Source organism: Myotis yumanensis, unplaced genomic scaffold (assembly GCF_028538775.1).
Source record: "Myotis yumanensis isolate MYYU_CA2020_CCGP unplaced genomic scaffold, mMyoYum1.0.hap1 SCAF_10, whole genome shotgun sequence".
NCBI classification, from domain to species: Eukaryota; Metazoa; Chordata; class Mammalia; order Chiroptera; family Vespertilionidae; genus Myotis; species Myotis yumanensis.
Genome location: NW_027223761.1, coordinates 37,266,689 through 37,381,515, shown reverse-complemented (window position 1 = coordinate 37,381,515; position 114,827 = coordinate 37,266,689). Strand labels below are relative to the sequence as shown.

At 42.4% G+C, this 114,827-nt stretch overlaps 1 protein-coding gene and 1 pseudogene across 3 annotated transcripts; one reads left to right on the top strand and one right to left on the bottom strand.

Annotated features, from left to right (window-relative positions):
• Positions 1 to 23,353: 23,353 nt before the first annotated feature.
• DENND5A (DENN domain containing 5A) lies at positions 23,354 to 104,689 on the bottom strand. 3 transcript variants are annotated; one of them, XM_070425330.1, is made up of 23 exons: positions 104,523 to 104,688; positions 75,627 to 75,698; positions 74,744 to 74,853; positions 72,873 to 73,530; positions 69,413 to 69,600; positions 56,883 to 57,200; positions 54,607 to 54,822; positions 53,412 to 53,646; positions 49,258 to 49,408; positions 46,718 to 46,811; positions 43,827 to 43,958; positions 42,182 to 42,334; positions 35,236 to 35,320; positions 33,634 to 33,718; positions 33,044 to 33,172; positions 30,950 to 31,071; positions 29,192 to 29,337; positions 28,523 to 28,641; positions 27,973 to 28,154; positions 27,324 to 27,406; positions 26,701 to 26,824; positions 25,932 to 26,100; positions 23,354 to 24,369 (listed from the first exon to the last, which is right to left on the bottom strand). In XM_070425330.1, exons 1-23 carry the CDS (start codon positions 104,638 to 104,640, stop codon positions 24,186 to 24,188), a joined length of 3,873 nt encoding a protein of 1,290 aa, XP_070281431.1. In that variant the 5' UTR covers positions 104,641 to 104,688; the 3' UTR covers positions 23,354 to 24,185. The 3 variants fall into 3 exon arrangements, with proteins under 3 accessions (XP_070281431.1, XP_070281432.1, XP_070281433.1); XM_070425332.1 differs by having other exon boundaries at positions 24,202 to 24,369; positions 25,966 to 26,100; positions 104,523 to 104,689; XM_070425331.1 differs by lacking the exon at positions 75,627 to 75,698.
• LOC139018041 (ATP synthase subunit g, mitochondrial pseudogene) lies at positions 29,892 to 30,185 on the top strand (annotated as a pseudogene).
• Positions 104,690 to 114,827: the final 10,138 nt, after the last annotated feature.

Below are 114,827 nucleotides of genomic sequence, written 5' to 3'. Positions count from 1 at the left end.
GAGAAACGTAGCAGCAATTCCTAGATGCAACAAACACCATACGCAGGATGTTTATGTTCTTTGAGCGTCTCTGTATTTATTAAATTTTCTCCTGTGCACATACACATATATACATGTGCATTTGTGTGTATCTGTATGTATGTCTATACCTGTGTCTGTCTATATCTATTCATTCCTTTGATTAAATAAATTAATTAATTAAAGAAACATCACAAAAAATCCCCGCCTAGCTCATGCACAAAAGCATCTTCCTAGGGTCCATCCTCCCAGGGTTCCCCCCACTGCACCCCTCCCTCTGCGGTCCTTGCCCCTCCCATACCCATGGCCCCCAGGCTGAGTCTGCCTCTTTGGGCCTCCGTTGCTCATGCTGCTGCCTGGTGGAGAACCTGAGAAAATAACTGTTCTGTGTTGTTTTCTTTTTGACCTTTTCATCCCCAGTGAAGGCAGGCAGGTTGCATCGCTTGTTCTGTCTTTCGCCCCTCCCTCCCACCCCCTTTTGTGTGGTGCGGGCAGAGACACTCCGCTTTTTCTAAGCATAAGGGTGGATTTTACACATTTGTAAATCTTCACTTAGGGAAACGTCCCCTCTGCCTTTGTCTTTGTGTCCTTAATGGTAGCCATAAATTACTGCCCTCTTTTCTCTTCGCTGCATCAGGCTTCATTGCTTTTGAAATGATCAAAGTTATTTTCTTTTAAAATCCAGCTAGAAACTGCCCATTGTGTGGCATGGAGCTCTTTAGCTCCAGTCAAAGCATATAAATACATAAAGCTGCCTATTAAACTCCACGGGCGCCTCCTCCAGCCCCTGGTGCCTGCTGAAGAAATAAGACATGTGTTCTTTCCCTTCACCGTTTCCCCGAGTTTATATTTCAGTAAGAACACAAATGAATAATGATAAGACCCAGTGCTTTTTTGCCTAAGAGGGTCCATTTTTGTTATGTTTCCTGGAAAAGTTCACCACGGGCACAGATCTTTAAACTGTTCTGGATTCTGGTTTGTTTGCCCCAACCTTCACATGAATGTGCTTTCAGCTGGGTGCTCCCAGAGTCCTGGGCAACCTTCCTGACACTTCAGATTAAAGCCAAGATGGCTCACAACTGGGAATTCCCATAGAGAACGGCTCCAGGGGAAATTTGTGTTCAAATGTCAATGTTTCAGTGTTCCGATGTCAGGAGGGACTCTGTGGGCCATGCACCAGCTGCTGTCTGCCCTCTATTGTCCAGCTGAGGTCCCCACAAACTTTGAGAGGCCACAGGCACTGCCCCTGGACTGAGGCTGTGAAACAGGCTTGAGGGGAGAGGCAGCCCAGCCAGCAGCCCCGCCTCACTGGTGTGCGCTTCTGACACCAGACTGTTGAGACGGAGAATCCTGGATGTCCCTGACGGTGAATGACTAGTTTAAGCTCAGTGTTCACAGGACACTTTTCCATGACCATCTTCCTGACTCCTCAGCAGTCTCTGGAAACTCCTTTTAGAAAATGTCCCTCCCCTGAGTTTTTACCACAGCAGGCAAGATCCTGGTTTTCTTCCTACCTCTCAGGAAAAGCCTTCTTTTAAAAAAAAATATATTTTTATTGATTTCAGAGATGAAGGGAGAAGGAGAAAGAGAAAGAAACATCAATGATGAAAGAGAATCATTGATCGACTGTCTCCCACACACCCCCACACTGGAGATCAAGCCCACAACCCAGGCATGTGCCCAGACCAGGAATTTAACTGTGACCTTCTGGTTCATAGGTTGATGCTCAACCACTGAGCCACACCGGCCAGGCAGGAAAAGCCTTCTTGATCATCTTCTTGGGATCCCCTTTTCACACCCTCTTCCCCATGGTTCACTCATTCCCCGGATTCCAGAATAGAAATCCCCAGTTTAGATCTCTCCCCTTAGCTTCAGTCCTGTACCTCGAATTTCCTGCTGGCTACTACCACCTCACAGGTCCCTCAGATTAAATCTGTTCAAAAGGGAGCTCATCTTCCTCAAACCTGTTCCTTCTCAGTGCTCTCTCTCTCTTAGAGAAGTCCACCTCCATTCTGCCAACACCAACTCAGAGACCTGGCAGACATCCTGGACTTCTTTCTCCTCCCACCACATCCAAACAATCACATCAACTTCTTACCATCTCTCAAAACCATCCTCTTCCTCCACGCAAGCTGCCTGAGCTCAGGGCCACATCACCCCTCACCTGGTCTGTTGCCCTTGGTCATGGTTCCTTACTCGTCTCCCTGTCTAGAATCTCACTGCCTTTCTGTGCATCTTCCACAGTGGCTGCCAAAGTGAGATGTAAATTTCATACCATTCCCAGTCTTCCTTGGGCTAAAGTCAAAAGTCTCTTGATATAACCACTCTGGACAACTGTTGGGTTGTTTCTACTGTAGCAAAACATGCCTATCCACTTCTAGGTATATACCCCAGAGAAATTAGTGCATATGTGCACCATAGAACATGTACAAGAATGTTCATAATAGCTGTGTTCACACTAGCACGGAACTGGAAATAACCCTAATGTCCACCAACTACAGAACACATGAACAAATTGTGGAATAGTCATTCAATGGAATACCACGGAGCAATAGAACGATCAAACTCTGAAACAAGCAACATGGAGGCATTTCATGACCATTACACTGAGTGAAAGAAACCAGATACAAAAGGGTACATATTGTATAATTCCACTTCTATGGAATTTAAGAGCAGGTAGAACTAATTCACAGCAATAGAATCCAAAATAGTAGTTCCTTATGGGGATGGGTATTGACTGGGAAGGAGCATGAAGGAACCTTTGGAATGCTGGAAATGTTCCGCTAGGTCTGGGTGTATATGGATGTGCACATTTATAAAAATTTGTTGAGATGTTGGCTGAAGATTATGCACCTTATGCACTTTATTGTGTATCTTTTTTGTTTAATTTTTAAAAATATTTTATTGATTTTTTACAGAGAGGAAGGAAGAGGGATAGAGAGTCAGAAACATCAATGAGAGAGAAACATCGACCAGCTGCCTCCTGCACACCCCCTGCTGGGGATGTGCCCACAACCAAGGTACATGACCTTGACCGGAATCGAACCTGGGACCGTTCAGTCCGCAGGCCGACGCTCTATCCACTGAGCCAAACCGGTTACGGCTATTGTGTATCTTTTTATGATATTTTTATTGATTTCAGAAAGGAAAGGGAGAGATAGAAACATTAATGATGAGAGAGAATCATTGATCAGCTGCCTCCTGCATGCCCCCTACTGGGGATCAAGACTGAAATCAAGGCTTGTTCCTTGACCAGGAATTGAACCATGACTTCCTGGTTCATAGGTCAACGCTCAATCACTGAGCCACCCAGGCCAGCCGGGCATAAGTGTTTTACTTCAATAAATAAGTTGAAACAAGAGCTGCCTCGCCAAAGACCTTTATGATTCAATCCCATTTTACCTTTCTCGCTTCTCTCTTATAAGCTCTGTTCCAGTAACATCAAATTACTTGTATGAGGAGCTTGTCACTTCCCCCCTTATACATTTTTTCTTTTACACACGCTGCTCCCTTTGCCTGAAAGATATGAAGTCTGTCTCAATAACTATTTGAATAAATGAAGTGCAACATCTTGATTACCCCAGGGAAAAAGGTGTTTGCTGAGATGCCTCCAAAAAAACAATGAGCTACGGGTGAAATACTCGAATCTGCAGATGAGCAGGTCCTGAGGACTAACGCAGGAAGGAAAACCCATCTGCTCTTGCACACACATTAATTTCTCCTCCATAGGGGCTTTCACATCTCCTGGAAGACTTTTTCAATATGTCTGAACTGGATGTGAGGTAGTAAATGTTTTGGTTATTTACCCTATCTGTTCCCTCCTCCTTCCTAACAGATATTCATCCCTCCCTGAGGCAGTCTGGTTCCTAGGAGAGAAGCTGCACAACCTTCAACTTCAGGCTTTGGAATTGGCTTCAGACAATATCTTTCATTCCATTCCCCTTGCAACAGTCATTGGTTCAAGATAAGCATTTGACAATGTTCCAATCAGAGTGAATCTTGGGCCCTTTGTTTGAAAGGCTGGAATGGAGGGGTTCTCTGTTCTTCCTGTGATGTTATTGTGGAGAATGAGAAACAGGGACAGCCTTCTTGATACCAAGGGGAAAGGGGAAAGCCAAGAGGAACACTGAGACGCCAACCCGAAGGCACACCCCACCTCAGCACCTCGTGATATGTGCCAATACACGTCCTTATTTTTTTAATTGATCCTTTTTTACATTTATATTTTATTTTTACTTTTTAAAATTGTGGTAAAATATATGTAACATAAAAATTACCACTTTAACCATTTTAAAGTGTAAAATTTTGTGGCATTAAGTATATCCATATTGTATAAGCATTGCCGCAATTCACCTCTAGATCTTTTTTCATCTTGCAAAACTGAAACTCTACTCATTAAATAATAATTGCTCACTCCCGACCCTGCTCCTGGCAGCCACCATTCTACTTTCTGTTTCTGTGAATTTGACTACTCTAAGTACTTCCTCGTATGAATGGAATCATATAGTTTTTGAAGTTGGCTTATTTCATGTAGCATGATGTCTTCAACATTCATCCATATTGTAGCATGTGTCAGAATTTCCTTTATTTTTTAAGGCTGAATAATTTTCCATTGTATTGTATACCACATTTTGTTCATCCATTCATCTGTTGATGGATTGCTTCCACCCTTTGGCTATCATGAGTGATACTGCTATAAACATGGGTGTATAAATATTTGTGCCTCTGCTTTCAATTCTTTTTAGTATTTACCAAGGAGTGGATGTGCTGGATCATATGGTAATTCTATTTTTACTTTTTCCAGGAAGGGCAATACTATTTACCATAGCAGCAGTGTTATTTTACACTCCCACCAGCAATGCAATAGCATTCTAATTTCTTCAGATATTCACCAACACTTATTTCCTGGCTTGGGTGTTTTTTGCTTGCTTGCTTGCTTTTTAATAATAGCCATCCTAATGAATGTGAAATGGTATCTCACTTTGGTTTTTTTGAATTGGGTTTTCTGCTATTTACTGCCAAAAATGTTCCTATCTAGTTCCACATAATCCTCCATTAAACTCTGAGTAGTAAGTGGTCCTCTGAGTGAGGTGGGAGAAAGACAGGTGAATAGGATTGAATCCTACTCAATGCCAAGTCATCTGGCATCAGATCCTCCTTCTTAACCACTGCTCCATACAGCTTGTATGTGTGCCAGACACTGCTAGGCACTGTGGGAAATACAAGATAAATGTGAGGCAAAGACTACCTCAAAAAGCTTACAGTCAGCAGAAAAGATATATAATAAGTATTCATTCTCAACACCTCTTCCAAAATACGCATATAACAATTTTTGTTTTAAAACCTTTGGTGCTCCCCCTTCTTTCTATGAAGCAAACATATAATTAATACCAAAACTTTATAATATTGTACACAAAAAAGCAAATATAGATCAATATCAGTTATGACCATAATTAAAAACCCTAAACAAAAAAATTAATCAGAATGCAGGGTCATAATTAAGTGGGATACATTTCAGAATGCAAGATTAATTTAATAGTAAACATAACATTCAGAAATAGTCACAAAATCATACATTAATACAGATTCTCCAAGATGGCGGTGTAGGTAAATGTCTGTACTCACCGCCTCCTGCAACCACATCAAAATTACAACTAAAATACAGAACAACCATCATCCAGAACTGCTGGGAAGCTGGCTGGATGGAAGTCCTACAACTAAAGAGGTAAAGAAGACAGCACACTGAGACTAGTAGGAAGTGTGGAGGTGTGGAACGGGCTGGTCTCTGCGGAGTCTGCTAGAAGGAAGAAGGGGTCCCAGCCCCACACCAGACACCCAGCCCAGGGTCCCAGAGCTGGGAAAGACGTCCCTACAGGCAGTAAGAACTACAGACTGTAAAAACCAGTGCAGACTGGGGCTCAGTGACACAGAGGCTACTGGAGGCCCAGCTGTTCCTTTTAAAAGGCCAGTAACATTATGAAGCCAGCATCACCCTAATACCAAAGCCAGGTAAAGACAACACAATGAAAAAGAATTACAGGCCAATATCCCTCATGAACATAGATGCCAAAATCCTCAACAAAATCTTAGCAAATCAGATCCAGCAGTACATCAGAAGGATCATACACCATGACCAAGTAGGATTTATCCCAGGGATGCAAGGATGGTACAATATCCGCAAATCAATAAATGTGATACATCACATAAACAAATTGAAAGAAAAAAACCACATAGTCATATCAATTGATGCAGAAAAAGCATTTGACAAAATCCAAAACCCATTTTTGATAAAAACTCTCAGCAAGATGGGAGTAGAAGGATCATACCTCAACATAATAAAAGCCATATATGACAAACCCACAGCCAACATCATACTCAATGGACAAAAACTAACACCATTTCCCCTAAGAACAGGAACAAGACAGGGATGCCCACTCTCACCGCTCCTGTTCTACATAGTAGTGGAAGTATTAGCCATTGCAATTAGACAAGAAGAGGAAATAAAAGGCATCCAAATTGGGAAAGAAGAAGTAAAACTGTCCTTATTTGCAGATGACATGATATTATACATAAAAACCCTAAAGACTCCATCAAAAAACTATTAGACTTAATAAATGAATTCAGCAATGTAGCAGGATACAAAATTAATGCCAAGAAATCTATGGCATTTCTACACACCAATAGTGAACTTTCAGAAAGAGAGATTATAAAAACAATCCCATTTACCATCGCACCAAAAAAATGAAGCTACCTAGGAATAAACTTAACTAAGGAGGTAAAAGACCTCTACTCAAAAAACTACAGGACGTTGAAAAAAGAGATAGAGGAAGACATAAACAGATGGAAGAACATACCATGTTCTTGGATTGGTAGAATCAACATCATTAAAATGTCCATACTACCCAAAGCAATCTATAAATTCAATGCACTTCCCATTAAAATACCAACGGCATATTTCACAGGCCTAGAACGAACTCTCCAAAAATTCATATGGAATAAAAAAAGACCCTGGATAGCTGCAGCGATCCTGAGAAAGAACAAAGTAGGTGGGATCTCAATACCAGATATCAAGCTGTATTACAAAGCCACTGTCCTCAAAACTGCCTGGTATTGGCACAAGAACAGACATATAGATCAATGGAATAGAATAGAGAGCCCTGAAATCGGCCTGAACCAATATGCTCAATTAATATTTGACAAAGGAGGCAAGAACATACAATGGAGTCAAGATAGTCTCTTCAATAAATGGTGTTGGGAAAATTGGACAGATACATGCAAGAAAATGAAACTAGACCACCAACTTACACCATACACAAGAATAAACTCAAAATGGATAAAAGACTTAAACGTAAGATGGGAAACCATAAAAATACTAGAAGAATCCAAAGGCAACAAAATCTCAGACATATGCCAAAGCAATTTCTTCACTGATACAGCTCCTAGGGCATTGGAAACTAAAGAGAAAATAAACAAATGGAACTACATCAAAATAAAAAGCTTCTGCACAGCAAAAGAAACCATCAACAAAACAACAAGAAAGCCCACTGCGTGGGAAAACATATTTGCCAATGTTATATCTGATAAGGGCCTAATCTCCAAAATTTATAGGGAACTTATACAACTTAACAAAAGGAAGATAAACAATCCAATCAAAAAATGGGCAAAGGACCTAAATAGACACTTTTCAAAAGAGGACATTCAGAAAGCCAAGAGACATATGAAAACATGCTCAAAGTCACTAATCATCCGAGAAATGCAAATCAAAACAACAATGAGGTACCATCTCACACCTGTCAGAATGGCTATCATCAACAAATCAACAAATGACAAGTGCTGGAGAGGATGTGGAGAAAAAGGAACACTCGTGCACTGCTGGTGGGAATGCAGACTGGTGCAGCCACTGTGGAGAACAGTATGGAGTTTCCTCAAAAAACTAAAAATGGAACTCCCATTTGACTCCGTGATCCCACTTCAAGGAATATATCCCAAGAAAACAGAAACACCAATCAGAAAGGATATATGCACCCCTATGTTCATAGCAGCACAATTCACCATAGCTAAGATCTGGAAACAGCCTAAGTACCCATCAGTAGATAGATGAATGGATTAGAAAACTTTGGTACATCTACACGATGGAATACTATGATGCTGTAAAAAAGAAGGAACTCTTACCATTTGCAACGACATGGATGGAACTGGAGAGCATTATGCTAAGTGAAATAAGCCAGTCAATGAAGGAAAAACACCACATGATCTCACTCACTCATGGATAATAAAGACCATTATAAACTTATGAACAAAAATAGATACAGAGGCAGAGCTGCCTCAAACAGACTGTCAAACTACAGCGGGAAAGCTGGGGAGGGTTGAGTGGCGGGAAGTTGGGGGGTAAGAGATCAACCAAAGGACTTGTATGCAAGCATATAAGCATAACCAATGGACATAAGACACTGGGGGGTACGGGAGGCCGGGGGATTGTTAAGGGTGGGAAAAAAAGGAGACATATGTAATACTTTTTGTAATACTCTAAGCAATAAAACAATAAAAAATAAAATAAAAAATAAAATAAAATAAAAGGCCAGTAACATGAACTGAACTTACAAGGTCCCACTTCCTCTGAGCTCCAGCACCAGGGCAAGGCTCTGGGGAAACACAGACACATACAAGGAGGAACTGGATTATCTGGCATCAGGGCAGGAACTCAGTGCAGCTTTCTCCCAGAGGGAGGTGCTCGCAGGGATCATTGTTCCTATGTTGTGACCTCCCCAGTTGCAAGACTAACTGGCAGCATTTCTGTTTGCTCTGCCCTGGTGATTCCCTAAGACCCTGCCTCATCCAATTTACAACCCCACCCAAGCTGTGTGCAGCAGCTTTTGCTTATGAATAGCCTTTTCTTACTCAGGATAAAATCTCTCAAATAAGCTGCAGCTGGGTCAGGGAGCCCCAAACCTGTCAATAAAAGGCCAAGACCCTGCACCAGCACCAGCCTGCCTTGCTTCATAGTTAGGCCTCATCTGGGCACTTCCAATACAAAGAGGAGGAATCTGTAGATCTCTCTGTAGCTCCTGCTGGGTTGCCCCAGGCAGTGGCTGACTTTGCACCTCCCAGGAGACTAAAGAGTTAGTGTACCCGGTGGTCAGTGTCAGACCATACCAGATTACAACTCTACACATCCATCCATAAGCAACACACTCAAGGGGCGCTGACTCAGTGAGCACCAAAGCCCCACTGAAGCAAATCCTGATCCACAGGGGTGTCTCCTGCACAGCAGCTCTCCCACTGTAGTTGCAGTTGGTCCTCACAGCCAATTGGCCTGGAGGTCAATTCCTCCCAGTGACACCAATAGCAATCAAGTCTCAACTACAACAAGATTGTGCTCACAGCCCACAAAGGGGTGCACCTAGAGCTCCCCGCTCAGGTGACTGGGGAGTTCTGAGCCACTCAGCCCTATAGAACACCTACCACACACGGCCACTCTACCAACTCAAGGAGACATAGACGTTCTACCCAATACATAGAAACAAACACAGGGAAGCAGTCAAAATGCGGAGACAGGGGGGTATGAAAGAAATGGGAGAGAGCAGACTACTGGATATAGAGTTCAAAACCACGGTTATAAGGTTAGTCAAGAATCTTCTAGAAACCTCCAAAAAATGGAAAAGGACCAGTTAGAAATTAAGCATACACTGACTGAAATAAAGAATAATATACAGGGATTTGACAGTGGAGTGAAGGATTCTAAGAATCAAATCAACGATTTGAAATATGAGGAAGCAAAAAACACCAAACCGAAAAACAAAAAGAAAAAAGAATCCAAAAATATAAGGATGGTGTAAGAAGCCTCTGGGACAACTTCAAGTGTACCAACATCTGCATTGTGGGGGTACCAGAGGAGGAGAGAGAGCAAGATATTGAGGACTTGTTTGAAGAAATAATGACAGAAAACTTCTCCTACTTGGTGAAAGAAATAGACTTACAAGTCCAGGAAGTACAGAGTCCCAAACAAGAGGAACCCAAAGAGGACCACACCAAGACACATCATAATTAAAATGCCAAGGGCTAAAGACAAAGAGAGAATCTTAAAAGCAGCAAGATAAAAGCAGTTAGTTACCTACAAGGGAATGCCCATACAACTGTCAGCTGATTTCTCAACAGAAACTATGAAGGCCAGAAGGCAGTGGCAAGAAATATTCAAAGTGATGAATAGCAAGGATCTACAACCAAGATTACTCTACCCAGCAAAGCACTCATTTAGAATTGAAGGCCATATAAAGAGTTTCACAGACAAGAAAAAGCTAAAAGAGTTCATCACCACTAAACCAGTATTATATGAAATGTTGAAGGGTATTCTTTAAGAAGAGGAAGAAGAAGAAAAGGAGAAGGATAAAAAAATATGAACAACAAAATGGCAACAAATACAGACCTTCAACAATTGAATCTAAAAATCAAAATAAACGAATAAGAAATCTAATGAACAGAATAAACTGGTGAATAAAATAGAATCAGAGGCATGGAAATGGAACAGACTGACGATTCTCAGAGGGAAGGAGGGCGGGGGCGGGGCGCGGGAAGAGTTAAACAAAGATCTTATATGCATATATGCATTACTTATGGACAGAGACAATAGGGTGGCGAAGGCCTGGGGTGGGATGGGAACCGGGTGGAGGGGGACAATGGGGGATAAAGAGAGGGATATCCATAATAATCTCAACAACAAAGAATTTTTTAAAAAAAGAAAGAAAAAATCATACCTAGATACAATATAATAAAGCTGACATCTCAAGTCATTGGAGAAAATACAGATCACTAAATAAATGGTATTGGGACAAATGAGTAGCCACCTAGAGAAAAATAAAGTTGAATTTATTCCTCAGGCCTCACTGAGTTAACTTTTTAAAAAATCTCAAAGTTACTAAAAAATAATTTTAAAAAATTTTATATTGTAGCATGGAAAGTGTTTCTATCATCCCAAATCCAGAAGCCATAAAACAGCAGTTCTCAACCTGTGGGTTGCGACCCCTTTGGGGGTCTAACAACCCTTTCACAGGGGTCACCTGAGACCATCGGAAAACACATATATAATTACATATTGTTTTAGTGATTAATCACTATGCTTTAATTATGTTCAATGTGTAACGATGAAAATACATCCTGCATATCAGATACTTACATTACGATTCATAACAGTAGCAAAATTACAGTTATGAAGTACCAATGAAAATAATTTTATGGTTGGGGTCACCACAACATGAGGAACTGTATTAAAGGGTGGCGGCATTAGGAAGGTTGAGAACCACTGCCATAAAAGATTAATGATTTCAACTATAAAAAAAAACACCAAACCTCTGATGTTAAAGAAACATAAATGGAGTCAAAGAACAAATGATAAACTGCAAAAAAAACTGATGTTAATTGAAGACCAGTGATCCAATAGAAAATGAGCAAAGGACATGAATTAAAAGATATGTAATGAATTTTAAACATATGAAACAAAAATTTCAAAGTTTGATAACGCATTCTTACAGTAAGATTAAGGAAATAGGCATTTAAAACATTCGTGGTAGGAGTGTATATTGATATAAATTTTACAAAACAATCTTAAAGCATTTCAATTAATTAAATATATATTTAATACAGATTGACTAGCACAAAATGTGCAAAATGACATGTACAAAGCTATTCATCACAGCAATGTTTGTGGCAGCAAAAGATTAGAAACAATTCAAGTGGCCATCAATAGGGGGCTAGAAATATAAATTATGCAACATCCATAAAATAGAATATTATACAGCTAAAAATAAAAAATAAAGAAGCTCTGCATGTTCTAATATGGAAAGATCTCCAAAATATACTTTTAAATGAAAAAAAGGTGCAAAACAACATGTATATTTTGCTACTTTTCCTGTAAAAACAAGAATCTATATTTGTATTTGCTTTTATATAATTTCTATAAAAACATATAAGAAATTAAGAGGAAATCAGGGTAGATGAAGGTCAAGAATGGGAGGAATGCTGGCTGGTGTGGCTCAGAGATTGAACATCTATCTATGAACCAGGAGGGCACAGTTCGATTCCTGATCAGGGCACATGCCTGTGTTATGGGCTCTATCCCCAGTTGGGGGCGTGCAGGAGGCAGCTGATCAATGATTCTCTCTCATCATTGATGTTTCTATCTCTCTTCCTTCTCCCTTCCTCTCTGAAAACAATTTTAAAATATTTTTTTAATATATTTTATTGATTTTTTACAGAGAGGAAGGGAGAGAGATAGAGAGTTAGAAACATCGATGAGAGAGAAACATCGACCAGTTGCCTCCTGCACATCTCCCACTGGGGATGTGCCTGCAACCCAGGTACATGCCCTTGACCGGAATCGAACCTGGGACCCTTCAGTCCGCAGGCCGGCGCTCTATCCACTGAGCCAAACCGGTTTCGGCTAAAATATTTTTAAAAAAAGAATGGGAGGAAGGTTTTCAGTGATTCTCTCTTTATAGCTTTTAGCTATTGAACCATGTAACTATATTGCCATAGAAGGAGGAGGAGGAGAACTGGAGTGGAGGTGGTTTGTTATTGTGTTTTTACTGTTACCACCTGAGGAACCTAAAATCAAATGAAGTCTAGATCCCAACCAATTATTAAGATCATGCTCATTTTCAATATGCGCTTTGTTTGTAGTTCATTTTCAGCCACAGAGTATAACTGAATTTCTCCTGCTGCCTTAGAATTGTTGACACCTGATGATGGTGAGTTATCATCCTGGACCAATTTACACTAAATAGGCAACAGATAACATCTTTTAAATTCTTGTGGCAACACTGGTAACTACTGCCTAAAGCCTGTAGGAAGATAATCAGCAATCAAAAGACACACACACACACACACACACACACACACACACACACTCTTTGGTCAGTCATTAAAATCATCAGAAAGATTACTATTAGAGGTGTTGTAACCCTTTTAAATTAGCTCATAGAGCCTATTAATAACATAAGATGTGACGTGTGGTACCTTGCAATTATCTGTTGATCCATTTTGCTCTTTCATTTAATCATAGGTCAACACAAGCCAGTTTATCAATTACTTCTTATTTCTGAAATATTGTTCATGTCAGTGTTTAAGAAAAAAAAGGAAAAGAAAAAATACAGCTTATATCAAAAACTGGGCAGCTTGTATGATAGAAGCAGGGAATTTACAATTATGTAAATACATGTGTAGAAAAAAATAATCCCATAACTCCAAAGGGGCAATGACAAAGTTTGTTCAATGAACAGGTATTACACTTATAATTAGGAAAAGAGATTTTTAAAATGTAAATGACAAAAGATTTTTAAAAATGTAAATGAGTATAGGCTGAGTGTGTAGACAGACATGGATGGTAGCTATGATCCTGTCGTTTATTAGCCTTTTGGAATCTGAGCTTCCCCATATGTAAGCTGAGGGTAGTCACACCGGCTCTGCGGGGCTCTAGCGAGTTGTGGATGAGACTGTTTGTGTGACGTGCTGAGTGCAGGCTCTGGTGCAGCATGGGCAAGTAAAAGAGACTCTCATTTTCCCACCAACCCAATAGAGGCAGGACCTGTAGAAGCCAAGCCAGGGTGGTACCGTATTTTCTGAGTTCCTCTATTCAGGTACTTGCACAGGTACTTGCCCCTGGTTGTTGGAAACCTGGAATTTTTGGAGATAGGCTCTCCCTGTCCGGATCCCAGAAGGATGTTTCCTGTATTATGCTAGTGAGAAGGTTTCAGTGCCAGAAATCCAAATGGCTCTAAAAGTATGAAATGAAAAGAACTAAAAGCTTACAAAATGATTGAAATAACTACAGGGGTGAGCTCTAGGCTGAGCCTTCAGGAACGATTCCCAGAAGACACCAGACCTAACCTGCCAGGAAAGCTACTATTTCTGCACAACATAGGCAAACCTTAAGAACTCTCTGAGTAGCTGTGAATTCAGACATCTGAGCTTGAACAATCACTTATTATTTATGTAACCTTGTACAAGGTACTTAACCTCTCAAGATTCAAGATATGAAGAAGTTGCCATCACAGCAACTGCTTCTCAATATCTATAAACTGGATGATAGACTTATCTCCAGTGTTTCTTATAAGCAAAATAAAGCCAAAACCAGTTGGAAAATACCTCTGCTTCACTCCCATTTCTCAAATTGAACATGAAAACATTTCACTGGCACAAAGTAAATCATATCCAGGACCCTAGCTGCAAGAGAGTCTAGAACTACTGTTTATGCTGGTTTTATTGGCTTGTCAGGCTATGCAGTGCAGAAAGGCATACTAGAAGGACTTGGAAGTCAGTGCTGACTACCAAACAAACAAATCCCCGGCCTGCTTGGGGTGCATGCAGGAGGCAACCAATCCATGTGTCTCTCTCACATTGATGTTTCTCTCTGTCTCTCCATCTCCCTTCCATTCTCTCTAAAAATCAATGGAAAAAATATTCTCTGGTGAGGATCAACAAACACACACACACACACACACACACAGAGAGAGAGAGAGAGAGAGAGAGGTAAAAATGTCTAACTCAAACTATAATATAGAAAGGAGATTCTGACAATTGGGCAAGGGCTTGGGGCTAAATTAGTAATTAATTCAAGGAAACTAAACAAACTTGGAGGAAACCACTCTGAAGGGCCACTCTAGCCCCAGAGCTCCGACGGCATCAGTCAATGCTGGCTCTGGCCTGCATGGCACCCTGACATCTCCCTATCCCCAATCCCCTCCCCAGTCTTCCCCTCACTCCACAGGTGTTTACCAGCCTGGTTGGCATGCCTCAGTGGTTGAGCAACGACTTATGGGCCAGGAGGTCACGGTTCGATTCCAGGACAGGGCACATGCCCAGGTTGCAAGCTTGATCCCCAGTGTGGGGTGTGTGGGAGGCAGCCGACCAATGATTCTCTCTCATTATTGATATTTCTATCTCTCTCTCCCCCTCTTCCTTCCTCTCTGAAATCAATAAAAATAAATGTGTTTTTTACATCTGTACAAACCCGGTAAGCTACAGTGGTGGGCTAAAGTCATGCAATTCCAGCTCTCATCAGAGGGGCCTCCAAATGCCAAAACTAAAACAACGAGGCGGCACACAAAGCCAGGAAGCTTTTAGAACATCTTACAAGATCTTGGTTAAAGGTTTCTTTGTTTTGGTTCTCAGTTGTAACATCACTGAGAATAGTAACATGGGAAAGTGAAGCATCAGGAGTCAAACAGCCACCTGATGCGTGACTGCCACAGAGGTAGGGATGGTATTGGCTGTCCCAGAGGCCAGAAGTTAGCAAGGACAGAGCAAGAGATCGGGATTCAAGAATTTGAACCAAGATGGAAAGTAACACAATTTGATCCAGGGATGCCCTTGGCCCAGCTCTGGGATGAGCAATCAAGGTATGGAAACCAGGCTCTCAGCAATTAATCCTGTAGTTCCGAGGTTGCTACAACTGTCCAGCCTGCGCAGCTCAAGTTAAAGGTCAGACCCTAGAATAAAACTTTCGGAAGTTGAGATCATTATGACCCCAGCCAGGGCTGAACTGTTCAGGGCCTGCCCCACCCGAGGAAACAGCAGGGTCAGGGAAAGGCAGGAAGGAACCTCAAGATCCAGGGATTTTCATGTGCCCAGCCTGCCCCACCTCCTCAGAATTAGTATGAGTGAAGGAAGTTCAAAACAGCTGACAGGTGTCCCACAGGTGAATGTAAGCCCATGAGCATGGACATACATGCCACCACACACATTTTGGCTTGGCTAAAATCACAAGTCCATGCAGTGAACTGAGGCGTAGACTGTACATCCCTAAGGCCTGGGAGACACCTTGACAACTCTTCTTCCTTATCCCTAATCCAATCCATCACCAGGTTGTATAGTCTTGCCTCTGAAGCAACACTAGAATCTGTCCCTTCCCTCTAATTCCACCACCACCCCTACTGCTTCTTAAATGCCTAGAACAGTGTCTGGCACATAATTGGGACTCAATAAATATTTGTTGGAAAAATGAACAGAAGAATAAATTAAAAAACTATTGTTTTTAAGTGTCAGTCAGAAGACTGCACCATGCTGACCTACTGGACTACCTCCAGCAGGCCAGGGCTGACAGAGAGGCAAGCTAGCTCAGAAATGGTCATAGAAATGATGAGGCCCTGAAGTAATAGAGGCCAGCTGGTAGAACGTAACCATCAGATGCCAGGAGGCCATAATTACCTCAAAGCCTTACAAGGTTGGAAAGACAGACAAGGGTGCTTGACCAGCAGGGAGCTGTGAAAATGGTCAATAGAACATAACGTCCCTAGGAGCAAAACTGACCACCAACAAGGGAGCCACTTGACTTCCACAACCAGAACTGAGTAGCAGAGGGTGGCCACCTCAATAGAGAGCATGATCAGTTCCCAGAGCTGCGCCAATATTTAGATCCAAAACTCACTGACTAAAGGGAAGGCCAGTCCCCAAGACCTAGTGACAACTATTTACTATATAGATTCCTGTAGGAACCCAGGAATGACCTATGGCTATCACCACTTACCCAGGTGACTATACACTGTGGAAAGGGGAATGCCAAGGTGTTTCAAGGACTACTGGGGAAAAGGTCTGATCTACTATTAACATACAAAGACCCAAAGTGTCATCATGACCCCAGCCCTATTAGAGTAGGACTTCTGGGGCTAGATAAATAGAGCCCTGGCTAAAGCTCAGTTGCAGTCCCCTGGGTCCACAGATCAGTCCAATTGGTCATTTCCCCAATCCCCATGTGTATAATTGGAATTGATATACTGGCAATTAGAGTAACCTCAACACTGAGTCCTTAGCCTGGAGATCTGAGCAATCATAGTGGGAACACCAAGCAGAAGTCTCTGAAATTGCTCCCCACCCCCACCTAGCCAAGATTTAAATTTTAAAAAAATCACAACTTGTGGGGGCTGGAGGCTGGGAGAGATTAATGCCACCAAAAGACCTAAAGGACGCAGGGATGGTGGACCCTGTTATATCTCCATTTAATTCTCCAGTCTGGCCCCTGGAAAGCCAGATGAATCCTGAAGAATAACATAGGCTATCACAGCTCAGCCAAGGAGTAGCCCTGACTGTTGTGCTGGATGTGCTATCATTGCTAGAGCAGGCACTCAGACCTCAGATACATGGTATGTGGCCACTGAGTTGGTAAATGTGTTCTTTTCTATTCCAAATGGAACAGGAGGATCAGGAACAGTTCACACTCATGTGGAACAGACAATAATATTCATTTACCGTTTCCCCCAAAGTTACGTTAACTCTTTTGCCCTCAGTGGTAATAATGTCCAAAGAGATCTGGACCATCTGGACATCCCATAGAGCATTACAGATCCATTACATCATGGTGATTGAGTAGGAAAAGCAGGAGGTAGCTAGTTTATTGAAAACCTTGGTAAGACACATGTGATCCAGAAGGTGGGTATAAACCAGTGATGGTGAACCTTTTGAGCTCGGCGTGTCAGCATTTTGAAAAACCCTAACTTAACTCTGGTGCCGTGTCACATATAGAAATTTTTTGATATTTGCAACCATAGTAAAACAAAGACTTATATTTTGATATTTATTTTATATATTTAAATGCCATTTAACAAAGAAAATTCAACCAAAAAAATGAGTTCGCGTGTTACCTCTGACACACGTGTCATAGGTTCGCAATCACTGGTATAAACCCTAAGAAGACTCAGTGATTTGCTACCCTGGAGCAGAAGAAGGTTCTACAAGAGGTTCAAGCTGCTACGTAAATATTTTATCATCTAGGTCATATAATCCAGTGGACTCTATAGTGTTGGAAGTGTCAGTGATGAGTAAAGAAGCAATGTAGGGCTCACTGCAAACCCCAGTGAAAGAATCACAAAGCAGGCCCCTGGGCTTCTGGAGCAAAGCCATGCCATCTGCACCTTTTGAGAAACAGTCCCTGGCATGTGGCTTGGCCCTGGCTTAAATGAAACGCGAGCCCTGGCTAGTGCGGCTCAACTAGTTGGAGCATCGTCCCATATACCAAAGGTGGTGGGTTCAATTCCTGGTCAGGACACATACCCAGGTTGTGGATTCGATCCCCAGTTGGGTTGCATGCGAGAGGCAACCAATCAATGTTTCTCTCTTGTCGATGTTTCTCTCTCTCTCCCCTTCCTCTCTCTAAAATCAATTTTTTAAAAAATGAAATAAAAATAAATGAAATATTAGACCATGAGCATCAAGGGACAGTACATCAAGAACTTCCCATTATAAACTGGATTCTATCAGACCTGCCAAGTCATAAAGCCAGGTGCAGCCAGCAGTATTTCATTGTAAGATGGAAATGGTAACTGAGCTTGGTTTGCTAATGGGTCAGCTTGGTATGTGGGTGGAAGCTGAAAATGGACAGTGGCTGCCTGACAGTTACACCCAGGAGCTGCCTTGAAAGACAGTAGGAAGCCAGGGAAAGCAAGAGAAAAATCTTCCCAATGAGCAGAGCTGCAGGTGGTGCACCTGGTTATGGAAGGAGAGCTATATGCAGGAGAGTATATACACATTCCTGGGCAGTGGCCAGTGGTCTAGCTGGCTGGTCAGAGGAATGGAAAAGAAAAGTCTGGAAGACTGAGGGCAACAAGGTCTGGGAAGAGGCATATGGATGGACATTTTAGGAGTAGGCACAAAGCATTAAAGCCTTTTGTATCACACATTAGTACCCACCACAAAGCATCTACCATAGAAGAAAACCTGAACACACAAGTAGATTAAGTGAGTCAGCCACTTTGTCATTGGCCATCCTGGAACTGGCTTAATAGGCACATCAAGGAGTTGGTCACAATGGCAAAGACGGAGGCTATGCATAGGCCCAACAGCATGGCCTCCGTGTACCATCGCTATTCTAGCTACTGCTACCTCTGAATGTCCAATCTGCCAGCAAGAGACCAACGCCGAGTCCCAGATATGAGGAGATCAACCAGCCACTTGATGGCAAATCAACTATATTAGGCCTTTTCCATCCCGAGAGAGCCAGCAGTTCATCTTCACAAGGACAGAGCTCTATTCTGGGAATAGGTTAGTTAGTCTTTTCTGCCCACAGAACCTGAGACAGCACCAATATCCAGAAGTTCAGACCGGATCATCAGGTATGGAATTCCATCCAGCATGGCTTCCAACCAGCGTGTCCATTTCACAGGGAAGGATGTTAGGGAGTGGGCCCATGATATTAGGATCTACTGGTTATCTCTATACTGCACCATTCGGAAACTGCCAACCTCACAGAGCACTGGAATGGCCTACTGAAGGCACAACTAAAGCACTAGCTTCAATAATCTGAGGCAATAATATGCAAGGATTGGGGAGTGCCATCCTTCAGGATCTAATGCATTAAATCAGAGACCTGTATGTGGTACTGTGTGCCCCTAAGGAAGAACACATAGGTCCCAAAACCAAGAAGCAGGAATGGCCACAGTTATAATCACTTCCAAAGACCCATTGAGGGAGACTGTGCTTCCTGATCCTTGAACTCTGGGTTCTGCAGGGTTGGAAGTGCTGGTCCCCAGAAAGCGCACTCTCTAAGTTCTATAGGTCCCAGTACCCTGCCATCAGGGTCATTTGGACCACTTGTGTCTAAGGACCAGCAGACCAAAAAAAAAAGAGTCACCATCTTGGCAAGATCATTAAACCTGAACAGCAGAAGGTGGCAGGGCTGCCTTTATACATCAGGGATGGGTAAAACACATGTGAAGCCCCTGGCTTCTTAGAAAAATTACTGATTCCAAGTCTAGGACAGAAAATGTACAAGAAGAGCCTCTTGTAGCATCTTGAAATACCAGAAAGCAACCACTAGTCATCTCAGGAGCCAACTTAAAGAGGCTCCCAAAAGCCAAATAGGAACAATAATAATAATAATCGCAATGGGATGAAACCATCAACTACATTTAAGCCCGAGTTCATCATCGTATTTTTTTTAAATGCCACCTTCTGAGGATAACAGGGAGCCAACTCCAGTTCATTATCTTAAAAGTTGAGTAAATAAAATTACACACTTATCCTGCTTTTCCTATACAAACTCTGAGAGATCAAATAGATGAGGGGTAGCATTTCCTAATAAAATTACTTCATCTGATAAATTAAAACAAAACAATAGGTTAGACTATCTCTATGTTGCATTGCCCCCACCCAAGTAAATTACTTATAGGATGTAGGCATTGAGCATCAATGGCTGCTAACATCAAAAAAGTAAACACCATCCCTCACCGGTTTGGCTCAATGGATGGAGTGTCTGCCTGCAGACTGAAAGGTCCCGGGTTTGATTCCAGTCAAGGGTACATGCCTGGGTTGCAGGCTCGATCCCCGGTGGAGGGTGTGCAGGAGGCAGCCAATCAATGATTCTTTCTCATCATTGATGTTTCTCTCTCTCTCTCTCTCCCTTTCCCTTCCTCTCTGAAATCAATAAAAATATTTTTTTTTAATAAAGTAAACACCAGACATGACGTGCCTCCTGATAAATGAGCATACGACCATCTAGAGTTCATCAAACCTGAGGCAGATCAGGTCTTTGGATCTAGCTGCTCATTTGCAGAAAACGCAGAGATGATGGAGCACAGTAAACTGCACCCTCGCATAAAATTAGCAAAATCCAGACTGGAAAACTACAGATCAATGGCCCAGGTTCCTCAACAGAAAAACTGTAAAAAAAAAAAAAAAAAAAAAAAAAGGGTGTGTGTGTGTGTGTGTGTTTGTGTAGAAGGGGCCCTTTAGATTAAACAAAACTTAAAAGCTGTATGAAGTTTTTTAAAAATGAGGCTGAAAACTATAGTGTGTAAGGATACACACTTGGGTGATAAAACAATAAAGAAACTTGCCGTGGCCAGGTTTTCTCAGTGGTTAGAGCATCAGCCCTCGGACGGAAAGGTTGCGGGTTTGAGTTCAGTCAAGGGCATGTACCTCAATTGCAGGCTTCATCCCTGGCCCTGGTCAACCAATCGATGTGTCACTGTCATATCAATGTTTCTTTCTCTCTCTCTCCCTTCCTTCCACTCCCTCTAAAAATCAATGGAAAAAATATCCCCGGGTGAGGATTAACAAAAACAAACAATAAAGAAACTCGTGAGTGATTATTACTATAATGTCAAGAAGTTGAATGGAGGGAGGTAGCTGGGACTGGGATGGGGAGCAGGGGAACATGGAGTTCTGAGGAGACTGATAAAGCTCTATTCTTGACCTGGGGTGCTCCCCTGTCTGTCTCAGACTCTTCTCTAGCACTAGACTTCCTATAATATTCACTATCTAGCACCTTCACAGCTCCACCCATGCCTTTGCTCCTGCTTTTCTCTCTACATGTATCTCACTCCCCCACAGCACTTGCCTCTCAGCTCCTTAAGGACAAGAGGTCTGGATCTCAAGTCAGGAACCAGACAGGGCTTAATACGATAGGTTAATTATATCCACCAACATTTATCAAGCACTTAGCCTACACCTTATCCTATTGCAAGCATACAGGTAGAGCCATTTAGTCCTCACAACAACCCTATGATGCAGGCACTGTTATCATTCCCATTTTATAGATGACTGACATTCGGGAGTTGTGTAGCTTGCTCTAGATGACAGTAACAGAGCAAGGATTCAACCTAAGAACTTTGGCTCCGTAGTCTTAACCACTGCCAATGAATTCACTTATTCCACAGGTTCTTATTGGTTACCTACCATGTGCCAGTTGCTACTTAGTGAACAAAGCAGACCATGTCCCTCCCTTATAAAATACACATTTAGAATTATCAATTAATGAGTATAATGATTGTGTTAGGAAGGAAAATAAAACAGAATGAGGGGGTAAAAAGTGACTGACCTGTTGGTATTTTAGAGCAGTCAGGGTAGGTCTCTCTGATGACATCTGAGCAGAGACCTGCATCAAATAAGGGAGTAGTGGTCAATGGAAAAGCCACAAGCCTAGAGTGACAGTTCTGGTAACTACAAACTGCTTATGAAATAGTGTGGCCTTAGGCAAGTGATTAAACTCTGAGCTGTGCTTTCCTCACCTGTAAACCAGGGATAATCTACAGAGTTGTGAGGAAAGAGGTGTGTGTGTAAAGCATGACTTAAGGACACCTCTGGCCTAGGCCCATAAGAGCCATAACATAGATGAGGTCCATGCTGCCCTTCTCACCCAGCCAGAAATCCCCCTTCCTGCTCCAGAAGCTCCACTTCCAAAAAACCTGAAGACTCCCCTTAGCCTTCAGTTAGACAGCTGTAGTGCAGCCCACTAATGCCCCCTGCCTGCAGGATGCTGCACTGCAGCTGTCTTAGGAGCCTCCAGTCCCCTTGGTCATCTCTTCAAAAAGCCTTAACTGGCACTCACCACCTGCCAGACACCAGGGACTAAATGAGCAAGAGACCCTCTCTGCCCTCTAGGCGCTCAGGCTAGGAAGTGGCCCCAACATGAAGGCAGCAATGAAAAATGAAGGCAATGCCAACATCAAAGAAACTATAGGAGCACAATGAGGGAATGATCAACCGTGCCCACAGGAATTAAGGAAGGTTTTATGATGGGTGACTCCTAAAGTACACCTTGAACAATGAACAGGAAGTGGGCACGAAGGGAGGCAGAGTGAACAGCACATGCTGAAATCAGGGAAACACAAGAAGATATTGGTTTGAGGTGTTCTACCTGATCATTGCCTCCATAAAGCAGCTTGGTTGAAGAGCTGGTTCCCAACACTCTCATAAAGCTACACCTGCCATCCCAGGAAAAGTAAGCCCCTGTCTCAAGAAAGAGCTTTTTTCCTGAGGGTTGACAGGATCTCAAGTGGCCTGTTCCCACCCCTACCCCTCAAGAAATGGCCCATCCTGCCTGTCAAGTGACGATCTTTGCAACCTTGGCCAGGTGTTTGCCCGTCTAGCCCAGTGATGGTGAACCTTTTGAGCTCGGCGTGTCAGCATTCTGAAAAACCCTAACTTAACTCTGGTGCCGTGTCACATATAGAAATTTTTTGATATTTGCAACCATAGTAAAACAAAGACTTATTTAAATGCCATTTAACAAAGAAAAATCAACCAAAAAAATGAGTTCTCGTGTCACCTCTGACACGCATGTCATAGGTTCGCCATCACTGGTCTAGCCTTTTTCTTTGTAGAGTAGGAAAATAACCCCTGTGTGCATCCCTCTCAAATAACCATGTGAGTTAACAGCTGTGAAAGCTCCGAGTGCTGCAGCGGGAAGGACCCAGGAGACACCACCCCTCAGAGGCATCCTGGGCAGCCCACAGCCCTGAGCCAGCGAGCCAGCGGGGAGAGGGGAGAGAAGCGGGTCCTCAGTGGTGAGACCACACTGCACCCTCCGCCGCCCACTGCTCATAAACCCCCATAAAAATCAGGGACCATGCAGTTTTGTTTCAGGTGTTTTATTAAGTGGGCCATACTGTAGCTGGTTTCTAAGTTGCAAAACAACATAAATTTAACAATAATATAGCCAGTTAGACTGTGACAAGCTTTTTCTTTCCTTAAGAAAAGAAAAAAAGAAAGACTTAAAACACACAATGGAGGGTTAAATAAATAATATGGGGGGAAAGGAAAACCTGTTAAAACATGCTTGTTTACTTCTGCGCAACTGCGTGCCAAGAGGAAACGTGATTTTTCTGCATAATGAAACATCTTAGCATGTCTCCTTCCCAAATAATACTGACAAAAAAAAAGAAAAGAAAAGATGTGGACTGACTTGTCAGTGCTTGAAGAGGCACTACTAAAAATCCCTTTGATTGGAGCTTCGGGCTTCCACTCAGCACACCTGTGTGTGGCCCAGGAAAGCCAAATATCCATAATAATGTTAATATAGAAAACATTAGTTAAAAACGATGTGGAATGGCCTCACTGACGCAGCAGGGCAAGGAAGCGGAACTGCCCTGCACGCGGTGCCAACCTCAGTCCAGGGAGGCCGCAGGCTCCCAGCACGCGGCCAGTGAGGGAGGGCACCAGCTTCAAAATAAGCGGCACCAACCTCGTCTCCCTCTCCCTATCACTCTTTCACATGAAAGTGTGTAAAAAGCAAATCAGCAAATAAACTCTAAAATAGATTATTTATTCCAAAAATCCTCTAGTTTTCTTTTTACAGTGAGTGTACATCTCCGTCTCCTGCACAACTCGCTTAAGTCCTTGGGGAAGACGGGTCAGAGCTGCAGGGTGAGTCTTTCTCAGTCCTGTTGCTAGCTGGTGCTGAGAAGTCAGATGTCGATGCCCTTGACCAGGGACGTCTCTAGCGTGATATTGAACTCCTGCAATGTCTGCAGCACGCGGATCAAGGAATTGACAAGAGTGTGGTCTTTGATCAGCGCCACATCCTCATACATGTGTGCGGTGATGGGGCAGTCAGCCAACAGGGCAATCCAGTGGTGTAGGAGGTGATCTCTGGCAGGGCAGGATCAGTCCAGGTGGGTCAGAGGGAAAGAAAGGGAGACAGTTAGTGCAAGGCCAAGGGGAAAGAAACCTTGAACAAAGTCTGAAGCTGGAGAAGTGGATAGCTCCCCACAACCCCTTTTTTCCTCCAATAAGGGCTTGGGAAAGAGGCCTTACACAGCAATAAGACTCCTACTGAGGGCTGCCCTGCCCCAGGACACCAGCCCAACCTGACCCAAATCAGCCCTGACATCTGCCACCAGGCCTGTTCCTCTTAAGATAACCCCGCCACCAAACAGACACCAAGTCCAGTCAGCACCACTACATCCCTCTCAGCAGCCAGTCTCTAACCAATAGCAGCCAATCCTTCCTCCCCACAGCTACCACCACCAGGAGTGATACTGAGAGCTAACATCCACATAGAGCTGGGCATGCACCAAGCACTGTTATAAGGTATTTAACCGTCATTCCACCCTATGACATGATATAATGCCGTTAGTGCTGTTATAATCCCCACTTTATACAAGAAGAAATTGAGGAGCATAGAGGTTAAATAGCTTCTCCAAGATCACACGGTTATTAAGTGGCTGATGTGGGATGTGAATCCCACACCAACTCCCTGGCTTTTGTGCCTGTACAAACTATTGCCTTAGGTTCATTAGGGCTTCATGCTCTCACCTGACCTACTAGACTAGCCCCTAACGATCTTGCCCACTCTCATGCACACCATCCATGATATCAAATTAGTATCATTTCAGTCCCCTGGTTAAACAACTCTATCCTAACAGGGAAGGATCCTCTGGCCCAGGTCCTTAGCACCTCCTCCCTGAAGCCTTCTCTGATCTTTCTCCTCTATATTTCCAGCATACCGTATAATATAAATGTGTACCTCTTGTTGGGCTCTCACAACCTCCTGCCTTGTACTGTATTTAATTGGGACAAGTAAACTTCCACACGGTAGAGGCATGTTTCATTCAGCTCTATTCCCACCATCTCTATTCCCACCATCACAAGGCCTGGCACATTCATATGCTTGTTGAAGGAATGACTATATATATTCTTTTAAATTTCTCCAGTGGGGTGGTTTTATTCCTTCCATCAACATGTGGCTCTTGGGCCTGGTTGGTATGGCTTATTCATTGAGCTTTGACCTATAAACCGGGAGGTCACAGTTCTATCCCGGTCAGGGCACATGCCCGGATTATGGGCTTGATCCCCAGTGGGGAGGGGGGAGGGGTGCAGGAGGCAGCCAACTGATCAATGATTCTCTCTCACATTGATATTTCTCTCTCTCTCCCTCTCCCTTCCTCTCTGAAATCAATATATATGATGTATATATATTTTTAATGTGGCTCTTCTTCCCCAGCTACACACACTCTCACCCCCACCTCCACAGATCCCCACCCATATGCATGGTACATAAAGGAAATTAAGGGGCTCTAGGAAGTCCTCTAAGGCCTCACCTGCCCAAGAATGCCTAGTCATCAGCCACTCCCCACCCCTGCACCACACTAGGACTCCAGCACCACTTCCAAGGCTGGCTGCTATGTACTCTGGGCTTAAGGCTGCAGTACCTGGCTCCCAAGCACACCAGCATCTGGAACTTGCCATCCTTGCCAATGTTCCGGGGAGTATTGTTGATTGCAGTGACAAATCGGCAGAAATTCCGGGCCCTTGTATGCCAATTTTCCTCAGGAACAACTTCATTCTGCTCCAAAGTCTCATAATAGGTTTGTGCTTTTTCTGTGAAGAGGAGAAAGCTTGCCGATGACAAAGCCTCTTAAAGCCGACCTGTCTCTGACTGTCCTGCAGGCCACCAGCCATGGGCATCTCAATGTCGATGATGTAAGTAACTTAATGAGAATAACATGAGTGTTCTGTCACTCATCACCTTTCAAAATGATTCCTATATTCCTTATCCTTATTTTTAAAATTTACATGGCCCCTGATATAAAGATGCTACTTTCTCTAGTCTTAAGATTTCTAAAAAACTCTTGAAGGAGAAGCTCCTTCATAAAAATTCTCTAAGTGGGCGCAACACAGGGCTTGGGCTGGCCTTCTAGATCTCCAAGAAAAGAGTGTGAGGACTCATGACTAAGCCTGTGCTATACAACAGATGCTTACAGAGAATCTTCTCCATCCGGTTCTCAAGAGGTGAGGGGTGAAGGTGGGGAGAACTTCTGTCATTACCTTTGGGGAAAGGCAGGGCAAACAACAGATCTAATCTGAGAGTTACCTGATTTGGCTTCTGTACCTCAGACCCCAGGGGTTAGCACCCACATTATGCTGGTGAGTCCCCATGTCTCTCCATGCTTTCCCACCACACATCCTAGTCCAACTCACCCAGGAAATCCCAAATGAAGACATTTTTGAAGAGACGGGGCGATTTAAATCCATGCTGGAAAGCCTGTTCCAGAGCCGAGACAAGGCCACACTCTCCACAAAGCAACAGCGTCAGACTGCCTCTCTAGTAAGGAAACGGGAGAGTGACAGGCTTGCCTCAAGCTGCCCTCCCACCACTGCATCCCCAAATCCACAACCCACAGCTAAGAGGGCAGCAAAAGACAGGCAGGGACCTTGTCTGTTCCCCTAGCACCTGGCACAGTGCCTGGCTCAGAACAGCTCTCAGTGAATAGCTATTGAGTAAATGAATAAATGAATAGATGATGAATGTGGGTTCCCACCAGGGGGACAAAGCCAATGTGGCCATTATTCAGGGAGACGGGCAAATCCTGAAGAAAATAGGAATACACACTGTTCACTAGAGGCTCCAGGACTCTGTTGGGCCATTAGTGTGTAAGGAAAACAGGGTAACCCAAGCAGAGATCCCCAGAGGAAAAAATCTGCTCAGTCTCAAACTGAGGCACACACTCTACACTCCAGGCTGTCCAAGCACATGGGCCAAGAACAGTATTATTCTCTCTCCCTCAATGTAAGGCCCTGGGCTGGAGGACAGGAAGGCTTACCTCTTTCTCAGGCTTATGGAAGTGCTTCACGATGCCATTGACTGCCTCCCCAATGGACTCCTGGATCTGCCCAGTGTTCAGCTCTGATAAAAATCAAGCAGACACCCCTCACCAATCTCAGAGGCTAACAGTGCTTAGCTGCCTGAGCAGGAAACTGAGGACTCCTCATGGGAGAGGTAGGGCAGCCTGACCTTGGCAAAAGTAGCTCTCACCCACCAAACTTTGCTGAGCTAGCTCTTCCTAAAATCTTGGGGAGGAAAGCAAAGTCAATACCTTCGAGTTCTGTCTCTAAGAGATGCTGGTAAAGTTTATTTTCCATTTACCCTGGAACATTTGGCAACCAAATGTGGGCCAAGGCTTGGCTGTGAAGCCCAGGAACCAGGAAAGAGAAGGCCTGGCAGTAGACCCCTCACCTCTCTAGGATCACATACAAATAGTACGGAGGCCCCAGGCCAGCCTCCATAAGCGCTCCCTCTCCTTCCAGGCCTCTACGGAGAGTGTTAGATCCCCTGAGGCTGCTTTGGTGGCAGAGGTGGTTCCTGAGGCAGCTCACAGGCTGGGATTTGGGCTAACATATCAGGGCTCCCAAAGATCTGCCCACATTTCCCAGGCTGGGTAGCATGAGGGCCCAGCCTCTCTTCCCACTTACTAGGCTTGTTGTTGGGTGAGATGGTAACAAGCCTGCGGATGACGCTGGGGGACTGCTGCAGGGGCGGGGTCCGACACGGCCTCTCGTCCACCTCGGGCTGGGATGTGAGCAGCTCTCCCACTAGGACCCGCTCCAGGCTTCCGTCGTCCATGCCCTTCCCCAGCCACCGGCCGCAGGGGAACCTACAGGTCGGGCAATGGCCTGTCAGAGCTGCCAGCTCCTCCCATGCCCGTCCCCCTACTGCTCAGAAAGAGCCATCAACAAAGCCATCCCTGAGGATCCCTCAAGGGCCTGCTCATCCATCCCATGTGCACAATCAGGGAGTGATGGGTGGCCTGGAACCTGTCACAGCAATGTCACACATCTTCCCTTGATAAACCCTCCTCCTATTTTTTTTTCAGGTGCATGAGCAGAGCCAAATAGGAAGTTGCCCCAGCGTATCACAGCCTAAACAGCCTCTTTGAGAACTCCACATACCCAAGCATCAAACAACAGCCCCTGGTGGTACCCTTGCCCCAGCATTTTAGAGCACAGCTGAGGGAACACTTACTTGTAGGTATGTCCTGTGATCTCATTCCTGACCATCACATACTCCACCAGCCATTTGGCATACAGCCCAGAGTTATCATGGCCTATCTGCACAGTAGTGAGCTTCCCCAGGTTCTGGCACTATGAGAGAACAGCCAAATAGAGAAGATGAGGTAGGAAAAGGAAGTAGGAAAAATTAGTGACACTCCTTGGAGGCAGACATCTGACTGGCTGCCTGCAACCTGGCAGGGACAGAGCTCATGGTTCCACTTGTCACCAAAGCCAACAGTACAATACCATCTCATGAGGGGCCGATGGCTGCTACCTACAGAGAGAACAGGGCCCAGGAGGCCGCAGCTCTGGAAATGGGATAGCAGTCTGAGGTCCAGAGGTCTCTGTGAAAATTTGGGCCCAGCAGCTGAAAGAACTCTTGGGGATTTCTCAGCACACCATGGACAGGGAGGTATGAAAGTTCAGATAGATAAGTGCTTTCCAGCCAGAGACTATTTAGACAGGGCAGGCTCCCCGCTCCTTGGGTCAGCCCTTGGCTCCGATCATCTCAGGACAGGTCAGCCGTGCTGATGCATAACACTGTATAGAGCAAAGCCTCCAAAAACCTCTGCAGAAAGCTCCAGAAAAGCAACTGTTGCAAACTCAAGAGCTTAGAGTGTGGTTCCCGGACAACACGTACCTCGAAGGTCATCTCCAAAACGTTCCTGGGAATCTGCAGGATCTGTGTCTCACCCAATTCTCCCGAGATGCAAATCCATGGGTTGGCAGTGAACATGGAGCCCCCCAGCTTCTTGCTCGGTACAATCAGGATGTGGTAGGGGATCACTGTTTAGAGGAAGCCACAAAGGCATGGAGGAGGATCAGGAATCCCTCCCATACCTGAAAGGGCCTGACCTGCTCCAGGCATGCTCACATGATAGCAGCCCCAGCACAGCCAGAGCTGCAAGTCACCAGGAGCTAGTCTCTGGCTGGCTCAGAATATTAGCCAACCCTCCCATCAATCTCACTCCCCCTCGGGTTACCCCAAACATCAAAGATCCAAGCCCATATGCAGGCTCAGAGCTAAGTCAACCTGTTCCTTAAATAACATCACCAACTCAACATTGTACTGAATTGCTTTTCAGAGCACTTCCATCTATCATCTCTTGCACTCTAATAACAATCTCAGGAGAGGACATGCAGGTATTCCGTTGCCTTTTCTGAGGCACTGAGAGGGAATTCGTTTCCCTTGGGTCTCCTAAATTCTAGTTCAGTGCTGCTTCTACTGAAGCCTACAGCCCTCTTCTCTGAGAAGGAAGACGGATGTCATGTAGAAACAAAAGTGCACACTGTGACATTCAGCTGACCATTTGGGACCACAGAATTTCCATCCTAGAACCATGGCCCAATTTGTCTGCAACCTTGTGGAGAAGGCCCCTGTGCTAGTAAATGCTGCTGTGACGGACTCAAAGCCTTACTTGACCACATTTTGGCACTGTGCCGAGGTTGAGCTGATTCCTCTAACCCTTGCTGAGAGCCTGGAAAAAAAAATAGCCACTAGTACTCAAAATGGTAGCTTCAAACAGCTCAGTTAAGGAAGCTCTGCTGAGTAGTTTGGTGGCCACTGAGGTGTGGATGTGATTTTATGTTGCGAGATCATAGGCAAGCGTGGCATCATTGACTCTAATGTCTGAAGACCAATCTTTAACATCTGCTTCTTTTTGGTCTATTATTTGAATGTTCTTGGACCATGAGCGATCAGAATGGTATTTGAATTTAAAAAGATATGTAACAAGAGAGTCCACACCACACCACTGAGGCTTTTGAGTCACTGGCCAAACAATTAGTCATGGGACAAATTCAGAGATGACCCCCCACCCAACATCCTGGCACCAAAGAAAGATGAGGCTCCAGGGGCCTGCCTTAGACTATTCTGAACCCTCTTCCTCACTCTGCAAATAGGGAGACTGAGGCCCACAGGAGGGGCAGACTCTGCTCACAGAAACATAATGAGTTAGGGTCTGGACCCAAACCTTCATGGCTATGTGGAAGAGTTGCTTGTCCCTGTGGGCAGTTCTGAAACCTTCTGTGATACTGAATAATGACTCTCTCAGCCCAAAACAAAGGGAAATTTCTTTACAGGTATCTAGAGGGCAGTGAACTTCCCCATCACACCCAATCCGATCCATCACCTGAGGCTCCCAGGGCAGTGCCTAGAACAACAGTGACAACATGATGGCCAAAAAGACTGAGCTCCCCAGTTCCGAGCAACAATAAGCAGCTTCGGAGAAAAACAACCTCCAAGGAGGGCATTGCACCTCTCTCCCACAGAAGCAAAAGGCAAATCAAAAGTACAAGTGATCATCTTTTTTCTTAAAAAGGGGACAGTGAGTTAGCCTCAGGCAGGCTCATGAAGACAGGAACTAAGAAGGCTAGTGGGGAGCACAGGGCTACTCACGGATAGTTGTGAAGACATTGGTGAAGCAAAAGTAATCGACGGCATTGAAAGAGAGGAGGTGATAGAGGAACTGCTCCTTCTCGTCATCACAGCGCAGGAAGGCATAGCGCTTGTACAACTTTCTGTCGGAGAGGAAGCAATACATCAGTCTCCCAGCCAAGAGGAGAGGAAAGAGACTAGAATTACTCAGTTCTGGAAGGAGCCAGCTAGGGAAAGAATGAGATGTCAAGCCTTAAGTTCTTTAGAGCTACCTGAAAAAGGAATAAAGCCAGTTACTCTAACTGAGGGCTAGAGGGAAAGTGGCTTAAGCTATAGCAGGAACAACAACAACCAAACTCTACCCTGTGTCCAAGGGTTGATGTTACTACAAGGTAGTGTCAGAGGTCTTGGGATCTCCTTCCTTAAACTGAGGGCCCAAATGCAATTTTCTCTGGGAAAGACACAGGCCCTCTCAGGCATCTTGCTCAGGCTTCACCTAGTGTGTGGTGTTGGAGGAGCAACGACAGGAGATCTGCGATCAATACTCATTCCCAGGCCAAGTCTCAGATCCCAGCTGACCTGAGACCCAGAGTCAGAAAACTGCTCTGAATGTGAATGTAAGCCAGGGACCCTTCAGAGACAATAAAGGGCAATGAAGGGAATGAGCCAGGTCACAGACCAGGGAGAGCTATGCAGACCATGTCCTTCCCCTTTTCTAACTTTCTCCCATCTCCACCCCGCAGCCCCACTGCTTACTCATCAAAGACCAACTCCTTTGTCTGACATTGCAGGCCTTCTGCAACTGCTCAGCAATGATACCTTCTCCAAGGAGAGGGGACACAGAGAGCCAAATGTACAGGCCCTCAGCACAGAGGAATGCACACACACAAAAAACAAAAGAATGTAACTATCCTGGTTGCCAAGACTGCAATCATCATGGCCAAAGAGGTATGGGATTCAGTATACCTGTCAGGTTCTACCTAGTCAGGTTTATAAGGTACTTTCAATAGATACTTCACCAAACAAGGCCTACTATGTGCAGGTGCTAGAGAGGAAAGCACCTACCCTCAAATAGGTGAATTAATCAGGTAAAGGCCACAGTATAAGACTGCCCATAATGAGTTGCCAAATGCAAGGCTCTCTGGAAATTTAAAGAGCCATAAGCTTCAATGTTCCTAGAACAAGAGGGGCCTGAAGGACAGCACAAATTTAAACAGGCACATAGGAAGAGGATAACAGAATGTGTAAACCAGTTTGACTAGGGTTGAGGGCTCAGAAAAGTGATCAGTTAGCAATGAGCCTGAAAAGTTAGGCTAGAGTCAAATGAAGGAAGGCCCTAAATATTTAAGCCAAAGGGCCCTGCCAGCATGGCTCAGTGGTTGAGCGACGACTTATGAGCCAGAAGGTCTCAGTTCAATTCCCAATTGGGGCATATACCTGGGTTTCAGGTTCAATCCCCAGTGTGGGGAGTGCAGGAGGCAGCTAATCAATAATTCCCTCTTATCATTGATGTTTCTATCTCTCTCTCTCCCCCTTCCTCTCTGAAATCAATAAAAATATATTTAAATGTAAAATATATTTTTATATATTTAAGCCAATATCTGCAAATCTGCCCTACAAATAATAGGTTCCTACAACTTGCCCTAGAAGTAAAGGTCCAGCGAGGAAGAGCAAGGACTTGGTTACTGTGGGCTTGCCCTGGGCCCAGGAGAGAACAGAAGAGATAAGGGTATATATATATTTTATAAGTTTCCTTGTAATTCTCCAATCCTTCAGGAAAGAGACAGAAAAAATGCCTGTGATATACAAGTCACCAGAGTGCATAGAGAGGAGGAGCCCCCAAACTCTGAGGTAGCCAATGAGGACCCCATCCTTCTCACTACTCTATGAGAAAGCCATTTTGGGCATGCAGATTGGGAAGGTAGGGAGAACAAATACAGCAGAATTATTCTTCTGCAGATAGAAGTGGAAATGCTTCAAAACCTTCATACACAATTTGAGTTTAGCTGAATACAGCAGTGATGACATACTGACTACCCCCCCTTCCCACACAGGGGTTTCTAATCCCCCCAGCATTGCTGAGAGCCTGTTCTACTCCAGGTGGAGTGGCCTTACTTGGTGAGCTCATGGTCTGAGAGAAGCTGCTTCAGGTGTCTGGAAAGTAACTTTTTTTCCATGGAGAGTCGCACCCATGCTCTGGCCTTTCCCACGTCAGTCTTGATTTCCCCGATGTTCTGGATATGCCTGAAGGGGAAATGGGAAAAAGTGAGGGTGGGTGGGAGATGAACTCACTACGAATACCTCCCCCATAAAGCCAAAGGAGACCTAGAGAGACAGCTCTATCCACCCCTGGGAGAGTACATCCCTCTTATTCTATAAATCCTGGGCTTCCATGTAGCTTTGCCAGATAGGCTCACTTGGCAAAGGATGGGGGTTGGGAGTGACAGTACAGCTCTCAAAAAAAGTCAGGTTAACCCCAGAGCCCTTAGGCCTGGAGATACTCTGATATAATTCTCCAAAAATGTCAGGAAACCCACCTGCTCTATAAACACATCATTAAGCACAAGACCAATGAGAAGGGCTTTCTGGTTAACTGAGATGCTGTGGAAGCACAGGTCGCTGAGACCCTGCTCCATAATGCAGACACCTAAGCAGCAACTAGAAAGAGGATTTCAGTGGCTTATTATGTCTGAGCCCACACTGACCTCATATCCTGAATGAGGGAGATTCTCAAGGGAGACATGACTGAGCTGGCATCGGACTTCCTCCGTTCTGAATCAACAAGTATTCCTAGAACAAAGAAACTGGTCATTTCTAAGATCGGACTATCCAAATAGCTAACTACCCTTCTAATCTAAAAATCACATATTTCTACAGGAAACAGTTATTTTTCTTTAACACTTTGAACAATCATTTCATAATATTTATTAAATACACACTAGGTTTCAGATTTAATACTTGTATGCATATTATCACATCTAATTATTTAATAACTTATGAGATAACCAAAGAAAGTATCATAGAGGGAACCGAAATTCAGACAGGTTAGCTGCTTTGCCCAGTCACCAAGTGGCAAAGTCAGATCCTTGGCTCCTAACCCACACGTTCTCATCATAATGCATAGAAGGTAGTGCTTCCACTTGGAGGCACTACTTTTGTCCTGCTCTTGCCTCAAAATAGGCTACAAAAGAGCCAACAGGATGTGTAAAAAAACACATGTTGCAGAAAACCAGACCTCTAGATATAATACCTTTATATCTGCATATCTGGCCCAACGTTTAAAACTTACTACCCTGATTACTCGGCTGTTGAGAATTTTCGGCTATAGTTTACCCCTTAGCAATAACTTCAATAGTCTTCCTGAGAAGACTCTCATATCCAGAAAGTGAACCAAAAAACTCTTAAAAGGCTACTTAGGAAGCTCTTGTACCTCGCTTTCAGTCAATTATTCTCCCCACTTTCAGTGCTAGTTGAGGTCAACGAATTCAAGAGCAAAGACAACTCTGAGTTCATGGCTATCTTTTAACCCCCATTTAAACTGATCTTTATCATTAGGATAAGAACATCCAAGAAAGGTGAACAAACTCCTGGGCAGAGAGAGAAGAATGAAAGAGGTGTGAAGGGGAGATGTTGACAAGAAGTAGAGGAAGGAGGAGGACTGTCCTGGAAGGGACACTGTAGAATGGTCTAAAGAACACAAGATTAGGAGACAAGAGAACGGCTCCTAATCTGGCCTCTTCTATCAATTCACTGGGTGATCTCTAGTAAAATCAATTCCTCTCTCAATCCCAGTTTCCTCCTCTTGTAAATAAGGGGCTGGACTAGGATGATCTCTGGGGTCCCTGACAACTCTGATATTTTCATTAAATCAGAAACAGAAAGGAAGTGTAAGGAATTATTCACACCAGGCCTTAAGGTAGGACATTGCAAACAGGCTCCCTTACTTGATAGGATAGATCATCTCAATGCCCATCTAAGAGAAATAAAACAAAAGACTCTGAAAACAGTTTGCTCCAAACACAAGACATTAGTACCACCCAAATTCATTTAAAACTTAAACTCATTCTAATGAGACATACCTTGCTGATATGTCTTCTATTTCACTGATCAAAAGAGTACATAATGAAAGCAAACTCCATGGCTATGGCATGCTCTGTGGTTCAAAGGACCCGGGGGCTTAATATGTAAAGAAGAAAACATCACAGACCAAAGGCTTCAGTGACCTGAATCACTCCCGCTGTTCTCTCCAGTGGGGGATGGAATGTGGGTGGAGGGCGTTCTCTCCAATGAAGCGGAGACCATCTTACCTGAGGTACTGAGGCTTCCGGATGTGAGTTTTCTCTGTCGGTTTTCCTGATAATGTAACAGATGGGACCACAAGGCTGATTTCCCCTGGAACCAATACAAGGGGAAAATATCTATCAGTTTAGATTTCAGAGGCTAAGGCATCCAGTGGACAGAGACAGAGATAATTTAAACATATAGATTCCAGCTTTTGATAAAAAGGACCTGTACAGCAGGTCCTCAAACAACATTTCATTCAATGTTATTTTGTTGTAATGTTGATGAGATGTCATAGAAACTTAACTCTTGTTTATATAAATTGGCCTATGGTAAAACTGGTTTCGTTGTACATCATTTAGCTTAAAGTCTCAGAATCTATCAACAACGTTAAGTGAGGACTTACTGTACCATTTCTTACCTCTGTGTACACCAGATGCAATGTATACACATATACGTACCCTGCTACTAAAATCCTGGAGAAACATAAAAAAACAGAAAAGAGAAAAGGTCCCCACTGGGAAGGAGGAGGGCATGGTCAGAAAGAGATGTGAATGAACCAATGGATGAGAAAAAGTCAAATAACCTCTAAATGGTTTGCTGGTTGAAGGTCAGCTTAGATAGAGCATGAGTTTTGCATAGAGAAGCTGATATCCAGTCTACAAGATTGTACGATAGCTCCTGAATTTCCTAAAATACTGACATTCCTGCCCTTAGTGCAGGCTGGGGAGAATAAATCATCACTAAGAGGAGGATTTACTATTGAAAGTATAGTTGAAGAAGCCTGCAGGAAGGTAGGCTGTTACTCTACTGCAAAGCTGAGATATTGCAGTCAGCATAAGAGAACCTTGGCATTTGCAGTTGAAATTATGGGGTGGGGCAAAAGTAAGTTTACAGTTGTGAGTACACAAAACACAGTTTCTTATTCTATTATTATGTGTTAATTATTGTATTATTTCCCATATGAACAACTGCAAACCTACTTTTGTCCCACCCTGTGTTTGAGTCATGTAATAATTAGTCATTTTATTTTATTTTATTTTATTTTATATATCTTTATTGGTTTCAGAGAGGAAGGCAGAGGGAGATAGAGATAAAAACATCAATGATGAGAATAACTGATTGGCTGTTTACCCCCACACCCCCTACTGGGGATCAAGCCCGCAACCCAGGCTTGTGCCCTTAACCAGAATAGAACCTAGGACCTTTTAGTCCCCAGGCCAACACTCTATCCACTGAGCTAAACCCGCTTTCATCCCTTCTTTCCCCTCCAGGGCTCCAAGTGCCGACAGCTCTGGGCCACACTATGGGCTAAGGCAGCGGTCGGCAAACTGCAAATACCACGTGCGGGCGCGCACGTACAGTGCAATTGAAACTTCATGGCCACACTCAAGGGGCCAAAGAGCCGCATGTGGCTCACGAGCGGCAGTTTGCTGACCACTGGGCTAGGGCATAGTCCTTTTAATAAGACACAAATCTGAATAGCACTTGCAAGCCTGATGTAAGGGAGCAATGTGCCTATGGAGTGAGTGAGCCCAGCTAGCCCCCCAGCAACTGCTTTGTCTCTTCCCAGTCATCCTTCAGTACAGAGACTCTCATTATGTGATAAAACCTTTATTTCAGATTCATGGTGAATGTTCCTATACAGTTGATACAATATAAATGTAACATAATGTTTGTTTTAGTAGAATTTATTATAATAGTTTTATAAATAACTTTAGTTCTGCATTTTATGAAAGTAATAATAATGATAGAAGCTACCATGTCTTGTTTGAGGTGTGCTATGAACTATGTTAAATGTTTAAAATATAACATTTTATTTAATGCTCCCCAAAATCCTATAAGGTAGGTACCCCTATCCTCATTTTCTTTAGAAAAGAGCAAATTGGGGATCAGAAAGATTGTAAGAGATCACACAGCTAGTAAGTAGAGTGTTGAAATTCAAGCTTAAGTCCATGTAACCACTACTCTTAATAATGACGCTAGGCAGACTGCTTCTGAAAGGGATCATTTACCTTTGAAGTTATACCTTCTGAACAAAATTTTATGCTCTGGGATAAATGTGAAACTTTAAGGTCTCAAGATTTTTCCCTTGAAAATATCAATAACCTATTTTGTTTCTACCCATCACTTTGATCTATTTGGGGGGAGGGGGGAATAAAGCATCTGAATGAGAGAAAACCCTCATCAATGGATCAGCAAGCTGTTATCATACGTTTGCTGTATATTTGGATTTCCTACAAGATTTAACCAGCTTAAAACAAAACCCAACTTCAATGGCGATTTAAACACACACACACACACACACACACACACACAAACATACACATTAAAACTAGAGAGGGCCATTTTTTTTATTCATTGAAATACCAAAATTTTGAAAAAAGAGAGGTTCAACAAAAATCAATGAGACTTACAGCTCCCATACACTGTTACTGTTATATTAATAGAATATATGTAGAATACAAAAGCTTAAAATAGCCATGCTCTTTGAGATAGTAATTCAACTTCTAGAAATCCATTCATCCATTCATTTATCAAAACCATTAGAGTAGGCTCCTAAAAGGGCGGGGACTTCGACTTACTCTTCACTATAGTCCTAGCGTCTAGACCAGCCGTGGGCAAACTACGGCCCGCGGGCCGGATCCGGCCCGTTTGAAATGAATAAAACTAAAAAAAAAAAAAAAAAAGACCATACCCTTTTATGTAATGATGTTTACTTTGAATTTATATTAGTTCACACAAACACTCCATCCATGCTTTTGTTCCGGCCCTCTGGTCCAGTTTAAGAACCCATTGTGGCCCTCGAGTCAAAAAATTTGCCCACCCCTGGTCTAGACTGACTGGAAGGCAGCCTCCCTTATAGGACTGTGTGGATGTGATACAAACTAAATATAGCTGGTCACCTGAGAGCCCTCACATGCCATGCTGCTGAAGAACCAAAGGCAAGAGCAACACCAGGCCACTGTGCCAGAAGGATGCCCGGGCTCACAGTGATTATACTAGTCAAGGAGGGAGGGCAAGGGCAAAAGTGAGAGAGTAGCAGCTGGGCTGAAGCTTAGTAAGAGGGCACTGGGGTCTTTCTAGTGCAAAAGACATGAATTACTCTTTTTCCTCTTTTGCAAAAGGACTGATAGAGACTGCAAGGTTCAGACTATATTGATGTGGCCACATGACACATAGATAGTACCAGATTCTCCAAGAATGTCAATGCATAAAGGGTGAGAAACAACCCCTTTTCACTTACCAGTCCCCAAATGACAGTAATTATAAAACTATTATGAAAAATCAAACCTCATCTCTTACTGTCAGATAAATATCCTAGAGCAGGATACCCATCTCCTTGGAATATGTCATCGACAGTGATAGAGAGTGGTGAGGATTTGCTGCAGACAGCCTTCCATGCAGATCAACACGGCTAATAACAAAATTTAGGAAGCTAGCAGTAAAAACTGCCCGTTGGTTCTCCCTACTTTATAAGTAGATAAAATAGGCAGTTGGTCAGTAAGGTGCCCCCAGGAAGAGGGAGATAAGATAGTTCTCTGAGAGTGAATTTGGTCACAATCTGTGCATGATCATGCACAGTCTGCATGATGGAGGAGACCAGGTAACCAGGTATAACCTTTGGACTGGAACATCACTGAGGACTGTCTCAGCAGAAGAAAGGTGCTCTACACACAGACCACGAAAATGGAGATTTAAGGAGCATGCTGTAGGAGCCCAACAGAGATAGTCAGGGTCACTCTCCAGTGAACATATGTCCCTCAGGGCATAAGTGCCCTGCCACAGGCACAAGCCCTCACTTCCCTCCAGTGACACTTTAGTGACCCAAAAGCAGAACTCAGAAAACGGAACCTGAACAAAAAAGCCCCCATTTATGTTGTACTGGTTTCTCACCAAACAAGTAGCCTCTGTCCATCCAAACTGAGAGAGGGATCAAATGAATCCCAAAAGAAATCCCCATAATCTCTTGTAGAATATGTTGCCAAGCCTCAGAGGACAGATTTAGAACATGTGATGATAAGGTTATTTTTTTTTAAATGCCTCAAGATTTTTATGGCAAATATTAAAAAGTTTTGAGGACATGTTTTATCAAAAAGCTCAAAGAGCTTACATAACCATAGTGTCAGGCTTGCTAAACTTTAAGAAAAATGATAGAATGATTATGTATATTTTACTTATTTGTTTACAAAGAAAAGGAAAGAGCCCTGGTCAATGTGCTCAGTTGCTTGAGCATCATCATACACACCAAAAGGTTGCCGGTTCGATTCCCAGTTGGGCAACATACCCAAGTTGTGGGTTTGGTCATGGGTCAGGGTGCATAAGGAGGCAACTGATCAATGCTTCTCTCTCATATCAAAGTTTTTTTCTCACATCAATGTTTCTCTCTCCCTTCCTCTCTCTAAAATCAGTAAAAACATATTTTTAAAAAATAAAGGAAAGAAACAGAAATCCTTCGTGTAAAACCTAGCATAATCATAGCTGTCATATGTTACATACCCACCACGTGCCAGGTACTTATTTTTATTACATCTAATTATCATAACAACCCTGAAAGGTAGGTTTTATTAATTCTGTATTTTGGACAAGGAAAGTTACTGTCAAAAACTGCAAATCACTAGAAGTCACCCAGCAGAGCTAAGATTCAAATCCGTCTTTCTGACTCCAAAGCTCATAGTGTTGCTATTATACAACAGGACTCTCAAAATTGTAGGAATGTGACACACAATCTTTAACATTTTTAAAAAATCTGTAATCGCAATGTTGTTTATAATACTGAAAAATCAAAATAACCTAAATGACCAATGATAAGGGTTTGATTCAAGTATGGCACATCTATACAATAATACATTAATTAAAAATGAGATTTTAGAAGAATAATAACCACAAACATTTACTAAGAATCTCCCAGATACCAGGCTTTGAGCTTAGTGCTTTACATGAATTATCAAATCCTCACAAGAATCCTATGGAGGTGGGTACTTTTAAAATTCCATCATACATATGAGGAAACAGAAACTTAGAAAAGCTAGGTACCTTGATCAGTTTCATAAAATTATTAAGTGGGAATCAAACCCAAGTCTATCTGATTTATAGTCTGAGATCTTAAATACTGTAATATCATCTAAAAATTAGTTAAGGACATGGAAAAAATGAGGTAAAAAAAAAGCAAGTTATAAAACATTATTTACAGTATAATCCAATTGGATTTTTTAAACAGCTTTACCAAGATAAAATTCATATTACCATAAAATTCATACTTATAAAGTATATAATTTCCTGCACACACAAAAAATCTGGTTTCTAATATATTCAAAGAGTTGTGCAACCATCAACACTACTTAATTTTAGAACATTTTCATCACCCCCAAACATACCCATTAGCAGTCACTCCCCAGTCCTCCCTCCCTCCCACCTCTGGAATCTTTTAATCTTTCTGTCTATGGATTTGCCTAAATGGGTCATACAATATGTGGTCTTCTGTGACTGCTTCTTTCATTTAGTATGTTTTCACAGTTCATCGATGTTGTGCCATGTATCCATATTTTATTCTTTTTATTAAATAATATTCCATTATATGGATAGGCCACACACATTTAGTTTATGTATTCATCAGCTGATGGACATTTGGGATTTTCCACATTGGGCCTATTTGGAATAATGCTGCTATGAACAGTGTGTACATGTTTTTATGTAGACATGTTCCCATTTCTCTTGAATACATAGCTAGAAGTGGACTTGCTGGGTCACAACACTATGGTTAACATTTTGAGGAACTGCCAGACCATTTTCCAAAGTGGCTGTACCATTTTACATTCCACCAGCAATGTATGAAGGTTCTAATTTCTCCAAATCCTCACTAACACTTTATCTTTTTTTGTTTTAGTTATCCTAGTGGGTGTGAAAAGTTATCTCATTGTGGTATTGCTGGATTTTTTTAATACACACCTGTATATGGGTATACTAGTATGTGCACAAAAAAATGTTTTGAAGGGCAGATGTTGTAGACTGCCTCCAAACCATGAGAATGGAAACTCCAGAAGGGCAGAGATCTTGGTCTGTTTTTGTTGTTGTTGTTGTTTTTGTTTTTGTTGAGATAGAAACATCAATGATGAGAAAGATTCATTGATCAGCTGCCTCCTGCACACCCCCTTCTGGGGATTGGGCCTGTAACCCATGTATTGGCCCTGGAGCAGAATCGAACCCAGGACCCTTCAGTCCGCAAGCCGACACTCTTATCCATGGAGCCAAACCAGCTAGGGCATCTTGATCTGTTTTGTTTACTAAGGTTATCTCAAGTGCCTACAATAGTTCCTGGAATACTGTAGGCCCTCAATAAATATTTGCTGGATACTTATATATAGTTTCTAATTTGTCCAAAATAAAATTGCTTCTGATAATGTTTCAAGTTCTTTTCAAATTAAAAAATGCATAAAAGTAAAAGTCCATCTTGACTTTTCAAATTAGAGTATTTTGAAATAAGAACATTCTCTGGGTATTAAGCAGTAAAAATCAAACTTACTCAACTTCTCTCAGATCTTTAGATAGTTAAGCTATCCCCATGTAAAAGAAATGTTAATGACAGACCTTTATCCATGGGAATGTACAGCTAATGAAGGACTCTTAGGGTACTAGTATGTTTGGTACTGCTGAGCTTCACGTTCCCTCTTTCTCTGTGCTCCATCTCTAGGGCCAGCTGCCAAACAGGATCTATCAGTATGGCCTTAAGCTCTATTTGCAGGACAGAAGCACCACTTTTAAAATGTCTGACAAACACACAGATTTATGAAGTTTATTTTTTAAACAAAATAGTTTAGATCCTATTTAATTGTTTGTTTACCTATTTCTAATCTCACTCCATGCATACTATGTACCATTCTCCAAAGCCAGCCAGCTGGAAGAGTATGGGAAAGCTAGTAAGTGAAAACAAGAAGATAGTTTGCACAGCAGAAAGGGCTCTACATTCATTACCTGTTTTACTTGGAGTCCATGGCTCCAGATCCTTTCCAAGAGGTCACAAAGGCTGGCAATCAAGGTGTTCTCTTCCACCCCTGTGATGTTGACCTCTCCGTGGCCTAGCTCCACAGCCTCTCGGCCCATCTTCTCCACCAGCATTCTCTTGGTCTATAAGGAATCAGTCAGTAGGATTAGACAACCACAGTGAACAAGGTCACATGCAACTGGAGAGGGTTGTGGCCACCTGCACATCTGTTGGGCTGGGAGGGACAAGATAAGTGAAACCCAGATACATAGAGTATATTTCTTCTCCACCATACAGATATAGGTCAGGTCATGATGAAACGCATTCTTTAAAAGTTTAGTTAAGAAGATAAGAACATAGCAATTACTGTATGACCCTGAACAAGTGATTTCATCACTCTGGATTCTGTTTTTACATTTATGAGATAAAAAGAGTTGAATAAAACCCTCTGGTCATGCTCACTTCATACATTCTGATTCTCACTGCTTAACTGATCTCACTAAACAAAACTTCAAGTGCACAAATACTGCACTTATATGGGGTAGTCAGACTCACAGAAGCAGGAAATAGAATAGTGGTTACCAGGGGTTGGGGGGAGGAGAATTGTTGCTGGATAGATATGAAGTTTCAGTATGCAGATGAGTAAGTTCTAGAGATCTGTTATACAACATAGTACCTATAATTAACAACAGTATTATGCATTTTAAAATATGTTAAGAGAATAGATATCATATTGTGTTCTTATCACAAAAAAAACAAACAAGTGAAAACCACAAAAGAACATAAAATTTTGGGAAGAAACCGATATATTTAGCACCTTGATCATAGTAATAGTATCACGGGTGCATGTGTATATCCAAAGATGTATACATTAAATGTGTGCAATTTTTTGTATATCAATTCTCAATAAAGTTTTTTTTTAAATGACTGTCTTTGTAGAATTGAGAAAAACACCCCATAACAGCTTAAACTGAATAACACTCTTTAGCCTGGCACATAGTAGGCATTCATAAATTCTTGTGTCTAGACATATGAAATCATTGCTATCAAATTAAAATAGAGGCAACATTTCCATGTGTGTAAGACTAATCTGCTGAAGACAATTCAACTACAATGATTTCAAAAAATGTTAGAAGTCTAAAATTAAAACTGTATCACTCAGTTTTAAAGAACACATATTTTATCAACAAACTGTGCTTGATCTTGATTAATGGTTTATTTTATGTAAAACAAATATGCCGCCCAGCCAGTGTGGCTCAGTGATTATCAACCTATGAACCAGGAGGTTAGGGTTCGATTCCTGGTCAGGGCACATGCCTGGGTTGTGGGCTCCATCCCCAGTGTGGGGCGTGCAGGAGGCAGACGATCAATGATTCTCTCTCATTGTTGATATTTTTTTCTCTCTCTCCCTCTTGCTTCCTCTCTGAAATCAATAAAAAAAAATTTTTTTTTAAAGATGAGAAAAAATAAAAAAAACAATATGCCTAATTCCAAGTTAACAGGATCTTAAAATTCATACTATCCCATTATATTAACAATATTTTTAAAACCAAGAAAGAACAGTCAGAGCCAAGCCTTGGTCTCACCTTGGCTGCCAAGGGAAATAGCACACACACAGAGGCGTCCACAGCTCACCTTGTTGCGGCATTCCTTCAGCAGGCCCTCTACAAACTTCCAGTTGGTTTGGGCAATCACTGACGGGGAGAGGTTGGACAGTTTGGGCTGGCGGATGGTGCTGCCCATATTCCTGGCTTCTTGGATGTACTTCTACAGCAAACAGAAAAATCAAAGGCTCTATCCATGCACACAAAAGACAGGCGACCAGTACTGGTGAGTGCCTGAAGAGGGCACTACCACCCAGCGCTTTCTCACTGCTTCTTTCCAAGGCTCAGATAAAGTTGGGGCAGAAAGTTTAAAGTGTAACTCTGTAGCCCTGGCTGGGTAGTTCAGTTGGTTACAGCATTGTCCCTATACCCCAAGGTTGCAGGTTCAATACCCGGTCAGGGCACATATACAAGAATCAACCAATGCATGCATAAATAAGTGGAACAACAAATAGGTGTTTCTCTCTCTCTTTAAAAGCAATTAAAGATTTTTTTTCAAATGCAATTCTATATAAAAGGGAAAACCTGAGAAAATATGAATTCTGTTTTCTCTGATGTAAAGCACTTCGTAACTGCTGTAATTACCTTTTCTTTAAAGATACAAAAAAACATAGCTGCAGCTTGTATAGATCAGTTTGTCAACCCATATCTCAGAGTATTACTGAAAAAAATCATTTTACCTACTAAGCTGAGAGGAATTTAACTCTTCTGCCCATATCAAAGATAACTACTGCTGTCATCATAAAGTATAACAACCTTGCACAAAACAACAACTGCATTTTCTGCAAAGTGCTGGTGATTCTCCACATGCTGTTTGTTTTAACACAGAATGCATATAAATGCAGAGAACTGCACACTGACATCCTCTCAGTATTCCAGGTCACAACAAACACTTTTACCCCAGGCTTCCTTCTTCCCCCATATTTATCCCAGTAGAACATTTCTGTCTGGTCCCTCAATCTGCCCTTACTACCAATCCCCAAGGTTAGGCTTCAATTACTACCTGGACTACTGCTACCTGCCTCCTAACTTGCTAGCTATGTAGTTACTTCTAATACCTCCTTCCTCCAAACATTCTGCCAGTCTTCATTACACAACAATCACCAAGCTTTTGGTCCTGTATTTCCTCTACTTAAAATATTTTTCTTTGTCTCTATAACAATCCTATCATCCTCCAAGGCTTCAAACAGATTTTGACTCCACCAAAAAGTTTTGTTTGATGACTACCCAGGTAGAACTGACGTCTGCTCTCTCTAATCGGTGATCACACACGGGCTTGCCTCTTATATGACCCTTTAACAAGACTCTTCTACTGAAGTTATTTGTGTACCTGACTTTGCTCCCTTAATAAACTGGTAGTCCCTGAGCACAAGGCTAACTTCTTGTCATCTTTATATTTCAAAGTGCTTACGACAGTGATTTTGACCAAGAAAATGTGCTCAATAAATACTGCTGAAAGAAGTAATCTGAAGGTGAGGTGGAAAACCCAGGGGAGACTTTAAAAAAACACCAATACCTAACACCCCTTACAGCACACTCGCAAAAACTCTAAGCACAACTGTATCCTATAAAGCAGCAGTTAAAAATTTATAACCATACCTTGTGATCTTAATATATTCCTTTAAAATATAGCAAAGGCAAAATATGTAATTTTCCCATTCACTGAGGTGCCAACCACATATGAAAACAATACGCTTTATTGGGTTTTATATGTATATAACACAATTTGCAAGGTATTTTCTCAAAGAGAAGTTCCTGAAACAGGTTTCTGAAGGTTAAATTCCCATTTTCACAACTTCTCTGCAACTGAGTCAGGCAGGCAGGGTTTCCAACTTGAGTTTTATAACTAAAAGCTTTACTGGGAACAAGTTATAGTAGAGCTGAAAACTCAGCCTATAAGCAATGAGGACTCAGGAGGTCAATTCAAGAAGCCTCAACACCCCAGGCACCTGAAGATAACATTCCTCTCCTTTGCTCCTCAAAGAAAAAAAAGTCAAGATTATCTGTTTTAAATTACGATACATAAAAAATAGGGGGAAAGTACTCCCTCCTCCCAGGTTCAGATATTGACAGCATTAACCCAAGTTCAGCTTTTCTTCCTTCTAATTCTAACAGAATTAATTCTTCACTACCATACCACACACAAAAGAAGCCTCACAAATTTTAAAAGGATTTCTCCCAAGTCTTAGGCTCTCATCTCCTGAGGCTCTGTCACACTCCCCCAGGAGTATAATGTATGCGGAGTACTGAAAGGACAGTGAAAGGCTCTCTTCTAAGACTGCCATCATTCCTGAGTCGGCTGCAAACAGGGCCTGGCTCAGAGAGAGGACCTACATGGTTAGTGGCTAGCTGCCATGTGTAAAAACATCATACATCCTGGATTTGTCCTAACCTAGGCCCAGTATCAGGTATCAGGAACTACTCTATTATTAACCCTTCTTTATGGGGAGAGGTCTCTAAATGTGGAGTAGAGGCAACCCCAACAGTCTGCACAGACAATCTCTGCTTAGACCCCATCCCTGTAAGTAACTTCCCTACAACAAATCCCACTATAATCTATAGTAGGGGTGAGGAACCTTTTATCTGCCCAGGGCCATTTGGATATTTATAACATCATTCTCAGGCCATCCAAAATTATCCACTTAAAACTTAGCTGCTATATTTGGTCAAACATGTAATTAACTCACCCCTAATGCCTTGACAGGGCCAGACCAAATTATCTCATTGGTCTTATACAGCCCGAAGGCTGGATGTTCTATAGGGGTGGCTGCTTTGTTTTTTGGCCTCAAATAACCTTCTTGGTTCGGTGGTCACTGTACTGTTAGGACACTTGAATCAGATCAGAGGTCAAAAAAATAGGAAAGAGAAAGAGAATGTAGCATGATAATAGGCCCATTCCTTGTCAATCATAAGGTGGCCTACCTCTCTCTGGTCATTGTCTAAACGCAGGTGTTCTGTGTGCTGCTTCTGCCGATCTTTCCGCCTCCACTGGGCAGGGGCATTCCTTTTTGTCCATCTAAAAGAATCAAAACAGGCAATTAACAATAATCCAGTAAAAAGTAAGGTCAGCCCTGGCCGGTGGCACAGTGGTTAGAGTGCTGGCCCACATACTCCCCATGTCAAACTCAAAGGCTAACACGGGCCATAAAACAAGGTTTAAAGTTTATGTGGCCCCATAAAACAAGCATGTCAAACTCAAAGGCTAACACGGACCAAATAAACAAGGTTTAAAGTTTATGTGGCCACAAAAAAAAAAAAAAAAAGCTTCAATTTTCATAGAAACATAGGTTTATTTTGATAGAGACATACTGAATACAAAGGGCTGAAAGAAATAATTATCATAAAATAGAACATTTTAATAAAAATTAATATTTTTTCTTGAACATTAACTTACCAGACATTGAATAACTGCACAAATTAATAAGCGTAACGCAAATAAACCTATTTTTCTTGTTCTCTGAAAGCAAAATATCTCCTGTTGCGCACACCAAACAAGTCAGTACAAGACTAATGACATGGCAATTGGCTGCTAAAATATTCGCTGCTGCCTTAGCCGGTTTGGCTCAGTGGATAGAGCATCAGCCTGCGGAATGAAGGGTTCCAGGTTCGATTCCGGTCAAGGGCATGTACCTTGGTTGCGGACACATCCCCAGTGGGGGGTATGCAGGAGGCAGCTAATCGATGTTTCTCTCTCATTGATGTTTCTAACTCTCTATCTCTCTCCCTTCCTCTCTATAAAATATCAATAAAATATATATTTTTTTAAATAATAAAATAAAATAAAATATTCACTGCTAATATTAATGGGGAGAAATGGTGTACCTGTGTGTAAGGCATGTAAGGGAAATGAATGCAACATAATTATAGTAATCAGTCATTAGCAAACGTTGTAGTTCATTTATATATATAAAAGGCTAAGTGGCCGACCATACTTCTGTCTGACCGGCTGGTGCATATGACATGCACTGGCAATTTAAAAATAAACATTGACTCGTGCATGCGTGATACATATAAAGCTCTCGCTGGTGCCAACCGCACACGTGTTTCAATCTGTCATTGTTGATCCTGAATTTGGTTGTTTAATTCGAAGACAGTTTCCCGTGATGCCAGCATCTGCAATGACTATTAATAAATCACAAGGACAAACTCTAGACAGTGTAGGAATATTCCTACCTAAACACGTTTTTGGACACGGTCAGTTATATGCTGCTTTCTCTTGAGTTCGAAGAGCATGTGACGTTAAAGTTAAAGTTGTAAATACTTCATCACAAGGGAAATTAGTCAAGCACTCTGAAAGTGTTTTTACTCCTAATGTGGTATACAGGGAGATATTAGAATAAGTTTAATCAATTTATCAGTCATTGCTTTTATCAATGTTTTTGTATCATGTTTTTCTTGTTTTTATATCGTGTCTTTGTTGTTATAGCATGTTGTTATTGTTTATTTGTTAATCAATTTATATATTATTTTCATATACATTTTACTAATTTTCTTTCATCTCTGACACTTTTATTACAGAGAAAGGGCGAATAGTGATATTAAAATATTTCTTCTAATTAATTTCCTTTCAATGTGCATGAATCTGTGCACCGGGCCACTAGTTATTAATAATTATGTATAACAGGATATTGAAAAAATTAAGTTACATACCGTTATATTGGCTGGGCTGCGAGTTTGATATGCTTGCACTAAAGGATTGTGGGTTCAATTCCCAGTTGGGGTGTGTGTGGGAGGCAATCAATCAATGTGTCTCTCTTACACCTCCCTCTCTTCCACTCTCTCTAAAGATCAATGGAAAAAATAGCCTCTGATGAGGATTAACAACAAAAAAATTCTTTTTTAAAAAAAAGTAAGGTCAACTGACAGAAGAAAACTGGAATGTCTAGGGACCAGTGCTGGGCACAGAAAACCACCAAAGAGTCACCGGAGATAGCTCAGAGACCTTGGGGAAGAGCAGCTTAAAGATCAATGAGTGGGCAAGAAAAATAACTCCCCAGGGAACACAGACATATCTTTCTTCAAACATCTACATCAAGTTCACATGCAGATCCAAAACTATACTCAGCTCTGTCTGAGCTTTGTTATATCCATCTCCAAACGTAACTAAAGACCAGTAATCCTGCTAAGTTACCTACTTCCAGTTCAGACTCCATTTCAACTACGACTTACTGGAGATAAAATGCCAGTTACATGTTGTATGGGATTTAGTCATGAGATCCTTTCAACCCATCTGCAGCCTGGCTTTTTGCAGGGCCTGGGCATGTGGAGCTATCCCAATTGCCACAGTGGAGACAGGAGCTGATGATGCTCTGTCACCCATTTTCTTGTTCAAAAAGTGAAAAACCTGGAGAGTTTTGGTCTTCTCTGTATTTGCTTTATAAAATTCAGGGGTCTTCTACCAGCTCAGGCCCAGATACTGGATGGTTAGGGAGCTGAATCAGGGAATCCCGGGGTTGACTCACTTGTTGCTGGCAGGCCCAATGGAAAGCACATCAGACTGCAACTTTGGGAAGAAACCTGGTTCATACTTCCCTTGTCCAATCTTCATGTCAAGTAAATGGGGGTGAACCGCAGTATGGTCTATTTTTGCCAGACGCAGCTCAATTGCTTTCTCTGGATAAGAAAAAAAAATTCAAACTTTTAAAAAATATATCATATTCTGGGCCATATAACACTCAATAAATTTAAAACAATTTGAATAATACAAAATATATCCTCTGACTACAATAATAATTAAGAACACCTTAAAACTGAATAACACACTTCCAAATAACCCAGCCATCAAAAAAATCAAAAGGGAAATAAGAACTGAATAAAAATAAGAACACAAAATATAAGAATTTGTAGTATGTCATTATTACTTGAAAGAAAATTTATGGCACTAAATGCCTATCTTAGAAAAAGAAGAAAGGTCTCAAATTAATGACCATGGCTTCCACCTTAAAAAACTAGAAAAAAGACTAGCAAATTAAATTCAAAGTACAAGAAAGGAAATAATAAAGGCCAGAGTGAAATCAATGAAATAAACAGACAAATTAATAAATCCAAAAACTGTTCTTTCAGAAGATCAGTAAAACTAATAACTGCAAATCAGACTGATAAAAATAGAAAGGAAAAAAACACAAATTACCAAAATCAGTAATGAGAGAAGTGACAGACTCAACAGATATTAATACAGGACATACTACAAAAAAAACTTAATGCCAACAAATTTGACAATAGGTGAAAGGGACAAATTTCTTGAAGGATGCAAACAGCCAAAGCTCACTCAAGAAGAAATAGCTCATCCGAATAGCCCTATTTTTTAAACTGAATCTATAGTTTAAAATCTTCTCACATAAAAACACAGCAACAACAAAAAAACCCTCCAAGCCCAGAGGGCTTCACTGATGAATTCTGCCAAACATCTAAAGAAAAAGTAGTAACAAGCTCTTCTGGGAAACTGAAGAGGAGAGAATACTTCCTAACTTTTCTTTCAGGCCAACATTATAGTGACACCAAATCAGACAAGGTATTACAAACAAACTATGAGCTGATATCCTTCATGAGCATAGATACAAAAATTCTAAACAAAATTGTAGTAAACTGAATTCAATAATATACAAAAAACAATACATCATAATCACATAAAGACTTTATCTCAAGAATGCAAGGTTAGTTTACTAGTATACCTTTAAAAATCAATAAATTGCCATATTAACAAACTAAGACTAAAACCCACACAATTATCCCAATAAAAGCCTTAACCAAGAGGGCTGTCATCTTAATGAAAGAACTGAATTGAGAGCTGAAAGGTAAAGATAGAAGGCTAGAGAATGTACTCAATGAAGGCAAATGAAGGCAGGATTTTGTCCAAACTGTCACCAGTTGTATCTTCAAAACTTAGAAAAATGCACCCTAGCCTGTGTGGCTCAGTTGGTTGGAGAGTCGTCTCAAAGCAACCGATCTCTCTCTCTCTCTCTCTCTCTCTCTCTCTCTCTCAGAATCAATGAACATATCCTCAGGTGAAGATTAAAAATAAATTTAAAAAGCTATATGTTTAAAACCTAGAAAAATGCTTGACATGTTTATTCATTCAGTACATATATTTGTGAGCACTTACCATATGTTAAGCATGTAGTAGGTATCTATCTACACTAATAGAAGAGAAACATGCAAATTGGTGTCACTCCGCCATGCCCACCAGCCAATCAGATGAGTATGCAAATTAACCCAACAGAGACGGCGGTTAATTTGCATACACAGGTGCAGAGCAAAGACTGAAGGCTCTGGCCTGAGTGAAGACTGAAGACTGAAGAGGCTTGGCTTCTCCGCTGCGGCCGCAGTGGAGAAGCCAAGCGACCACGGAGCTGGAGGCTTGGGTTGCCCCCAGCAATGGAGGAAGCCAAGCTTCCAGCCCGCCCTGGCCGCCACTCAAGGGAGAGAACAACAGCAGGCACAGTCAGGAGCCTGAGAGATCAACACAGGGGCACCTGCTCCAAGCCTCCACACACGGGGCAACTGCTCCGAGCCTACATGGTGCGGCTGGGGGCAGGCCCCCAGTGGACACACACACATATGCGCACACACACACACACAACAGGGTGCCTGCTCCGAGCCTCTGTGGCATGGCTGGGGGCAGCCACCAGTGGACACACACACACACGGGGTGACTGCTCTGAGCCTCCGATGCAGCTGGGGGCAGGCCCCCAGCAGGGACACACACACACACACACATACACACACACACACACACACACGAGGCGACTGCTCCGAGCCTCCGACGTGGGTGGGGGCAGGCCCCCAGCAGACACACACACACACACACACACACACACACACGGGGCGCCTGCTCCGAGCCTCTGTGGCATGGCTGGGAGCAGCCACCAGTGGACACACACACTCACACACACACACACATACAGGGCGCCTGCTCTAAGCCTCAGTGGAGTGGCTGGGGGCAGCCACCAGTGGACACACACACACACACACACACACACACACACATGGGGTGCCTGCTCCGAGCCTCTGCTGCCAGACTGTGGCATGGGCCCTCTCCAGGAACGGTCCTAAGCCGTCAGTAGGACATCCACTGAGGGCTCCTGGACTGTGAGAGGGGGCAGACTGGGCTGAGGGACCCCCACCCCCCGGCATGAATTTCATGCACCAGGCCTCTAGTTTATAATATTTAGTAAATGAATGAACAATATATACAAAATAGCCACAAAGACACTGAACATCCTATATGAAAGGGAACTACTTAATCTGCACCTCAAACTGAGACTATTCTCTAGCTATACTCATCTAGATGGGGCTTCTATGAACAAAAAGGCCTTTTCAATCATGCATGTAGCAAACCACTTTTTAAAAAATATATTTTTACTGATTTCAGAGAGGGGGAGAAGGAGAGAGAGAAACATCAATGATGAGAAAGAATAATTGATCAGCTGCCTCCTACATGCCCCCTACTGGGGATCGAGCCCACAACCTGGCATGTGCCCTTGACTGAAATTGAACCCAGGACCCTTCAGTCAGCAGGCTGATGCTCTATCCACTGAGCCAAACCAGCGAGGGTTAGCAAACCACTTTTAACATCTATCTGTCATAAATACAATGCTAGAAGTTGGGACAAGAAAATAAGTAAATACAGTCTCTGTTCTTAAGTTGTTCCCTATTAATGACAGCTCAAAAGAACAGAGATTACAGAGGGGAGTTAAGAACAAAGCACCACAGGACAGAGGAGGAATCCACCAACTCAGCCTGAGGGCATCAGAGAAGGCTTCACAGAGATGACATACCAGGTAAGTCTTTGTGGCAAACACTATCAATTGCTTACTCATAACTCATTCGCTCCTTCTTTCTTGCTAATAAAACTCCAACATTGTTCAGGGTAACATTACATCCAATTCACTACTCCCTTTCAGTCTTTCTTGCACTTAAGTATAGTCACATAACATGGTTCTGGCCTATGAGACAACAGAAAGCTTTGGCTGATAGCAGCCTCCCCTCTTCTTACCCTGAATATGAACATAAAAAGCCTCTTGTAGGCCAAGCCGGTGTGGCTCAATTGGTTCAGCACTGTCCCATTCACCAAGATGCAGGTTTGATTCCTGGTCAGGGCACATGCTCAGGTTGCAGGCAGGGGGCATGCAGGAAGAAGCTGATTGATCTTTCTTTCTCTCTCTCTCTCTCTCTCTCTCTCTCTCTCTCTCTCTCTCAAATAAAATGAATAAAAACATATTTTTTAAAATTCCCAGCATGAATATAAGTCAATACACTAAGGATAGCTGGGTAAAGACAGAACCTCAGTTCCTGATTACACTGTCGAGCAGCTGAACCAACACCAGCAACCACCAATTCTGCATTTCTTGCTAATCTGGGGAAAATATCTCTTGTTTCTAGCCCACTGCTAATTAGATTCTCTTCTCTATTACCTACAGCAGGACCCATTCCCAATTGACACAGTGTTAAAGGATGAAAAGCGCTAACCAGGCAAAAAAGAAAGGAAAGAGCATTTCAGGCTATGGGGAAAACTTAAGCAAAAGCAGAAACGGAAAGACGCTGGCATGTTTAGGAGGAGGGACACATTAGTGACATAATCCAAGAAGCTAGAAGTACAGCAACAAGGAGGCCTCACCTGCTTCATCCACAGTGGTACACTTCTGGTACATGGATGTGCGGAGAGTAGGCGTCCGAACATTCAACAGTCTGATCTTATCTACTCGGGAATCAAACACCCGGAGCACAGGGTCTTTATCATCATCATCATGAAACATAATTTTATTGTCAATGAAAGAAGCAAACATCTGGGTCTCCAGGAATCTTGAGAGAAAGGGCAAGTAGGGCTCAGGCTGATCTGATAGAAAAGATGCCTGGTGAGACAAGGAAACAGACAGTCATCCATCAACAGAGAAGAGGAAAAAGGGAAAAGGGTATGTCACCTTTAACCAGCAAAGGCAACATACCCAAAGGATCTAATGGGATAATTCTCTGAAGCTTCCTAGGTCTTTATGAAAAGCCAACAGCAAAATCTCTTCATCATTTTTTTTAAAACAATGAAGGTAAATCACCTGATAGTAAGAACCAGCACTCTGTTCTAAAGCAACAAGACCTTGCATTTTATCAGCACCAGAAGGATCATGAACTTGTTTCCCACATTTAATCCCCACATTTAATCTTGAACAACATAGGTTTGAACTGCACAGGTCCATTTATACATATTTTTTTTCAATAAACATACAATTGGCCCTCCATCCGTATCCCTAGATTTTGCACTTGTGGAGTTAAACAACTGCAGATCGAAAATACTGTTGGGAATCCATGGATGTGGTGGGCTGACAGTATGCCTTTTTCTACATCATTCTTAAACTGGCCGGCGTGGCTCAGTGGTTGAGCGCCCTATGTACCAGGAGGTTATGGTTCGATTCCCGGTCAGGGCACATGCCTGGGTTGTGGGTTCGATCCCCTCCCCAGTTGTGGGGCATGCAGGAGGCAGCCAATCAATGATTCTCTCTCACCATTGGATGTTTCTATCTCTCTCTTCCTCTCTGAAATCAATAAAAATATTTAAAAATAAGTAAATAAAAATAAAAATGGGACTTGAGCATCTGCAAATTTTGGTATCCACGGGGTCCCGGAATCAAGCACCAACAGATACCAAAGGACATCTGGAGTTTTGGAGGAGTCAAAAGTTATAGACAAATTTCTGACTATGAAGGAGATTGACACCCCTAACTCGAACATTGTTCAAGGGTCATCTGTATTATGAAAGAAAAACTCATTATCAGTTAAATCTTCATTCCTCACCCTCCTCCCCAGCAGATTACACTCACTTTATCAAAGTTTTGCATCTGTTCCCTGTTATTAAACCAGGACTCCTTATCCTGGCTGGGCTGAATGACAAACACCTCATAATCTGCAAACATCTGAGTGAAACGATTTGCAAAAACTTCCCGGATCTGAATGTTTAGCTGGTAAATCCTGAGTTCTTCTTCATCACACTGAACTTTCAGATCCTTATTGCTGCTGGGGTCTTCACGCACTTCCAACTATTAAAAAAGAGAAATGACAATTGAGAACACACAAGCTTTTTCTTTTATCCCTAAGAAATGCAACTGGTTCGTTCCTCTTCCCTTCCCCCTTATCATTTACTTTGCAGCAAATGGAAATGAGGGAAAAAGAGAAAATGGGAGGAAAAAAAGAAAGGAATTCTGACATGGAGAAGAGATAAATGAGATGTTTCACTTGCAGGTACCCAGTAACTCAGTGAAAGTAATCATTATGGGCAGAGAGAGATTCAGCAATAGAGAAAGGTGCAACTTATCTCAAGGGTCTGGGGAAAGAGGGAATCTGGAAGTCAGTAAGAAAATGATAATGCAAAGCAACATGGTTAGATTCTAGCTCTACCTACATCTTTTTGATTTTCTCCCACATAACACTTTCCTTATCTTTCTCCCTAAGAATTTTTCCTTATTGTGTTTTTCTTTAACCTTTTTAATATATCTCAATACTTCTCTGCTCTACAACTGGCCATGATTTTTTTTAGTTTAAGTATTTTTTAAAAATATATTTCCTTATTGATTTCAGAGAGGAAGGGAGGAGAGAGAGATAGAAACATCAATGATGAGAGAGAATCATTGATTGGCTGCCTCCTGCACACCCCCCACTGGGGAACGAGCCTGCAACCCAGGCATGTGCCCTTGGCTGGAATCGAACCTGGGACCCTTCAGTCCACAGGCTGACGCTCTATCCACTGAGCCAAGCTGGCTAGGGCCTGGCCATGATTTTTTAAAAATATTCTCAATTAGAGTCAACATGCAATATTATTTTATATTAGTTTCAAGTGTATAGCATAGTGGTTAGACAATCATGCACTTTACAAAGTATTCCCCTGATATTTCCAGTATCCAACTGGCATCATACATAGTTACTACTAACTGGCCATGATTTTTTTAAAATATCTGCTCAACTAACTAAATAAAGCAGGAAAATGAAATGTTTCACACTTCATTAAGAAATAGCCCAGCAAACCCTGGCCTGTATGGCTCAGTTGGTTGGAGCATTGTCCATGCACTGAGAGGTCCCAGGTTCAATTCCCAGTCAGGGCACATAGGACAGGCAATAGATTAATATATCTCTCTCACATCAATGGTAATGTTTCTGTTTCTCCTCTCTTTCTCTCTCTCTCTCTTAAAAAAATAAAACAAAAATAGCCCAACAAAATGATTACACTGGCACATTTTGCTTATATGTAATTTACAAATATAATTTAACAATGAGGATAGGGGAGGGTGAAGAGATGGGTAAAAAAAACTGATAGTCTCATCAAAGTCAAACGAGGGAAAGCTAAGTACATCCCTGGAAAGAGCATAGGACTAGAATTCAAGGGGACCAGGGTCCTCAACTCAGCCACTTACTAGGCCAATGTTAGGCAAAGCACTCAGGCTCTCCTCGATTCCTTGAGTCAAAAGAGAGATAAGCCCTTGCCAGTTTGGCTCAGTGGACAGACTGAAGGGTCTGTCAGCCCGCAGACTGAAGGTTCCTGGGTTCGATTCCAGCCAAGGGTATGTACCTCAATAGCAGGCTCAATCCCTGGCTCTGGTTGGGGCACGTGCAGGAGGCAACTAATCAATGTGTCTCTCTGACATCGATGTTTCTCTCTCTTTGTCTCTCCCCCTGCCTTCCACTCTCTCTAAAAAAAAAATCAATGGAAAAATATCCTCAGGTGAGGATTAACCAAAAAAAAAAAAAAAAGTTAAAAATACCTGCTCTGTATGCTTTAGGCTGCTGAGAAAGAGGGCTGAACACAGAGATTACCAATATCATCTCTCTGAGTCGCTCTGCTGCGTGTTCACATAGGATGAGAGCAAACTCTCTTTAATGCCCAAGTGAGAAAGTACCCAGATTTAACCCCCAACTTAGATTCCAGTAGCTTTTACGAGGATAATATTTTCCAAAGCTGAATCCAGTCTCCCATACCAGAGCATTCTTTCACTCTGACAAATGTGCCTTTTCCTGAACTGAGTGCTTTCTCACCCCACAACTTATTTACCAGGACAGTACCCTAGCACAGACCAAACCTGTCACAGATTCATACGCAGCATCTTACCTTTTCCAGGCTCACCCCAGTCCTCTTGACCAAGGCTTGCAGCCGGGCGATAGTTTCATTCTCCTTGAGGAGCTCATAGGAATGCAAAGGGGAGCCTGCAATGTTCCCATTCCTCTTGTCAGAGACAAGCTCAGAGGCCCGGAGCCTCTTCAGCTTGGAGGCACTCTCACTGCAATGAAGGTTCCCTTCAGGGGGAATGCCAAATGCCATGAGAATCTCAGAGACTTCCTGGACAAACTCCAATTTGTTGGGAAACTGAGGCAAGTCCTCCGGCAGCTCAATGAAGTGGTTGTCAATATCCACAAAGCAGAGGTTAGCCTGGCAGTCAAAAAAAGGATGAGGAGTGTAAACAAAGCACTAAGAAATAGTTTTAGGAAGGATAATGAACAAATAGGAAAGAGAAAACATCTGACATGGGCACATATGAAGTACGGTATAAAGAAGATGGGGCTTGCCCTAGCTGGTGTGACTCAGTTGGTTGGAGCATCATCCCGTACACCAAAAGTGATGGGTTCGATTCCCAGTCAGAGCACAAACCTAAGTTTCAGGTTTGATCCCTGGTGGGGCTGTGTACGGGAGGCAACCAATCAATGTTTGATCAATGTTTCTCTTTCTTTCTCTCTCCCTCTCTCTTTTCCCCTCTCTTTAAAAATCAGTGACACATATCCTCAATAAGGGTCTTTTTTAAAAAAGAAGATGGGGCTCAGGAAGAAAACAGACCTAGGTTCCCATCTTACCCTGCCACTTTCTAGGTGTATGATCTTGAGATCTTATTTAACCTCTCTGATTCTGCTTCCTCAGCTATAAAATGGAAATAAAGAGATAAAATCAGAGTGGTAAGGATTATTATCCTGAAGTCTCACAAATAATGCTCATAAATGTTTAATTCATGAATTCTTACAATAGTAAAAAGAACACCAGGAGTAAGTCAGAAAGTCTAGGTTTCAGACCTGACTCTGTCACTATCTCTCTACATGACCCTGAGCAGACCATTATCTCTTTCTGAGCCTCTGTCCTGATTTGGAAGATTTAGTGGCTGCTCATGATGCTTTCTGTGCTTCCTTCTGGCTTTAAGATTGCTTCTGGATAGAGAGACTCTCATACATTGCTGGTGAGGTGGGTAATCTAGACTAACAAAGAACAATTTGGCAATATCTATCTATCCTTATTCTACAAACAAAACTGACACAGAGAGATAAATTTGTCCAAAGTCACACAGCTGGTAAGTAGTAGAGCTGGGATTTGAACTCCGCTTACCCTGACTTCAGTCATACCCTCAAGCTCTTAACCATCCACTCTTCCCCTTAGTGGTCATATATATTTCTTGTTCGGTTTAACTGAAATATTTTATAGTTCCTGTCCCTGTTGGAATTGTCTTGCAACTGTAAATCAGAAATGCCTATTACTTTGTATTTATCTTATGTCCATGAACCTGTTCTAGCCAAGATAGGTGTCATTTCCTTCATTGAACTGCACTGCTGTTTAAAAATTTGTCTCTTTCATTCATATAAGAGGAATATTACCTATATCACAGGTTTGTTTTGAGGATTATAAAACAATAAATGTCAAAGACTTAGCACAGTGCCAGGCCCATAGTACATAACAAATGTTAATCAACATTGTTAATGTAGAATATAAAACTTCAATAGATGTATAAATACAGTACTACTAGATAGGAAAATCCCATAATAAAAGATGCTAATGTTGGTATCATCAGATTTCTTAATTTTGCCACTGAAATGAGTGAATTTACACTTCTGATCCCTAGGAAATTTTAAAATGTGTATGTTTTATGTAATACTTTTCATGTTTTTAACCCGCTTTCTATTGGGTTACTTATCATCATTCTTACTGATTTGTAGTTCTTTATTATCTGCTGATGCTAATACTTTGTAGGTTATATGTATTACACATATCTTGTCATAGTTATCTTTTCATTTTAAGATGTCTTTTTCTTAATTTATAAAATCAAATTTATTAATATTTTATTTTATGCTTTCTGTATCCTATTTATGAAGTCCCTACCCAGATGTCAGAAAGGTACTTATTAATATTTTCTTCCAGAAGATTTAGAGTTTTGCTTTTGACATTTAACTTCTTAATCCATCTCAAGTTTATTTTGTTATGGTGTGAGGTAAGGATCCTTTTCTACTATTTTCCCCTTTGAACAAGCAATTTTTCCAGCTCTGTTATTAAGCAGTCCCTCCTTTGGCATGGTACCTCTATTGTATAACAAAGTGATGGTCCATTGATTTTTTTGTTTATCCCTGTGCCTATTAAGTCTTGCATTCTAAAAGAAAGGCAGGAGGGTAACATAAGTCCAGCTTAATATAACTATTTCACAAACTCTCAATCTATCAAAACTGTATGTTTTAACATGTCTGTGCATGCATTCATTCAATAAACATTTGCTCAATGCAATCTATAACTAAAAAAGAAAACTTTCCTATATCCATGATCCAAAGATTAGGATAAGAATCGCTTTAAATTTAGCTTTCTAGAGTATCTCACAAAATAACAACTTTAAGCCCTGCCTAAGTTAAAAGGCCAATAATGTTTAAGATCTAAAAATAGGCTATTTTTGTTTATTCTATTAAGACTTTAAAATTATAAATGCTTTCAGAACAAATAATTTAAAAAGATAGTAAAGACAGAATTAAATTATCTAGGCATAAAAATAACCTAGCTGCTTCCTTAGCCCTGTCCATACAGCTAACAGAAGAAAGCACTGTGACCCACCAGAGACACAATGCATGTACCCCATGGGTTCTCCTCTTTTTAGAAGAAAAAAAGCAGTTTGTGCAATAGGAAACACAGAGGTAGCTAAAAATAATTGCATCCGCTCAACAATGCTTGGTTGGCTTTTCTCCCAATGCTGTGAGCCAAATATAGAATGTCTGTAAAGAATTTTATGAACTCCAAATGCTATATCCACACATTGAAGATACACTCCTGATCAGAGGTGGCTAGAGGAGAGGAAGCCACTCAGGCACACCTCACAGATGCAGAGTAAGATAGGTGCCTATGAGTAGATTCCACTAGCCATTTTTTGCAGAGTTGGCTTAAAGGAGATAAAGATAAGAAACCAAAGTAAAAAAAAGGAGGCCATTCACTTGCTAGGCTCACAGAATAGCCTCATGCTATTTCCTGCCGCACAGGGAGGGCTCTGACAAACAAAAGTGTGCCTCAAACTCCTCATGCACCCCTTTCCTCAGCTGAGACGAGGAGTACTGCAAAACAAACTGGCAGACAAAAGTATTCTGTAAGAGGCACTAAATCCAAGCGATCGGTTTTCCTCAGTTAACCTCCTGCCTTCTTGGGAAAGGCCATGTGAAGACTTAACTGCTCTGAGGTAGTGACCACACGGATCCCCCAAATCCCAAAATCTCTCCCAAATCTCTTCCTGCAAGAGATCACAATGCCCTTTCCCAGCCCTAAGTTCCTAACACCAAATCACAGCCAGCCTGACCTCCTAGTCCAGTGATGGTGAACCTATGACACGCGTGTCAGAGGTGACACGCGAACTCATTTTTTTGGTTGAGTTTTCTTTGTTAAATGGCATTTAAATATATAAAATAAATATCAAAAATATGAATCTTTGTTTTACTATGGTTGCAAATATCTAAAAATTTCTATATGTGACACGGCACCAGAGTTAAGTTAGGATTTTTCAAAATGCTGACATGCCGAGCTCAAAAGGTTCGCCATCACTGTCCTAGTCTCTCTCCATGTTATTCACTGAAGGGAAGCCCAATCCACAAATTACTGGGTAAAGACACTGAAGGAGTATCCTGAGAAAGACGGGGGAAAGTAGGAGAGAAAGAAGGGCACAAGATAGAAAGAAGTAGCACCCCCTTCTTTACTCATATCTTCTGCCTCCTTCCTGAACTCAGACAATGAAACCCAGAAGGGAAGGACAGGACAAAGGATGCCTCACAAAGGCACCCAGCACTCTCACTTGCTCAGGGCCAGCTGAGATCATGTGTTGGTGTAAAAAGAAACAAAGGGCTTTTCAGACTTTTGATGCTCAAAGATGGAGCAGCAACTGATGAATTCTGACATAGAGGAGGGTCAGGGAATGTACACTCTACACTCTGGATCAGGGGTGGGGAACCATTTTTCTGCCAAGGGCCATTTGGATATTTATAACATCATTCACAGGCCAAAATTATCAACTTAAAAATTAGCCTATTATATTTTGTCAAACATTTAAATAACTCACCCTTAATGCCTTGGCAGGGCCAGACCAAATGATTTCTCGGGCCTTATTTGGCCTGAGGGCTGGACATTCCCCACCCTTGTGATAAAGTCCCTTTTACAGATCAAGCTTGCCTTATCCCAGTACCCTGATAATGCCTTTTTGCACAAGTCCAGGTGAATTTCCCTAGTACTGCCTCAAAGCTTCCTTCTAGCAGCATAAATATACCACAGGATGCCCACCAAAATGTTGAAAGTAGTTATCTCTGGGTGGTAAAATTATAAGTAATTTTTAATTTATTCTTTATGCTTTTGTGCACTGTTAGAATTTTTTACTATATACTAGAGGCCCGGTGCACGAACTCGTGCAGCAGTGGGGTCCCTCAGCCTGGCCTGCGGGATAGGGCCAAAACCGGCTCTCCGACATCCCCTGAGGGGTTCTAGATTGCAAGAAGGCGCAGGCCAGGCCGAGGGACCCCACTGGTGCACGATGGGAGGTTGGCCAGATGGGGAGGGGCTGCGGGAGGGATCCAGGGCATGTCCAGCCCATCTCACTCAGTCCCGATTGGCCGGACCCCAGCAGCAAGCTAACCTACCAGTTGGAGTGTCTGCCCCCTGGTGGTCAGTGCATGTCATAGCAAGCGGTTGAGTGGCCTTAGCATATCATTAGTATATTATGCTTTGATTGGTTGAACGGCTGACTGGACAACTACACACTTAGCATATTAGGCTTTTATTATATTGGATATACCACTTATGAGACATCCCAAAGTTATCTTTCAGCAATATTATCATTCTCCATTCATTATGTGTACCCATCGGTAATACACAGATATCCCAGAGGTCATCTGCTAAAAATCAATGTAGAAAATATCCAGTTATGATGAAGTGAGACTCTGAAACCCTATAATTGCTTATTAAGTACAGACATGTATTCTATAGTCCCAGTGTCACCACTTCTTCCCAAATAGACCACAGGGAGAATCAAAGGATGCAGCAATGATGGTGAAAACTGCAAAAGTTAAAGCCCCAATACCCAGAACAGTGTGAACTCTCAGGTTTCTCAAACAATCCTGCTAAGAAAACTGCTAATGTCCTCGCAATATCTTCATACAAACATATATATGAAGCACACAAAAAATGATGCTGAGCCTTAGCCAGTTTGGCTTAGTGCATAGAAAGTCAGCCCATGGACTAAAGGGTCCCAGGTTCTATTCCAGTCAAGAGCACATACCTCGGTTGGAAGCTAGATCCCCAGCCCGGTGGTCAGAGTGCGTGCAGGAGGCAACCAGGCAATGTGTCTCTCTCACATCAATGCTTCTCTCTGTCTCTCCCCCACCCTTCCACTCTTTCTAAAAATCAATGGAAAAATACCCTTGGATAAGGATTAACAAAAAATAAAATAAATAAATAAAACGTTCCATTAAAAACAAAAAATTATGCTGAGAGATCCTAGAGGGAACAGAACTTGCCCTAAGTATACAGCAAGCTAATGCCAAAGATTAAAATAAAACTGACAAATCTGGCTTGTTGCCTAGTGACCTATTTATTGGATTATGCATGTATCATGCCTTTTTGGCTTTACAGTTTCAACCATTTTTGTTATTTTTATTTTGACTTTACAAAATTATAATTAGGTTTACTAGGAAGAAATGTCAATATTAAATATGCATTTGTTTAGAATAAACAAAACAAAAATCCCTGTTCTCCAATCTTTGGTATCTACTCTTTATGTATCACAGTGTCCCTAAAAAAATGTATACACATTTTAACAGCTGAGAGCTCAATTTTGAAAATGAAATGTATTTTATACTCAAACACTTGGAAGCTGAATAGCATGTTATTAAATATTGATTGGGTTACCGATGACATCAAAGAAGAAATTAAAAACATCCTGGACACTAATGACAATGAAAACACAACAATCCAAAACCTCTGGGACACAATGAAAGCAGTCCTGAGAGGAAAGTTTATAGCTCTACAGGCCTATCTCAAAAAACAAGAAAAAATGGTAGTCAATCATCTAACTCTACAACTCAAAGAATTAGAAAGAGAGCAACAAGAAAACCCCAGAGTGAGCAGAAGGAAGGAGATAATAAAGATTAGAGCAGAAATCAATGAAATAGAGACCAAAAAAACAATACAGAAAATCAATGAAACCAAGAGCTGGTTCTTTGAAAGGATAAACAAGATTGACAAACCCCTAGCCAGGCTCACCAAGAAGCAAAGAGAGAGGTCCCAAATAAACCAAATCAGAAATGATAGAGGCGAAATAACAACAGACCCCACAGAAATACAAATGATTGTTAAACAATACTACGGGCAACTCTACTCCAACAAACTAGACAACCTGGAGGAAATGGACAAATTCCTAGAAAAATACAACATTCCAAAACTCAATCAGGAAGAATCTAAAAACCTCAATAGGCCAATAACTATGGAAGAAATTGAAGCAGTCATCAGAAAGCTTCCAGCAAACAAAAGCCCGGGGCCAGACGGCTTCACAGGGGAGTTCTATCAAACATTCAAGGAAGAACTAAAACCTACCCTCCTCAGACTACTACAAAAAATTCAAGAGGAAGGAACGCTTCCAAGCTCATTCTATGAAGCCAGCATCACCCTAATACCAAAACCAGGTAAAGACATCACAATGAAAGAGAATTACAGGCCAATATCCCTCATGAACATAGATGCCAAAATCCTCAACAAAATCTTAGCAAATCGGATCCAGCAGTACATCAGAAGGATCATACACCATGACCAAGTAGGATTTATCCCAGAGATGCAAGGATGGTACAACATCCGTAAATCAATAAATGTGATACATCACATAAACAAATTGAAAGAAAAAAACCACATGGTCATATCAATTGATGCAGAAAAAGCATTCGACAAAATCCAACACCCATTTTTGATAAAAACTCTCAGAAAGGTGGGAATAGAAGGATCATACCTCAACATAATAAAAGCCATATATGACAGGCCCACAGCCAACATCATACTCAATGGACAAAAACTAACACCATTTCCCCTAAGAACAGGAACAAGACAGGGATGCCCACTCTCACCGCTCCTGTTCAACATAGTACTGGAAGTATTAGCCATTGCAATTAGGCAAGAAGAAGAAATAAAAGGCATCCAAATTGGAAAAGAGGAAGTAAAACTGTCCTTATTTGCAGATGACATGATATTATACATACAAAACCCTAGAGACTCCATCAAAAAGCTACTAGACTTAATACATGAATTTGGCAATGTAGCAGGATACAAAATTAACCCCAAGAAATCTGAGGCATTTCTATACACCAATAGTGAACTTTCAGAAAGGGAGATCAGAAAAACAATCCCATTTACCATCGCACCAAAAAAATTAAGATACCTAGGAATAAACTTAACTAAAGAGGTTAAAGACCTCTACTCAGAAAACTACAGGACGTTGAAAAAAGAGATAGAGGAAGACATAAACAGATGGAAGAACATACCATGTTCTTGGATTGGTAGAATCAACATCATTAAAATGTCCATACTACCCAAAGCAATCTATACATTCAACGCACTTCCCATTAAAATACCAATGGCCTTCTTCAAAGATCTAGAACGAACTCTCCAAAAATTCATCTGGAATAAAAAAAGACCCCGAATAGCTGCAACGATCCTGAGAAAGAACAAAGTAGGTGGGATCTCAATGCCAGATATCAAGCTGTATTACAAAGCCACTGTTCTCAAAACTGCCTGGTACTGGCACAAGAACAGACATATAGATCAGTGGAATAGAATAGAGAGTCCAGAAATTAGCCCGAACCAATATGCTCAATTAATTTTTGACAAAGGAGGCATGAACATACAATGGAGCCAAGATATCTCTTCAATAAATGGTGTTGGGAAAATTGGACAGACATATGCAAGAAAATGAAACTAGACCACCAACTTACACCATACACAAGAATAAACTCAAAATGGATAAAGGACTTAAATGTACGACAGGAAACCATAAAAATTCTAGAAGAATACAAAGGCAACAAAATCTCAGACATATGCCAAAACAATTTCTTCACTGATACAGCTCCTAGGGCAGTTGAAACTAAAGAGAAACTGAACAAATGGGACTACATCAAAATAAAAAGCTTCTGCACAGCAAAAGAAACCATCAACAAAACAACAAGAAAACCCACCTCGTGGGAAAACATATTTGCCAACGTCATATCTGATAAGGGCTTAATCTCCAAAATTTATAGGGAACTCATACAACTTAACAAAAAGAAGATAAACAATCCAATCAAAAAATGGGCAAAGGATCTAAATAGACACCTTTCAAAAGAGGACATTCAGAAAGCCAAGAGACATATGAAAACATGCTCAAAGTCACTAATCATCCGAGAGATGCAAATCAAAACAACAATGAGGTACCATCTCACACCTGTCAGAATGGCCATCATCAACAAATCAACAAACGACAAGTGCTGGAGAGGATGTGGAGAAAAAGGAACACTTGTGCACTGCTGGTGGGAATGCAGACTGGTGCAGCCACTATGGAAGGCAGTATGGAGGTTCCTCAAAAAATTGGAAATGGAACTCCCATTTGACCCTGTGATCCCACTTCTAGGAATATATCCCAAGAAACCAGAAACACCAATCAGAAAGGATATATGCACCCAGATGTTCATAGCAGCACAATTCACCATAGCTAAGATCTGGAAACAGCCTAAGTGCCCACCAGTAGATGAATGGATTAGAAAACTGTGGTACATCTACACGATGGAATACTATGCTGCTGTTAAAAAGAAGGAACTCCTACCATTTGCAACATCATGGATGGAACTGGAGAGCATTATGCTAAGTGAAACAAGCCAGTCAATGAAGGAAAAATACCACATGATCTCACTCATTCATGGATAATAAAGACCATTACAAACTTTTGAACAATAATAGATACAGAGGCAGAGCTGCCTCAAACTGATTGTCAAACTGCAGTGGGAAGGCCAGAGAGAGTTGGGGGGCAGGAGGGAGGGGAGTAAGAGATCAACCGAAGGACTTGTATGCATGCATATAAGCATAACTAATGGACATAAGACACTGGGGGGTAAGGGAGGGTAGGGGTTTGTCAAGGGCGGGGGGGAAAAAAGGACACTTATGTAATACCCTTTGTAATACTTTAAGCGGAAAAAAAAAAAAAAAAAAAGAAAATCCAATGTATTTTAATAAACACTGCCTTTATAATTATTCAAAGTGTGTATATACATTTTTTGGAACACCCTATATTTATCAGTAGAGTAGACAAATACATATAAAAACTCAATACTCCCAATAGTTTTCCCCATCATTTAGATATTTTCTTCCTTTATTAATTAATCTTGTCCCATCCAAAATAGCACAAAGCTCTACAGAATCAAAGGAGCAAAAAAGGCAGAAATTTAAAAAGCTACAAGAAGCCGAGACTGGTTTGGCTCAGTGGATAGAGCGTCGGCCTGCGGACTCAAGGGTCCCGGGTTCGATTCCGGTCAGGGGCATGTACATTGGTTTCGGGCACATCCCCGGTGGGAGATGTGCAGGAGGCAGCTGGTCGATGTTTCTCTCTCATCAATGTTTCTAACTCTCTATCCCTCTCCCTTCCTCTCTGTAAAAAATCAATAAAATATATTTTTTTTAAAAAATAAATAAATAAAATAAAAAAAAAAATAAAAAGCTACAAGAAGACATTTTAATTCTAAAACCAAAGGAGAGGAAAAAAGAGTACAGAGATGCATTCGACTATAATTTAAATATCATAAATGTGATCTAATTATCAGCGATTTCATCAAGCCTGCTGTCCAGATATGCCTAATAACCTGAATACTGCTCAGATACAGGAGGTCCCCTTACTCATATTCTTCAGTTACACCCCAAAAATTTCCTCCCCAAAAAAATTCTGATGGAGGAGAGAAAGTCATGTTCCAAAGTCTTCTTCCCAGACCTTTCTAATATCTAAGAAAATCAGAGTAAGGCCCAGCTGATGTGGCTCATCGGTTGAGTGTCGACTCAGGAAATAAGAGGTCACCCTTTAGATTCCCATTCAGGGCACATGTTCGGGTTGATCCCCGTAGTGGGGAAGAGGCAGCCAATCGATGTTGATGTTTTTCTCTCATTGATGTTTCTATCTCTCTATCCCTCTCCCTACCTCTCTCTCTAAAAATCAATAAAAGCATATTTTAAAAAAAGAAAGTCACAGTAGGAAAGCCATCTTCCCAGCTAGTTTCATACCAGTCACAAAATGACCTAAAAAGGTAAGCCAGTTCCATTGGTAATTGTAGGAAAATAAAAAGTAAAACAATCTTATTTAAAAGCATGCTTTAAATCTACCTAAAATGAACCAGGAAATAAACATGTAAATACAAATTTTTAATCAATTCTTTTGGTATTTAAAATAGGGAAGAAGAGCAGGCCACCCTCACAGCAAGAGAAGCATTCTCTCAAGGCCTTCCTATACAGAACAAGGAAAGTTTATGAAGCTGACTCTGTACTACAAGAATCACAATGATCAAGTCAACTTTTATAGATCAACTGTGGCCTGTAAAAGAAAACCACTGATTTATTAATATACAGCTGATTACTAGAGTATATATAAAACTAGAGGCCCGGTGCACAAAAATTTGTGCACTCGGGGGAGGGGGGTCCCTCAGCCCGGCCTGTGCCCTCTCGCAGTCTGGGACCCCTCGGGGGATGTCCACCTGCTGGCTTAGGCCCGCTCCCCAGGGGATCAGGCCTAAGATGGAAGTCAGACATCCCTCTGGCAGCCCAGGAGCCCTCGGGGGATGTCCACTTGCCAGCAGGGAGCAGGCCTAAGCTGCAGTCGGAGATCTTTAGCACTGCTGAGGAGGCGGGAGAGGCTCCCGCCACCGCTGCTGTGCTGGCAGCGGTCAACCTGGCTTGTGGCTGAGCAGAGCTCCAGCGTCTGCCCCCTGGTGGTCAGTGTCATAGTGACCAGTTATTCCCAGTCATTCTGCTGTTAGGGTCAATTTGCATATTACCCTTTTATTATATAGGATAGAGGCCTGGTGCACAGGTGGGGGCCGGCTGGGGTGCCTGGCCAGCCTGGGTGAGGGGCTGAGGGCCGTTTTCAGGCTGGCCATACCCCCTTCTGGGTGGGGGTCCCCGCTGGGGTGCCTGGCCAGCCTGGGTGAGGGGCTGATGCCTGTTTGCAGGCTGGTCAAGCCCCCCAGTGGGGACCCTCACCCCATGGGGGTGTGGCCAGCCTGGGTGAGAGGCTGAGGGCTTTTTTCATGCTGACCACACCCCCTTCAGGGTGGGGGTCCCCACTAGGGTGCCTGGCCAGCCTGGGTGAGGGGCTGAGGGCCGTGTTCAGGCTGGCCACACCCCCTTCAGGGTGGGGGTCCCCACTGAGGTGCCTGGCCAGCCTGGGTGAGGGGCTGAAGGCCATTTTCAGGCTGGCCACAGCCCCTTCAGGGTGGGGGGGTCCCGCTGGGGTGCCTGGCCACCTGGGTGAGGGGCTGATGGCCATTTTCAGGCTGGCCACACCCCCCCCAGTGACCCAAGCTTCCCAGCCTCTCCTTTTTTTCTTTCTTTTTTTTTTCCTGGGATTTATTTATCTTCTATAATTGAAACTTTGTAGCCTTGAGCGGAGCACAGGTCTCCTGGAAGCCTGGGTTGCCCCTGGTAACCCAGGCTCCCAGTCCCTCCTTGAGTCGGCTAGAAGCAGGTATCTGGGATTTATTTATCTTCTATAATTGAAATTTTGTAGCCTTGAGCAGAGCCCAGTGCCCGGGGGCAACCCAAGCCTCCTGCTCACTTCAGCTCCGTGGCCGCCGCCATCTTTGTGACGGAGTGACAGAGTGATGGTTAATTTGCATGTTGCTCTTTTATTAGATGGGAATTCTATTTTGTGGATTTCCTTAAAATAAAAGAGGCAGAAGGTATAGAAATAAAAAATAATATAAAATATAACGTATAACTATTGAAGCTCTGGGCACTGAGAACATACAAATTCCTTATGCTACTCTTTTGTATATGTTTAAAGTTTTATATAATAAAAAGAGTTTCTAATAAATACCTTTAAAAGTGTGTGAAGTACTGTGTTTGAAAACCTGTATGAAAAAGGCAATTCACAACTGTATAAACACAGAGATAGGTCATGTGATAAAAATGACCATTGTTTCTGGAATGATATAAACCGAGCTAAATGTTCATTGTTTTTTACTTTTTTCCTGGAAAGTTATTAATGTTCCCCAAAATAAAAGAAAAACTTGGTGACACCACAGTGGGCATATTCCAAAAGACCTTCTCTCGCAATCCTAGATTGGGCCAAGGGCATCAGCACTCAAGCTCCACATTTCTCTCACCTCTTGAGGCAGCTCCAGCTTTGACCGGTCATCCAGGCCATTGGAATGCAAGCCCATCAGGTATGGAACAGGAGCATCTAAGAAATGTAGGAGAGAAGCCGGGAGAATAGGGACATAGACATGCTGCCACTGGAAAGGAAACATGAGAGCTGTAATTGTCTCCGCCACAGTCATCAGTCTCTGGTAATCTAGGCCAAAAAAAAAAAAACACACATAAACCAAACAGTCAAAAATGAAGCACTTGCTTCTCAAATAGTAAGTTAAAATTACAATTTCACATTTAGAAAGGATCAGAGTAAACTTCAGCAAGGGTATGCGTGTGAATCCCTAGTGGGTGTCAGAGACCTCAACAGATCACAAGTTGAAATATACCCTCCTACATACAGGTCCCTGCTTATAATAAAATTTAATGTGAAAATATTATAGAAATCATAAATAGCACCTTGTTAAACCAGAATGTTAAGTAGATTCTCTTAAGTGGAAGTGAAATGAAAAGAACAGTAGTCTGGGTCTCCGTTCGTTCAGCATGGAAGCCCAAACAGGCCTTTTAGCACTCAGATATGTCTGCATTCTATAAGAAGCTACAACCTTTCCTGAATGAGAACAGCACAAAGGGGTTATTTTAACACTTCCCTAGAACTTGAAAGACCCACAAGACTTGACTTTAATGACTCAAAATTCTTGTTTTAGGTCAAAGACAGAGTGGAGGGAAAGGCTTGTGCTCAAAGTTTAGCTCTTCTTCAGAATGCAATTTCTAGAACTGTTTTATTATTTTTAAATGAGTAATAAATACATTGGCAAAGCCAATAAAATGGACCAGTTAAAATTGAAACTAAAAAAATTACTATTCATAAATGGTATGTCCCTTTTTCAGGCAAAAAGGGGAACGCAGGAACATACGTTTTAAAATCATCCTTCGGGAATGGCTGGCTTCAAATGAGCTTTCATAAAGGTTAGTGGTTTCATGTACTAAAAACCCACCCCATCATTTAAAATCACAGCTTGGTTCACAAAAAAGTTACAAGTAACAAGAAGCTTTCCAGAAAATGAGGAAGACTGAGTAGGAACAGAAACTGGTATGTATCAACTAGGTAGAAGTTTAACAAAGAATCCTATATCTGCTCACTAATGCTTTGAAAGTTATCACCCTGCTCATGGCTAAGGAAAGAAGAACAAGACCTGGAAATCATTTTGTTATTTTTTTAACTAGTAATGCAAATATAGCAATTATTGACTAAAACAGGGGTCCTCAAACTACGGCCCGCGAGCCACATTCGGCCCGCCAAAAACATTTATCCGGCCCGCCGGGTGTTTTTGCCGCCGCTGCCTGTCCTGCTTAGCATCCGACTCGTCCCGGGCCCGCAGTGTGCATGTGTGGAATGTCTGAGGGACAGTGAACTGGCCCCGTTTAAAAAGTTTGAGGACCGCCCTGACCGGTTTGGCTCAGTGGATAGAGCATCGGCCTGCAGACTCAAGGGTCCCAGGTTTGATTCCGGTCAAGGGCATGTACCTCGGTTGCGGCAGCTGATCGATGTTTCTCTCTCATCGATGTTTCTAACTCTCTATCCCTCTCCCTTCCTCTCTGTAAAAAATCAATAAAATATATTTTAAAAAACAAAGTTTGAGGACCTCTGGACTAAAACTTCATCGTTTATAACATTTTGTTGCTGTTGTTAATCCTCACCCAAGGATATATATTTTCTCCATTAAGAGAGAGAGGAAGGGAGGAAGGAGGAGAGAAAGAAACATCAATGTGAGAAAGACACATTGATTGGTTGCCTCCTGCACGCACCCCAATCAGGCTAGGGATCAAACCCACGACCCTTCAGTTCACAGGCTAGCGCTCTAACCACTGAACTATCGGCCAAGGCCATAGTCTCTAACATTTTTATTACACTACAGAAAAGTGCATCAAGGAAGATGATCTGACTGGGTGGTGAGTGCACAATGCAATATGCAGATTATGTATCATAGTAATGTACACTTGAAATCTATCTGACCCTATTAGCCAATGTCACCCCAATAAATTTAATTTTAAAATTAAATTAACACATGTGTGTACTCAATGCTTACATAAAAATAGTGGCATTATTTAAAAATATTTGGAAGGAGGGCATTAAAATAATTAAAAGATCATGGGGGTAGAACTCTAGATCAAAAAAGAGGAAAACTTACAACTTTCTCTGCATTGTTTGTCCACATATTGTTTGTTTTTTAAAACTATAATTTTCATTAGAAATACACAAAAAATTTGATCTGTGGCAATCACAGGAGAGAAAGAGGGAAGATTTCTTTTTACTACCTTTAGAATTGTTTTAAGTATATGCCTTGAGCATACATTATTTTTGCAATAAAAAACTAGTGTCAACGATTTGTTTGTACTAGTTGAACCTATAACTGGATTATATAATTTAGCCAAATAGTATGCAAAAAAAGTGGTGAAATACAAGGGCAAAAGAAAGAACAGTTTCTGTGAAAACAAAAGTCAATGCTTTAAAAAGATTCAGTAATACAAAGTCAAAAACAAAAAACAAAAAAAGTCGCTAAAGTACTATAGTGAATTAGGAATATCTTGAGGCAATAAAGTGCAAACTAGGGAAAACTGCAACAATCCACAGGTAGCCTCCATCCTGGTTCTTTTGCAATGTTCTTAAGTTCTAGCTCCATTTTTTAAAAACGGGATCTGCTAGGAGTGGGAGTGACAGGGAGAGGTCAATGGGGGAGGGGGGAGGAGACATATGTAATACTTTAAACAATAAAGAGTTTAAATTTTAAAAAAAAGATATCTGGCACCCTGGCCGCTGTTGTTCAGTGGTTAGAGCAGTGGTTCTCAACCTTCTGGCCCTTTAAGTACAGTTCCTCATGTTGTGACCCAACCATAAAATTATTTTCGTTGCTACTTCGTATCTGTAATGTTGCTACTGTTACGAATCGTAATGTAAATATCTGGTATGCAGGATGGTCTTAGGCCACCCCTGTGAAAGGGTCATTCGACCACCAAAGGGGTCGCGACCCACAGGTTGAGAACCGCTGGGTTAGAGCATCATCCCACGTACCAAAGGGTCATGGCTTCATGGCTTCCTCGTCAAGGGCACATACCTGGGTTGCAGGTTTGATCCCTGGCCCTAGTCAGGGCCAGAGCGGGAGGCAACCAATCAATGTCTCTCTCTCACATCCATGTTTCTCTTTCTCCCTGCCTCTCTCTTTCTCTCTCTCTCCTGCCCTCCCTCTCTTCCACTCTTAAAAATCAATGGGAAAAATATCCTCGGGTGAGGATTAACAACAAAAAGAACTGGTATCCCTCTCATGGTCCATTGGTTTGCCATCTACACATACCTGTAAAAGATCTGAGTTTTGCTCAAATTGTAACAACCCTAGACCTTTACAGTCAGCCCCACTGTATCCGATATGAAAAGGGAGGCCCTATGCAAGAAGAGAGATCTAGTAAGCACTGACTTACGCTGTGAGTAGAGCAGAATCTGAAACTCCAGAAGAGCACAAGTAAAAAGCTGAAACACATTCTCCACCCCAAGCAGTTCAAAGACCTCTTTGACAGGAAAGTCGAATAGGGGAAGCTCATTAGTACTTGGTCTCTGGCAGATTATTGGCCCATAGACCCCAGAAAACTTCAAGGACCGGCCGGGAGGTGGGAGTGGCACCTCGTAGAGTACGTTGTATATGTAGCTCTCAAGGGGCAGTGGAGGGGGCTGAGGTGAAGTGACTGCCTGGTGAAGTTGTTCCAGAACACTCCGACATGCTTTCATGAAGGACATGGGCGTGATGAGGCAGATGCACTTAGAGACATACAACGTGTCCCGGCTAATGTCATAGGAGTTGAAGCGCTGCAGCTTGGTCCCAGGAGTGCCTTCACCATCCTCCATGTCACTGTGGTCTCGGCCATCAGCAGGATGAGCATGTATGACATCATACTCAGCATTATGCATGTGGTAGAGCGTCTGCATTGCACTGCAGATCTGCTTGCTAGTCACCTCCTCATAAAATGTGAGGGCAAACCCAAATGTCCGAGAGCCATCCTCCCTTGTGATAATAAAGGCATGGAACTGTGGCTCTCTGGGATCAGCCTGGGTCTTGAATGCTAGCCCTTTGGGCATGCACAGCTGCAAAGACAAGGGAACAAGTGGTGAGAATACTCACTGCTGACCCTCTTTTCAGAACACCCACCACTATTTCTTTACTTATAGTGCACCCACTTCCTGGGTGTTTGGGATATCAAGATCACACAGCTAAATACCTGTCCTAAAGGTCTCCCATTCTAAGTAAGATATACAAGTAAATAAAATGATAATGCAGTTATCAGGGCTATAGAGAAGTATATACAAAGTGCTAGGGGAAGAAAGAAGACAACTCAGTCTAGGAACATCAGAAAAGGCTTCACAGATGAGGTTATGTTACAATTCATCAGGTAGACAAGGAAAAGAAGTGTAACTGAGGGACAGAAAAAATGCACACAGGAAAGGAGGAAAAAGAAAGCAGCATGATAGCACATATTGAGAGATAATGCTAGAAATATATCTAAAAATCAGATTGATATAACTTTGTATCTAAAAATAAAATAAACTTTTAGACTCTATCAGCTCACAGAATTTTGTCATCAATAAAACCTTCTTTCTATTCATAGAAAAAAGGGTGCTCATTTCATACAAAGCAAGGAGATGACATAATCAGGATAAAGATGTACTTTTTTCACTTTAACTCAGATGGATTATATAAAGAAACTTGGAAAGCTAATCAAATTGACTTGAATCAATCAGTCCCCATTTACATTTTACACAATCCTGGCTATACAAACGAACTACCAGCAGCCTGGATTAACAAATACAAGGACCTACATTATGTTATATCCATTAGCCTTGACCTTGACTTCCCAAAGCCTAGGTGTTTTTAGAATATAACATGAAATAAGCACTGGACTAGGCATTTGAAAACTTGAGGCTCTCCAAGACTGTTAAAAGTAACAGTGTTTTTATATATGTCCTACCTAAAATGATGATGAAACAAAAATAGTCATTTCTGTCATATAACTCAGACATGTATAACACAGATTGAGATTACTTTTAAACCTAACTCTTATGTAATCCCAATGCTATAAGCAACCAACAGTTCAGTACCACACAAAAAGAATTTGCTGACCCATTACTATATGTTTGTCTGACACAACAGAAACACACTGTGACTTTTAGTATTTTGATATATGTATTCTGAATATCTGATATACTGATCAAAATGCAGAATCATGAGCAATATACATACAACCCCCTTTTTAAAATTTGCTCTTGTAAATTCTCATATTTGTGGTTAACAAATACTAACCATTCCCACTGCATCTTGGTCAAAGGGATTCCATTCTACATTCTCAGGATATCGTGCCAGGACCTTAGATTTGAATGTTCGTCTTAATGGTGTCTGCTCAAAATTTTCACCTACAAGAAAAAGAAAGAAGTAAATCATCTCCACAAAGTCCCTTGCAATCTCAGGGTTATGAATGTCTGAGCTTGGTAGTCCAGCAATGTACAGAAATAAAGGCAAAGCAAGTACAGAAATGCCAGCCATCTAAGAATAGGAAAGGTATTAAAGTTATTAGGTAAGTAAAGATGCTGAAAGTTTAGCATGGTTAATATTGGACACCACTAGCTATTATTCCTTTTCATTAAAATGAAAATAATTACTACAAACCCTACAGTTAATTTTCTTGGGAGAGAGGGGAGAAAGCACAAGGAAAGATAAAGAATTATATCCATCTCTTTTTTTCTGAATGCCATATTTAGTTTGCTTAAAGTTAACTAATAACAGCATTGAAGCATAAATGTTTTTAAGGTCAGAATGAAATATGCATTTCTATGCTCTCTTTAAAAATACAAAGGAACTAAAAAATTCAAGAACAGCAAGAAAGCAGATTTTAATGAAAATCTAACAAGCTATTTTATCAATTCAAAATCATTCGAAATTTCTGAAATTCTCCTTTGTTTCCCCCTTCTTCCTCCTAAAAACATTACAGCATATTGAAAACAGAGCATTACAGTGAAAAGAGGAAGAACCAAAGAACCCACCACCTAGAGGGATACAAATGTGAAAAATCTACTAGTCAAATAGGCACAAGAAAGTTAGAAGGTCAAAGGGCACAAAATGCCACCAGAGAGACATATTTAGAGGCACCAGAAAGCTTTGGGTAGTCTCAATTTTGTTTTGTTTTTACCTTCAGTTGTACTGGAAATGAAAGGGCTGGCACCGTCCCTGGCTTTAGAAGCCTGTATGTACTGGCATAATGCTATATGACAAATGAAATAACAGAGTATTACAATAAAGTAGTGTGATTCAAACTTTTTGACCATGACTCCAGTATGAAATAAATTTTTCATCATGAAGCAATAAACACACACATGTGTATATCTATATTTACCTAAAACAAAAATTTCACAAAATACTTACCCTCTCATAATTTCTGCTCTATATCATTAAAACTAAATATGCTAATTGCTGACCTACTAATGGTTACAATTCAATTTGAAAAACATTACAATATAGTATAATGGGATGAAGGGCTCAACCAGTATCAAAGTACTACAAAGTCACTAGTGATTTATCCAAAAGTATGCTACCCAAAATATTGCTTTTCCTTAGGGGTTATGGAGTAGGGAACAAATTAAATGTGCCTAAATATGTCAAACAAATAAATTTATTAGGAGTCATAGAAAAATATGTAGGAAATATGATCAAGGACAATTCAATTGAATTCTATATCTGTTTGTTGAGCAATTGAATTCTATATCTATTTATTTATGCTATTCAAGGGCCTTAAGTACTGTGGGGGTTAAAAATAATCCAGATGAGCAACTATTCTTAAGGACCTTACTATCAAATATATATAGGGAAAATAACATACAAATAACCATTCACAGGGAGGTTCTTATCAGGGAGGCTCCAAATCTTCAGCTTATTTGGTCTAACTATTCAGACAAACTTGTAGGATCCAGTTCACATGCCCTAGTTGATATAATAAATTGTGTTCCAACTATAGTTTTTATACGTTGGTTTGAAACCCAAAGGGGCTGGTGATTACTAAGAAAGATGCATTCTTCACCAATACTGAATTGGGGTGACCTAAAGTCAGACAGTCCTTCACTCTAAATCATCCCAGAGACATTGAAAAAAAATTTTTTTAAGTATAGTTTGGCCCTGGCCAGTATGGCTCAGTTGGTTGAGTGTCATCCCATGCACCAAAGGGGTTTCAGGTTCAATACCCAGTCAAGGTGTGTGTGAGAGGCAACCGATCGATGTTTCTCCTCTTCTCTCTTCTCTTCTCTTTTCTTGTCTCTCTTTCTCTCCCTCCCTCTCCCTTTTTCTCTCTAAAAAACATTTTTTAAAGAATATTTTGTAAGAATTCTAAGGCACCTGTTCCAGAAACTAATAATGTTACTGCTTTTAAAACAAAACCTTCACTTCCATTCTCTCAGGTTTTGTCCATCATCATTGTAAGCCCACTTATTTATAATTTTCAACTTCTGACAATTTTCAACTTTCTTTCTGTTAGTAAAGCAAGTACCACAATTTCAATTCCTCCCATTTCTTGATCCCTTCTTCCAAACTGACTTTTCTGAAACTCTTTTCCAATAAATTGCATCTCTTAAATGACATTTGGTAATAGTCACTAAAGAACACTGGCAAAATCAGCAGGCAGCTGGTACCAGCAGTAGCAATAAAGCCCTACAACACTGCAGAGCTGGTCTCGGAGCTTTCAGTGACACCTGCAAAGAGCCCACCCATTCCAATCTGCACTTATAGTACAAAGTAATTAAACAGCAAGCAGACGACATAATGATCTTGTCTACAGTCTGAGATTCTCAGAATGTATTTTTAAACTGTATTCAGTTCTGAGAGAAGATAAGAATTTCTTCCTGCTAAGCTTCTTCACTTTTAATTGTCAGTTTGCTCATTTCTTCCTTATTAGACTAGAAAATCCCCTCATCAAAAACCACAAAATGTATGAACCTACAGTAAGTCCTCAATGTCATCAATAGGTTCTTAGAAACTGCAACTTTAAGCAAAAAGACGTATAATGAAACTAATTTTACAATAGGACAATTGATATAAACTAGAATTAAGCTCCTTTTGCATATTTCTGGTCACAAAAACATCACTAAACTTCTAAATAAAGACCCAAGACACTTCTAATATTAAACACTGAAATGTGAAATATATATATATGTGTGTGTGTGTGTATGTGTGTGACTATACATGTATATATGTGTGTATATATGAAAGATTAATACAAACAAGTAAGATCATTATTTCCCAACCCACTTATTCCCGTTCTGGGTTGCAGGTGGCCATCTGACAGAGCAAAGCAGTACCCAACCCTGAACAGGACGCCATTCCATTGCAGGGAGCATTAACACCCATACTCACTCAGACTGAGACAATGTAGACAAGCCAATTCACCTGACATGAACATCTTTGGAATATGGGAGGAAACCACAGTATCCAGAGAAAACTCATGCAGATATGGGCAGAATGTGCCAACTCCACACAGACAGTAGCCCCAGCCCAAAATCAATTATTTTTTCATCAATGTTATAATGAAATGACATTGAATGAAACTACGTTATTTGAGGACATGCTGTATATAGGAATCAGGGCAGTTACCACTGCCCTATTTGAAAGCCTTTAGAAAAAGATATTTTCATAGATGGCAATGAAGTGCCTCCTAAGAAATAATGAGCATTGAAATGATGAAGGGGATTACTTAAGGAGATAATTAAAAAAAAAAAAAGATGAAGCAGAGGTAAACATGATGAGCTGAACTGTTGCATAGACAAAGAAGAAGGGGAAGCTATGAATTAGAGGGAGAAATGGTCTTTAGATCCTCTGTCCTCACCACCACCTCTCCACCTCCTGCTGCTTCTTCAAACAAGCTGAATAAAGAAGTCTTAAAGATAAAGAGTCCGGTTCTGAGTAGAGGCACCACAGAGAGTGCCAACCTTAAAGAAAAATCCTTCTGTGTATTAGATTGGGCCTATCAACAGGAGCATAGCATTTTCACTGCGAGGGAAAAGGGAGGTGTACTAAGACGAGTTATGAGGCCCCTGAGAACAAATCATGTTTATCATAGCCACCCTATAAAGAGTGTGAGAAAAGTAATAGACAAAAGAGATTCACAAAACTAAGAATTTTTTTTATTAAAAAAACAATTGGCCCTGGCCGGTTTGGCTCAGTGAATAGTGTCGGCCTGCGGACTCAAGGGTCCCAGGTTCGATTCTGGTCAGGGGCATGTATGTACCTTGATTGCGGGCACATCCCCAGTAGGGAGTGTGCAGGAGGCAGCTGATCGATGTTTCTCTCTCATCGATGTTTCTAACTCTCTATCCCTCTCCCTTCCTCTCTGTAAAAAAATCAATATTTTTTTTAAATTGAATTTTTCATCATTTTACTGAGGGCTGAGTTTTGAGAATAAGCACTAGAGCAGTGGTTCTCAACCTTGGCTGCACATTAGAATCACCTGGGAATCTTTTTTAAATCCTGATTTCTGGGCCTTATCCTCCGGAAATTCTGTTTCTTTGTTACTAATGTTGTGGCCCCACCCCATAACAAAGAAACAGAATTTCCGGAGGATGAGCCCCAGAAATCAGGATTTTAAACAGATTCCCAGGTGATTCTAATGTGCAGCCAAGGTTGAGAACTACTAGAAACTTAATGCCTCAAGAACACCAACCTTAGCCCTAACTCCTGAAACCTGTATGCATATCACAAGCTAATCCTCAATTATTTAGAGCTTTGAAAAAGTAAACAAGCCAGGCTGGTGTAGCTCAGTGGATTGAGTCATCTCATGGACCAAGAGGTCCCAGATTCGATTCCCGGGGTGTGGGCTCAATCCCCAGTAGGGGGCGTGCTGGAGGCAGTCGATTAATGTGTTTCTCGTTGATGTTTCTATCTCTCCCTCTCCCTTCCTATCAAAAAAGGAATAAAAACATATTTTGAAAAAAGTTAAACAATATTAGGAATATGACATCACAACCACAACTGTCCTATTGTCCTAGAAATAATAAGCTATTATTTGCCCAACACATACAGAGTATACAAATATTGGTAGGTCTGGATATCGAAACTAAGGCCCATTTCTAGGATTAAAATTAGTCAAATAGGTGTCTATCTTTGTGAATCTGCCACCAGGAAAGTACAGTTCAGATAAATCACTGCAGATTTTTTTTTAAGCTTGCATGCCTTGCAAAGACTTTCTAAAAGGTTCTTTGTTTACTTGTTCTGCTTTGACCAAGCCAGAAACAAACTGACATTTGTATTGCTATTTGCCTGTTGGTACTTGTTTGATTTGAATAACCCTAAATGAGAGATGCTTATGCTGAAAAGCTTCAAAGCCTAAAGTCTCTGAAGATTTATAAAAATTTGTATAAATATAAATTTTGTTTAAATATAAATAAGTTTATATTTAATATGTGCATTTTTCTGGGGAGAGAACACAATTTTCATCGGTCTCAAAGAGTCCCATGACCCAGAAAGGTTAGAAACCACAGCTCCAAGTGTTTCTTCTAATTTGGGCAGGAAACATTTTGATCACTTACAGATTAACCTAAATGGGCAGGTTTTCATAGAATCTAAAATAGAACGTATGTACTACTAAATAACTTTCTAGGTAAACAAAAAATAATAATTGACTTTGTCAATAGAATAATTTTTATCTATGATGAAGGTTTTGCTTCCAGTTATGGCAAAGTAGCTCCTATGAAACCAACTCTCTTGCACATATATATGAACTCTGGACAAAATATTGTTTTTAAAAACAACTATCCAAAGGTACTGAAGAAGAAAAAGCATGCAGATTCTGAAGTAGGAAGGAGGGTCAACACTTGGAAGAAGGTAACAACACTGGTTTCCCTTATTATGGCTTTTGGCCAAGGAAGTCTCAGTCTGTACCATGAGAGGTGGCTAAAATTCAGACAAAAGCCCACAGTCTTACTAGCTTGAAGAACCTGAATACAGACTATAAAGCAACCACTGCAGCTGGAAAGTGAGGGTGGGAAATTCCAGAGAAAGTCAGAAAGGAGATGCCCCAACCCATGTATAAACTGTCCAAGTCTCTGGATGATCCTGGAACCATGCATGCATGGAGCAGACCCCAAGCAACCAAGTTAGGACTAAAAAAACTAATAGAGATTTAAGCTGCTGCTTACTACAGGGGAATAGAGTTTATCAAAACAACCAAAATTCAATGCTCTTTGTTGGAAGTTAACAGAATCCAGAGTCTCTACAACATAGGTATCTCAATATCAAGAACACAGTCCAAAACTGCTCAGCATATAAAGAAACAGGAAAACATTAATCTCTTGAAGAGTCAATCAACAGAAACCAACCCTGCGTTGACCCAAATATTGGAATTACCACACAGGATTTCAAAAGAGCTAGATCATAATAATGAAAAAATAGATCTCAACAGAGAAACAGACAGTAACTCAGTAGATGGGCTTAACAGCAGATTAAAGATGCAGAAGAGTTAGTGAACTTAAAAATAAATTCACAAAAATTATCCAATCTGGAAAACAGAGGAAAAAAAACTGAGGGGGTGTGTGGGGGGAATCCCAGCAGAGAGGACCTGAGAAATCTGTGGGTTAACAAGTTTAACATACATATAATTGAAGCCCCAGAAGGAAAGGAGAGCAAATGAGATAGAAAACAATATTTTTAGAAGTAGTGGGAAAAAAACAAAACACAAAATTTTCCCAAATTTGGTAAAAGATATTGTGAAATAATTGAAATAGACAGGTATCTGCCCCAGTTCCTAGCACAGAGTTCCTGAAACCCTTGTGATTTCCTAAGTGATAAAAACACTAACAGCATCTCTTATTCTAATATTAGTCTTTGACCTCGTCCCTGACATAAGGCTCCTAAATCCCGTGTAAATTCCTAAGTGATGCCGAAACCGGTTTGGCTCAGTGGATAGAGCGTCGGCCTGCGGACTGAAGGGTCCCACGTTCGATTCCGGTCAAGGGCATGTACCTGGGTTGCAGGCACATCCCCAGTGGGAGATGTGCAGGAGGCAGCTGATCGATGTTTCTCTCTCATCGATGTTTCTAACTCTCTCTCTCCCTTCCTCTCTGTAAAAAATCAATAAAATATATTTTTTAAAAAAAAATTCCTAAGTGATAAGAGCATTAGGAGCATCTTTTATTCTATTGAGGTGACTCTGTGTAAAGCACCTAGATGGCTCCTGGATAGGGGCTAGTCCAAACGCTGATTAGAAGCTTGGAATTTTTAGTCCCACCCCTCATCCTCCATAGAGAGAAGAGAGAATAGAAAAGGAGTTAATAATTGATTATGCCTACATGAAGGTTCCATAAAATCCCAACAGTGTGAAGTTCAGAGAGCTTCCAGGCAGGCAAACACATCCGTACATACCCAAACTCCACAGAGACAGAAGCTCCTGCACTCAGGACCTTCCAGACCTCATCCTATGTATCTTTTCATCTGGCTGTTCATCTGTATCCTTTATCACACCCTTTAATAAACTGGTAAACACAAATGTTTCCCTGAGTTCTGAGAGCCACTCTAGCAAATTAATCAAACCCCAGGCGGGGCTGTCTTTGGAAGCTCAATGGTCAGAAGCACAGGTGATAACCTGGTATATTTGAGACTGCTGTTTGAATGGAGGCAGTCTTGTGAGACTGAGTCCTCAACCTATAGGATCTGTTGCTATCTCCAGGTTGACAGTGTCAGGACTGTAGGGCACCCAGCTACTGATCAGAGAATTGCTTGTTGGTGACCAAAAGTGTCAGAGTGAAATATTCTTTTTTTTTCCTTTCCTTTTTGTGAAGTGTTCTTCGTAAGTAGTAAAGGAGATACACAGGCAAAATACACAGCATAGAAGAACTGGGTTTTTCCCTACCTACAAAGGAAAAGGCTGGTTTTTTTCCTTTTCAAATCTAAATTTACAGATTCAAGAATTTCAGTGGATCCCAAGCAGGATAAATACAAAACAAACAAACAACAAAACATACATAGGTACATCATAGTCAGATTTTGGGAAGAAAAGAGGGAGGGGGAGAAAAGAAAAAAAACTAAAGAAAAAGAATCTTTAAAGTAGCCAGAAAAAAAGAGTACATTACTTTAAGGAGAAGAAAATAACTGAAATTACCACTGCCTTCTCATCAGAAACAATGGAGGTTAGAAAATATGGACCAACACCTTACAAGTAATAAGGGGGAGGGGGGGGGGGGCAGAAAATCTTGTCAATCCAAAATTCTATTAATAGAAATAAAAGAACCTTAAAAATTGAAGACAAGCCCTGGCCAGTGTGGCTCAGTTGGCTGGAGCGTGGTCTTGAACTCTTGAACTCCCTAAAAGTAGTTGTTCAATTCCTGGTCCAGGCACAGACCCAGCAATGCAGGTTTGATCCGAAATGGGAGGCAACCTATCATGTTTCTTTCACACTCTCTTTTCTCTCTCTCTCTCTCTCTCTCTCTTTCTTCTCTCTCTCTCTCTCTCTCTCTCTCTCTCTCTCTCTCACCCCCTCTTCCTTCCCCTTCTCTAAAATCAATAAAAGCATATCCTTAGTTGAGAATTTTTTCTTTAATGAAGACAAAAATAAAAACATTTTTAAGTAAAGCAAAACTAAGAGAATTCATCACCTGCAGACCTGCACTACTAGTACAAGAGTGAGAAAAGACCATCCCAATATATTATACACTGTCTAATTTCATTTATATAACATTTGTGAAGTTACCTAATTATAAAAATAAAGAACAGATTGTTGATTGCCAGAGGTCAGAGATGAGGGGCTATAAAAGGGCAACCCCAGAAATTCTTGTGGTAATGGAACACTTCTGTATCTTGATGGTATCATTGTCAATATCCTGGTAGTGATAATATATAGTTTTGCAAAATGTTACCATTGATGGAAACTGGATAAAGAATACAGGGGAATCTCTGTACTGTTTCTTACAACTGCATATGAATCTATTATCTAAAAGTAAAAGTTTAATTTTTAAAAGCAAATTATTAATTAAATAAAAAATAATGTTTTTAACAATCTGTCAATGTTTTAAAGCAGAGGTTTCAAGCATTCAAAGCTATACTCTAGACAAAGCTCGTTGAAGGCAACTGAACTATCCCTCTCTCCAGACCTGAAAATGTTACATGAACTGCCTTACCTCACCACATCAACATCAATCCTATCATCATTCACATTACCTATAGCAAGAGTGATGAAATTCTTTTTCTTGCAAGTGGATATAGCCAGATTATTATGCTATCCTTTGCATACTGGCATTCTGGGATATCTTAGAATTGATCCTGTTGGTGACATCAGTCACCAATTCAGTGCCACTCATGCTATAATCAGTTTACTTTCTGCACTAAAAGATGTCACTATATCTTGGCTGTTACAAACTCCTGAAACAGACTGTCCATAGGAATAGCAGTACTATCAAGTCACACTTCTATTTCTAGTGCATGCTGAAGAACCAACTTGTGTTTTGTGTTCAACTCATTTGCTGCCCCAGCATTTCAATTCTCTTTGTCTTCCAGATAATTTCTGAGCCCCTGTACAAATCAGAAATTATCTCCTGCCATCTGATCGGTGGGGCACACGTAATAAGAGAAGCGAAGGCCAATTTCTAACTAAATGATAATTAATCTTGCTGCTACTTTCGGGTGACTACTTCATTATTATCAGCCATTTTTAAATAAAGACATCTTTTAAAAACACAATAAGGCTAGCAGAGTTTTTTGGTAGCTACAGAAAACTGTCTGACACTACACTCTATTCATGACTCTCCCTCACTTCTTCTACATATGAAATTGAAGTATATTACAGCTCCTGCAGCATAAAGTGAAGAAGGAAACTGCATCCTGAAGAGACAGCCTGTACCTTGGCCCCACATCACTAGCTGACTGTGGTGCTCAGGAGTCAGACATTCACAAACAAATACCCAGAACACAGGCAATGAGCTGCCCCTATCTTGGACAGGCCATAAGGCCTCTTTAAGGCACTAACGCAGGAAAGCTGCTCACCAGGCTTTTCAATGGAAGAGGAACAGAAACCATCTGTTACTGCCATGTTTTCCCCTCGAGGCAGATTTGTTCACTTTCTCAACATATTTTCTTTGTAAGATAAGTTTAGATTTGTATATTCAGCCATTACTTTTATTGATAATTTGCCTTCTGCTTGACATCTTTCAGGCACCAACCTAGTCCAACTCATGTACCTAATTCCAAAATGTACTATTTTAACATGAGACTGAGGTTTGAGAACCTATCCAGATAGGACTGCTCCAAACCACAGCTAGGACAGAACTTTGGTAGCAAGACATCAAGTATAGATACTGCCTCCCTTTCAGCCCATCTGAATACCCTGCAGGGCACACATCTGTCAAGCTAACATCTAAGTGCTGGCAAGGATGTGGTGAAAAGGGAACACTGTTGGTGGGAATATAAATTAGTCCAACCACTATGGAAAACAATACGGAGGTTCCTCAAAAAATTAAAAATAGCCTGACGGGCGTGGCTCAGAGGTTGAGTGTCAACCTATGAACCAAGAGGTCATGATTGATTTCCAGTCAGAGTACAAACCCAGGTTTTGGGCTTGATCCCCAGTGGGAGGTGTGCAGGAGGCAGCCAATCAATGGTATTATCTCATCCTTGATGTTTCTATCTCTCTCCATCTCCCTTCCTCTCTGAAATTCAATAAAAATATATTTTTTAAAAATAAATATATCTACCACACAATCCAGCAATTCCACTTCTGGGTATATACCCAAAGGAAACAGGATTTCAAGGAATATATGCACACCAATGTTTAATTGCAGCATTATTCACAATAGCCAAAATATGAAAACAACCAAAATGGCATCAACAGATGAATGGATAAAAAAGACATGGTATGAACACACAATGAAATATTAATCAGCCGTGAGAAAGGAGGATATCCTGCCATTTGCAACAATATGGATGGACCATGATGAGCACATTATACTAAGTAAGATAAGTGAGACACAGAAAGACAAGTACTGTAAGTTATCACTTATCTGTGGAACCTAAAAAAGTCAGACCATTAAAAAAAAAGATGGTTACCAGGGGACTGGGGGGAGGGGGGAAGAGGAGGAGATAAGATTGATGGTGTTCAAGGATACAAACTTGTACAAGTAGTAAATAAGTCATAGAGATCTAATGCACAGTATAATGAACATCCTACATAATAAAAAGGTAATATGCAAATTGACCAGCACACCCTCACACAAGAAGGCTGCCCCTATGTGGCCAAAGATGGCCGCTTCCATGTGGTCACAAGATGGCCAGCAGGGGAGGGCAGTTAGGGGCAACCAGGCCAGCAGGGGAGGGCAGTTGGGAGAGACCAGGTGGGGAAGAAAGGTCAGTTGGGGGGGACCAGGCCGGCAGGGGAGGGCAATTAGGGGTGACTAGGCCAGCAGGAGAGGGCAGTTGGGGGCAATCGGGCCGGCAGGAAAGCAGTTAGGAGTCGATCAGGCTGGCAGGGGAGTGGTTAGGGGGCGATCAGGCTGGCAGGCAGAAGCAGTTAGGAGCAATCAGGCAGGCATGTAGGCGAGCGGTTGGGAGCCAGCAGTCCCAGATTGTGAGAGGGATCCAAGATTGGAGAGGGTGCAGGCTGGGCTGAGGGACACACACACACACACACACACACACACCACCAGTGCACAAATTTCATGCACCGGGCCTCTAGTAGATAATAACATTGTACAAAGATGTAATGTGACAAATATTGCTTCAATGGCACTCATATTATAATATATAAATGTATCAAAGTAACATGCTGTATACCTTAAATTTACAAAGTTTAACATGTCAAATAAAAATATTCAGATTTATTAAAAAAAAAAAAAAAAACCTGATGAAAGGAAAGGAGAAAGAGCTCTTGAAAATAAGTGAAAAAGCCTGGAATTCTAGGCCTACTACAATCAAGACTTACATAAATCACTAGAGGCCTGGTGCACTAAATTCATACATGGGGGGAGAAGGGGATGTCCCTCAGTCCAGCCTGCACCCTCTCATAATCCAGGAACCCTACAGGGATGTCCAACTGCCGGTTTAGGCCTGATCCCTATGGTGATCAGGCCTAAACCGGCAGTTGGACATCTCTCTCAAAATCCGGGACCACTGGCTCCTAACTGCTCGCCCGCCTGCCTGATCGCCCCTAACCACCTCTGCCTGCCTGCCTGATCACCCCTAACCACTCGCCTGCCTGCCTGATCGCCCCTAACCGCCTCTGCCTGCCTGCCTCATCGCCCCTAAACGCTCTCCTGCTTGCCTCATCACTCCTAATCACTCTGCCTGCCTGCCTCATCGCCCTAACCACTCACCTACTTGCCTGATCACCCCTAACCACCTCTGCCTGCCTGATCGCCCCAACCACTCTGCCTGCCTGCCTGCCTGATCGCCCCTAACTGCTCACCTGCCTGCCTGATCGCCCCTAACCACCCCGGCCCCCACCGCTGCAGCTCTGTCCAGAAGGATATCCGAAATGACGTCTGGAAGGTCGTTCAGCTGTCTGGTCTAATTAGCATATTATGCTTTTATTATCATAGATTTTTTTTTTTAAACATCTTTTTTTAAAATATATTTTATTGATTTTTTACAGAGGAAGGGAGAGGGATAGAGAGCTAGAAACATCGATGAGAGAGAATCATCGATCAGCTGCCTCCTGCACAACCCCCACTGGGGATGTGCCCGCAACCAAGGTACATGCCCTTGACCGGAATTGAACTTGGGACCCTTCAGTCCACAGACCGACGCTCTATCCACTGAGTCAAACCGGTCAGGGCTATTATCATAGATTTTTATCCTCATGGGTGTCCAGTTACTACACCTTCATATAAAGCACCTGCTAACTTCCCCGTTCTCACCCACCAAACCCCTTCTCTCCATCTTTATACATTATCTGTACTAACTCACTGTATTTCCTTAAATATGGCATGCTTTTTCATGCCTTCATTCTTTTGCAGATGCTATCCTCTCCCTAGAATGAACTTCATACACTTCTGTGCCTGTTAGCCAATCTACAATTATTCAAGTGAGTGCCATCAAAATCTATGGTATTCCAACAATGTTGCAGAATTCTCCAAGTTCTTCTGGGACTCTTCTGTGGAAGCTATTGTCAGAGTCATTTACTAGTGATAAAACAAATCTGCTCCTTTGAACTTAATTCATATGACATGGTTTTCGGTTCCCTCACCACCCTGACTCCTAGTACTAAAATTAGTATTCTATCTAGGTGTGGTCTAACTAGCATAATTTAAAACAGGACTGTCCACTCTTTTTAAACAATATATATTAATGCCAGATAAAATTCACAACTTTGTGTCAACTAAATCACACTTTTGCCATAAATCAAACTTGTGACCAACTATAAAAGCCTTACATTTTATTGTCTTTTTGGGGGGTTAATCCTCATCAAGGATATTTTTCCATTGATTTTTAGAGAGAGTGGAAGGGACGGGGGTTGGGGGAAGAAAGAGAGACAGAGAGACAGACATCAATGTGAGAGGCGTATCAATTGGCTGCCTCCTGCACATGCCCTGACCGGGCTGGGGATCAAACCTGCAATCCAGGTATGTGCCCTTGACCAGGAATGAGCCCCAGGACCTTTGGTGTGCAGACCAATGCTCTAACCATTGAGCACACCAGTCAGGGCAATCCTTACATTTTAGTGTTGCTATTAAATCCCATCTCCTTTCTATACTTTTACTTTTGCAGCACCTGCTTCATCAAACAATTGAAATTTCTCTCGTATCCCCAAGTATATCCTAATCATTCCCATCAAAACATTCCTGAATTCAAAAATGATAGCTGACAGTATTTCCCTCTTCTACCAGTGAACTCCCCTAATAAAGAAAATGTGGTTAGTCTGACCTAACATACTTTTAGCAGGCCCATGTTGGCTCTTCATAATTACAGTTTCCTGTTCTAAATCCCCATATCATATATTTAAGCCATTCTAGATTTTGACTAGGAATACATAAAGCTCTTCCAGTCTCAGTTTTTAAAATATGTCTTTTTGTGGTAATTCCATGAGTCCTTAAATGTTATTGACAAAGAGCAAATGATCTCATCCCAAAATTCTTTCAGAACTCTGAGCTGTAATTTGTCTGGGTCAGGAGACATGAATTCATTCAAAGGAATTAAATGCCCCTGTATAAATACTTAATGATCTCAGAGTTGAGTGTCCTCTTACTAATTCAATTCTATCCTTTCCAATTTATAAACAATTTTCCTACATTTTGGGGGGGAAAGCTTCTGAGGCCATTTCAATCTTGGAGATATTTGAAAAATTTGGTTATTTAGGATTCCACGTTTAGAGTACCGCCCAGCATAAAATACCCTTCTTGAAGAAATATTTAGCAAAATAAAAGTTTCTTCTGCTTTTTTTTTTCTTTTTAGGTTTTTCAAAACAAACCCATAAGACTGTTAGAGAAAGCAAAGATACTAATTATAACAGTTCTTTTTTATTATTATTATTATTGATTTCAGAGAGGAAGGGAGAGGGAGAGAGAGAGATAGAAACATCAATGATGAGAGAGAATCATTGATCGGATGCCTCCTGCACGCCCGCTACTGGGGATTGAACCCGCAACCCGGGCATGTGCCCTTGATCGGAATCGAACCCAAGACCCTTCAGTCCGCAGGCCGACGCTCTATCCACTGAGCCAAACCGGCTAGGGCTAATTATAACAGTTCTTACAACAGCAGCAAAAACCAAACTAGCCAATCTATTACAGAATAAGGCTAAAGAATTCTGAAAATGAATGTATCTTGCAACCATAGAGAAAGAGAAGAAAATGTGCCAAGCCAAAAATTTAAATTATCCCTAAAGGTGAAAATATCCCCACAGCCCTAGCTGGTTTGGCTCAGTGAATAGAGTGTCGACCTTCGGACTGAAGGGTCCCAGGTTCGATTCCGGTCAAGGGCATGTACCTTGGTTGCAGGCACATCCCCAGTTGGGGGTGTGCAGAAGGCAGCCGATCGATGTTTCTCTCTCATCAATATTTCTAGCTCTCTATCTCTCTCCCTTCCTCTCTGTGAAAAATCAATAAAATATATATTTTAAAAAAAGAAAATATCCCCACAATTCATCACCATATCAATCTACAAATATTTATTAAATGTGCAAGACTTAATCAAAACAATTCATCCAACACCTCAAATCCAAGCTACAAATATATGCAGTCAGAGTGATGTTTTCTCCACCCAGCCACCGTGGGATTGAGACCTTGTCTACCCCACACTCAGCCATTCTGCTACATTACTACATTATTCCATACTCAAGCAAATTCCTACTATGTACACAGCTCTATGCTAAGTGCTAAAGAGACATAAAAATTTATCTTTCAAAGCTAACCTCTCCCAGAATTCATGAACACACCTGAGTAAACTTGTATCTCTTTCAGGTGAAACAGACCTCACAAATCTGAAGGCCCTCTCACCCAGATAAAGCCAGGAAGGTACTACAGTATACTAGTATCCTGTGGTATATACACTATAATGGAAGAGAAGACTTTAAACACAAGGCAAATCTAGATTCAAATACTAGTTCCATGTCTCGTTGAATTTTACGTAACCTGCTCAAGGTCTCTCTTCTATAAATCTCAGTTTCTCATCTGTAACATGGGGATAATACCTATTTCATAGGCCTATAGAGAGGACTGAGCAAGTTAACATATGTAAACTATATGGGACCTAACTGTATGGAGCACACAAGGTACTCAACAAATAGGGTACTCAACAAATAGATCTTTTCCTCCCAAAAGAACAGCCATACATGCAAGAGTCTCCTCTAAATCTATAACTAGAAAAACAAGACACAGAAATGCCCTGGAAATTCCCAAATGCTTCCCAAGAAGGAAGCCTCTGCTGCATGAAAGTGACAACATCTATCTGTTTCACAGAATGCATACCAAAGTAGAGCCCAGAGCAGCAAATATGGCTGTACCCAGAACACTGACATGTCCATACATCCAAATTTCAATCCACACCTTAAAATAGGGGACCTCCCCCCACCCCACCCACCACCCGCCCCAACAGCCTCTTCTTCCCCAGAGCGCACAGACTTAAGAATCTGGGAGCCTCCTGTCAAGATACCCTCAATAACAGAAGAAATTTTTCTTTAACCTTAAGACTTTTTATAGTAATAAATTATTTTTGTACAGAGTTTCCTAATCACTAAAATTTTACCAATTGATACTAAATCAAAGCACAAAGACTAGCATTTGTTTTAATAAATGTGCCCTAAAAGCACTGTATTGGTCATATCAAAAGCTTTGTTGTACTTCAGGCCCAGCTGTGAGAGCAATGGAAATGTTTCTCTTTCACTCTGTAGAGTGCTGAAAATAGCTCTCCCACACAAAAGAAGTTGGGGAGCTTTTTTCAAGCAGTACAAAGTAGTGCTATAGCATAGTGTTTAAAAGTTAGCTCTGGGATTGCAGGTCTAAATGTGAGAGGTGAAACAATAAAACCTTTACGAGGAAACAAAGATGTTTTAAATAGAAAACAAAATACACTAAACATAAAGAGAAAAGACTGATGCCGAAACCGGTTTGGCTCAGTGGATAGAGCGTCGGCCTGCGGACTGAAGGGTCCCAGGTTCGGTTCCGGTCAGGGGCATGTGCCTGGGTTGCGGGCACATCCCCTGTGGGGGATGTGCAGGAGGCAGGCAGCTCATCGATGTTTCTAATTCTCTGTCCCTCTCCCTTCCTCTCTGTAAAAAATCAATAAAATATATTAAAAAAAAAAAAAAAAAAAGAGAAAAGACTGAAAAATTCGCAGTGGCCGGTTTGGCTCAGTGGATAGAGCGTCGGCCTGCGGACCAAAGGGTCCCGGGTTCGATTCCGGTCAAGGGCATGTATCTTGGTTGCGGGCACATCCCCAGTGGGAAGTGTGCAGGAGGCGGCTGATCGAAGTTTCTCTCTCATCGATGTTTCTAACTCTCTCTCTCTCTCCCTTCCTCTCTGTAAAAAATCAATAAAATATATTTAAAAAAAAAAAAGACTGAAAAATTGGACAATATTATAACTAAAAACTTTTGTTCCTCAAAAGTAAGTCACCATAGAGAATGAGAATACACAAAGGTTACGAGAATATATTTTCAATACATATCACTGACAGACTCACATGTAAAAGTATACACACATAAACCCACGTATGATAAAAATTGAAAATAATTAATCTGGGTGATGGTTACAAACATGTCAAGCTACATACTTACGATTTGTATTTAAGATATACTGCAATAAAAACGTTTTTAAACTAGAAGGTACTACAGAAAGACATCAAATGCTAACGGCTTAAATCTGGATAGAATTTTGAGTGACTTATTTCTGTATCTTTCTATAATTTCTAAAATATGTTTTTATTGATTTTAGAGAGAGGGAGAGAGAGATTGAAACGTAGATGAGAGAAATATCAATTGGCTGCCTCCTGCACGCCCCCTTATTGGGGATCAAGCCCACAGCCCCAGCATGTGCCCCGACTGGGAATCAAACCATGACTTCTTGGTGCATGGGTCGACACTCAACCACTGAACAACACTGGCCAGACCTTTTTTATAATTTCTAAGTTCCCTATAGGAAATACGTACTTTATAACTCAGTTTTATTTTTAGAGAGAGAAAAATACTATTTCTTACATGGTCCAACCCTCAGATTCTATAATTTATGTATAGGCTCATAGGTATTTTTACACATATTAAATGAGCACTGAATTAATCAATAAATAATCCGAGTATTGTTTTTGTTCAGGATCATATCCAGAGCTAAGCACTTCATAGTAAATACTGCAAGACAAACTAAAAAGCTGAAGAAAAGAACTCTTTCCCTCTCCTGAACCATTATCTGCTCCTCTTTTTTTTCCTTTTTAATATGTTTTTAAGTGATTTTTTGAGAGAAAGGGAGAGGATAGAGAGATAGAAACATCGATAAGGGAGAAGTATCGATCAGCTGCCTCCTGCATGCCCCCTACTGGGGATTGAGCCCACAACCTGGGCATATGCCCTGACCGGGGAATTGAACTGGTGACCTCTTGGTTCATGGGTCAACACTTAACCACTGAGCACACCAGCTGAGCTGATCCTTTTCTGCAGTTATTGGTTTACATGTATGACTACTCAGAAGACTATGAGCTCTTCAAGGACATCAACTATATCTATACATCTATGCAAACAATGTGCCATCATTAAGCTGGTCTTTCAATAACAGAAAGTTATGTGGAAGAGGTTTTGAGACAGAGAAAACAGGCTTCCCATTCTTGCTATATGATCTAGGTCAGCGGTCACCAACCGGTGGTCCGTGAGGTCCGAAAGTTTGGCGACCGCTGGTTTAAGGAAACCTTTGGAGCAGCAATTGCCAACCAGTGGTCACTGGTGTTCTGTGAAGTCCGAAAGGTTGGCGACCGCTGATCTAGGTCATATTACTTAAATTCTCTGCATTTCAGTTTTCTAATCTATAAAACGGAAATAATGTCATCTGGGACCTGACACTGAAGTGTATTTAATAAACAATACATGTCTAGTAATATAATTATCATCCTATATAATAAAAGCCTAATATGCTAAGTGTCCAGTCAGTTCAACCAATCAAAGCGTAATATGCTAATGATATGCTAAGGCCACTCAACCACTCGCTATGACGTGCACTGACCACCAGGGGGCAGATGCTCCAATCGGTGGGTTAGCTTGCTGCTGGGGTCCAGCCAATTGGCACTGAGTGAGACAGGCCGGACATGCCTTGGAGCCCTCCCACGGTCGGTCGTGTCCCTCCTCCCCCCTGCCCCACCCCGGGCTGGTCAACCTCCTGCATTCCTCCCCAGCCCCGATTGTGCATTGGAGGGATCCCTCGGCATGGCCTGCACCCTATCGCAATCCAGGACCCCTCGGGGGATGTCAGAGAGCTGGTTTCAGTCCCATCCTGCAGGCCAGGCCAAGGGACCCCACTGGTACACAAATTCGTGCACCAGGCCTCTAGTCTATAAAATAACAGGAATGAAGTGCTACTCTAGCATTACTTTCTTGCCTATGTCCCTGTCCCCTATGCCCCAGAGTGTACTTGCAAGTGGGATGGTCAGTTGAGGCTAGCATAAAAGTGGGTAGAACAAAGTTAACTGGTCCATATGGAAATGGACTCAATGACCTTGGCCTCATTAAATGGACAACACTCATAATCAACTGAGCTAAGCAGCCAACAGAGCTGGATCAGCTGAATAAAACATTAAACATTCCTCTAAGATAAAACGAGCAAATGCTTAAATATCACCTTCCACACAATAGAAATGCAGAGGAAATAATGTGTTTCAGACAGATGATGTGAGAAAATGGGGGTGGGAGAAGATTAGGTAATTACTTAGCAAAAAAAAAAAGGGATTAAAAATTATTGGGACAAACAAAACCTCAAAGTTAAGCAAAACTGATGAATCAGTTTGGCAGATAATACTTCTAAATATTTGTCTTATTGTTCTCAATAAGAGATTATGATCCTGAGTTAATAGAAATGCTTAAATAAACTAAAACAAGATTCATTAAAAAACAAAAAATGTACAGGTTCATCTGAACTATTATAAAATTTACCTGTATAAATTAAAAATTATAAAATAATCAGAGTGCAGCACAAAATGCCTTTCCCATCACACCATTTTACCTATAAATCTGACTCTGGCCCTCAGCTTATTGAGTATGAAAAAACAATCTTTGCCATTCCCCTCTGCTACATTCTTCACTTAGAACTTTGAAAAGCTGTGGAAATTTGGCTTATTTATTCTAAAAAGTTAAGTATTATACCATATATAAAAAAGAGGAGGTAATATACAATTCTTTAAAAATCTGAATAGGTAATCTTGATTTTTTCATAATTAATACAACAAATCTTATCAAGCAACTACTATGTAAAGCACTATCTTTAATCCCTAAATTTATAACAAGACTAACACATTGTTAGAGGGCCATTATTTTACAACTACAAAAACAAAGAAAGAAAAGGGCATCAGCGATGACACAACTGAGAACCAAACCCTGTGACATTCCTGGAAAGTAATTCTAATGCATTATAACAAAAGTGCATGCTTTTTCTAAATTGGGTTTACTCACTTACACAGGCATACCTCATTTTATTGTACTTCACTTTACTGTACTTCACTGAGGTTGTGTGTTTTTCAAATTAAAGGCAAGATCCTCTACCAGCAGAAAATGACTTACTTTATTATGGTGCTCTGGAACCAAACCCGCAGTATCTCTGAGGTAGGCCTGTAAATCGTGATTTATAATTATTAATTCTAAATCATTACCTCCTCTCTCTTCCTGCCTTTAAAAATCCTGAAAGTTGCTTCCCATATCATTTCATTATAAAAATTGGTAAACCAGAAGTCACAGCCAGCTCCAAACTACAACCACAAAAGATGCAAACTGCAGGCTACACTGAGGAATTTCTGAGGTTAGCAAATGCAAAACCTTTTTTTTTTTTCTCAAAGAAAACAGACCTCAAACAAAAAGCATAAAACATCCTGAAACAGTCACACACAAAAAGGGAGCTTCAGAGAAACAAACCCCTAATAACTATTTGTTCTAAGAAAAACATTTCCAGAACTGATAAGAGTGGGGAAACAGGAAAAAATATACACAAAATAATATCCAGCCTTAACTACAATTCAGAAAACGAGTGACCTGACTCCTTTCCTGACAGAGCTCCTCTACTGAAATGTGGGTTGGAGACTGAATTAAAGAGGCCATGCCACAACTCTGCTATTTAATGATTAAGTCGCTGCTTTGGTTTTCCCAAATCTATAATTTAAAATAATCTCATCAATGGTGAGACAGCAGATAGAAGACCTGGATTCTAACAGTTCTTTCTAAGTTGCTGGGTGATGCAGAACAAAAATTTGTATATTAAGTAGGACTGAAAAAAAATCCAACTGTTTAAAAGTGTATTGCAAAACTATATAGTCATTTATAAAAATCACGAGAGCCCTGACCGGTTTGGCTCAGTGGATAGAGCGTTGGCCTGTGGACTGAAGGGTCCCGGGTTCAATTCCGATCAAGGGCATGTACCTTGGTTGCGGGCACATCCCCAGTGGGGGGTGGGTAGGAGGTGGCTGATCGATGTTTCTCTCTCATCGATGTTTCTAACTCTCTATCCCTCTCCCTTCCTTTCTGTAAAAAAAATCAATAAAATATATATTTTTTTAAAAATCACGAGAGGCCCGGTGCACAAAAATTTGTGCACGGGGTGGGGGGGGGGGGGGGTCTATGCCCTCTTGCAGTCTGGGACCCCTCGGAGGATGTCCACCTGCTGGTTTAGGCCCACTCCCTGGGGGATCGAGCCCAAGCTGGCAGTCAGACATCCCTCTGGCAGCCCAGCAGCCTCAGGGGATGTCCACTTGCCAGCGGGGAGCAGGCCTAAGCTGCAGTCGGACATCCTTAGCGCTGCTGAGGAGGCGGGAGAGGCTCCTACCACCACTGCTGTACTGGCAGCCATCAGCCTGGCTTGTGAGAGCGCACTGACCACCAGGAGGCAGCTCCTGCATTAAGCGTCTGCCCCCTGGTGGTCAGTGTATGTCATAGTGACCAGTCATTCCCAGTCATTCTGCTGTTAGGGTCAGTTTGCATATTACCCTTTTATTATATAGGATAGAGGCCTGGTGCATGGGTGGGGGCCGGCTGGTTTGCCCTGAAGGGTGTCCGGGATCAGGGTGGAGGTCCCGCTGGGGTGCCTGGCCAGCCTGGGTGAGGGGCTGATGGGTGTTTGCAGGCTGGTCACACCACCTTCAGGGTGGAGGTCCCCACTGGGGTGCCTGGCCAGCCTGGGTGAGGGGCTGATGGCTGTTTGCAGCTGGTCACACCCCCTTCAGGGTGGGGGTCCACATTGGGGTGCCTGACCAGCCTGGGTAAGGGGCTGACGGCTGTTTGTAGGTTGGTCACACCCCCTTCAGGGTGAGGGTCCCCGCTGGGGTGCCTGGCCAGCCTGGGTGAGGGGCTGATGGCTGTTTGCAGGCTGGCCACACCCCCTTTAGGGTGGGGGGTCCCCACTGGGGTGCCTGGCCAGTCTGGGTGAGGGGCTGAGGGCCGTTTTCAGGCTGGCCAAGCCCCCAGGCAACGGAAGCTCCCAGCCTCTCCTTTTTTTCTTTTTCTTTTTTTTATTCTGGGATTTATTTACCTTTTATAATTGAAACTTTGTTGCTTTGAGTGGAGCTCAGAGCCAGGCCGCGGCAAGCGGGAAGCTTGGCTTTCTCCATCATTGGGACAACCAAGCCTCCTGCTTACTCCAGCTCCATGGCTGCCGACCGCCATCTTGGTTGAGTTAATTTGCATATAGTCGCTCTGACTGGCTGATGGGCGTGGCTTAAGGCATAGCGAAGGTACAGTCAATTTGCATGTTTTCTTTTATTAGTGTAGATTACCATCTGTCAAAAGTGATGGCTGGACTGATTTCTAGCTCTGACATTTTTTGATTCTGTGACCAGTATAAACAAATGCACCCTCTTATTATGTTTTGCCAAATGGAAATGGTTTAGAAATCAGGGACTCCCACACTCACAAAAGAATGAAGGAACTTCCACATAACTTCTCCCTGCTTAGGACTCAGCATTCCAGGAAAATCTTTTAGACTAACCCAGTTAGTTCAGCCCATACAATAGATCACAAATGGCCTACTAAAATTTTGCCCTAACTAATGAACAAAAAAATTTACTAACCTGGCTATCTTTAACAGTGGTTCTCAACCTCCTGGCCCTTTAAATACAGTTCCTCATGTTGTGACCCACCATAAAATTATTCTCATTGCTACTTCATAACTATAATGTTGCTACTATTATGAATCGTAATGTAAATATCTGATATGCAGGATGGTCTTAGGTGACCCCTGTGAAAGGGTCGTTCGACCGCCAAAGGGGTCGCGACCCACAGGTTGAGAACCACTGCTTTAATAGGACATTATGACAGATCCCATGGATGACAATCAAGCAAATATCCTAATTATAATATCTGAGAAACTTGGTCTAAGCCATAACCCTTCCCATCTTACTTCCTGGAGTTTTATACCAGATCCCTTGGAAACATACTCTAAACAGTTTGAGAGCAGGTACTTGATCTCATTTTTCCCCATGACACTCACATCCAGTCCAAGCTTCTATACACTCTAAACTAAAAATCAGCCATCACAGAACATTTGGAAAACAGACATTTGACCAATATCTGCTTCACTTAATAACTTTTGAAAAGCAAATCTAAAAATCTGGCAATGATACCATGTATGTAACCACTGAATTTCTTAAGAAGTGAACAGCTTCGCCCTGACCGGTTTGGCTCAGTGGATAGAGCGTCAGCCTGTGGACTGAAGGGTCCCTGGTTCGATTCCGGTCAAGGGCATGTATGTTGGTTTCGAGCACATCCCCAGTGGGAGGTGTGCAGGAGGCAGCTGATCGATGTTTCTCTCTCATCGATGTTTCTAACTCTCTATCCCTCTCCCTTCCTCTCTGTAAAAAATCAATAAAATATATTTAAAAAAAAAAAAAAAGAAGAAGTGAACAGCTTCTAGCCCTGCTGGTGTGGCTCAGTGGTTGAGTGTCACCGTTGGATTCCCAGTCAGGGCACATGCCCGGGTTTCAGGCTCGATCCTCAGTAGGGGGTGTGCAGGAGGCAGCCAATTGATGATTCTCTCATCATTGATGTTTCTCTCTCTCCCTCTCCCTTCCTCTCTGAAATCAATCCTATATAATAAAGAGCTAATATGCAAATGGTCATCGCGCCCTCGTGCCCTCACACCAGGGCCGGGGGACCTGAGGCTGCGCCCCCCGCCCCGGCGCCAGGCCAGGGGACCTGAGGCTGAACCCCCCCACCCAGCGGGGCTTGATGGGGCACCTGAGACTGTGCTCCCCACCTGGCAGGGCTTGACAGGGGACCTGAAACTGCGCCCCCCCTCCACCCAGCAGGGCTTGACGGGGGACCTGAGGCTGCACCCCCTGCCTGGAGGGGCTTGACAGGGGTGGGGCTGACCGGGTCTGGGTCTCGCACAATTTCGAGGTGCGCGCAGGTGGGCAGGGACTTGACTCTGGGTCCTGCAGCGCACCCCAGACTCTGACAGGAGGGAGATTTTCATATACGTTTTACTAATTTTCTTTCATCTCTGACACTTCTATTATAGAAAAAGAGCAAATAGCAATATTGAAATATTTCCTCTAATTAATTCCCTTTTAATGTGCACAAATTTCGTGGACCAGGCCACTAGTAATATATATAAATAAGTGATCAACTTCTAAAAGGCAAGGCTTTCTCTTCCACTGGATGCTAGGTAATAGGAACCTAAAACAGATCAAGTATAGTTACCCTCCTGTGTACCTAGGTTCCTGAAAGACCTCTAAAACCGCTTGATAGTAATTCAAATCCAGGCATGGCAACAGGAATTGAGGAGCCCAGCCAAATCCAAATACACCTTCCACCAGAGTTAGCCAAAAAACAAGCTTATGAAAGGTTATAGCACTGGAAATGGGTGTTGCCAAAGGAGGCCTTAAGCAAAGAAAATTTTATTTTTAATCTAGGAAGGAAGGAAGGGCTGAGCAGAGTCTAAAAGAATTTGGTTTAACCATCAAACACTGACTCAGGATTTCCTCCTAAGAAGAGAGGATCAGGGCCCCAATGTCATTCAAGTAAAATGTGATCCTTCAATGTGATCCTCCCTACCTGAGGGAGTGTGAAGTGGGGTTCTCTTATGTTTAAGAATATTCAGTCTCTCCAACTAAATTTAAAATAAATGCCTTGGGCTGCTCTGTAATTGTTTCTGTATGTTGGTCTCTTCTCTTGACTTCTTACTTGCTCTACTTTATAAAAGGAAACACACCACCTAACTTAGGAACTCTTCCCTGGCCTCCCCTTTCCTTTGCCCCCCAGCAACCTTTATCTCTGAAAGTGTCACGTATGCCTGAGGTAAGCTATCAGGATTTGAGTTTCACTTCACCTAGAAAAGAGTCTAGGCCTTAGAGCAGAGATGCGACTATGAGAGGATGTGCACAGAACTGACTAGGCTGGTAGAGGAAAATAAAAATTAAGTTTAGCTCATACTGACTCCCTGTTTAAAACTGGCTCATCAAAACTTTTCAGATACTCATCTCTGGGAAGAAACAGCCCTTTTTTTTTTTTCTTCTTTTAAGTAAGTTATCCTTACCCATCAAGGTTATGCAAATCAAAACCACAATGAGGCCTTTTCTTTTCCCCTCTCTTGCCCCCCCCCCCCCGCCCCCCGCCCGCCCCGCACCCACATGTGTTACCTTTGCCTTTCTAAGTTCCAAGAGGCCTTCTTCAGCCTCTGTAACTTGTGTCCTGAGCCTACACAGCCCAGCAGGCTCACTTCTACTACCTAACTTTCTAAATAAACTTTCTCTTATACTTTGGAAAAAACACACACACACAATGAGACACCACTTCATACCCACTAGGATATCTACTAGTATATTCAAAAGTGTTGGTAAGGATGTGGAAAAAGTGGAACCTTTATATGCTGCTAGTGGGGATGTAAACTGATGCAGCTATTTTGAAAAATAGTCTGGTAACTTCTCATAGAGTTGCCATATGACCTAACAATTCCACTCCAAGAGAAATGAAAACATATGTCCACACAAAAGCAGGTACACAAATATTCACAGCAACATTATTCATTATAATAAAAAAGTATAAACAACCCAAATGTCCATCAACTAATGGGTAAATAAAATGTGGTATAGTCATACAATGAAATATTATTCAGCCACAAAAAGAAATACATGCTACATGCTATCTATAATAATAAAAGCACAATATGCTAATTAGACCGGACAGCCTAATGACCTTCCAGATGAAGCCACGGCTGCGAGGGCCAAGCCCCTTGCACAAATTTCGTGCATCGGGCCTCTAGTAACATTAATGATGCATTAATCATGCATTTTTATGAAATATCCAGAACAGGCAAATCTATAAAGATCAAAAGGAGATTAGTGGTTGACTAGGACTGGAGGTTAAGGAATTGGAAGAAATGGGGAGTATGGGTTTTGGAGACAGTGAATATATTCAAAAATTGATTGTAGTGATGATTGCACAACTCTGGAAATATACTAAAAACCACTGAACTGTACACTTTAAGTAAATTATATAGTATGTTAATTATATCTCAATAAACTTGTTTATATATATTAGAAAGAGAGAACACATAAATGATAAAGCAAATGGAGCAAAATGTTAACAATCAGTGAATCTGGGAAAAGGATGTATTGAAGTTCTTTGTACTATTCACGACAATGTTTGGTGTGAAATTAACACCAAACATTGTTTTCTAAAGCTAAAAAATACAAAAAGATATGCCTCAGGACAATCACACACAGTATTCTTTAACGTGAAACAGAAACCCAGCCATCAAAGGGGTAGAAAGAGGTACTGGACTCTACTACCATCTGCCTTCCCACTTAGGATGGGCCAACAATAATGGAAAATGTAAATCAAAAGCGATTCTTTCAAATTTGCTTATCTACCCGACAAGCTCAAAAAGCTAACAAGCAAATACAATCTCCTAAAATTGACTATTCTTGTGCTTCACTCATAGAGTACCTTCTATCCTTCCAACCCAAAGAACTTCTTCAATTAACCAGAAAAGAAAACAAAATAATTTCACACCTTCCTCAGTTCCTTGCACAATAAATAAACTACATAGCTTGCCTAAATGCTTAAGTATGCAAGAAAGAGCAAGAGGTGACAGGGAGCGTCCTATATAATAAAAGCCTAATATGCTAAGTGTCCAGTCATCCAGTCATCCGTTCAACCAATCAAAGTGTAATATGCTAATGATATGCTAAAGCTGCTCAACTGCTTGCTATGATGTGCACTGACCACTGGGGGCAGACAGCGACTGGTTGACCAGTCACTATGACATGCACTGACCATCAGGGGGCAGATGCTCCGACCAGTAAGTGAGCTTGCTGCTGGGGTCCGGCCTATCAGGACAGAGTGAGACAGGTTGGACATGCCCTGGAGCCCTCCCACAGTCCCTCCTGGCTGGCCAACCTGTCACATCCCTCCCCGGCCCCGATCGTGCACCAGTGGGGTCCCTCGGCCTGGCCTGCGCCCTCTCGCAATCCGGGACCCCTCGGGGGATGTTGGAGAGCCAGTTTTGGCCCGATCCCGCAGGCCAGGCTGAGGGACCCCACTGGTGCACGAATTTGTGCACTGGGCCTCTAGTCTACTATAAAAACCAATGATCTGGGTCTATATTCAACATAGCAAACTGTATACTTGCAACAAGACAATGAATCTTAATCCTCCACAAAACCAGAAGAAACACTGAGCATCTTTGATTTGCTTTTTCTGGATTCACTTTTTAATTTATTGGCTTCCCTAACGAGTTTGCTTAGTGGATAGAGGGTCAGCCTGGGGACTGAAGGGTCCCGGGTTTGATTCCGGTCAAGGGCACATGCCCGGGTTGCAGGCTTGATCCCCAGTGGGGGTGGGGGGGGAGGGCGTGCAGGAGACAGCCAATCAATGATTTGGTTCTCTCTCATCGTTGATGTTTCTCTCCCTCTCCCTTCCCTCTCTGAAATCAATAAAAATATATTTTTTTTAAAAAGGAATATAGCCATAACCAGTTTGGCTCAGTGGATAGAGCGTCGGCCTGCAGACTCAAGGGTCCCAGGTTCGATTCTGGTCAAGGGCATGTACCTTGGTTGCGGGCACATCCCCAGTGGGGAGTGTGCAGGAGGCAGCTGATCGGTATTTCTCTCTTATCAATGTTTCTAACTCTCTATCCCTCTCCCTTCCACTCTGTAAAAAATCAATAAAATATCTTTTTTTTAAAAAAAAAAAAAGGAATATAGTGGCTATCTGACACACATAACTTAATTTGCTGGAAAAATCATAGACTTACTCCTCAGTAACTCCCTAGAGCACCTGGGTGCAGTTCACAATTTCCTGTCATTTACTTACTATGACATCACCGATTTGGGAGCTATAAGGCAGGCTCAGCAGAGAAAATGCACCCTGTAGGTCTCAAGACTGACTTGCATAGAGTCATTTGTATTCTGTTTTGTTTTATTCAAAGATTCCCCCTGGGTAGTCCAGATTTCAATTGCCCCCCTCCCCAACCCACCAGAAATGAAATGAAGAAAAGAAATTCTCCAATCAGTGCCTATTCTAACAAAGGCCACCTACTGAATAAATGGTCTTGACATTCCACTGCTGCAACCACATTTTAAAATACAGAAAAAAATACCCTTCTTTACACATTTTATGCAACTTATCCCCCTTCTTTAACCCCCAATAAGCTTTCACAGGAATATAATTTTAGCTCACTGAAAAGCCAGATAATTAACAGATATTTACTTAAAGAGAATTCACATTTTTGAAGATGCACTTGGTAATATGCTTTTTATTTACATTCTCTTTTGCATTGATGAATTATCTAACTTGCCCCATCACAGAGATATTCTATATAATTATTTACTTTACCTTTTTCACGTGTCTATACAATTTAATGAACACTCAAAAGCACACCATATAACACTGGTTTATTCCACCACCTTAAAGTTTCTTTTACTGGGGAGAACTATGATATTTTTAGTCTTTCTCAACATATTACTGTTTTCTAAAGACCCAGCCAGGCAATGAGATGCAGTTTAATGTCAGGAGAGGAGCACTGGACCGAAACTCAGGCAATTAACTAACAGGACACTAGCCCTACTGTGTCCTTCCTAAGCTTCATTTTCACCTTCGAGGTCCCTTCAATTACATGAACCGAATTCCAACAACTGCACCACAAAGTCACATATCTTTGAAATATGTGAAACAGAGGAAAAATTAACTTCTGCACTATGAGTTTTGAAGACAAAAAAAAAAGTGAACTTGAAACGATAAAGCTTCCCAACAAGTGGCCTCGTATTAACTGTGTTACTGCTTCATGATTTTTATTTTCTCCACCTGCTATTAATTTCAAGGAGACAGTATATTTGTTCTGACCTTTTAAAGGTCATCAATTTATCACATTTTTTTAAAAAGACAGTCCATTTTTGTCATCTGAAGTAGGCACCTAAGTTTTTTTTTCATAACACTGGAATTTTTCTGGCGACAAAGACAAACAAACAGACCTGTGTATCTTCCCTGAAGCAAAGTAAATTAAGTCCAAAAGATAACCACTTTCAGGAGAGAAGCTCTGCAGTGCATACATACACCATGACCCAAGACTAGAGAGAGGATCCACACGACACCTGCACATGGGACGCTCCACACGCAAACTTTCTCACAACTGCTGTCATTCAAAGGCTCCGATGACGGGTGCCGTGGAATTCATGGGGGTTTTACAGTTCCGACTCCAGCTGATGTCCACCCTGACGGGACACCGGCCCTGGGCTCCCCTGCCACTTCCCCTTGGAGAGATGACTTCAGAAGCATCGCTATGCAGCCCAGGCTCTCTCTCCGACGAAGTTACGGCCCTTTCAGCACCGATGACGCCGGCCTCGCACAGAACATGAATTACTCTCCAGAGAAGAGTGCACGGCCCGGGCACAAGGCCTTTCTAGAGACAGGAGAGCTCTCACTCCTCCGGTGTGGCTCACGTCCACTGTCTTCCGTCCTCTCCACCCCGGGGACCGGCCCCGGGCTGGGTCAGAACGGTTCTGGGGAACTGTGAGCACAGGCTTCTTGGGACGAGGCCAGATAAACTCAAAAAGTTTTTCTTTTTTTTTTCTTTTTTTTTTTTAAGTGGGTGGAACTTACTTTCTCGCGGATGCCTTCTCGGCTCCCTAGCGGGTGTTCGGGCTCCCATTTATTTTATACTAAAGTCACTCAACCTGCACGGGACTGAGCACACTCACCCGGCCCGCTGCCTGGTCAGCGGCGACGGTGCCCAAACAAGGGGCGGGGAGGCCGTCGGGACCCTCAGGGCTCAGAGCCCCGCGTCCCCTCCTCCCGCCCGACTCCCCCCTCGCCGGCGCCCGCCCTGGGTCCTTCCGACCGATCCTCGCCCGGCTCCCGGGACAAAGCCGGGGCGAGCGGGGGGTGCCGGGGGAGGGAGGGGGGGTCCCGGCCGCAGCGGGCGCGGGAAGCGGCCCAGCGCTCGGCGGGCGCACTCACCCGACAGCTCGTCCGGCTCCAGCCCGGTCTCGGTGTCCAGCCCGCAGATGACAAAGTAGTCGGCGAAGCGACTGGGCGCCGAGCCCCCTCCGCCGCCGCCGCCGCCGCCGCCGCTCATGGCGCCGGGGCCGAGCCGGGCCAGGCCGTGCGGAGCGCGAAGCCCCCGCACCCGAGCGCCTGCCCGGCCTCAGGCCGCCCCTCCCGCCGCCGCCGCCGCCGCCGCTACCGCGGCTCGGGCCGCCGCCCCCGGCCCTGGCCCGGTCCCCGCGGCCGCTGCGGCTGCCGTGACGGGGCAGGGGGGCACCGGGCCGCCCCGCGCCGCATCCTGAGCGCCTTCCCCGCCGCGCCTCCGCCGCTGCCGCCGACCGAGAACGCCGCGGACCGAGCGAGCGAGCCTGGAGGAGGGCGGAGAGCGCGGCGGAGCCCACAGCCCTCCCCGCGGCCCCCTCCCGCGCGCTGCGCAGGCGCCGTCGGGGCGGGGCGGGCGCCCGGCGGAGGGGATGACGTGATGCTCTCCGGACCCCGCGGGCCGCAGTCTCCACCGCCGTCGCCGCAGCGCGGCCGGCCGCGACCGTGTCGCCGGCAACCTCCCTCCCTCGGGGCTGTCGCGCCTTCGAGAGGCTTGAAAGGTGCGGGAGGAGCGGGCGCGCCCCGCAGAGCGGGGACCGGGGCCCGCGCTGCGCTCCGACCCCGCCCCTTACTGTAGCCGGGGGTCTGCGGACCCTGCCCTGTCGCCGGGGGGAGGCAGCGGGACTGAGCTGGAAGCCCTCATCCCATCTCCAGGCTGTCGGCCGAGACCCTAGACAGCGCCCGCTCCCGGGCGCCCACGCCCGGCCCTTCGCCCGGTGCAGCGGAGGACGCCCCCTCTTTTGGCCGAGGTGGATCGGCCCGTCCTACAGACGGGGAAACTGAGGCCCAGAAAGAAGTAGGAACTTATTCCACGGTCATGTCGTCTAAGAGACAAAGCCTGGGCGAGAGTCCTGGGTTGCTGGCCAGCTTCCAGCCCTCTCACCCCCACCCCCGCCAGGCCTTTTCCCACGAACCATGCTGCCCCCTTTTCTCCCCGCGAGCCTCCTGCGGCCCCTGCCCCTCGGGCGCCCCTCCTCTGCCGCTGAGAATTCTCAGCCCGTCCCTGCGCCGCCCCCCTGCGAGCAGTGGGAGGGGGGTGGGCGAGGGCAGAAGCCCTTCCTTGTCTGGGGGCCCTCTGACTTGGTTTCCCACGGGAGGGAGGGAGGCAGGAACGTGGAGATCGGAAGCCAGGGAGCTGATAGAGTAGAGGGTGGCCAGCATGGGCTCTAGCAACAACAGACCGCTCAGATCTGAACGCTGACGTGGTCATTTACTGTTCAACCTTGAGCAGCCACGGTGTTTGTGACTATCATGTAAGATAAGTGTGCATACAGGTAAAATGGTCGGAATCGTCCCTGTATTAGAAATAGTCCGTATGTGTTATAAATCATTACCATTCCTGCAAGAGGTAAGCTCACGATTGGCTCTGGCAGGCTGCTACTACGGGCCCTGGAAGGCAGCTAGCCTCCCCAAGGCCTGGCCCTGTGCTCTCTCCTGGGTACGTACCTCAAGCATCGGTTCCCTCAGAGAGCATGGCCTGGAGGTCACAGCCTGCGTCACTGGGAACCATAGCACCGGCCTCTCCCTGTGTGTAGCCTGCCTAACTTGTGGAAGAAACGTGGGAAGGAGAGGGTAGCTTCACAAAGCCCACTGTCAGGAGCAGGGGAGCATTCCCTGAAAGGAGTCACTCTCGTTCCTTTTTTATCTTTCCACAACGCCGGGTTTGTTCGGGGAGATCTCCCCAATAAGCAATAGAGTCACATGCAGGTTATGCAAGAGTGGGGAGCTCATGCGACAAAGGGAGCAGAGCCAGTGTCCAACACGAAGTCCCCGTCACTGTTGGCCTCTGCAGGTGGAGGGACGGCCTTTGTCTCAAGTCAGGCAGCTACTGTGGCGGCAAGAGTCCAGGGGAGTGGAAGCCTAGCAGGGATCAGGACATGACTCGTGGTACAGCCAACTTCAAGCATTAGGCAGTCAGAACTCTGAGTTCTTAAAGTCCTTCAGGGTGGGAGTCCCACTCATATCCGTGTCCAGATGGAGTCCTTAACCAAGTGTCCAGACTTGGTGTTTTTGGGTGTTGGGGGCCCCTCCTAAGGGCATCCAGTTACACCCCTTTACCTCAGTCTTGACATACACTTGACGAACTATCATGACTGACAGTGAATTGGATTGTCAAAGGTATCCAAAAAATTCTGCTCTCTACACCCATTTAGGGTGGTGCCCCACCCTTTGTAGTATCCTGAGGACACTGGGACAGTAGAAGAGGTTCAGGGCGCTAAATAGTTACATGGCACAAAAGAAGGACATCTCTCCAGATTGGGAGATGGTCTGGAAGGCTTATAGAAGGAGGTACAATCTGATTTGAGGTCCAGATGATCAAAATTAATTTCTCAGGTAAAAAGGGGAGAAGATGTTTCAGTAAGCATGTACAACAACAGGGAGTGACAGATTAAAATATTACATTCAGCCCGACCAGTGTGGCTCAGCGGTTGAGCATCGACCTATGAACCAGGAGGTTGTAGTTCGATTCCCAGTCAGGGCACATGCCCAGGTTGTCATAATCCAGGAGGCAGCTGATCAATGATTCTCAGGAGAGGAGCACTGGACCAAAAGTCAGGAGAGGAGGCTCAATCCAGGAGGCAGCTGATCAATGATTTTCTCTCATCATTGATGTTTCTATCTTTCCCTCTCCCTTCCTCTCTGATCAATAAAAATACGTTTTAAAATAAAATACTACATTCAAGCAACAGCAAGTAATTCATTTCATGGGAGATGAAGAATTAAAAGGGGATGAAAGCAGGGAAAGAGGAGAGGGACAGAGGAGGAAAGGCTTCAAATGACAGGCTAAGGAATTTGCTATGTAAAATGTGCAAGTCAGGGGATGGTAAATTAAAGGAATTTAAGCCGAGGAGTGACAAAATCTGACCCACATCTTCAAATGATCTCAGAAGAGGCCTGGAAAAGGCTTAAATGTCCTCAGATTGAAAGTCCAGACTTTTTATCCAATGTGTCTTGGGTGATCAGGTGCTGGGGACCTCTCAACTCAACTTGCAAAACACAAATTAGAAACAAAAGTCTGACTGTATTAATTTGCTCTGGAAAATGTAACTGCTCAGAGGCCCAGAATATTCAACTGTAAAGTGATCTCCTTCCCAGTAGGAAATATGTTTGGCAGAATGATTGCTTCTTCCAGAGTCGACGGGGGGAGGGGAGGGACAAAGTTGGATGCTCTTAAGATTTAGTGTTTAAATCCCTACTCCCACTCTTATTAGCTATGGGAGCTCCTCACCAAGGCTCAATGAAGGGTTTGCCATGTGCACACTCAAATGAACCCCACTGATCATACAGAAAAACTTAAGCTTCACAATACAGGCTTTCTTAAAACTAGAAACACAAATACAGCTAGCTATAGACACACCCACAGCCATCTCTGGCAGCCAGCTCTCTCTGCACAGTGATCCAGCTCTACAAGAGGAGTCACACATGCTTTGCTTTCCGACCAGCCCCCAACACCTTGCTCATAACCAGCATTGGGCTCTTCATGTCTCTTCAATGACCCAAGCTGCCTAAATCAGTTAAAAAACCATCACCCTTCAGCCACCATTACCCATAACAAAAAGAAGCCCCAAAGAAGACTCCACATCAAGCAGCATCTGATGTTCTGTGGCATGGGGAAGTATGAAGTTGAGCAACAGGAGGAACAAATTGCAGATAATGTCCACAAGTGGTGCAACTTTCCCCAAAACAGGTCATGAGCCCATGCATGTGTATATCTATGTACATATCTGTTGGAGCTTCTTTATATGTAAGTGAGCATTTGTGTATGGGAGTGATAAAGTATATATACGTGCTTATATAGATTAGATGTATGTTTGCGTATTTGCAGGTGTAAATAATTGCATGTGTAGTGTGTGTGTATCTGAGGAGGTTGGGAGGGGCAGGATGGCTAGACCAGATAAGCAGAGGGGTACCTAGGGCTCTTGACAAACCCAGGAGTGACTTGCTGGTGGGCCCCTCTGTTCCCTCTTCCCCTCTACCACCCTAGGTTAGAGCCTTTTGAGAGTCTAGGTCAGGGGTGGGCAAACTTTTTGGCTCAAGGGCCACAATGGGTTCTTAAACTGGACCGGAGGGCCGGAACAAAAGCATGGATGGAGTGTTTGTGTGAACTAATATAAATTCAAAGTAAACATCATTACATAAAAGGGTATGGTCTTTTTTTTTTTTAGTTTTATTCATTTCAAACGGGCTGGATCCGGCCCGCAGGCCGTAGTTTGCCCACAGCTGGTAGGTCCGTGGTCGGCAAACCGCAGCTCTCGAGCCACATGAGCTCTTTGGCCCCTTAAGTGTTGGTCTTCCACAAAATACCACATGCAGGCGCACGTGTGCAGTGCGATTGAAACTTCGTGGCCCATGCACAGAAGTCGGTATTTTGTGGAAGAGCCGGTATTTTGTGAAAGAGCCACACTTAAGGGGTCAAAGAGCTGCATGTGGCTTGTGAGCCTCTGTTTGCCGAGCCGCAGTTTGCCGACCACTCGTCTAGGTGGATGACTTATATGTACTGCATCCAGCCCGCTCCCTTAGAATGTGAACACAGTGGGCTTACTGTTCCCATCAACTTGAGGGCCAAGAGCTTCCTGGGAAAGGCCAGATGGTCTAGTAAGGGGGAGTGAAAGGCCCTTGGACCAGATTCCAAAAGGAAGACATATTTAAATGTGGCTGAACTCTCAAAGGTTTTTTTCGGGGGTGATGGAATTGTTATTTATCTTGATTGTGGTGGTGGTTTCACAATTGTTTGTTTGTGAAAGCTCACAGAATCATGCACTAAAAAAGAGTCTATTTTACTGTATGTAAATGCTACCTTAATTTTTTTTAAAGTGGGAAAAGATATAATTAATCATTGAATATTTTAGTACTTTTCTAGCTGACTGTAAACAAAAACATACAGTCATACTATAAATATTCTAAGTTATATCAACCTGCCTTTAGTATGACAAAAAAAAATACAAGAATTATGACAGAGAAAAATCAGTATTTAATTATTGGAATGATTAAATTTATAATAAATTTGAAAAATTAAAACAGCACAAGACTTTTAACAACACATTAAGAATTAACTACAATAAAACTAAACTGAATTTCTAAAGTTCAGAGCATTATGTCCTAGATTGTACTGGGAAACATTTTGTCTTTATTCATACATAAGAAGTTGCTCTGCTTTTAAGAGCCACGTTTAATATACTCTGTGACAAAAAAAAGAGATGTTATTGGGTCACTAGTAAGTGTAGGGGCTACAAAAGAATTACTAATAACTTATTAAATGCACTACATTCACAATATCCAATCATCTTTGGGAAATATTCATGAAATGGTTTACGTTTTTTCTCTGAGTCTGAATAAAGGTTCATGACATTTTAGGAAGAAGAGGAGGAGGAAGAAGAAAGAAGCAGAAGCCAACTCGTGGGGATTGAGAAGAAGCCCGGCTTAGGTACCAGAAAACCTGAGTAGAATCCTAGCTCTGCAATTTACTCAAATGATGTGACCTCAGGCAGGTCCCTCACTTTCCCATCTTTGGCTTACCCACATCTACAAAGAAGGTCCTGGCCATGAGTAGGGTTTCCAATAGTGGCATCTTTGAGCGTTCTCTTATTGTTTTCCATCCCCAAGGACCCTTTAATTAGAAAGAAACCTCTGAAACAAATTGTTTTCCCACCTTTTTTTTTTTTTGAGAGAGAGAGAAACATCGATTTGTTGTTCCACTTAATTATGCATTCATTCATTGACTGCTTCTTGTATGTGTCCTGACCAGGGATTGAACCCAAAACCTTGTCATATCTGGATGATGCTCTTACCAACTGAGCTACCTGGCCAGGGCCAGTTTACCCATTTCTTATTAATAAAAGATACATTTGCCGAAACCGGTTTGGCTCAGTGGATAGAGCGTCGGCCTGCGGACTGAAAGGTCCCAGGTTCGATTCCGGTTAAGGGCATGTACCTGGGTTGCGGGCACATCCCCAGTAGGGGATGTGCAGGAGGCAGCTGATCGATGTTTCTCTCTCATCGATGTTTCTAACTCTCTATCTCTCTCCCTTCCTCTCTGTAAAAAATCAATAAAATATATTTAAAAAAAAAAAAAGATACATTATTCTGATGTTCAAACCTTTTAATTAGCACCAGATTTGTGAACTTCAAAGAATTAATGTAACTCCAGCCAAAAGCCAAAAACAAACAAACAAGAAAAAACACACAACTTTATTTTTTCACCTATATACTAGTAGGCTTCTCCTGGATAAAAATATCAGGCCCATCTGCTAGGCTTTGTCAAATGTTGGAACTGGCCGTAAGCCCCCACCACAACAATCTTCATGGGCTGCCAAGAGCAAGACAACATAAAGCCAAGAACTACTGGTTTTGATTCTCAACTAACTGGCTCTGAGGCTGGGATTCAGAGGTGTGGCCAGGTCACCCTTTGGCCTGCCATCTCAGCTCCTGTCTGTTGCCCACTAACTTTGCTAAGCTCAGCTTGTGAGTTATCATTTGTGCCTCTGGCCCCCAGGGGACCCTGCGGGTAACAGATGGGCTGCCACTCACATTTATACAAATTGATCATTGTCCCAGACACATCACTTATTGTAGTCATTATTAATTTACATAGTTATTATGACAGTTTTCCAACAGATGGCAGTAAAGTATCTTAAGAAAGGGACACCTAGTTCACCCAAAACCACAATATGAGTTAACGGTGGAGCTATATTTTCTCTGCATTGCCTAACAGGATGCAGGACACGGAAGTATAACTGGGCCTCACAGAATTAGGAAGTTAACACCAGCTGTGTGCTTGCTCTCTCTCTCTCTCTCTCTCTCTCTCCCTCTGACACACACACACACACACACACACACACACACACACACAAACACAGGGTTTCTTCCTGCCCCTCTACTTCCTTTTTCTCACCTCACTTTTCATCCTCACTCATCTGTTCACAAGTGTCTATTCTGGATATAGTAATTGGAAGTCAACTCCATTTCTACCTCCATCTATTATGCTCAGGGCTAGTTTCATGGATGTTCCACCTAGGCACGGGGATTAATATTCAGAAGGGCCACACACTTGGCTTAATACTCTGCTGTTGCTGTCTTAAAGTCCCCCCCCCCCCCTTTTTTAATTGATTTCAGAGAGAGGAAGGGAGAGGAATAGAGAGAGAGACACACCAATGATGAGAGAGAATCACTGATTGGCTGCCTTGTGCACATCCCCTTCTGGGGATCAAGCCCGCAATCCGGCCATGTGCCCTGACCAGGAATTGAACTGTGACTTCCTGGTTCATGGGTCAACAACGTTCAACAACTGAGCCACACCGGTCAGGCTTAAAATTCTTAATATTTTTATCTTTGAATTTGTGTTTTGTAAGTGAAATCTGATGAGGCAAAGGAGCATGCACACGAGCAGATGCTGTATGAGCAATATGCACATCCACTGTTCCTTGCCCCTCATTCCCAACAGTGTTTGCAGCACTACAGGAGCACAGAATTCCCATGGACCTGTGATGCCTGCTCCTTCAGTGAGCTCCAAAGCCAGAACAAGGCAAAAATTTTATGTCTAAAACTGCATAAGCAGGGTTGCTGACTATCCTGACAGGGTTGCTTTCCATTCAAACCAGAACTTGCTTCCCACTAAGAAAAAAGGCAATGGCATCCTAAGAAATACAAATGACCAAGGAATCCTCTCTCATTTTTAAAAAATATTTTTTATTGATTTTTTTTACAGAGATGAAGGGAGAGGGACAGAGAGTTAGAAACATCGATCAGCTGCCTCCTGCACAATCCCCACTGGGGATGTGCCCGCAACCAAGGTACATGCCCTTGACCGGAATCGAACCCAGGACCCCTCAGTCTACAGGCCAACGCTCTATCCACTGAGCCAAACCAGTTAGGGCTCCTCTCTCATTCTTATTTATGTGACTTCCTTGTAGTAACCAATCACTTGCTAAAAATGATGACATTGAGGGAAAAGCAACACATCGTTTCCTTTCCTTTCAGTCCTGCCTTACTCATCCATAAGTCAAAGGTAGAGAAAGTTGGTAGAAGTAAACTAAAAACAGCTGAGTTACTTTTTGCAGCATTTCCACTATTCATGTAAGGATGAAATACATATGCGTATTTGAGTTTCAAAGTAGAAATGTATAACTTCAGTGATTCTGTCATAGGCAGTTAGACAGACATGAGCATAGCAAATACGATGGGCCAGGTACAGAAGGTCACCAGGGCAGAAAAACCTGGGTGCCTAGCAAGGGGCAAAACTGGGAAAACAAGGACCTTGTCTCAGGGTAATCTATTCTCCCCTAGCATATCACTGGTCATTCAGTTTGGCCCCCCTGACCTTTTCCTCCCAAAGAGTAACATCTAGGCCTTAGCTGTAGTTCAGCTCCAGGCCCAGAAAAGCAGCAAAACCAGACAAGTGATGCTGTGGCTGCCTCAGGACCAGCTACATTGACTAATGGCCGCCTGCCCTGGCACTGACCAATCATTGGCAACCATGACCCTGAAAGAGCACACCTGGAAAGCTGATGAACATTCTATTGAAACCCTCCCCTGAGAGCTCCCCTAAGATTCCCACCTGCCAGAGAGAGATAAATACCCCAGGTGAGCATGCCTGTGCCATTCCCTTCCCCTCTTCTTCCCTCTAAAACAGCGGTTCTCAACCTGTGGGTCGTGACCCCTTTGGGGGTTGAATGACCCTTTCACAGGGGTCGCCTAAGACCATCGGAAAACACATATATAAACAGTGGTTCTCAACCTTCCTAATGCCGAGACCCTTTAATACAGTTCCTCATGTTGTGGTGACCCACAACCATAAAATTATTTTTGTTGCTACCTCATAACTGTAATTTTGCTACTGTTACGAATCGTAATGTAAATATCTGATATGCAGGATGTATTTTCATTGTTACAAATTGAACATAATTAAAGCATAGTGATTAATCACAAAAACAATATGTAATTACATATGTGTTTTCCGATGGTCTTAGGCGACGCCTGTGAAAGGGTCATTCGACCCCCAAAGGGGTCACGACCCACAGGTTGGTGACCCACAGGTTGAGAACCACTGCTCTAAAAGACCCCAAAAGACCTTGCAACCAGGGAGTTATGGGTAGCTGCAGCTTGTCCTGGCCTGACTCCCTGAACCTGTCTCCAAGGCCCTCTTTTCTCTGACTTTCCAGTGAATCAAAGCAGCCCAGCCCAGGTTCTCCTGTTGCTTCTATGCTACCCTTCTTTGTTTCACTGTCCTGAGTGTGTTTTTGCTGTGGCCAATAAACTCTTCCTTGCTTTGCTGCACTTTGTCTCTTGATTGAAATTTTTCCTTCAAGACGAGAACCCAGATCTCATCATCTCACCAGTAGCAACTCCACAGACAGTTAAGTGCTCTTATATTTGCACTTTAAATTGGCACTGCACCATATAAATACAAATGGAAAATTCAAGCCAATAATTTACATTTTAAATTCTTTTTTCTTAGAACAATATTAAATAGAAAATAAAGACACCATGACAAGTCAAGAAGACCCCAGAGGAAAGGAAAATTTTTTATATTTTAGTTTTCTTTTAATGGCATTTTTTCCCTGCTTTTTAAACAAAGGCTGTATTTTTGTTTTGTAAATTATGCAGCTGGCCATGATTATTCTTTTCTTTATTGCAGAGGCTGGAAAGCTATGAACTCTAAAAAACAGGAGTTCTGCATGCTAAATAGGCCCCACAAATTAGATGCACTTACAAGAAATTTGAATGGAAAGGAGGAACAGGGACTGTTTTCCTGCATCTTCTGTCAGTGTTCCATGGGCAGGGAGGGTTGTAGAGATGCCAGTGGTCCTTCTCCAGCCTTGTGGATGATGTGACAGAGTTACAGTGGCAAAAGTAGCAGCTCTCTTCAGGATCTAACCAGCAGCAAGGGCTCTGAATCACAGATATAGTGGTGAGCTCTTAAACACAATTACTGCCAGTTCTGGATTTTTCTAGGAGCCATTCTTGGATCTTCAGTCGAAAGCCTGCTCCTCCAAACTTTCCAGTGATTTTGTAAAATCTGAAATTCCATATGTGGCCCTGGCTGGTGTGGTTCAGCTGGTTGTCATCCCATGAAGCACATGAACTGAGAGCTTGCCAGTTCAATTCCAGTCAGAGCATCTCTCTCTATCTCTCAATAAAAACGTATTTAAAAAAAAATAACATTCCATATGTGAAGTT

What these genes read in the sequence shown, in the direction of transcription:
- DENND5A (XM_070425330.1), bottom strand. Translation starts at nt 104,640, where the DNA reads ATGAGCGGCGGCGGCGGCGGCGGCGGCGGAGGGGGCTCGGCGCCCAGT. An exon ending in GATTCTGCTCTACTCACAGC is followed by an intron (nt 69,601 to 72,872) that starts GTAAGTCAGTGC and finishes TTTTTGGCCTAG; the next exon opens with ATTACCAGAGACTGATGACT. An exon ending in CTTCATTTGGGATTTCCTGG is followed by an intron (nt 26,101 to 26,700) that starts GTGAGTTGGACT and finishes TCCTCTTCACAG; the next exon opens with AAAAAGCACAAACCTATTAT.